The following is a 144,179-nucleotide window of genomic DNA, read 5'->3' on the forward strand; positions in this document are numbered from 1 at the left end:
TTTGGATGTATACCCAGAAGTAAGATTGCTAGATCATATTGCAGTTCTATTTATAATTTTTTGAGGAGCCACCATACTCTCTTCCATAATGGTTGTGCAAATTTATATTCTGCAAACACAAAAGAATCTCTTTCTCTACGTTTTTGCCAATACTTGTTATCTTTTGTCTTTTTCATAGTAGCCACTCTAACAGGTATAAGGTGGTATCATATTATGATTCCGATTTGAATTTCTCTGATGATTAGTGATATTGCACACGTTTTCGCATGCCTGTTGGCCATTTTTATGTCTTCTTTGGAAAATGTTAAGGTTCTTAGCCCATTTTAAAATCAGATTGTTTTGTTTTTCTTTTTGTTTTGCAATTGAGTTGCATAAGTTTCTTACATATTTTGGATATTAATAACCTATTATCAGATTCAGGTTTGCAAATGTTTTCTTAAGTGTTCCACAGGCTGCCTTTTCATTTGTTGTTTATTTGCTTTGCTATTCATAAACTTTCTAGTTTGATGTAATTTCACTTTATTTTTACTTTTGTTGCATATGCTTTAGATTTCATATAAAAATCATTACTATAAGCAATGTCAAGGGGCTTTTCTTCTCTGTTTTCTTTTAGGAGTTTTGCAATTTTAGGTCTTTACATTGAGTTATTTTTTGTGAATGATGTAAGAGAGGGGTCTAATTTCATCCTTTCTTGTGTGGATTTTGAGTGTTTCCAGTACTTTTTATTGAAGAGACTATTCTGTCCTAATTATGTATTAACAGTGCCTTTGTTGAAAATTAGTTGACTCTATAGATGTGGGTTGATTTGTAGGCTGTTGACTGTGTTCCATTGGTCTGTGTGTCTGTTTTTAATGCAAGTACCATACTGTTTTCGTTAGTATAGCTTTGGAATATAGTTTGAAATCAGAAAGTGTGAGCCTACGGTTTTGTTCTTTTTGCTTTGGTTATTTGAAGTTTGTTGGTTCCATATGGATTTCAGGATTATTTTTTCTATTTCTGTGAAAAATGCCATTGGAATTTTGAAAAGGATTGCAATGAAACTATATGTCATTTTGGGTGATATGGACATGTTAACAATATTAGCTCTTCCAATCCATGAACATGAGAAATGTTTCCATTTATTTGTGTTTTCAGTTGCTTTCATCAATATCTTGTAATTTTCAGTGTGCAGATCTTTCACCTCCTTGATTAAATTTATTTCTATGTATTTCATTATTTTTGATGCTATTATAAATGGGATTATTTTATTTCTTTTTCAGATTATTTCATTGTTAATGTAGACAAACAACTGATTTTTATTATATTAATTTTGCTTTTTTTGCAATGTTATTGAATTTGTTTATTAGTTCTAACAGTTTTTTGGTGTAGTCTTTAGGGCTTTCTTTATATGAGATTATATTATCTGTACACAGAGATAATTTTAGTTTTTTCTTTCCCATTTGTGTGCCTTTCATTTCTTTCTTTCTTTTTTTTTTTTTTTGCCTAATTGCTTTGATTAGGACTTCTAGTGTGATATTAAATAGAAATGATAAGAATGGGTACCCTTGCCGGGCGTGGTGGCTCAAGCCTATAATCCCTGCACTTTGAGAGGCTGAGGCGGTTGGATCACGAGGTCAAGAGATCGAGACCATCCTGGTCAACATGGTGAAACCCCGTCTCTATTAAAAATACAAAAAATTAACTGGGCATGGTGGTGCGTGCCTGTAATCCCAGCTACTCAGGAGGCTGAGGCAGGAGAATTGCTTGAACCCAGGAGGTGGAGGTTGCGGTGAGCCGAGATCGCACCATTGCACACTCCAGCCTGGGTAACAAGAGTGAAACTCTGTCTCAAAAAAAAAAAAAAAAAAAAAAAATGGGTACCCTTGTCTTGTTCCCGATTTTAGGAGAAAAGCTTTGGACTTTTTACTATTGAGCATGATGTTAGGCATGGGTTTGTAATATGTAGCCTGTGTTATGTTGAGGTAGATTTCTTTTTCTCTTTTCTTTTTTCTTTTACGGTGATGAACAGGTTTCCTTACTGTCAGATATTCCCCAGCCTCCAATATCTAATGCCTTTCGACTCTCTATAAAGGAAAATTTATTATACATTAGGCTACATTTCTACAAATGCTGGACCATGGAACACAGAGTTCTCCAATTGTACTTGGTCATAGAACGCTTTTTCTGTGAAGGAACTGTGAATATCCTGGGGAACTATTTTTTCAAAAAATTAATTTTTATTTCGCTAGCTTTTGACGTACAAGTATTTTTTTGTTACATGAATGAATTATATAGTGGTGAATTCTGAGATTTTAGTGCACCTGTCACCTGAGTAATGTACATTGTGCCCAATGTGGAGTTTTTTTTTCTTTCTAGCCTCCCTTCCATCCTTCCCTTTCTGAGTCTCTAAAGTCCCTTATATCATGCTGTAATATCAAAGTCCCTTCCTTATATCATGCTCATAGCTTAGCTCCCAGTTATAACTGAGAAAATATGATTTTTGGTTTTCCACTGCTGTGTTGGTTAGAATAATTGCCTCCAGCTCCATCCAAGTTGCTGCAAAAGACATTATTTCGTTTCTTTTAGTGGCTCAGTAGTGGATTTCTTCTATATCTAATTTGTCGAGAGTTTTTTATCATGAAAGGATGCTAAATTTTTTCAAATGCTTTTTTTTTGCATCTCTTCTTTTAATGTGCTGTTGAATTTGGTTTGCCTGTATTTTGTATTTTGTAGAGGATTTTTGCATCTATGTTTATTATGCATATTGGCCTGTGATTTTTTTTTTTTTTTTTTTTTTTTTTTTTTGCTAGTGTCCTTATCTGGCTTTGGTATTAGGGTAGTACTCATCTTGTAAAATAAGATTGGAAATATTCTTTCTACAATTTTTAAAGAATGACTTGTGAAGAATTGCCATGAATTCTTCTTTAAATATTTGATCGAATTCACCAGTGAAGCATCTTGTCCTAGGCTTTTCTTTGTTGGGAGGTTTTTAATTACTGATCCAGTCCCCTTATTTGTATTTTTGATCTGTTAAGATTCTCCATTTATTCATGATTCAGTACTGGTACATTGTATGTTTCTAGGAATTTATGCAGTTCTTCTAGGTTATCCAATTTGCTGGCATATAATTGTTCATAGGAGTCTCTTACGATTTTTTATATTTATGTGATAACAGTTGTCATGTCTTCATTTCTTTAATTTATTTTACGTATTTGAGTTTTCTCTCTTTTTTTCTTGATTAGTCTAGCTAAAGGTTTGTTAATTTTTAAAAATCTTTTCAAAAAACTAACTCAGTTTTGTTGATCGTTTGCATTGTTTTTCTATTCTCTATTTTGTTTCTTTGATCTTTGTTGTTTCCGCTTTGATCTTGGCTGTTTTCTTCTTTCTGATAAGTGGGTTTAAGTTTCGCTTTTTCTAGTTCCTTAATGTGTACACTTAGTTTGTTCGTTTGAAATCTTTACTTTTTCTTAATGTAGACATTTATAACTATGAACTTTCCTCTCAGTACTGCTGTTGCTGAATTCCATATGTTTTCAGATACTGCGTTTACATTTTCATTTGTCTCAAGATACTTTTTTACTTCCTTATTTATTTCCTCTTTGGCTCATTGATTGTTCCAGGAGTGTATTATTTAATTTCCGTGTATTCATAAATTTGTAATTTTTGTTCTGTAATTTTTCTCACATTTTTGATTTGCAGTTTTATACTATTAGGGTCAGAAAAGGTACTTGATATAATTTCAATATTCCTAAATTTGTTAACAGTTATTTTGTGACTTAGTGATCTATCCTGGAGAATATTTTATGTGTGCTTGAGAAGAATGTATACTCTCCTGCTGTTGGATGGAATGTTCTGTATATGTCTGTTAGGTCCATTTGGTCTAAGTATTGCTCAAATACGGTAGCTCCTTATTGATTTTCTGTTTGGATTATCTATCCATTGTTGAAAATCGAGTATTAAAGTCACCTACTGTTACTGTTTTGCTGTTTATTTTTCCCATTAGTTCTGTTAATATTTGCTTTATGCGCCCAATGTTGAGTACATAAATATTTACAATTTTATATCTTTTTGATGAATTGGCTTCTTTATCATTATATAATAATTTTCTTTGTCTCTTGTAACAGTTTTTGAAAATGTCTCTTTGACTGATATAAGTATAGCCACCCCTGTTCTCTTTTGGTTACCATTTGCATGGAATATCTTTTCTCATTCATTCATTTTCAGTCTTTGTGTGCCCTTATAGCTACTGTGGGTCTCTTGCATGCAGAATCGTGTTTCTTTGGTTTTTCGTTGAGACTGATTCTTGCTCTGTAGCCTAGGCTGGAGTGCAGTGGTGCAATCTTGGCTGACTGCAGCCTCCGCCTCCTGGGTTCTCCTGCCTCTGGAGTAGCTGGGACTATAGCTAAGCACCACCATGCTTGGCTAATTTTTGTATTTTTAGTAGAGATGGGGTTTTAGATTATTTGGCTTTAGTTGAGTTACCAGATGACTAAAGTCACATGAATAACGATGAATAACAGTGGCCAAGACCAATGGAAGTGCCTAGCTAACTCTAACCCAAGTTGCTACACACAGATTTGTGAGAAAATGATTGTTTTAAGCCACTAAGTCTGGAGGTAGTTAATTTTGTGGAAGTAGATAAATAATACACTATATTTAGAAGTTTTTCCAGTTATATAGTTAAAGCAATATTTTAATCAGTTGACCATCTATTTAATTGCTAGTTACCTCATGTTTTGTTAGGTGATGTCATAAATCATTGTGGATCAAAACACTTCTATTGTCAGTCTGATTCTATAGCCAGCTGTGGTAATTTCTACAACTTGTCTTTGATGATTAGGTACTGCCATCTAATTTCAGCTAAACTGGGAACACATTATAGTGATTGAGATAATTTCAATAGCTAAATCTTTCACTGTCAATCCCAACAATTTGCTTTCACTAATTCATATCTTAATGTCTAATTAAGGTAGTATTCTCTGGGCCTTTCCAGGAAAGAAAGAGGCCAGGTGAGTTGGAAGAGATTTTGTACTTGTCTCCTTGGGGCATAATGGGATCCAATCCTAATGATAATTCTAGAGGCAATTTAATATTGTACATAATAAATCCCCTTCTAAATTCTTATCTCTCTTAGCCTTTGGCCACACATTTCTGTCATCTCATTGAACTGAAAAATGTAGTTTAATGGTTTTTAGGGTATTCACGAATATGTGTAAACTGTCACACCACAGTCAATGATAAAGCATTTTCATCACCTCGAAAGAAACCTCATACCCAGTAGCAGTGACTAGCCAGTCCTCCCAGTCATAGGAAACCTTATCTACTTTCTCTCTCTATACTTGCCCTATTCTGGAACATTCATATAAATGGAATTATACAATATATGGTCTTTTATAACTAGTTTTTTCATTCAGTATAATGTTTTCAAGTTTCATCTATGTTGTAGCATGTATCAGAACTTCATTTTTTTTTTTTATTTTTTGAGATGGAGTTTCACTCTTGTCACCCAGGCTGGAGTGCAATGGCACAATCTCGACTCACTGCAACCTCTTCCTTGGTTCAAGTTATGCTCCTGCCTCAGCCTCCTGAGTAGCTGGGATTATAGGCACCCAGCACCATACCTGGCTACTTTTTGTATTTTTCGTAGAGTCAGGGTTTCACCATGTTGGCCAGGCTGGTCTTGAACCCCTGACCTCAGGTGATCCATCCGCCTGAGCCTCCCAAAGTGTTGGGATTACAGGCGTGAGCCACCATGCCCAGCCCAGAAGTTGATTTTTAATGGCCAAATAATATTCTATTGCGTGGATATGTAACATTTTATTTATCTATTCAGTAGCAGGGTTTTTTTGTTTGTTTGTTTGAGACAGGGTCTCACTCTGGCACCCAGACTAGAGAGCAACATGATAAACATTTCTCACTGCAGCCTCGACCTCCCAGACTTAAGTGATCCTCTCACCTTAGCCTCTGAGTAGCTGAGACTACAGGCATGCACCACAATACCCAGCTAATTTTTGTGTTTTTTGTAGAGATGGAGTTTCACCATGTTGCTCAGGCTGATCTCAAATTCCTTGGCTCAAGCAATCTGCCCATTTTGGCCTCCCAAAGTGCTGGGATTACAGACATGAGCACCATGCCTGACTCTTTTCAGTAGTTGATGGACATTTACATTGTTTCTTTTTCTTTCTTTTTTTTTTTTTTGCTAATACTGCTGTAAACATTTGTGTACAAGTTTTCTATGGACATTTTCAGTTCTTTCTGCGTATATTTAGGAGTGGAATTACTGGGTCTTATGGTAACATGGTAACATCTATACCTTCTCTAATGACTAATGATGTTGAATATCTTTTCATGAAATTATTGGATATTTGTATATATCATATATATATATATATATATATATATATAATTTTTTTTGAGGCAGCCTTGCTCTGTTGTTCAGGCTGGTGTGCAGTGGCAAAATCTCAGCTAGCTGTAACCTCCACCTCCTGAGCTGGGATTACAGGCATGTGGTATTGCATCCAGCTAATTTTTGTATTTTTTTTTTTAGTAGAGCTACGCTCTCGACATTCTGTACTTTTGTTTGCAGCACTTATGAGAATAGCTATTAATTTTTTGCAGACTTATTTCTTAACTGTGTGTATTTAATGTTTGTCTCCCTGCCAGACTGACTTCCTCAAAGGCAGGGATAAGTCTTTCTTGTTCACTGTGGTGTCCTCCACTGTACCATGCAAAATGCCTATGATGCAAGAAGTTATCAAATATTTGCTGAAAGGAACCTCAGATCCTTAAGCCAAATGATAAATTAATAAAACATATCAGCAGATAATCTCATTGGATAAATATTAGAAGTTTTTACAGGAGCAAACTAGAAAAGAAGTAAATGATAGAGGTACATTCCATGGAAATCGAGGGTGCGGTAGGGATGTAGACATCTGGGGTTGAAGTCAAAGTGGCCCAAGCCTTAAGTATGTTATTGACATTTACCTAGCATTCCTTTATCTCTTCAAGCAGATCCACTTTGAAATAATCAACACTCTTCTTGTTTCACTCCTCTCCATGCTAAATAAGACTTATGTAATTCTGATTATTTGCTTGACTTGCTGAAGGTGAACATTGATGAGTGATCTAAGCACAAAGATGTTTAGTAAAACCCAGGTCCTTTCAGGATCATTGACAAAGCAAGACAAGGTCCTAAGAGAGTTCCCGAGGAAATCAGTTGATATCTCCCAAGACAAGTTATTAGGTTGGTTCAATTGTAATCGCGATTTTTGCCAATAAAAGTAATTGCAAATTACAAGTAATGGGAAAAACCGAGACTACTTTTGTACCAACCTAATACTTCGTGTGGAGGGCAAACGGCCCCAAGTCTGCTCCCACTTCACATGCACAGGAACTGGAGCAAGGGTACAAGTGGAGGCACATAACATGTATATTTATATAAAAGCTTTAAATGAAGAAACTGGTAAACAAGATATGTTATGTCTCCTATTTTGACAAACTTTATTTTATTTAGCTTTAAACATTTTTCATTTTATTTATGTATTATACTTTCAAGTTCTGGGGTACATGTGCAGAATGTGCAGGTTTGTTACATAGGTATACATATGCCATGGTGGTTTGCTGCATCCATCACTCTGTTACCTACATTAGTTATTTCTTGTAATGCTATCCCTCCCCAATCCCCTGCTATTCCTCTTCTAGTCACCCCGCCCACTGACAGGCCCCAATGTGTGATGTTCCCTTCCCTGTGTCCATGTGTTCTCATTTTTCAACACCCACTTATGAGTGAGAACATGTGATGTTTGGTTTTCTGTTCTTGTGTCAGACAAACTAACTTTCATAATGAGATAGAAAGATAGATTTTAATCGAGAATTCTCAGAGTCCTGGGAATTTCACACTGGAACACTGCAGTGTGGTGAGAGCTGCCATCTATCTCCACTCTACTACCCTCCCCTGCCCATGGTCCATGGCCAAATCCCTCCTCTTTCTAACCTCACTCTGACCTACATTGTAGAGGTTCTCGAGTGTGCATGTATAGACACTCCAGGTGTTGTGTCCAAGCTCCATCCATATTTCCAGCAGACAACTGCTCCTTGGCCAGCATTAGGCTCAGGGCTATATACGCCTGAGAGAACTGACTCAGGGAAGGGGCTCAAGCAGTCCTTGGATGTAAGTACAAGGCCATTTAGGCAGGAAATTATGAAGGCTTGGGATTTGGATGGCATGTTCCCTTGTTTGAACACATTTCTTGTGCCCAGAGAAGAACATGACAAAGAAGTTCAGAGTGAAACCCTCTAACACATGTGTCCCTGAGCAAAGGCTCTTCCTTCCCATATCTGAGGGTGATTCAAAGTAGTATGGTAGCAAATTGATTTATTCCATCTCTTTTTTTCTGATATAATATGTAGGTGTGTAGAAGAAACTAAAATTGGGAGGGAGGTATGAAATGTTTCATTAGGTGAAGGAATTTTTATTTTATTTCTTATATCTCTTATGTGAAGACTTTGTTTAGACTGCTGATTCCAGAACTTGGCTCAATGTCAGGCTAGTTGGACTGGTCTCTGTTTTCTTTTAGGTCATTCCAGATTCTCAAAAGATAATGACTAGCAGCACAGATAACATACATGTTTTGCAGGGTTTATATTATAGATGTTGGAAGTCTCAGGAGACTATATGATGAGAAATAGGATTTGGATTTATGGTTTTACTCCTTATTGATCCATCAAAAATATCATTTATTGAGTAGCCCCAGGCACATCTGATTTCTTATTTAAAATTACAATGTTACATTTCAGGGCAAAGGATGCTGAGAATTTATAATGTAGGTGTTTTCAAAAAAACACCAAAAAAGATCTAATATAAAACAGATAGAAATAAAATGAAAATAACTGAAAGCGAATTGGAGAGCTGCCTCCCTCCTTGCCTCGTCAGGAGTCCTGAGGACTTCTGCTCAGAGTTTCTCAAAGTATGAGCCTCCAGGAATCACCTGCGGGCAGTCATTAAAAATGCAGATTCCTGGGTCTTGCCCCACTGAGTTAGACTGTGAGAATTTGATTGTTTGACAAGACCCCACAGTAACTTATATGTGTTCTTACATTTCCAGCCACAACAGATCTCACTGGACTAGACTGGGGTTAGGATACACATATTTTTAAAGTGTTCCAGATAATTTTGAAAATTAATCTAAAAATTGGGAGCCGTTGAAATAAATACTCTCTAAAGTGACGATGTCTGAAGCAGTGGTTCTCAATGTATGATCCTGGGGCCAGCAGCATCAGCAGCACCTGGAAACTTTCAGAAATGTAAATTCTTGGACCTCCCACTCCCAGGCCTGAATAAGAATCTCTAGAACGTGGCCCAGCTATCGGTGTATTAACAAGTTCTGCAGGTGTTTCTCATGCTGCTAAAGTTTCAGAATCACTGGTTTAAACAACTCCCTTAATACCATTCCCCAACAATTCAATAAACATGCATTGACACTCTGTGAACATTCAGTTCTAGGAACTTTGGAGAGCCTGAAGAAGTCACAGTTCTCAAAGATTGGTCAGTGACACTTTATTTGCAGTCTTGATTTTGGTTCTGGAGTGATCAAGAGAACGTCAAGTTTCAGCAGGTAGAAAAAATTCTTTCTGTGAATATAAAAATAGTCATTTTAATACATAGTTTTAATTTTATTCTTTATACTTTCTGTATTTTTCAAATATTAAACAATTTAGATTGGCAAAAACAATATAATTCTGGAAAATACGAGCCATTGGCAAAAAGTGATTTGTAAATGTAGTCAGCTGGGTGTGGCAGTGGGTATAAAAGTATCCAAAGCAGGGCAGCCACTTCCAATTGCCTGAATTTTTCAGGGGTCATTAGTTGGCTGCTGACGTCATGAAGGATTTTGTGGGGTTGCAATCGTCTTTGCTTTTGTGCATGATTTTGACTCTTTCTGAGCAAAAGTCAGGTACAAGTGACCCTTATATTTTGTCGTTTTAAGGCATGGTTTCTTAATGGTTGTGGGCCTTTTGCTGTTTGCTGTTTTGAGTAGAAGTGACTTTCCAGTATAGTTTTCTGACTTCTGTATTGGTATTGCTTCCTCTTGTTTGTTCTCTACCATGACATAAAGCAAGTGATTGATCTCCTAATGCTTGGGAAAGAGCTAGTTTTCATTATTCCTCTGGATTTAGGTGTTTTCTGTTGTGTTTGGTCACCCTATTCACCCTTCCTGTGGAAAAGTATTTCTCTTTTTAAGGTTTCAATTTGCTCTTCCATCGCCCATCCTAATCTCTCACTCATAATCCTGCTGCCTGCCTCCTGTCTGCCCTGTTGCCTCCTAAGTGATCGTGAGTTAGTGATCATAAATCAGGTTGTGAAAATAAAGCTCTTCATTCTTTCTCCTCTCACTTCTTATTCTTCCTAAGTCATAAAGTTGTTATCATTAATATTAATTGTTTTATTTGTATTCCACTTACTTTTTCCATGTGTCCTACCTACCTGTGGCTTATTTTTCAGTAATCTTCTCATCTAAACTATGTTTTTCCTTTATTTAAAAAGTTACTGGTTAGAAATGCCAAATATAAAATAATGTAATTTTGTTATTTCTAGCATTTTTTTATCATGAAAATACAGTGATGAATCGTTTGTTTAGACAAAAACATGTTTTTGTCTGAAAACTTTTTGGGATATGTTTCTGGTAGTAGAGTTAATGGACACAAGTGAGGAAATGCTGTTGTAGCACCACAGCTGTGAATGTTTTGAGTTGACAGATGCACCAGGCATGAATAGGTTTAAATCTGAGACGATCTTCCTTTTGCGTCATAGAAGGATGCAGGGTGGAGACATAGCAGGTGCAGCTCTTTATCTTATTAGCAGGTCTAGCAAATGCTCAAGGGTACAGTTTCCTTTGTCTCTTCACCCATATTAGCTGTAGATATCTACCAGGGATGAGAATAGGAGGCCATAGAAGCTGCAGCTTCAGTGCCCTATCAGTCCTTTACACCAGCCTAATTATATAAATTCAAGCCAGCTTGAGGCTCCTCCAATCCAGAGGCAGTCCCATACAGCAAAAGAAGCACAGACAGCATCCCACATTTAGCCTACTGTTGAACTTTTCAGGAAAAAGTACTGGAAGTGTGGGGAAGACAGAGGTTGTCTCTAGATAGGCTTGAATAGGACTGATCCTCTATTTATAATTTTACCATTTCATCTGAATGATCATATTGTATCTCTCAAGGCTATTTTACAGTAGTATCTTTTTTAAAAAAAATGCTATGTTCAGACTTTCTCTTGGTGTCCTCTAGCATAAAGTTGCTATCTAAATATTTTTTAAAAATATTTTTCAACAGTGTCAGTAGGATGTACTTCCTCTATGTTCTGGGTTGTGGCTGAACCAACTTTACTTGGTCAAGATCATATTTTGCATTCTGATGAAGTGTCTCTAGGAACTGGCTGTCCTGTAACCAATGTAACTGCGAAGCGATATGAGTTTAATTACCCTGTCACTGAATGTGGGATTCAGAAAGAGGTAAGAGCTGTGAGCATTTCAAATAATACACTAACGTCAATTTTACCTTGCAGTAGCACCGTGTGTAATGTCAGTGCGAGATATTTTTATGGCACTTGAATTTGGCATTTTGAGGATAGGAAAACCAGTGGGAACCTTGATTTGGCCATGAAATATAATGGCTCATGGCCATTGTGGAGAATACTTCCACATACATACATATTATTATAACTTTCCACGTACTCTCTTTTTTTTTTTTTTTTTTTGAGACTAGGTCTTACTCTGTCACCCAGGCTAGAATGCAGTGGCACGATCTCGGCTCACTGCAACCTCTGCCTCCTGGGTTCAAGCGATTCTCCTGCCTCAGTCTCCCTAGTAGCTGGGATTATAGGCAACTGCCACTGTGTCTGGCTATTTTTTTTTTTTTTTGTATTTTTAGTAGAGACAGGATTTTACCATGTTAGCCAGGCTGGTCTTGAACTCCTGACCTCATTCCACCCTCCTCAGCCTCCCAAAGTGCTGGAATTCCAAGCACTTGTAAATCTTTTTTAGTCCTTACATCCCCTAAAGTGTAGAAGCGCTGTAAAGCAGCCATTGTTTCCAGTTTTCACAGTAAGTAACTGAGGCTAAAGTGGGTAAAAATTTACTACAGATCATACATCTGTCCAACAGATATATAGCTGAAACTTGCATGTTGGTAAATTAGGATTTACATTCTCCCTTCAAAGAAGAAAGCAATGAAATAAAGTGGATAATAACAGAGGTAGAATTCACTAGGGGAAATCAGAGGAAAAAACATCTGAGGAGGTTTGAGGTTAAGGTGGATTTGGTAGTATGTTGTTTTTAATTTTTACATCTATGTCTATGAATGAGATTGGTCTATAACTCGTTCTTTCTCATATTGCTCCTTGTCAAGTTTTGAAACAGTTTAGTTAAGACTTGAATTTTTTGATCCTTGAATGCTCAATAGAATTTGGCAATAAAATCTCCTGTATCTTTTGTTTTTCTCTGTGGTTTTATCACTGGAATGAAGTTGAATCTAAGTGATTAAGGCAATTTAATTAGGGAGGAAGAGAGCCAGAATTTTCTGACAGCAACATACAGACTATTCAACATTAACCTTTGGTGGAGAATGAAAAGTGGACTCTGCATTCAGCATGCAGTGGTTTTACAATGTGAAAAAAGTAGTATATTTTGGGAGGCTGAGGCCGGTGGATCACCTGAGGTCAGGAGTTCAAGATCAGCCTGGCCAACATGGTGAAACCCTGCCTCTACTAAAAATACAAAAATTAGTCAAGTGTGGTGGCAGGTGCCTATAATACCAGCAACTCAGGAGGCTGAGGCAGGGAGAAGAATTGCTTGAACCTGGGAGGCAGAGATTGCAGTGAGCTGAGATAGTGCCAGTACACTCCAGCCTGCATGACAGAGCGAGACTACATCTAAAAAAAAAAAAAGTAGTATATTTATAGGAAAATTAAGTGGTGAATAACCACACTCTCCATTTAGAGGTATGTGTGTCCTATACAAACAATTCTGATTTCTTCCATATGCTGTTTCGCATCTACAGAACTTATTAATTTAACTTTACATGGAGGTTTACAGATTTCTAATTTCTTTGGCCTTTGTAGTTTTCCCCATATTTCAAAGTGTGACTTATTATGGATATGCAGAACTCATTACAAAGGCCAAAGGATTAATAACCTGACTTTACAAAGCTTGTACAACTAAATATGAGACACTAGGAGAGGCAGAGACATCAACCACAATGTTATTACAGGAACCACAAACTATTAAGTAAAATAACCAATCAGAGCTGTAGGTTTCTTTTGAAGGCCTTTTCCCCCCTATGGCATGAAAACCATTTCTAAAGTTTTCAGGGTCTTATAAGACCCCATTGAAATTGTCCTTTAAAGGGCAGATTGTATATGGAACAATCTGGTTAATGTTTAAAACGTTCTTAAGTTTCTATAGTATACAAAAAACAATGTTAATGTTCACATGAGTAATTTGATTTAATACCTTACCAAATCAGGTTCTTTCAATGAGTTTTGATGCAAAGGATCTCTTTACCTTGGCGGCTACATTTCTTTCTTAGGTTTTTAATTTATTATGAAGATTTTCTATTTAAAGGGCAGGATCTAGAATTTCAACCATATTAAAAACAAAATGAAGGACTGTAGGACTCAGTTTTAAGTAGCAGGCATGGATTAGGAAAGAATTAAACATTTAAGCACACTACAGTGGTTTTTAGTACACTGAAAAAGTTGTGCAACCATCACTGCTATCTAATTCCAGGATATTTTAATCACCTCTCAAAAAAATGCACCCAGACCTAAGATCAGTCACTCCACTGCCTCTTCTCCCCTAGTCATAGGCAACCACGAGTCTAATTTCTGTTTCTATAGATTTGAATACTCTGGATATGTCACATAAATTCAGTCATGCAATATGTGGCCTTTCATGATGTTTGCTTTGCATGTTTTCAAAGTTTATATGATAGCCTATCTCAATACTGCATTTCTTTTTATGGCTGAATAATTGTTTTTACTTTTTGTCTGTTACTGCTATACATTTGTGTACATGTTTATGTGTGAACGTATGTTTTCAATTGTGTTGTGTAAATATCTAGAACTGAAATTTCTGGCTCATATAGTAACTCCATGTTTAATTTTTTGGAGTTGCATAGACTTTTATTTTTCTAAAGATGATGAGTCTTTGGCTGGATGTCTTCAATAAAAGGTCTAACAATCAAAGTTAATAATTTATTTGTCCCAACTCCAACTCTTTTGTGGGAACAACTCTTAATTCTACTGTTCAGTTTCTTCCTTTAGCGTCCACCCAAAATACCAGTTTTAATGCTCACAGGATCAAAGCAAAACACTGAAACACCAGAGCTGTTTTAAGTGATTAGATTTTTTAAACAGCCAATTTGGACACCTCTTCATGGGAACTTATTTTTGCTCCTGCTTTAGTTCTTTGAGAAATGCAGGAATTCTTTTCACCAAAGTATCAGCCTGATCTAAGAATGTTGAAAAGTTAGCTGCCTTAGTGACATTGCTACCTCCAACCTCCAAAGAAACCTAAAAACCTTAGAAGATTAAATACAGTAAAATGTAAACAGGAACTATAATGTACGAGTCGTTTGAGAACTATAATTGTGTAGAATTTACCCATTCTTCAAATTGTTTTCTGAATGAATAAAACATTTGTGAAACAAAACATATGGTGCTTAAAAGAGTGGTTAAATGATGGGTTAGCTTTAGTACAAAACTTTTTCTGTCTTAGCTGGGTGCAGTGGTTCACCCTTAGAATTCTAGCACTTTGGCAGGCCAAGGTGGGTGGATTACCGGAGGTCAGGAGACCAGCCTGTTCAACATGGTGAAACCTCGTCTCCCCTAAAAATATAAAAATTAGCCAGGAATGGTGGCGGGCACCTGTAGAGCCAGCTACTTGGGAGGCTGAGGCAGGAGAACTGCTAGAACCCAGAAGGTGGAGGTTGCAGTCAGCCAAGATCACCCTAGTGCACTCCAGCCTGGGCGATGAGACTCCATCTCAAAACAACAACAACAACAACAACAACAACAACAACAACAACATAAAAAACTTTTTCTGTCTTAAGAAAGACAGGGGACTGCACAATCATCCTGTCAGGTAGGTCCTCTTATCCCCATTGTACAGAAGAGGAAAATGAAGTTCAAAAAGATTAAGTAACCTACCAAAGATCACACAGCCATGACTGCCAGTCTTTTGCTGGACACTACAAACTTAGCTACTTTTAAAAGAAGATAATTTTAAATTGAGTACTAATTGTTATCCACAAAATGAAAACATTAATGTGATTAATAACAAAGCATTTCTCAGATAATGGTTTTATGGAGAGGTTAAGGAAAACCAAAGTTAAGGATTCTGGATTCATATATAAGGATTTGGATTCTTTTTCAAATATAAAACACTCCTAATATTCCTGGTTCACTATTGAGAGGAAGGAAAGAATCTTGCAGTGGCTTAAATAACAAACAGCAATTTAATTCCTGGGTATATATGCAAAAGAATTAAAAGCAGACATTTAAACAAATATACATGCACATATGTTCTGGAAATCAAAAGGAGAGGGCAAAGAGAGACACAGAAGAGAACCACTGCAGCTGCTGCCAGGATCCAGCTGAACTTGAGATTGTTTTATTAATTTTATTTTCAAGTTGTTCATTGCTAGTGTAGAGAAATAGAATTAATTTCTATCTATTGATCTTGTCTCTTATAACATTATTGAGCATGCTTATTAGTTGTAATAGTTTGTTTTGGGGTGGATATCTTATGATTTTCTATATAAAAGATCATGCCTTATTTATTTATTTAAAGATGGAGTCTTACTCTGTTGCCCAGACTGGGGTGCAATGGTGCGAACTCAGCTCACTGCAACCTCCACCTCCTGGGTTCAAGCAATTCTGCTGCCTCAAGGCTCCCAAGTAGCTGGGACTACAGATGTACACCACCATGTCCTCCTGTATCTTTTTATTTTTAGTAGAGACCGGATTTCACCATGTTGGCCAGGCTGGTCTCAAACTCCTGACCTCAAGTGATCTGCCTGCCTTGGCCTCCCAAAGTGATGGGGTTACAGGCATGAGCCACTGTGCTAGGCCTCGTGTCATTTTTAAATAGAGATAGTTTTACACCTTCCTTTCCAATCTGGATAATTTTTGTTTTATCTTCTTGCCTAATTTCCCTGGCTAGAACCTGCAGCACAATATTGGATGCAAGTAGTGAGAGTGAACATCTTTGTGTTATTTTTTATTATAAGGGAAAAGCTTTCAGTCTTTCATCGTTAAGTATGATGCTGACTGGGATTTTCACAGGTGCTCTTTATCAGGTTGAGAAACTACCCTTTTGCCTTTAGTTGTAGAGAGTTTTTTTTTTTTTTTTCATCACAAATCATATTGAATTTTACATTTTTTTCCCTTGAAGCTATTGAGATGATCATATGGGTTTTGCCCTTTCTTCTATTAATATGGTGCGTTACATTGATTTTTGTATGTGGAGCCAACATATGCTTTTCCTGGGATAAATCCCATTTAGTCATAGTGCTTAATCCTTTTTATAGTTGCTGGATATGGTATTTTGCTGAGGTTTTAATTTTTTTGTTGGTGGGGGAGTGGTTAGAAAATGGTTTCTTCCTTTCTTTTTTCCCTTCAACTTTAATTTCAGAGGCAAATGTGCAGGATGTACAGGTTTGTTACATCGGTAAACGTGTGCCATGATGGTTTGAGGCACAGATCATCTCATCACTTAGGTATGAAGTCCAGCATGCATTAGCTGTTCTTCCTGATGTTTTCCCTCTCTATACCCCTGACAGTCCCCAGTGTGTGTTGTTGTCCCCAATGTGTCCGTGTGTTCTCATCATTCAGCTCCCACTTATAAGTGAAAACATGCGATCTTGTTCCTTTTTATGGCTGCAAAGGACACAATCTTGTTCCTTTTTATGGCTGCATAGTATTCCGTGGTGCATACATTCCACAGTTTCTTTATCCAATCTATCATTGATGGGCATTTGGATTGGAAGTTTTTATATGTATATTCATAAGGTACATTGATCTATAGTTTCTTTTTGTGATGGCTTGGTTTTGTTATCAGGGTAATACATCATAGAATGAGTATTATAGTATTATAGAATATAATGAGTATTATATCACAGAATGAATAATGCGCTCTCTTCTTTTTTTAAAAAATATTTAATTTTTAAAAATTTTAAGTTCCAGGGCACATGTGCTGGATGTGCAGGTTTGTTACATAGGTAAATGTGTGCCGTGGTGGTTTGCTGCAACTATCAATCCATCACCTAGGTATCCAGCTCAGCATGCACCAGCTGTTTTTCCTAATGCTCTACTCCCCTACTCTCCCCTGACAAGCCCCTGTGTGTATTGTTCCTCTCCTTATGTTCATGTGTTTTCATTGTTCAGCTCCCACTTACAAGTGAGAACATGCAGTGTTTTCTTTTCTGTTCCTGTGTTAGCTTGCCGAGAATAATGGTTTGCAGCTTCATCTAAGCCCCTGCAAAGGACATGATCTCACTCCTTTTCATGGCTGCATAGTATTCCATGGTATATATGTACCACATTTTCTTTATCCAGTCTATCATTGATGGGCATTTGGGTTGATTTCATGTCTTTGCTATTGTGAATAGTGCTGCAATGAATATACACATGCATGTATCCTTGTAATCCAATGATTTATATTCTTTTGGGTATATATATCCAGTAATAGGATTGTTTGGTCAAATGGTATTTCCAGTTCTGAATCTTTGAGGAATCACCATACTGCCTTCCACAATGGTGGAACTGATTTACATTCCCACCAACAGTGTAAAAGAGTTCCTGTTTCTCTGCAACCTTGCCAGCATCTGTTGCTTCTTGACTTCTTAATAATCACCATTCTGACTGGTATGAGATAGTATCTCATTGTGGTTTTAATTGACATTTCTCTAATGATAAGCGATTTTGAGCTTTTTTTTCATGTCTGTTGGCCATATGTGTGTCTTATTTTGAGAAGTGTCTGTTCATGTCCTTTGTCCACTTTTTTTTTTTTTTTTTTTTTTTTTTTTTTTTTTTTTTTTTTTTTTTTAGACAGAGTCTTGCTCTGTTGTCCAGGCTGGAGTACTGGAGTGCAGTGGCAAGATCTTGGGTCACTGCAACCTCGGCCTCCCAGGTTAAAACAATTCTGCTGCCTCAGCCTCCTGAGTAACTGGGAGTACTGGCATGTGCCACTATGCCTGGCTAATTTTTTTAAATTTTATTTTTAGTAGAGAACACGTTTCACTATGTTGGTCTTGTACATGGTGGTCTTGAACCCCTGCCCTCAGGCTGGTCTTGAACCCCTGCTCTTAAGTGATCCATGTGCCTCAGCCTCCTAAAGTGCTGAGATTACAGGCATAAGGCACCATACCCCTTTGCCCACTTTTTAATGGGGTTTTTTGTTTTTTTCCTTTAAACTTGCTTAAGTTCCTTATAGAGTCTGGATATTAGACCTTTGTCAGATGGACAGATTACAAACATTTTCTCCCATGCTGTAGGTTGTCTGTTTGCTCTGATGATAGTGTCTTTTGCAGTGAAGAAGCTCTTTAGTTTAATTAGATTCCATTTGTCAATTTTTTGCTTTTGTTATAACTGGTTTTGGCGATTTCATCATAAAGTCTTCGTGCATGCCTATGTCCTGAATGGTATTGCCTAGATTTTCTTCTAGGTTTTCTATAGTTTTGGGTTTTACATTTAAGTCTTTAATCTATCTTGAGTTAGTTTTTGTATAAGGCATAAAGAAGGGATCCAGTTTTAATTTTCTGCATATGGCTAGCCAGTTCTTCCAGCACCATTTATTAAATAGTGAATCCTTACCCCATTGCTTGTTTTTGTTAGGGTTGTCAATGATCTGATGGTTGTAGATGTGTGGTTTTATTTCTGAGTTCTCCATTTTGTTTCATTGTTCTATGTGCCCATTTTTGCACTGGTACCATGCTCCCTTGTAGTATAGTTTGAAGTTGGGTAGCATGAGGACTCCAGCTTTGTTCTTTTAACTTGGATTGTCCTAGCTGTATGATCTCTTTTTTGGTTCCATATCATTTTAAAAATACATATTTTTCTAATTCTGTCAAGAATGTCAGTGGTACTTTAATGGGAATAGCACTGAATCTAGAAATTGCTTTGGGCAGTATGGCCATTTTCATGATATTTGTTCTTTCTATCCAAGAGCATAGAATGTTTTTCCATCTGTCTGGGTCCTCTCTGATTTTCTTGAGTAGTGGTTTGTAGTTCTCCTTGAAGTCCTTTACTTCCCTTTGTTGGCTGTATTCCTAGGTATTTTATTCTCTTTGTGGCAATTGTGAATGAGAGTTCCTTCATGATTTGGCTCTCTGCTTGTCTGTTGTTGGTGTGTAGGAATGCTTGTGATTTTTGCACATTGATTTTGTGTCCTGAGACTTTACTGAAGTTCTTTATCAGCATAAGAAGCTTTTGGGCTGAGTCCATGGGGTTTTCTAGATCACATCATCTGCAAACAAAGACAATTTGACTTTCTCTCTTCTTATGTGAACACCATTTATTTCTTTCTTTTGCCTGATTTCTCTGGCCAGAACTTCCAGCTATGTTGAGTAAGAGTAGTGAGAGAGGGCATCCTTGCCTTGTGCCAGTTTTCAAGGGGAATGTTTACAGCTTTTGCCCATTTGTTATAATATTGGTTGTGGTTTGTCATAAACGGCTCTTACTGTTTTTAGGTATGTTCCTTCAATATCTAGTTTATTGAGAGTTTTAAAAATGAAAGAGTGTTGAATTTTGTTGAAGGCTTTCTCTGTATCTACTGATATAATCATGTGTTTTTTTTGTTTTTGGTTCTGTTTATGTGATGGATTATGTTTATTGATTTGCATATGTTGAACCAGCATTGCATCCCAGGGATGAAGATGACTTGATGGTGATGGATAAGCTTTTTGATGTACTGCTGGATTTGGTTTGCCAGTATTTTATTGAGGATTTTTGCACTGATGTTCATTCGGGATACTGGCCTGAAGTTTTTGTTTTTTGTTATATCTCTGTCATGTTTTGGTATCAGAATGATGCCGGCCTTATAACCTGAGTTAGGGAGGAGTTCCTTATTTTCAATGGATTGGAATAGTTTCAGAATAAATGGTACCAGCTCCTCTTTGCATCTCTGATAGAATTCAGCTGTAAATATAACTGGTCCTGGGCTTTTTGTTGTTGTTGTTGTTGTTGGTGGTGGTGGTGGTGGTGGTGGTGGTAGGTTATCTATTACTGCCTCTATTTCAGAACTTGTTATTGTTCTATTCAGGGATTGAACTTCCTGGTTCAGTCTTGGGAGAGTATATGTGTCCTGGAGTTTATTCATTTTTTTTCTAGATTTTCTAGTGTATTTTCGTCGAGGTGTTTATGGTATTCTCTGATGGTTGTTTGTATTTCTCTGGGGTCAGTGGTAGTATTCCCCCTTACCATTTTTGATTGTGTTTATGTGACTCTTCTGTCTTTTCTTCTTTAGTAGTCTATCCAGTGGTCTATTTTATTGTTTTTTTTTTTTTTTCCAAAAAAGCAGCTCCTAGATTCATTGATTTTTTTGAAGGGTTTTTCATGTCTCTGTCTCCTTCAGTTATGCTCTGAGCTTGGCTATTTCTTGTGTTCTGTTAGCTCTGGGGTTTGTTTGCTCTTGTTTCTCTAGCTCTTTTTAGTTTTGATTTTAGGGTGTTTCTAGCTTTTTCATGTGAGCATTTAGTGCTATAAATTTCCTTTTTAACACGGCTTTAGCTGCATTCCAGGGATTCTGATACATCGTCTCTTTGTTCTCATTAGTTTCAAAGAACCTGATTTCTGCCTTAATTTCATTATTTACCCAGAAGTCATTCAGGAACAGGTTGTTCAATTTCCATGTAGTTGTGTGGGTTTGGATGGGTTTCTTAATACTGAGTTCTAATTTTATTATTTGCTGTGGTCTAAAAGACTGTTATGATTTCAGTTTTTTTGCAATTGTTGAGGAGGGTGTTACCTCCAATGATGTGATCAATTGTAGAGTAAGTGCCATGTGGCACTGAGAAGAATGTATATTCTATTGTTTTGGGCTATAGACTTCTGTAGCTATCTATCAAGTCTACTTGATCCAGAGCTGAGTTCAGGTCCTGAATATCTTTGTTAATTTTATGTCTTGATCTGTCTAATATTGACACTGGTGTATTAAACTTTCCTGCTATTATTGTGTGTGGGGTCTAAGTCTCTTTGCAGGTCTTTAAGAACTTGTTTTATGAATCTGACTGCTCCTGTTTTGGGTTCATATATATTTAGGATACGTAGCTTTTCTTGTTGAATTGAAACCTTTACCATGTAATGCCCTTCTTTGTCTTTTTTTGAACTTTGTTGGTTTAAAGTCATTTTTGTCAGAAACTTAGATTGCAACTCCTGCTTTTTTCTGCTTTTCATTTGCTTGGTAAATTTTCCTCCATCCCTTTATTATGATCCTATTTGTGTCTTTGCATGTGAGATGTGTCTCTTGAATACAGCACACCAATGGGTCTTGTCTTTTTATCCAGCTTGCCATTCTGTGTCTTTTAATTGGAGCATTTAGCACATTTACATTTAAGATTAATATTGCTATGTATGAATTTGGTCCTGTCATCATGATGCTGGCTGGTTAATTTTGCAGACTTGTTAATGTAGTTGTTTCATAGAGTCATTGGTCTGCATACTTCAGTGTGTTTTTACAGTGGCTGTTAATGGTTTTTCCTTTTCATATTTAGTGCTTCCATCAGGAGCTCTTGCAAGGCAGGCCTTCTGGTGATGAAATCCATCAGCATTTGCTTATCTGAAAAGGATTTTATTTCTCCTTTGCTTATAAAGCTTAGTTTGGTCAGATGTGAAATTCTGGGTTGGAACTTCTTTAAGAATGTTTTATATTGACCCTCAATCTCTTTTGGCATATAGGGTTCCACTGAGAGGTCTGTTGTTAGTCTGATGGGCTTCCCTTTGCAGGTGACCTCGCCTTTCTCTCTGACTGCCCTTAACATTTTTTCCTGTATTTCAATGTTGGAGAAGCTGACAATTATGAGTCTTGGGGTTGATTTTCTTATGGAGTATCTTATTGGGGTTCTCTGGATTTCCTGAATTTGAATGTTAGCCTGTCTTGCTACGTTGGGAAGTTCTCCTGGATGATATCCTGAAGTGTGTTTTCCAAATTGGTTCCATTCTTCCCATATCTTTCAGGTACTCCAATCAGTCATAGGTTTGGTCTTTTTCCATAGTCCCACAGTTCTCAGAAGTTTCGTTTGTTCCTTTCCACTCTTTCTTATCTAGTCTTGTCTGACTGCCTTATTTCAACAAGATATCTTCAAGCTCTGATATTCTTTCTTCCAATCGGTCAATTTGGCTATTGATACTTGTGTTTACGTCATGAAGTTCTTGTGCTGTATTTTTCAGCTCCATCAGGTCATTTATGTTTCTCTCTAAACTAGTTATTCTAGTTAACAACTCTTGTAACCTTTTTCATGATTCTTAGCTTCTTTTTATTGGGTTGGAACATAATCTTTTAGCTCAGTGAAGTTCATTATTACCCACTTTCTGAAGCCTACTTCTCTTAGTTTATCCATCTCAGATTCAGCCCAGTTCTGTGCCCTTGCTAGAGAGGTGTTGCAATCATTTGGAGAAGACATTCTGGTTTTTGGAACTTTCAGCACTTTTGCATCGGTTTTTCCTCATCTTCTTGGATTTGTCTACCTTTAACCTTTGAGGCTGTTGACCTTTGGATGGTGTTCTTGTGGGGTCTTTTTTTAATGTTGTTTCTTTTTGTTTGTTTTTCTTTTAACAGTCAGGCTTCTCTTCTGTAAGTCTGCTTTAGTTTCTGGAGGTTCACTTCAGACCCTGTTTGCCTGGGTATCAACTGTGGAGACTGCAAAACAGCAAAGATTGCTTCCTGTGCCTTCCTCTGGAAGTTTTGCCCCAGAGGGGCATGAACAAAATGCCAGCAGTTACTTTCCTGTATGAGGTGTGTGGCAACCTCTGTTGAGAGGTTTCATGTGGTCAGGAGGCATGGAATAAGGCACCTGCTTAAGGAAGCAGTCTTGTCTATCCCTTAGCAGAGCAGGTACACTGCACTGGGGCAGGGCAGGGGAGTCTTCCAACTGCTGACTAGAGTCTCAGTAATGGTGGTGGCCCCTCCTCCCAGGAAGTTGGTCATCTTAGGCCGACTCCAGGCTACTGCACTGGCCAGGGGGGATTACAAGCCAGTGGGTCATAGCTTGCAGGATTCCATGGGAGTGGGAACTGTTGAGCAAGGCATTTGGACCCTTGGCTTCAGTCCTCTTCCCACAGTAGTGAACAGATCTCTTGCCTCATTGGAGTTGAAGGAGCTGCCAGAGTATGCAAACACTCCTGCCTGAGTGGCTGCCATGGGTTTGCAGAGCTTTGTGCTTGGGACCTAAGGCCCTGATGGGATGGGCTAATGAGGTAATCTCCTGATCTGTGGATTGTAAAAATCCATGGGAAAAGTGTAGTTCCCCAGACAGGTAGCACAATCCCTCACCCACCTCCCTTGACTGGGGGAGGGGGTGTCCCTTTGCCCTATGCAACTCCTCCTGGGTGAACCATTGCCTCATCCTTCTTTTCCTTGCTTTCTGTCGGTTGCATGAACCACCTAGTCAATCCCACCAAGAGAATCTGGGTACCTCAGTTGGATATGCAGAATTCAATCACCATTTATGTCCATCTCTGTGGTAGCTGCAGACTGGAGCTGTTTCTACTTGGCTATCTTGGCCTCTCCTCACCTCCACTTCTATTTGTTGAGAGATTTTGTGAAGCACTAGTTTTTAAAAAAAAATTTTTTTTTATTGCATTTTAGGTTTTGGGGTACATGTGAAGAACATGCAAGATTGTTGCATAGGTACACACATGGCAGTGTGATTTGCTGCCTTCCTTCCCCTCACCTATGTCTGTCATTTCTCCCCATGCTATCTCTCCCCATCTCCATTTCCCCCCAACGGACCCCAGTGTGTAGTGCTCCCCTCCTTGTGTCCATGTGTTCTCATTGTTCAACACCCACCTATGAGTGAGAACATGCGGTGTTTGATTTTCTGCTCTTGTGTCAGTTTGCTGAGAATGATGGTTTCTAGGTTCATCCATGTCCCTACAAGGGACACGAACTCATCATTTTTGATGGCTGCATAATATTCCATGGTGTATATGTACCACATTTTCCCTGTCCAGTCTATCATCAATGAGTATTTGGGTTGGTTCCAGGTCTTTGCTATTGTAAACAGGAAGCACTAGTTTTAATTCTTTTTTTACATGTTTGATAGAATTCAGCAGTGGAGACTGGTGGTGCTTGGACTTCATTTGTGATTTGTGGGTAGTTTTCGGTTACTAATCCAATCTCTTTACTTGTTATAGGTCTATTCCTTTTGAACACATTCAGAGTCAAGTCAAAATAAGCAGCATTTCAGGAAAAGTGAAAAAAAAAAAAAAAAAAAAAGACGATTCTCTGAAGATGGGCTTTTGAGGAGCTCCAAACCATTTGTTTCCTCTGGATTCTGCTAGGCTGTTGGCTTTCATGTATACTATGGACTGGGAAGAGGGAAATTGAAATAGAACAAGTTAAAATGCACAAAGCTATAGTTCTGAGATTCTACCACTTTTTTCTTCAATAAATGCTCCTTGAATTGTTGCAAAACTTAGGATAATATTCAGAGTCTAAAAAATGTTGAATATGATAATTTCTGTGATTTTCTTTCTTTTTTTTTTTTTTGAGTTCACGTCCTTTGTAGGGACATGGATGAACCTGGAAACCATCATTCTCAGCAAACTGACACAAGAGCAGAAAATCAAACACCGAATGTTCTCACTCATAGGCAGGTGTTGAACAATGAGAACACATGGACACAGGGAGGGGAGCACTACACATTGGGGTCCGTTGGGGGGAAATGGGGGAGGGATGGGGGGTGGGGAGGTGGGAAGAGATAGCATGGGGAGAAATGACAGATACAGGTGAGGGGACGGAAGGCAGCAAACCACACTGCCATGTGTGTACCTATGCAACAATCTTGCATATTCTTCACATGTACCCCAAAACCTAAAATGCAATAAAAAAAATAAAAAAAAAATTCTGTGATTTTCTTACTGTTTTATGAAAAAGTGGATTTTTCGGTCGTCTTCGCTTTGCATATTAGAAGTGACTATTGAATACATAATTACCAAGAGAAGTAAGAAGCATATAGTATTTATTTTATACACTTTAGATATCATTTATATACTCAACTAAAATAACCTTCAATAGCAATACAATGGAAAAGTAATAATGCTATTGAATGCTATATTCTATTCATTCTTTTTGGAAATATTTTATTTCTATGAGATATTTATTGTATAATTTAACAGGTTGAAAAATAGTAATTCAGTAAGACATTTTTGTAAAAATTATCAATAGAAAAACATATACTTAAATACATTTACAGAAGTTACTCCTGTGTTAAGATTATGAATCTTTGACCATAACCATAGTGGCATTTTTTTTTTTTTTTGAGACAGAGACTTTTTCTGTCATCAAGGCTGGAGTGCAGTGGCATGATGGGTCACTGCAGCCTCCATCTCCTGGGCTCAAGTGATCCTCCCATCTCAGCCTCCTGAGTATCTTGGAACCACTTAACCCAGTTGATTGTTTTTACATTTTTAGTAGAGAGGAGGTCTTTCTATGTTGCCCAGGCTGGTCTCCTGAGCTCAAGCAATCCTCCTGCTACTTCTTTAGCCTCCCAAAGTGGCAGGATTACAGGTATGAGACACAATGGTGGACCAACATAGCGTTTTTGATGTATTCACAATAAGCGTGTGTTCAGAAAACACAAATCTCCAATTGGTTCAATATTTTCAGACATTTGGGATAATGTTTAAGGGCCAAATCTCAGGGAAAAAAACCTTTAGAATCATAATCTTGTTTCTAGTCTGGGAATTCAAGATTACCATCTTATTTTATTTCCACAAATATTTGATTGTGCTGATGATCAAAAGCCTTGGATGGTGGTTTCTTAATTTTTCTGGGGACTCAGTTTTTTCCCCAGCTCTATGCAGAGAGACCTTGTTGTAGTATAAAGAGCTTACATCTTGACTTGATCTGTTCATTGTTCAAATGTCTTTAAAATGCCTGTGTGACATGACCTCAACTTACAAAGTCTTTTTGTCCCACTAGGTTTTCTCATATGGAACAGTTTTTTATTCAACACTCTACTGTAATATAATGCAGAAAGGAGTTACTGGCAAAATTCCTTTGATGTGCATTGTATACAGGTGAGTATAATGAGCAAGATGGTTCACAGTTTATCCTTTAAGAACTAATTAAAAGGAAAACATTTTGAATATGAAGCTTTATATGATTAGAACTCTAGAGCGATGTTGGTTTGCATAGTTTCTCAGTGCAATGAGGTCTTTACCTATGACATTTGGCTATTACAGATGCTCTGGCCAAATCCCCTGGAACACCCCCTCATTTCTGTTTGCCTCTCTCTCTGCTTGTGTGTGATCTGGCTTTCAGTGATATGGATTGGGCTTGGAAACTTAGAAAATCCTTCCCACTTTCATGGTTGAGTGATTTGAGACTGTGAAAAGCCAGCTCTGTTTCTTGAGTCAGGGATAAACTTGGAGGCAGGATTTAACTTTGGAGCTCACTTGAGGGTCCTCCTGAGGCAAGGACTCTGCCTTAAATAGCATTTTGGCTTGTCGTCTTTATCTTCTATGTCCTGCTTTTCTCCCATTCCCTTTCTGGGAATACTTCTATAATAAATCGCCTGCACCTAAGTGTCCTTGCCAAGACCTGCTTTTGGGAAATCCAAGTAAGATGTAGTAAAATGAGTTAAACAGAGCTCAGAGGTGATTGTGTTCATGATCATGTAGCTAGGGAATGCCAAGTCAGGACTTGAACATACCTTCTCACCTAGCTGCCTCCCCGCAGATCAGAGGATACTTGGAGAAACAGGAATGGTAGTCAAATTAGTTTTCAACTCTTTAAGGTCAAATTAAAAAAAAAAATCTTAGCCTAAACTGTTCTTTATTCTACATAATTCTTTCTATTTCTTTCTTTCTTTCTTTCTTTTTTTTTTTTGATCTGATTGGCCTTTACTGGATACTGCACAGAACAACAGCAGAATATATATATTTTCAAGCACATGAGGAATTTTTACCAAGATGGACCATTAATATTTTACATAATTCTTAACTTTCCCCCTAATTTTGATAGCTTGTATAAATCAAAAGGCTTGAATGGGCATAATTGTATTAAAATACATTTTAAAAGCAATAATTTAGATGTTTTCTTAATATACTCTAGCCCTATGACTTTTGGGGAAATCCCCAAAACTTTGCTATATCTTCAGGATCAAAGGATGAATGTTGTTAACCTTTTAATAGTTTATGAATGACAACTTTTAAAAGATCCAGGATTCTGTTTATACTTGTAAGAAATTGTCTTGGGGATTTAATTTAGCTTATCAGAGCAAACGTTTTCTGTTTGGAATATATTTTCCAATGGTAGGACTTTTTTTTTTTTTTTTTTTTGGACTAACACCCCTAAATGGAGGTGTGTTAATCCAAAAACAAAACAAAAGTAGAGGGCGGAGTGGTAGCAGTGCTAGTAAATCTGCTGCTAAAGTAGAAAGAACAAAAATGAATTGAAGCAAAATGAGTCTTACTGGCTTGTTTATTTTTAAATGTAATCTGATGTAAAAATTGTGTTTTCTTTAAAACTTTCAGCTCATCTTTGGATACCACTTCAAGCACTATCCATAACAATCTTATAAAATTCCGAAATGATCCTCCCTGTAAGAATTCTCATTCTGCCTGGAACTTAACCAACACTTGTCTATTTGGATTGCCTTGGATTCCGTATTTTCAAGACTCCTTGGTGAGGATTCTTACAAGAGACAAAACATGGCAGTGTCCACATAGAAATGATCATATTGTTATAAGGAAGAAAAAAGCTCAAATCTCTACTAAGGAGGGATTTTGTTGTTTAAATAGTGTCTAACTATGTGATGGGTCTCACATTACATTTCAGTCTTGTTTAGAATGAATGCTACTTCTATGTGTCTGCATATATCCTGTCTCGTAAGTCTCCCTTTACTCTGGTTATGAGAAAAAAAATCTCTAGTATAGTTCAAACATAATCCAAGTTGATAAACCATTCATTTTAAATAGTGCTCAGACACTTGAATAAAATTTTCAGCTTTTTCAACCTTTCCTTTTAATCTCTGGCACATAGTAGGTCCTCCATGTTCACTGGTCAATATATTAGTCAATGCGTTTTCTGTGCTAAGCTTATCAATGGGTTACATTGGAAACTTTTTATTAACTACTTTTCTTTTTTCTCTGCAGGTAGAGGCATCTCATCAGTCACTTCTGCTTAGTATGCCTCATCCATTAGTCCATGAGAGCGCAAATGTAGCTATATTCTAGGTTCTTGCATCACAATCCTGATAACTCTGTTGCCATATCTTCCTTAAAATTTCATTTTTGAACCACTCACTACAGATTTCATCACTTTTTGGTGCCACTTCCTGAGAGGACATTGGATTGTGTAGTGCCCATTGCTTCATATGTTTTTTAAAAGTGTTCCTTTTAAACAAAGGCCATGATGCCCTTGCATAGTCTCTTATAATAAGATGTCTATGTATCATTTTTAGATGTGGAGTTGATCTTACAAATAAAATGTGTTGTGCCTTCTTGATAACTGGGTTATAATCTCAAAACAGAACTTAGGCTGGAATGTAGGCATGGAAGGGTGGAGGTCTCTGTCCTCCACCTGCTGTTAGTGACAAGTCATGTTTTAAATACAGTAGCTGAGATAATACCACATGGTTGTTAGTTTAATATCCATGATGGAAATGAACCATTGGATCAACCAGGAAATAGACTAGAAAGTTTGACCTCTTGTAGACCTATGGCTTTGGGAAACAGCAATACAAGAATATTTCTGTATCTTTATTCAAGATCAGTAGGGTGAGACTGGTTTTCATTTTTGGCACTCTGGGAACTAAACCTTTAGTGATCCCTTAGGACCATTCTTCTTTATTTCAATGACCACTCTCCAGTTAACTGGAGAGTGGTCATTGAAATAAAGGGGTCCCACTCAGTTGGGGGAAGGGAGTCTACCATTACTGAGGCAGCCCACCACTACCAAGGCAGTCCACCATTACTGAGGCAGTCTCCCATTACCGAGGCAGTCTGCCATTACAGAGGCAATTCCAACTATACCTTTATAAACAAAACCACAAGGAAGTTCACATAGCAGCTGGGCAGAGCCCATGGCAGCTCAGCAATGCCTCTGGTGGCAGTAACTAGGCTAACTTCTTGCTGGGCAGGGCATGTCTGAAAAAAGGCAGCAGCACATCAGGAACTTATAAATAAAGACCCACCTTCTCAAGACAGAGCACCTGGGGAAAAAAGGCGGTTATGAATTCTGTAGCAGCAGACTTAAATGTACCTGACCAGCATCTCTGAATGGAACAACAGAGCTCACAGCTCAGCACTTGAGCTCCTATAAGGGACAGACTGTCTCCTCAATCAGCTCCCTGACCCTCATATATCCAAAGAGACACCTCATAAAGGAAAGCTCAGGCTGACATCTGGTGGGTATCCTTCTGGGACAAAAATAACAGAAGAAGAAACTGGCAGCAACCCTTACTGTGCTGCAGCCACCACAGGTGATCCCCAGGCAAGCAGGATCTAGAGTGGACCTCTAACAGTCCTACAGCAGAGGGACCTGACCTTTTAGAAGGAAAACTAAAAAACGGAAAGAAATAACTTCATCATCAACAAAAAGGATGTTGACTCAGAGACCCCATCTGAAAGTCACCAACTACAAAGACTACAGGTAGATAAATCCACAAACATGGGAAGAAACCAGTGCAAAAATGATGAAAACACCCTAAACCATAATGCCTCTCCTCCTCCAAGGGATCACAACTTCTCACAGGCAAGGGAACAAGGCTGGATGGAGAATGAGTCTGATGAATTGACAGAAATAGTGCTTCAGAAGATGGGTAATAACAAACTTCTCAGAGCTAAAAGAACATGTTCTAACCCAATGCAAAGAAACTAGGAACCTTGAAAAAAGATTTGATGAAATGCTAATGAGAATAAACAGCTTAGAGAAGAATATAAATGAATTGATGGAGCCGAAAAACACAACATGAGAACTTAATGAAGCATACACAAGTTTCAATAGCCAAATTGACCAAACAGAAGAAAGGATATCAGAGATTGAAGATCAACTCAATGAAATAAAAATGAGAAGGCAAGACTAGAGAGAAAAAGAGTAAAAAGAAATGAACAAAGCCTTCAAGAAATGTGGGATTATGTGAACAGACCTAATCTACATTTGATAGGTATACCTGAATGTGAGGGAGAGAATGAATCCAACCTAGAAAATACTCTTCAGGATATTATCCAGGAGAACTTCCCCAACCTAGCAAGGCAGGCCAGTATTCAAGTTCAGGAAATACAGAGAATACCACAAAGATTTTCCTCAAAAAGACCAACCCCAAGGCACATAATTGTCAGATTCACCAGAATTGAAATGAAGGAAAAAATGCTAAGGGCAGCCAGAGAGAAAGGCCAGGTTACCCACATAGGGAAGTCCATCAGATTCACAGTGGATCTCTCAGCAGAAACTCTAAAAGCCAGAAGAGAGTGGGGGCCAATATTCAACATCCTTAAAGAAAAGAATTTTCAACCTAGACTTTCACATCTGGCCAAACTAAGCTTCATAAGCAAAGGAGAAATAAAATCCTTTATGAACAAGCAATTGCTCAGAGATTTTGTCACCTCCAGGCCTTCCTTGCAAGAGCTCCTGAAAGAAGCACTAAACATAGAAAGGAACAACCAGTACCAGCCACTCCAAAAACATACCAAATGGCAAAGAGCATTGACAAATGAAGAAACTGCCTCAACTAATGGGCAAAACTACCAGCTGGCATCAAAATGGCAGGATGAAATTCACACATAATAATATTAACCTGAAATGTAAATGGGCTAAATGCCCCAATAAAAAGACACAGACTGTCAAATTGGATAAAAAGTCAAAACCCATCAGTGTGCTGCATCCAGGAAATTCATCTCATGTGCAAGGAAACACATAGGATCAAAATAAAGGGATGGAGGAAGATTGACCAAGCAAATGGAAAGAGAGAGAGAGAGAGAGAGAGAAAGCAGGAGTTGCAATCCTAGTCTCTAATAAAATAGACTTTAAACAAACAAAGATCAAAAGAGACAAAGAAGGGCATTACATAATGGTAAAAGGATCAATGCAACAAGAAGAGCTAACGATCCTAAATATATATGCACCCAATACAGGAGCACCCAGATACATAAATCAAGTTCTTAACAACCTACAAAGACACTTAGACTCCCGCATAATAATAGTGGGAGACTTTAACACTCCACTGTCAATATTAGACAGGTCAACAAGATAGAAAATTAACAAGGATATCCAGGACTTGAACTTGGATCTGGACCAAGCAAACCTAATAGAGGTTTACAGAACTCTCTACTCCAAATCCAGAGAATATACATTTTTCTCAGCACTGTGTCACAGCTACTCTAAAATTGATCACATAATTGGAAGTAAATCACTCCTCAGCAAATGCAAAAGAACAGAAATAATAACAAATAGTCTCTCAGAGACTGTGCCATCAAATTAGAACTCAGGATTAAAAACCTAACTCAGAACCACACAACCTCATGGAAACTGAACAACTGGCTCTTGAATGTTGACTAGGTAAATAGCGAAATGAAGGCAGAAATAAAGATGTTCTTTGAAACCAATGAGAATGAAGACACAACATACCAGAATCTATGGGACATATTTAAAGCAGTGTTTGGAGGAAAAAATTTTTTAAATTGTACTTTAGGTTCTGGGATACATGTGCAGATCATGCAGGATTGTTCCATAGGTACACACATGGCAATGTGGTTTGCCGCCTCCTTCACCCTGTCACCTACATCTGGCATTTTCCCCCATGTTATCCCTCCCTGACCTCCCCATTCCCCCCACTGTCCCTCCCTTGCCTGCCCCCAACAGACCCCAGTGTGTAGTACTCCTCTCCCTGTGTCCATGTGTTCTCATCGTTCAACACCTTCCTATGAGTGAGAACATGTGGTGTTTGATTTTCTATTTTGTGTGAGTTTGCTGAGAATGGTGGTTTCCAGATTCATCCATGTCCCTTCAAAGGACACAAATTCATCATTTTTTATGGCTGCATAGTATTCCATGGTGTATATGTGCCACATTTTCCTTGTCCAGTCAATAATGGATGGGCAATTGGGTTGGTTCCAGGTCTTTGCTATTGTAAACAGTGCTGCAATGAACATACGTGTGCATGTGTCTTTACAATAGAATGATTTATAATCTTTGGGTATATACCCAGTAATGGGATTGCTGAGTCAAATGGAATTTCTATTTCTAGGTCCTTGAGGAATTGCCACACTGTCTTCCACAATGGTTGAACTAATTTACACTCCCACCAACAGTGTAAAAGTGTTTCTATTTCTCCACATCCTCTCTAGCATCTGTTGTCTCCAGATTTTTTAATGATCACCATTCTAACTGGTGTGAGATGGTATCTCAATGTGGTTTTGATTTGCATTTCTCTAATGACCAGTGATGATGAGCAGTTTTTCAGATGTTTGTTGCCCTCATATATATCTTTTGAAAAGTGTCTGTTCATATTCCTTGCCCACTTTTGAATGGGTGTTTTTTTTCTTGCAAATCTGTTTTAGATGTTTGTAGATTCTGGATATTAGCCCTTTGTCAGATGGGTAGATTGAAAAAATTTTTTTCCATTCTGTTGGTTGCCAGTTCACTCTAATGATTGTTTCTTTTGCTGTACAGAAGCTCTGGAGTTTATTTAGATCCCATTTGTCAATTTTGGCTTTTGTTGCTAATGCTTTTGGTGTTTTAGTCATGAAGTCATTGCCTATGCCTATGTCCTGAATGGTTTTGCCTAGAATTTTGTAGGGTTTTTATGGTATTAGGTCTTATGTTTAAGTCTTTAATCCATCTGGAGTTAATTTTAGTGTAAAGTGTCAGGAAGAGGTCCAGTTTCTGCTTTCTGCACACTGCTAGCCAGTTTTCCCAACACCATTTATTAAACAGGGAATCCTTACCCCATTGCTTGTTTATATGAGGTTTGTCAAAGATCAGATGGTTGTAGATGTGTGGCATTGCCTCCAAGGCCTCTGTTCTGCTCCATTGGTCTATGTCTCTGTTTTGGTACCAGTACCATGCTGTTTTGATTACTGTAGCCTTGTAGTATAGTTTGAAGTCAGGTAGTATGATGCCTCCAGTTTTGTTCTTTTTGCTTAGAATTGTCTTGGCTATGTGGGCTCTCTTTTGGTTCCATATGAAATTTAAGGTGTTTTTTTCCAGTACTGTGAAGAGGGTCATAGGTAGCTTGATGGGGATAGCATTGAATCTACAAATTACTTTGGGCAGTATGGCCTTTTCACAATACTGTTTCTTCCTAACCATGAGCATAAAATGTTTTTCCATCTGTTTATGTCCTCTCTTATTTCCTTGAACAGTGGTTTGTAGTTCTTCTTGAAGAGGCCCTTTACATCCTTTGTTAGTTGTATTCCTAGGTATTTTATTCTCTTTGTAGCAATTGTGAATGGCAGTTCGTTCTTGATTTGGCTCTCCTTAAGTCTGTTATTGGTGTATAGGAATGCTTGTGATTTCTGCACACTGATTTTGTATCCTGAGACTTTGCTGAAGTTGCTTATCAGTTTCAGTAGATTTGGGGCTGAAATGATGGGGTCTTCTAAACATTCAATCATGTCTTTTGCAAATAGAGACAATTTGACTTCCTCCTTTCCTAACTGAATACCTTTATTTTTCTTGCCTGATTGCTCTGTCTAGAACTTCCAATACTATACTGAATAGGAGTGATGAGAGAGGACATCCTCATCTAGTGCCAGATTTCAAAAGGAATGCTTCCAGTTTTCGCCCATTCAGTATGATATTGGCTGTGGGTTTGTAGTAAATAGTCTTTATTATTTTGAGATACGTTCTGTTTCTACCTAGTTTATTGAGAGTTTTTAGCATAAATGGCTGTTGAATTTTGTTGAAGGCCTTCTCTGCATCTATTGAGATAATCATGTGGTTTTTGTCTTTGGTTCTGTTTATATGGTGAATTACGTTTATAGACTTGTGTATGTGGAACCAGCCTTGCATCCCCAGGATGAACCCTACTTGATTGTGATGGATAAGCTTTTTGATATGCTGTTGCTATAGGTTTGCAGTATTTTATTGAAGATTTTTGCATCTATGTTTATCATGGATATTGGCCTGAAGTTTAATTTTCTTGTTGAGTCTCTGCTGGGTTTTGTTATCAGGATGATGTTCGTCAAAAAATGATTTGGGAAGGATTCCTTCTTTTCAGATTGTTTGGAATAGTTTCAGGAGGAGTGGTACCAGCTCCTCTTTATATGTCTGGTAGAATTCAGCTGTGAACCCATCTGGACCTGGGTTTTTTTTGGTTGGTAGGCTATTAATTGCTGCCTCAACTTCGGCCTTGTTAGTGGTCTATTCAGGGTTTTGACTTCTTCCTGGTTTAGGCTTGGGAGGGTGCCAGAGTCAAGGAATTTATCCATTTCTTCCAGGTTTACTAGTTTATTTGCATAGAGTTGTTCATAGTAATCTCTAATGGTAGTTTTTATTTCTGTGGAATCGTGGAATCGGTGGTGATATCCCCTTTATAGTTTTTTATTGCATCTATTTGATTCTTCTCTCTTCTCTTTTTTATTAATCTGTCTGATATAAGAATAGCTACTTCTGCTCACCTTTGGTGTTCATTTGCATGAAATGCCTTTTTCTATCCCTTTACTTTAAGTTTTTGCGAGTCCTTATGTGTTATGTGAGTCTCCTGAAGGTAGTAGATAGTTGCTTGGTGAATTCTTATCCATTCTGCAGTTCCGTTTCTTCTATGTGGAGCATTTAGGCCATTTATATTCAATGTTAGTATAAATGTGAAGTACCCTTGCATGTATCATGCTATTTGTTGTCTGTGTATCTTGTTTTTATTTATTTATTTATTTATTTTTGTTTGTTTGTTTGTTTTTTGAGATGGAGTTTTGCTCCTGTTACCCAGGCTGGAGTGCAACGGTGCGATCTCAGCTCACCGCAACCTCCACCTCTTGGGTTCAGGTATTTCTCCTGCCTCAGCCTCCTGAGTAGCTGGAATTACAGGCACACACCACCATGCCCAGCTAATTTTTTGTATTTTTAGTAGAGACGGGGTTTAGTCATGTTGACCAGGATGGTCTCGATCTCTTGACCTCGTGATCCACCCGCCTTGGCCTCCCGAAGTGCTGGGATTACAAGCATGGGCCACCGTGCCTGGCCCTATAATCAGGTATATATAAGGATTGGCCAATGGACAGGAATGCTATAGCTGTCATCATGTGCACATGGAGAACCTGGTCTGAAGTTTTCTGCTGGTAACTTTTTGTAAGGTCAGGAGTGCTGGCTTGAAAATTTGAGAAATAAGTGCCACCAGTTGGCATACAACCTGGAGATAAGAGTGAAGCATTCTTTTTTTCTTTCTTTCTTCCTCTTTTTCTTTCTTTCTTTCTTTCTTTCTTTTTTTCATTCTTTCTTTCTTTCTCTTTTCTTTCTTTTTTTTTTTGAGATGGAGTCTCACTCAGTTGACAGGCTAGAGTACAGTGGTGCAATCTCGGCTCACTGCAACCTCCACTTCCTGGGTTCAAGTGATGCTTCTGCCTCAGCATCCTGAGTTGCTGGGACTATAGGTGAACGCCACCACACCCAGCTAATTTTTATATTTTCAGTAGAGACAGGGTTTCATCATGTTGGCCAGGATGGTCTGAATCTCTTGACATCGTGATCCTCCCATCTCAGCCTTTCAAAGTGCTGGGATTACAGGCGTGAGCCACCGTGCCGGGCCAGCATTCTTCTGAGAGATGTTGCATCATCAGTGGTGGTGATGGCTCAAAGAGAGATATCTCTGTGGGGAAACAGTAACATTGATGACTATGGTCTGAGAAGTGATTTACAAGAGTGAGACTCACTGTGGAAATATTTTAGGATTACTTTAACCAATTAATTTTGTTTATACTTGCTTTTGTATGCAGCACAAGCATAGTATGATTAAAAATGACCCTAAGAGCTCTCTAAATTTTTATAAAATGATTCAAAAACTAAGTAGTAAAGTGTTTGCCTGATTCATTGGCAGTTTCTTTAATCTTACCATTATTTAAAAAATGGTATAGCTAAAGCTTAGATTCAATGAAAAATGGGAGCAGATGCTCAAATATTTGTTAAATGAGTGAATAAATGTTCACTCCAGACTCTTTTTCCCCCTCCAAAGGTCCCTGTGGCTTTTTTCCTCTAAACCCATTAAACAGTGCCATCTGCAGGGAAGGTAGCTCATGACATCCTGTTTAGATAGTCCAGTAACAGCATAGAAGGTAAGAGCTCTTTATACAATACCACTACACATTATCCTTTAAAACTTGTAGAGGCCTGTTTTTTTAGAAAATGGGAACTCAGAAAGCCAGAAATGACACTCAAGCTTTGAGTTCTTTCTGCTCTAATATAGCTTCATGTTTAAACATTAGAAGAACAATAACGAGGTAAGATTGGCAATGCCACTATCCAATTCTCTGTATCTCTTAAAACTAGCAAGTTTATTTTGAACCATCATGAATCAGATCTAAGATGAGCAGTTATTTATTATCTTTAGGCAAGACTGAGTAGACACGTGAGGTAGATAAAGGAAAGAGAGAGAAAGAGTTAAAATGTTTGTCCAGCCTATATTTTTCCGGCTAACAGCCGCTAGGAAAAGCTAGGTTGAGAAAGACCTGTATTAACTTCCTTGTGTTTCAGAAACTAAACTTTTAGGCAAAGCCTAAGACTGTCCTGTTTAAACCAACTATTTCTATTTAGTAGGAATTTATAATGATATGGTATGATGGCAAAGCTACTTTTGAGGTCTGGACTCTCCATTAACTATAGCAGTTTATCAGAGGACAAGGTCTCTTCCACAATCCATTATCTTAAAGTAGCACGTGGGTGTTGGAGATGGGTGATGGTCTGACAGCTCCATATGAGTATCAGGGATGAATAAATGGAAAAGGCTGCTACTGCTAAATCCAGCCCTATAATTATGTTTTGTCCTCTGGGTCAGTTCCAGGTCACTAGCATCTCAACTAACCTAAAACCCATATAATGCTTATTTGTAATTTTAATTTTTAGTTCTATATTAATTGCATTTTATATGCCCCTGGTCATAATGGAACAAGAGTCAATTCGGGCATCAGAAATGCTGATTTTGCTATGGATAGAATCTCAGGCCTATGTGCTGTCTGAATGCTCATGCAGTGGTTGTAGATACTGTACTTTACCTTTTAGATGGTGAGGATGTTGAAAAGGTATTTTTTTCATTTCCACATAGATGCTCTTGTGATCATAAAATCAGTTTTACAGTTAAAGTGATGCCTAGATTCCTGCAGTGCATCTCTTACCAAGTCTTGTTTAGTAATCTCTATATGCAGTAAAAGGATTGCTTCTCTCTCTTTTGCATCTCTCATGGACTTCCTTCCCCTGGTGCCCTCTGCTGCATTCTTTGACTGCCAGTCCTGATTTCTGACAATGTAACCTCAGCTGGAACTTAGGTGATGATTTTGCTTTCCTTATTTGGTTGAGTAAACTTGTAACCCCAGGAACATGCAGAAAAAATAGATATAAAGTGTACATATTGTATTTATAGGCATGTAGTTAAACATTTTCCAATCATTATGCTGCTTTATGGGTGCTGTGACTGAAGATGCTTAAGGGGATTTGAGCTACTAAGTTTCTAAGTTCCAGTTTGTATTTATGAATATGATTTTAGCCATTGGGAGAATTTATTCTAATTAGCAAGTATGCGGTGCTAGAAATTTGAAAAGTTTGAGAAAATCAGATATATTGAATATATAACTGTACTTAAAATATCCAAGGATATTGACATTAAGTATGATCAAATGAGTAGGGAAGATATCATTTGTAAACTTGGATTAATTGTACGTTAATCAAAGAAAAAGTTAAAAAGTAATGATTTTAGGCCTGGCGCGGTGGCTCAAGCCTACAATCCCAGCACTTTGGGAGGCTGAGGCGGGTGGTTCACGAGATCAAGAGATCGAGACCATCCCGGTCAACATGGTGAAACCCCATCTCTACTAAAGATACAAAAAATTAGCTGGGCATGGTGGTGTGTGCCTGTAATCCCAGCTACTCAGGAGGCTGAGGCAGGAGAATTGCCTGAACCCGGGAGGCGGAGGTTGCGGTGAGCTGAGATTGCGCCATTGCACTCCAGCCTGGGTAACGAGCAAAACTCTGTCTCAAAAAAAAAAAAAAGTAATGATTTTAATACTTGAAAAAGTAGGGTTTATAAGGTTGAGATACTTTAAAAGTTTCACATATATTTAATCAAAATAATACTGATTAGAAGAAAAAAATAAAATTAAACTTTTTATGCACAGAAATGCTTTTAAGATAGTAAAGTGTCAGTAACAAATATCACATATTTAAAAGTTAGTTCCATAGAAATATGTGCTCTGGGAAACTGCAGTTTCTTAACAAGTCTGTGCTGTCTTGAAGAAAACGCTTATCTAAAAGGTAATAGCTTCATGAAGGAATAAAGGATTGCTAGGCCCTGAGTATGGAAAACAGGACACTGATAGCTAGAAACACTTTCTCCAGTAATTACAGGGTATCTTTTGATGCCTTCAGGAAAAAAGACATCTACTGAGGTGGTCATATGATTGTTCTTTTTCATTATATTCACTAGAAATTGTGGTAATTTTCACTGGATATTGAATACTAGATTGTTATTTTTAAGTCAGCATTTTGAACATGAAGTTTTGTCTACTCTTCTCCCTATTTCCTTCTGATACATCAGCCTTCATTCCTGTTATTCTCCTATTTGTAATGTGTCTGTATTAGTTTGTTCTCACACTGTAAATAAATATCTGAAGCTGGATTACTTATAAAGAAAAGCGGTTCTACAGGCAGTATCGGAAACATGGCTGAGAGACCCCAGGAAACTTAGAATCATGGCAGAAGGCGAAGTGGAAGCCAGCATGTCTTAAATGGTGGGAGCAGGAGAGAGAAAGATGAAGGGGAAGGTGCTACATACTTTTAAACAACCAGATCTTGTGAGAACTCATTTGCTATCATGAGAGCAACAAGGGGGAAATTCATTACTATGATCCAAACACCTCCCACCAGGCCCCTCCTCCAGCATTGGAGATTACAATTTGACATGAGTTTGGAAGGGGTTACAAATCCAAGCCATATCGGTGTCTTTTTTAAAAAAGACCTGGAATCTTTTTTATATTTCTTGTTTGCAGCAGAGTGAGCAGGAAAATTGTCTTTGTACTGGCACTTCAGTTGCACTTTGCATAGGCTTTGCATTTCTCTATCAGGTGGGCAGCTTCTGGATGGTATGGTTTATGATATGACCAGTGGAATTCTTGATCATGCCCTTCAGTTCTTGTTATAAATGAGTCCACTGGTCTGACATGATGTTATCTGGGATCCATGCTAGTGGTGAATTAAATAAGCCCTTGGGTAGTGGTGTTGACTAAGGCCCTGAAGGCAAAGCTATACCTGGTAAGCATATGATGTGGTCAAATTGTCACCAAGTTGCTGGTTGGTCTCTTCCAGTGATATATGGTCTCAGGGACTTAGAGTTATTGTCAGGTTGGACATTTGGCAGCGGCAGTGGCTCGATTAGTTAAGTGTTAAGTCAGAACCCATGCTATTGAGCCAGATATAGTCCCCATCCTTGCCATCATAGCCATTCTGTTCAGGTTCTTTTGTGCTAACAGTGGAGTGGGTAATGACAGGAACTGGTCAACGTCAACTGGCCAAGTTGTTTTGTCCAGCTATTTGTTTAGAAATTCTTCCATGGTGGGTGCTCCCTGATGGATATTAACAAGGATTATGCTTTTATCTTCATGGTGGGAGATGTAAGACACAATTATTTGTTCTTTGAAGGAAATGTCCCAGCATGTCCCAGACCACTGGGCACAAAATTTCAATTACAGTTGGGGCTCTGAAACTTTATAGGGTTTATCTCCTCTCTTTGGAACTCAGGTATCTTACCAATTCTTCCAATGTACTGGCTACTTCTTGCTTATCCAGCTCAGTTAGTACAATATTGTTAGTAGAGTGTGCCACTGTCATATTCCTTGAGATGTTCACATGGCCCAGGTCTCTTTGGAATATATTATGAGAGAGGGTAGGAGTGTTAACATAGCCTTGAGATAACACTATACATGTATAGTGTTGTTTGTTCCAAGTAAATGCAAACAGTTTTTGATTGATGAGATCCAGAGCAAAAGCTGCATACCATGTCCTTGAGGCTGGGGTATCTTCTCCAGTAGAAATACCACCTTTGGCACAGAGCTGCAGTATGTACTGAAGGTGGTATTATTTCCAATTTTCAGTTGTACAAGGCCACTTTTAAGAAGGACTGCAGGTTTCAGGTGAGAACTTGTGAGTTTTAGGGCTATGGCTCCAGAAAGGTTTAGTTCTTGCCTCAGCACTGGGAACTGACTACAGGAGAAATACTAGCAAAGCATCACTATTAGAATCAGGGACAGTAACTAAAGTGATAAAAGTTTTTTTCCGAGCATGCAAATTTTTATTTCATCCCAACCTAAAAGTTCTCAGCACCAGGCAGATTTGTCTGGAGAGGCAGAGGAAGAGGAGGGAGAATGGGTAGAGAGAGAGTGAGCTCTTACTTAGGTTTCTTAACACAAGGAGAAAGGGGTTAGAGAGAGAGAGAGTTAGAGTTTGGTTGCCTATGATTCCAAGTCTTCTTAAATACACCCAAAGGGGTTCTGCCTTGCAAATGCGAGAGGTATGTGCCAGTTCTTGTTTTTTTTTTTTTTTTTGAGACGGAGTTTCGCTCTTGTTACCCAGGCTGGAGTGCAATGGCGCAATCTCGGCTCACTGCAACCTCCGCCTCCTGGGTTCAGGCAATTCTCCTGCCTCAGCCTCCTGAGTAGCTGGGATTACAGGCACGCGCCACCATGCCCAGCTAATTTTTTGTATTTTTAGTAGAGACGGGGTTTCACCATGTTGACCAGGATGGTCTCGATCTCTCGACCTCGTGATCCACCCGCCTCGGCCTCCCAAAGTGCTGGGATTACAGGCTTGAGCCACCGCGCCCAGCGCTTGTGCCAGTTCTAAGTTGGAAACTTTGGCCTGACCTATAGAGTCTTTGCTCTTTCACATGATGTATGTCACCCTGTAGCTACTTTGATATGGGGAACGCTCACATTTTTGTTTTTATTATGGACATTTTCAAACTTATAACAGCCTCCATTTATGTATTGAGTTCCCATATCCCCACTTATCACCAAGCTGCAGAGTTAAGGTATACCACTATTTTACCAAACTCATTTTATTCTTTCCCCTTTGTGATTTTGTCTCTTGTGCCTACTTGTCTCCATAGCTGTCACAATATTTCTTTTCCTCCTGTTATGGCTACACTACCCTGAATGTTGCCAATACTCTTTCCAATTCCTTTCTTCCCCTTCTCTCTTAAACTCATTTCAATTGGGCTTTCACCCCGACCCTGTACCCAAACTGCTTTTTATTAAAATCACCAATTGCTTAGGATTGTCTTGGCTATGCAGGGTCTTTTGTGATTTCATACGAAGTTTAAAGTGTTTTTATCCAGTTCTGTGAAGAAGGCCATTGGTAGCTTGATGGAGATAGCATATGTTCACTGCAGCCCTGTGTACAATAGCAAAGACCTGGAACCAACCCAAATGCCCATCACTGATAGACTGGACAAAGAAAATGTGGTACATATACACCATGGAATACTATGCAGACATAAAAAACGATGAGTTTATGTCCTTTGTAGGGACTTGGATGAATCTGGAAACCATCATTATAAGCAAACTGACACAAGAACAGAAAGCCCAACACTATGTTTTCACTCATAGGTGGGTGTTACAACAAGAACACGTGGACTCGGGGAGAGAAGCATCACACACTGGGGGTAGTTGAGAGGGTAGGGGAGAGACAGTGGGGGGTGGGGAGGGGAGCGTGGGGAGGGATAACATGGGGAGAAATGCCAGATATAGTATACACCTAAAGCAGGCGTCCCCAAACTACAGCCCGTGGGCCGCATGCAGCCCCCTGAGGCCATTTATCCGGCCCCCCGCCGCACTTCAGGAAGGGGCACCTCTTTCATTGGTGGTCAGTAAGAGGAGCACAGTATGTGGCGGCCCTCCAACGGTCTGAGGGACAGTGAACTGGCCTCCTGTATAAAAAGTTTGGGGATGCCTGACCTAAAGCAAAATAAATTAAGAAAAATCACCAATTGCTCTTCACATTGCTTCACCAATTACCCTCCACATTTGCTAAGTCCAGTGGTTGTTTTGCAGTCCTCTTCTTGCTTTATCCATTAGTAGCACTTGTCTATTTTCACTACTAGTATTCTATCTTGACTTCCATGCTGCCACACTTTCCTCATTTCTTCCAGTATAACCTCACTGACTTCTTAGCCTTTGCTTGTTCCTCTTCATCTTCCTGGTTCCTAGCACTAGAAGGCCCAGATCTCAGCCTTTGACACTTAATCCAACTTTTACTAAATTATAGACAATAATGATAGACATCTAATGAGATAAAATAAACTTTATTCATAAATATTGTCTCATATGAGCTAAAAATGAAAAGAGTGCCTACTAAAAAGGGATTATATAAAGGTACATGGCCATTTCATTTAAAAGTAAGTTATTTTCTCAAGTGGAAGATAGCCTATGGAATAATTAGTCCTAGCTTTCTGAAAATGACTAGCTCATCTGATGCATCATCCTTAAGCAGTGATAGAAATTGGTGTCAAGATAGGGTTTGATTGGAGTTGTATCTTAAAAAAAAATATGCAGTGATGTTCTGGAGGGGAAGAGAGGCAATGAGATAAGGGAGGCCAGTTAAGAATGTGTGATTGAGGTGCCAGCAATGGCAAGAGAGTGTCATGGAGAACAGCAGATAGTCCAAGGATGACTTGGTAGGAAATTCTAGTAGCTGATAAGTAGGAAAAAGGAGAAGAAGAAAGACTATTTCTGAGAAACCTCAGAGAAAATAAAAGCAACTTAAGTGTACTACTCTCCTTCACCCAGTGGTATTAGCTGGAGCCAAGGGGAAAAAAGCATGGGACTAAGAAGAATTATTGAATTACAAATCTTTAGGATGAAGCCATCGGATTCTGGCAACTCCAAGCCCCATGACTCATGGTCAGTGAGAAACTATCCCTTCAAGTCACCATAAATCAAGATCCACTCTTATACCCTGCCCAGAACACATCCAAGTCAAGGAAACAAGTATAAATAACAGTCTTCCTAATACCGCCAGTGTCTTCATTATGCTGGATCATGGGCTAAGACCTCCTGAAGCAACAGAATTTGGAAGGTGCTGAGAAGCCTAAAGTGTTTTTAGAGCCAGTGCCACACTCAGATGTATTCAATTAACCTAATTCAGAGATGAGAGAAAATCTTTCACATACTGATGGTATAAGAAACCACAGTGTTATACAGGGAACACAACAAAGCATTACGTAGTGCCCTTAGAACTGTCATTTAAGTACTTTTGAAATGCATAAATAGATGTCATTTCCTGGCCAATTTTTGATACTATAAAGCTGATTTAGAAATGCCACAAAACTTTGACCTGATGATATACTTCACTATCCACAGCTACAGCCATTTTTCAGTCTCTCTCTTCTCTCTCTCTCTCTCTACATATATATATATATATATATATATATATATATATATATATATATAGACATATATATAGACATAGATATATGTCTTACATACACACCCCCAGCACCCCCACACACATGTATGGGTGTGTGCATATAAGACTAATAACTCACTTGGAATGCTAGTAGAAGCTGCACCAGTGGCTGCAGAATTTACCTAATATTATCAACCTGGGAAGGAGAAGCCAACAGGCCATGAAGCCCAACCTTGACTACTTCTACAGTTTGCAAAAATCGTCCTCGAAGAGTCCCATTCACTTAAGTGATTTCTGAATGTCCTTCTCAAGTCTAACTCTTAGATTTTTTTCTTTTCTAAAAAGGTTTTTACATATCCCAGAGACACTGTGGTGTGTCAGGTGCTGATGGATGCTCCTGGGTGAACAATGTGTATCTCCTGGAGAGTCTGTTTAATCTGAAGATTCTCAAAAAGCTTAAGTCTCCTTTAAGTTGATTCCTATGAAAATATTTATTAATTTCTCCAGTAGTGTTCCTTTTTCTATACTGAGATTTGTACAAGATCAAGTATATGCTGTCACTGCATTTTGGGATTTTTGGGGTGTCAATTTTCTTTCTGAAAATTTTTGTGGCTAGTGATGCCTTTGCCTGAGTTTTTGTCCTATATCCAGGAAGAATGGGGTACACACACAGTGAAGGGTAAAGAAGACCAAGAAGAGCTTTATTTAGGGTTAGAACAGCTCAGTGGAGACTGGCAGTAGGCAGGCAGGTTGTCTGTGGAGTGTTCAGCTTTCAGCAGAGAGGGTAGCTCCTCTCTGCAGCTGGTCCTCTGGATGTCTGTTAGCAGAGAGGAGGTCCTAGAGAGGGTGGCTTCTCTCTGCAGGTAGGTTGTTTGGTTGTCTTTGCAGGTCTCTGAAGCTCTCAGCAGAGAGGGTAGCTCTTCTCTGCAGCTGGTCATCCTGTGTCTGCTCAGCTCTGGTTGAACCCAGGGCTTTTATGGGCCTCAGAGGGGAGGAAGTGCAAGCCAATTGGCCTATGGGTAGCCGTGGTTGGGCCTGGAAAAGGCACCAGTTCCCACTTCGGTCGGTGGGACTGGCAGCCTGGTCCCCAGCCTTCAGGCCCTCCCTGGCCTGAAAGAGGGACCTTACTGGAAACCCATCCCCTCCCACTTAGAACTTTGGCTGCCTCCTGCTGTTCATGGTGCCTGGGCTTGGCTTGACTTTGCTCCAAGATTGAAGCAGGTCCCAAGAGCAAGGAGAAGCCAGACAGTGGAGGCAGGCACTTTTGAGCCTGCAAGAGTGGGGTGGGGTGGAGCCCATCCCAGGTTCCCAAGAGTGCAGGCATGCCTGAGTTTGGCAGCCGCAGTTTGGGCACCTGCAGTCTCGCCAAGGAGGACAGGTTTCCCGCCTGCTGTGCGGAGCATGCAGCCCCGGTGGTGCCTCCCTGCTGCAGCTGGGATGATGGTGGGCCAACTAGGGTGGCTTCCACTACCAACTGTACCACAATATAATCAAAGAATGGATATGGGAAAATTTCCCAGAGTCTATTAAGAGAGTTAATGACTTATTTGGGCAATTTAAAATGTTATTTAAAATGTAAGTGAAAAGTATGCTGTTGTAGAAAGGAAAGGAAGATGCCTATGAATATGAATAATTAGAATAAAGCTATATTTTAGCATGCTGCTTCCAGCTATAACTCTATACACTATGTTGCTATCTTTTTCCATTTCAGAAATAGTTGAAAACACATCAGATAAGTAGATCTGAAAATGTCCTTAATTTTAGAAAATGACTTAAAAGGTATATCAGGTGAAGCAAATCTATTAAGCATATTTCTCTCAGAAGCTGGGGGCAGGGGAAGTACTAATGAAGACAGGTGGCTTTAAGAAAATTCGTGAAATAATATAAAACGCAAACAAGACAAAAATGTTAAACATAAAAAACTAAAGTATCAAATGCATTCCTTGGTGATAGCCATTGTGATCAATTTTTCTAAAGTTTTTCATAGTGTATGTATGCATATATATAAAATTAATATATAAATTATGTAGATATTTATACAAAATTATATATTGTATGGTAACATTTAATATATTAATATTCAATGTTATATATATAAAATTAATGCCATAGCTCTTGCCAAGGAATTTATATATATACTATAGGAAACTGTGTGTGTCTATATATATATATAATATATATATATATGTTTGTGTATGTGTACTGTGTATATATGTATACTATAGGTATGTGTGATAGGCATGTATGTTATATATATATATAGTAGGTACACAGGTTTCTTTTGTTATTTTTAATTGCTGAATATTAGTGCATTGTATTGATATACCACAATTGATTTAACTCATATCAAATGATGGATTGTTGGATTGATTCTATTTTGCTAATAATTGCAAAGAGAAATTGGTATGTTTTAAGATAAACTTGCAATCATATCAATATTTCTATGGGATAAAATATTAAATTAGGAATTGTGATAAAGAATAAACATACTAAAAACAGTATTTATTGCTAAATTATTCCCTGGAAATATATCAATTTACTTCATCATAGGAAGTAAATGATACTATTTCTAAGAAAACCATCATGACTGAATGTTAACAAACTTCTTAAACATTTTTCCCCAGAAGGGTGCAAAGGATACCTATTTATTTAAATTTGAAATTTTTTGCCTATTGTTTTTGCTCAGCTAGTTTTTTTGTAGCACAGATCCCTTTCATAAAGGCAGACCCATCCCTGGATTTTTCTTTATGCGTTTGATTTTCACATCATTGAAAATGATCTTATCCAAGTTAATTTATTAAAGTAGTCATTGGTTGGTTTTATGTCTTTTTTGTTACATGAAAAATCATTTAGCGGTAATTGTAGATTCATACACAGTTGTAAGAAACAACACAGAGAGATCAACAACACAAAACCTATGTGCGTTGGTCTCCTAAGGACACCTACCTGGCTACCTTTCATCAAAGAGGCATTGTGCTATGAAATGGGAGGGTGGGGAGAGAAATTCAAGCAAATTCAGAGATTCAGCCACCAAGGGGTTCAGCTCATTACTTCTCACCTTGTGAAAGGTACCTGGTGACCTTTAGCCCCCTGATGGACATGCAGGATGACCCTCAGACCACAAACATCTGGGACATCCTTACAGGGCACAAGAAGAGAGATTTTCACTGTGAGAGCTCAGTCATTAGCGTATTTTTAAATGGAGCCATGATGGTAAATTCTGTCAGAATGACCCTGGGTACGCTTAGTATCTATGAAACTCCTCCTATGGGTCTTTTGAATAAGAAGAGTTTGAAGATCTCTGGGATAAAAGACTTTTCTTGGTCTCCTGGTGGTAACATAATCACCTTCTGGGTGCCTTCAGACAAAGATATTCCAGCCAGGGTAAACCTGACGCAGCTCCCTACCAGGCAAGAGATCTGAGGAAACCGTTCAGTGTGGTGGATTGCACGCTGCACTGGCAGAAGAACGGAGATTACTTGTGTGTGAAAGTAGACAGGACTCCGAAAGGTACCCAGGGTGTTGCCACAAATTTTGAAATTTTCCAAATGAGGGAAAAACAGGTACCTGTGGATGTGGTCGAAATGAAAGAAACCATCATAGCCTTTGCCTGGGAACCAAATGGTAGTAAGTTTGCTGTGCTGCACAGAGAGGCTCTGTGGATGTCTGCATTTTTTTACCCATGTCAAAAACAACGGGAAGACTGAACTCATCAAGATGTTCGACCAACAGGAAGCAAACACCATCTTCTGGAGCCCCCAAGGATAGTTCGTGGTGTTGGCGGGCCTGAGGAGTATGAACTTCGGACTGCATGGTCATCGCAGAGCACTACATGGCCTCTGACGTCGAGTGGGATCCTGCAGGCGCCGCTGCTAAGAGTCTATGAAGCCAATGCTGGTGGTTCCGACAGAAAACTCCAAACAAGAAAGAAGTGTTGGCCGGGCGCGGTGGCTCAAGCCTGTAATCCCAGCACTTTGGGAGGCCCAGGTGGGTGGATCACGAGGTCAAGAGATCGAGACCATCCTGGTCAACATGGTAAAACCCCGTCTCTACTAAAAAAAAAAAAAAAAAATACAAAAAAAAAAAAAAAAAAAAAAGTAGCTGGGCATGGTGGCACGTGCCTGTAATCCTAGCTACTCAGGAGGCCGAGGCAGGAGAATTGCCTGAACCCAGGAGGCAGAGGTTGTGGTGAGCCGAGATCGCGACATTGCACTCCAGCCTGGGTAACAAGAGCGAAACTCCGTCTCAAAAAAAAAAAAAAAAAAAAAAAAAACTTTTTTTTTTTTAAAAAAAGAGGTGTTAGTGGTGCCTTAACAACTCCCCACCCCACCCCACCTGCAGACACCAGGGGCTGAAAGGCACAAAAATGTGTCGCAATGGCAGAACCCCAGTCGAGGTCACAGTCCAGAGCAAGAGCACGGGGAGGTGGCGGGAGTCGCGCGGGCTTCCCTGCAGGGCGGCCTCGACTCCACACCACACCCGCTGCACGCAGCGCTCCCCAGTCACTCCTGATTCCGGAGGGGGATGATTTCTTCAGTGACAGAGAACTCGATGGTCTCCTCGTCCCAGTCGTCCGCGTGGCTGTCCAGCCCGCCAACGTCCCCCTCCTCGCAGCTCCAGGCGCTGGTTTTTCCGCTCCCTGCAGCGCTCCTGGGCTGTCTTCCGGGTACTTCCGGAAGTGTTCCATCGTGGCGCGCCGTCTCTCCACCGATTCCTTTGAGGTTTAGGGCCGGCTCAAACGTTCCTTCTGTTCAAAGATCTTAGAGAATTTCTTCAGATCCTTTTTAATCTGCTTGATCTGCTCCTGGCTCAGGAGTGTTGGAGGCCGGGGCCGCCACCGCAGCTAGCAGAAACGGTCCTTGTTGCTCTTCTGCAGGAGGCTTCCCAGGTTCACGACTACGCTAAACGTCATGTTGGGGTCTGAAGGGAGTGGGTGGATGTGCAGAGCACTCAGGGGGGCCGCAGGCAGGCGAGAGATGATTTCATTCAGCAGCAGCTTTCATCAACAGCGCTCTCACACTGTCCCCCCTACTGTCTCGGCTCCTTAGTCCAGAGGCTCCCACACAAAGCTGCACGGCCCGCTCTCCCTTGCCTTCAGGGTCAACAGCTTAACTCTTTCTCCCTCCGGGCACCAGCAAGCCGAGCTGTGCCCTGGTTCCCTCCATCCACCTGCAAAGATGGACAGCTCTGGCTCTCTCTCTCTCTCTGGGCGCCAGCGCGAGCACATGTACACGTTGTTAGCAGGGCAATGACCCTTTTTACAGACAACGGTGGCTTAGAGCCAAGCGGTGGTCTTCCTATAGTTATGAGTACATGGCTGTGATAACAAGAGGACACAGTTGCTAAACTCTAGTAACTGGCGATTCGAGGGAAAAGAAAAAAAAAGTCAGAATGTATTTGAACCAAACTTTCAGTTAGGCTTCTTTTGGTAATGGAATGTTGAATTTCTCATTTTTAAGTTGGTATCTTCTGCTTTGAAGAAAAGGATCTAAATGTGACTGTTTTCAGGCATTGCTACTCGCAATGTAGTCTGCAGCGCAACATTACTGTTAAAAATGTAGAATCTTAGCCCTCATCCCAGACATTCTGAATTAGAATCTGCATTGTAACAAGAGTGTCAGGTGATGTGTATGCTCCTTAAAGTTTGAGAAGCAAGCACCGCTGCTAATGGGCATCAGTACAGCATGAACCCTGAAGGCAAAACCCTGTAGACCAGGGATTCTCAAAGTGTGGTCCCTGGGTGGTCAGTATGAGCATCACCTGGGAACTTGTGAGAGCCACTAATTCTCAGCTGTCAGTCCAGTCTTAGTGAATCAGAAAACTAAGTGATACTCAGCTGTGCTTCAACAAGCTCTACCGGTGATTCTGATGCCTATTAAGTTGAAGAGCCACTGTTTAGAGATTGGTTGGTGAAAACAGGTGAAAGTAGGTGAAATCTTTCAATTCCCATATTCTCAGGGCTTTGCCTTCTGAGATGCATGGAAAAATCAAATTATCATACAGTTATTTCTTTAGTGTTCAGATGTGGAGGCAGATGTTATAGGATGATAGGAAGTTTTAATAAAGTAAACCTTAGTGCATAAAAATATATCTGATGCTTTGGACTCTAAAGCAGGTGAAGCCTTCTGTTATACTCAGCACATTTTGCTTTATCTTTGCTCTTGTTTTGTGACATTTGAGTAAAAAGTGTAGCGTTTTAGAAAATGAAACAAAATTAGATTCATGGGGCGTGTGTGCTGGCCAAAGTTGTAGTTAATGACCCACACCTGTGGATGGCTTCCGGTATTTTGCATATAAGGCTGTCTATTCTCCCCAACTTCCTGTTTCCTGAGAGATTTGGTTTTCAATCTGGGCAAATGAAGACCATTCTGAGGTTAAAAGGGCTCTTTTTTCTCCATTCCTTGATATGGACCTGTGCTGGGGACTTCTCAGGTATAACTTATGACTTGGGGAATAGAAGTTTGTTAAAGAGGGCTGAAAGATGTGGCTTTGGATTCTTTACATAAAGTTTTGGTCTGGTTGAATCTTAATAATAGTCAAGCACATATGGAGGGGTGCAGTCTCTTTTAGATGTGCGATCTTGAGATACCATGTTTTTCTCTTGCATATCAGCACCAAGGCAGAGAATGCGCTTTAACCTGAGACAGTCTTTCTCCAACTCCCCCTTCCTTTTGATCTTATTCTGACCATATTAATTCTTGGGGCTCAAATACTTGAACTGGGTTTAATATAAAGAGTGTGAAGTGGCCTGGAAAGCAGAATAGGTGGTGGGAGGAACTCAGCACTCTGTGGTTTGTCACATACAGGAAGAAAACCTTATAAAGGCTGAGACTTCCTTTACTTTATCCTCCAGCGATCCTTTTCATTTGAGAGGTAGCACTCAGTGCCTCCTAAGTGAGGTGACCATTGGTTCAGGTTTTTCCAGTACTTTTCCTGCTGTTAGCCTCCTGTTAACCTCTTGTCAGAATGATTGGTAGCCCTGAGTATAAACTGGGCCTGTCAGTTTCTTTCTCTCTTTCTCTTTCTCCTTTTCTCCCTCGCTTCCTTTCTTTCTCTCCTCTTTTTTCTCTCTTCCTTTCTTTCTCTTTATCCTCCATTCCCTCCTCCCTCCCTTGTTCTTTTCTTTCCCTTCCTTCTTCCCTTCCTTTTCTTTTTCTTTGAGACAAGAGTCTTGCTGTCACCCAGGCTGGAGTGCAGTGGTGCGATCTGGGCTCACTGCAGCCTCTGCCTGCCGGGTTCAACTGATTCTTGTGCTTCAGCCTCCCAAGTAGCCGGCACTACAGATGTGCACCACCATGTCCAGCTAATTTTTGTATTTTTAGTAGAGATGAGGTTTCACCATATTGGCCAGGCTGGTCTCAAACTCCCATCCTCAAGTGATCTGCCCACCACGGCCTCCCAAATTTCTGGTATAACAGGCATAAGCAACCATGCTGAATCTTTCTTCCTTTCCTTTCTTTCCTTTCTTTTTTCTCTTTCTTTCTCTGTCTCTCTTTCTTTTCTTTTTTCCTATTCTTCTTTCTCTTCCTCTTTTCCTTTTTCTCTTCCTGTTCCCTTTCCTTCCTGTTCCCTTTCTCTTCCTGTTCCCTCTTTCCCTTCCTCTTTCTTTCTATTCCTTTCTCTTCCTCTTTCTTTCCCTTCATCTTCTATTTCTTTTCTCTTGTCTTTCTCTCTTTTTTTCTCTTATTTCCCCTTCTCTTCTCTTTCTTCTTCCCTTTTCTTTTTTTTTCTTTCTCTTACTTGCTTCTTTTTTCTCTCTCAGGTGGGAGTGCAGTGGTGCCATCATAGCTCACTGCAGCCATGAACCGCTAATTTTAAAAAAAGTGATCTGCCATGGCAGGCAGATCACTTGAGGCCAGGAGTTTGAGACCAGCCTGGCCAATGTGGTGAAACCTCATCTTTAATAAAAATATAAAAATTAGCTGGATGTGGTGGCCTAGAGACTTGCTATGTTGCCCAGGCCAGTCTACCACTCTTGACCTCAAGGAATCCTCCCATCTTGGCTTCCCAAAGCTTTAGGATTACAGGCATGAGCCACCGCTTCCTGCCTGAGGGAAGAAAGTTTCAGTTTCTCTACTGAGTTTTCAGTGTCTCCTGATTCAGGCTCCTTCTAGTGTCTTAAGTGCAACTGATAAAATTTCCCTTTAGTGAAGTCTAGAAGAATAGCCAAACTTAAAAAACAACAACAACAACAACAACAAAAAACTTATGCTACCCAGTCTCATAATTTCTAGTTTCTTCTAATTCACTTCCTTGGGACCTAACTCAAGTAGCAGATTATATCAGAAAATTATTTCCAATTCCAAATTTAAAATGCCTAATATCCAGATATTTCAAGACAGAAAAGAAAGGATAGCACTGTTTTCACTCAATTTCTATAAAAGCCTGATTGCTAGCTGGAGTTTTCTGAACAAGTCTTTTGATATCCTGAAGTTGTGGATATGAAAATGGAAACTTTCTTGCTTCTATAAAAATGGAAGGGCTTGCTTCAAAGAGCTTTGGTTGAACAAGGGAGACAGAAAATCCTCTATACTTAGTATAAATATTATAGATATTGTCTTGTGATTTTTAGTTCTAGGATAAGTGACTTTGGAGAGTTAAACAAAATCTTATTTTGTATTAATTTCTTCCCCCTGCATATAGATTCATTAAAGAGTGTATTTGAAGGATGAGTATATATGCATGTATTTTAGGGGTTGAAGTAATAACACAGAGACCAGATTTTGCAAACTTGTTCACCTCTGAAGACATTTTGATTTAATAATGGATGATCTCTTCATTTGTATTAACTGGGTATGCTAAAATTTTTGGAGGTGATCCATGTACCTGCATACTAACAGACAGTTTCTCTTTTCTGCTTTTCAGCTATTCGAGTACACTGCACCCAGTTTTGGTTCTGTGCCAGGATTAAACCCACGATATTTCACAATGTGTATATGAATTCCGACGAAGTGTTTCTAGGAGATGGCTGCCCTGTAACTGAGTCTTTGCCAGGTGTCTACTATGAATTTTTCTACCATCCTCATGACTGTGGTATTATATCTCAGGTAAGAGAAATGACTATCTTACTTAAAACCCAAGTGTCTTATGGTTCCTTCAACATACCTCCAAACTAGAAGTCATTGTCTATTTGTAATATGGCTAGACTCTTTAATTATCACATTTAGGACAGAAGCAGTTAAAAAAGGAGATGTTGGCTGGGTGCAGTGGCTCACGCCTGTAATCCCAGCACTTTGGGAGGCTAAGGTGGGTGGATCATGAGGTCAGGAGTTCAAGACCAGCCTGGCCAACATAGTGAAACGCCGTCTCTACTAAAAATACAAAAAATTAGCCAAGCATGGTGGCGTGTGCCTGTAATCCCAGCTACTCGGGAGGCTGAGGCAGGAGAATCTCTTGAACCCAGGAAACGAAGGTTGCAGTAAGCTGAGATCTCATTTTTGCACTCTAACCCAGGTGACAATGCAAGAATCTGTCTCCAATAATATATATATATATATATATATATATATATATACACATACATATATATATACACATATATATACACAAATATATATATATATACACATACATATATATATATATACACATACATATATATATATATACACATACATATATATATATACACATACATATATATATATATACACATACATATATATATATATACACATACATATATATATATATATATATATATATATATATATGAGAGAGAGAGAGAGAGAGAGAGATGCTAAATACTTTTTTTTCTTGTTGGGTGGTAATTGCAAACACTAATTATTCATTTAGTGATAAAGCAGGCTGGAGAGTTGAAAGTTTTGAAGGAGGGAAGTATTTTCCATGTATCACAAGGTTTTTCAGCAGTTTTTCTACTAATTATTTGTTATAATTCATGAAGTTTGGTCAGTTGCAACCAGATGGAGGGAGTAACACTAATCAAGCATTAGAAGCCTTTTCAAAGTAAATATTCATTAATCTCCCAGCCCTAACCCTTCCTCACTAGATATTTTGGGTATACTAAGTCATTGTGCATATCACTGATGAAAGTATAGCTGGATTTTTTTTTAAATTGCATTTTAGGTTTTGGGGTACATGTGAAGAACATGCAAGATTGTTGCATGAGTACACACATGGCAGTGTGGTTTGCTGCCTTCCTTCCCCTCACCTATATCTGTCATTTCTCCCCATGCTATCTCTTCCCACCTCCCCACCCCCCCGTCTCTTCCCTATTTCCCCCCCAATGGACTCCAGTGTGTAGTGCTCCCCTCCCCATGTCCATGTGTTCTCATTGTTCAACACCCGCCTATGAGTGAGAACATGCAGTGTTTGATTTTCTGCTCTTGTGTCAGTTTGCTGAAAATGATGGTTTCCAGGTTCATCCATGCCCTACAAAGGACACGAACTCATCGTTTTTGGTGGCTGCGTAATATTCCATGGTGTATATGTGCCACATTTTCCCTGTCCAATCTATCATTGATGGGCATTTGGGTTGGTTCCAGGTCTTTGCTGTTGTAAACAGTGCTGCTATGAACATTCATGTGCATGTGTCCTTATAGTAGAATGATTTATAATCCTTTGGATATATACCCAGTAATAGGATTGCTGGGTCAAATGGGATTTCTATTTTTAGGTCATTGAGGAATTGCCACACTGTCTTCCACAATGGTTGAATTAATTTACACTCCCACCAACAGTATAAAAGTGTTCCTATTTGTCCACATCCTCTCCAGCATCTGTTGTCTCCAGATTTTTTAATGATCGCCATTCTAACTGGTGTGAGATGGTATCTCAATGTGGTTTTGATTTGCATTTCTCTAATGACCAGTGATGATGAGCATTTTTTCATATGTTTGTTGGCCTCATGTATGTCTTCTTTTGTAAAGTGTCTGTTCATATCCTTCGCCCACTTTTGAATGGGCTTGTTTGTTTTTTTCTTATAGATCTGTTTTAGTTCTTTGTAAATTCTGGATATCAGCCCCTTGTCAGATGGATAGACTGTAAAAAATTTTTCCCGTTCTGTTGGTTGCTGATTTATTCTACTGACTGTTTCTTTTGCCGTGCAGAAGCTGTGGAGTTTGATTAGGTCCCATTTGTCTATTTTGGCTTTTGTTGCCATTGCTTTTGTCATTTTGGTCATGAAGTCCTTGCCTACACCTATGTCCTGAATGGTTTTGCCTAGGTTTTCTTCTAGGGTTTTTTATGGTGTTAGGTCTGATGTTTAAGTCTTTAATCCATCTGGAATTAATTTTGGTATAAGGTGTCAGGAAGGGGTCCTGTTTCTGCTTTCTGCACATGGCTAGCCAGTTTTCCCAACACCATTCATTAAACAGGGAATCCTTTCCCCATTGCTTGTTTTTGTCAGGTTTGTCGAAGATCGGATGGTTGTAGATATGTTGTATTTCCTCTGAGGCCTCTGTTCTGTTCCATTGGTCTATATCTCTGTTTTGGTACCAGTACCATGCTGTTTTGATTACTGTAGCCTTGTAGTATAGTTTGAAGTCCGGTAGTGTGATGCCTCCTGTTTTGTTCTTTTTGCTTAGAATTGACCTGGCTATGCGCGCTCTCTTTTGGTTCTATATGAAGTTGAAGGTGTTTGTTTCCAGTTCTGTGAAGAAGGTCATTGGTAACTTGATGGGAATAGCATTGAATCTATAAATTACTTTGGGCAGTATGGCCGTTTTCATGATGTTGATTCTTCCTAACCATAAACATGGAATATTTCTCCATCTGTTCGTGTCCTCTCTTACTTCGTTTGACTTGATTTAAAAAGTTTTTAAAATTAGTAAAATCTTGAGATGTTATTACTTATTTTTTTTCATAATCCCAAATAAAATGCTAAGAGAAGTAATAGAACTTGATCAGGTTTAGATAAATGCCACAGATTGGGTAACACAGAAAGCAAAAGCAAAATTTGAAGTAGAGTTGAGTGTGCAGAATATTTATTAAGAAGTGCTTTTGGAGAAAGAAGATTGGGCAAAGGGCAAAGCTGAGCTGTGATGGAGGCTCAAAGACAGCTTTGGCTGACCCTGCACAGGGCTTCACATTCCTGCTGGGAAGGTGATCTGAAGTGGCCACCCTGGGAGAGATATGTGGCCATGGGTAAGACAGCCCTCAGCAGCTCCACAATTCCTGGAGGGGCTGAGAGCTGACAGCTGAAGGCTGAAGGCTATCTGGTAACAGCATGCCCAGCAGCTGAGGCAGCAAGCCCTCAGGGTATCTGGGAAGCACATTCCAGGTCTAATACACCACGGCATTTATTAGGTGGGCACTGTCAACCTTGATATAAACTGGGGAGGGGGGTGGAATATTCACATGTTAACTGAAGAATTTGAGTGGTGGTAGTATGTTAATTATCTATGCGTATATTTTCAAATTATCCAAAGACAGCAGGATATATCTGAGGAAATAAAAACATTTAAAATTATGTAATGAATATGGGTATCTCTGATTCTTATCCTCCTATGCTGTCAAGTACTGGGCTTTATATTGAGAAGCATATACAAAATGTTCTTAGAAAAATATTTTACTATTAATTGTGTTAACTCCATTCCCCACTGAAAACAGCTATTCTTCCTGTTAGGTATTTACTACATGCTGAGAACTTAATCACTATTATTCTTTGCCACCACAATTATTGCTTTTTTTTATTATTAGAAATAAGAAAACAGACTTAATTGTTTAAACACAGTTTCCAAGAATTCATGATGAGTAGAGGCAGCTCCAAGATTTCAAATATGATTCTATGATTTCAAAGCCCATGCTTTCTTTGAATAAGCAATGCATCACTACAACCGTGTGTCTCAAAAAGGGGTGCCAAATGCTTTCTCAAATTTGAATCACAAAGCTCCTTTCTCTTTCAACTAACAAGTATTGCTTGCCTTTTATGTACAAGCACTATGCCAGATTTTAACACAGCTGTCCCTTTGGAAAATGGTCCTGTTTCCCATGAACAGATGCTGTTTATAGTTTAGTGAGAGTGTGACCATTTTTAGGAAGCTTGATATATCTATAAATTCCTATTTAAGTGCCTCTAAGTTTCCTGAGATACTTGAGACAAACATGGGTTTAAAACCTCTCTTGGTCTTGTAGCCTCTCCAGGAGTTTATTCTGCTTAGAACTAAAATCAAGTATATCTCAAGAGATTCTACTGTCCGATCTGAAATGCCTCTGTCGTGTGTCATCCACAAGTAAGTATGGAGTGCCAGACCCCTGTCCTAGCCCCTGTCTTCATTTACTGTCCAGATAAAAATCCCCAACCTGAAAAGCTAAATGGTACAACCAGCGATGGGAATGGGGGAGACACCAAACCCTAATGCGAACACGAATCTCTTGATCGCTGTTGTCTTAGTCTTCTGTTGCATTGCTATAAAGAAATACCCGAGACTGGGTAATTTGCAGGAAAAGAAGTTTAGCTCATCGTTCTGCAGGCTGTACAGGAAGCAAGGCTGGGGAGGCCTCAGGGAGTTTTTACTCATGGCAGAAGGCAACAGAAGACAGAGCTGGAGCAGGCATCCTCACATGGCCAGAGCAGAAGGAAGTGGAGGGGGGATGTGATACACACTTTTAGAAAACCACATCTCCCAAGAACTCTATCATGAGACCAGCACCAAAGGGATGGTGCTAAACTAGAGGTCCCCAAACCCTGGGCCATGGACCTGTAGTGGTCCCTGGTCTTTTAGGAACCTGGCTGCACAGTAGGAGGTGAGTGGCAAGCCAGCATTACCACCTGAGCTGTACCTCCTGTCAGATTAGTGGTGGCATTAGATTCTCATAGGAGCATGAACCCTTTCGTGAACTGCGCATGTGAGGGATCTAGGTTGCACACTCCTTTTGAGAATCGAATGCCTGGTGATCTGAGGTGGAACAGTTTTCATCCCCAAACCATCACCCCCCATCTGTGGAAAAATTGTCTGCTGCAAACCTGGTCCCTAGTGCCAAAAGGTGTGGGGATCGCTGTGCTGAGCCATTCATGAAGGGTCCACTCCCAAGTCCCAATCACCTGCCACCAGGTTCCACCTCCAATATTGGGGATTACAATGAACATGAGATGTGGGTGGGGACACAGATTCCAAACCATATCACTTGGCCTTGTAGTCTTCAAAAGTCGTTACAACTGTCTCCTAGAACGTAGGAATACTAGGAATATTATTGAAAAATGAAATGATGACTTAGTTTTTGATATAAGTGTCAGGGTCACTGAAAACCTGATAGGTTTTAGCCAACCAAATCAAGTTATTTAAGTTTTAAACTTGAGCCCATATGCAAGTTTCCTGAAGGCAATGAGAGAAAGTATAATTGACGTCAAAACGATACTGAACTCATCAGGTGTCAAGATCAGCAGGTACTATGCAGGGCTGACACTGTTGGGAGAGAGATGTCTTAAAGCAGGATTTGTGGGTTAAGATTGTTTTTTTTTTGTTTTGTTTTATTGATTGACATTTTTTAGAAAGTCTAAATGCTTATTTCATATTGCATGCCTGTATCAAAACTTCTCATGTACCCCATAAATACATATACCTACTATGTACCCACAAAAACTAAAACTAAAAAAAAAAATTTAGAAAAGATTAACAGCCACTTTGATCAGGTCTTAGCAAAAGTGTGATGATATACTTGGCAGGACTTTGGGTGATTTTTCAATTAGGTTTTTCTGGTTAAAATCCTGAACTGAAATGTTTTTCCCTGAGTAATTACAGAAGAGCCATATTACACAGTGCTCTTCCCACAGATAATAATTGTAATAGTGGCTGACATTTGTGAATCACTTACTGTATGCCTACACTGTGCTCGTATGAATGCATTTGTTCTTCCTGGTGACTCAATGAGGTAGATACTATTCTTTTTTATTTTTATTTTTTTAAGTCGTGGAACCTCGTTACTTTGCTCAGGCGGACCTCGAGCTTCTGGGTTTAAGGAAGTCTCTCTCCTCAACCTCCCACGTATCCGGGACTACAGACCCCTAGATGTGGTGGTGGATACTGTTATGCCAAATTCAGGGTGAGAAAATTGAGACACAGAGAAATTAAGTTATGTGGCCAATATCATTTGCTGGTAGATTGTAGAATCAATAAGTTGAACCCAGAAGTCTGTTTTTTAAGTTTTCGCTTCTTAGCACCACCCTGCCTGTGATGTTGTGGGGTAGGGGGTAGGGTGGGAGGCAGAAAAAGCAGAAATCAATATATCTACTAATAGTAGGAATTTGGCCCCAAGTTCAGCTTTGTAAATGCTAAGATCTGAGTAGATCTTAACCACTATGTGATATTTCTCTCTTACTTTAGTCAGAATCCTCTTTTAAATGCAGTTGAAATGAGAGATGGGGAAAATGTTACTGAATGGGAGATAGATGTGAGGATACACATTGCGAATGAAGATGGCGCAATAACTTCTACAACACAATCTTGGTAAGAACTCTCAAAACTGGCATCTTATGATTGTTGTCCAGGTATGTCCTATATACCAGTCAATACAATTGTGAAGGAAATGGCATACATTTGTACTAAGATGCATTGTGCCTAAAATATTCCCGGTTCAAGAACGCAAGTTCATGCTTTCCTGTTTGTTGAAGATTTTATTGATCACAGTGGTCTTGATAATCTGTTACTAACTGGGAACCCCATATGAATAAGATTTATTCATTTTGGGTATTACATGAAATACTATAATTAAAAGGAAAATACCTACCAATTTCAATATCAATAAAGTTCTAAATTATAACAAATGACTATTAACACAGAGCCTACAAAGTGGCTTAGATATGTTGATGATCCCTGTGAAAGTGAGCTCAGAAGTGTAAAAAATCTGTGTTGCAACTTTTTCTGGGAAGTACCAAATGATTGTACTACAGTTTTTCATTCTTGAGTCCCATATGAAGGGATATTATGAAAAATCCTTCTGGGCGCAGTGGCTCACGCCTGTAATTCCAACACTTTGGGAGGTCGAGATGGGTGGTGGATCACGAGGTCAGGAGTTCGAGACCAGCCTGACCAACATGGTGAAACCCTGTCTCTACTAAAGATACAAAAATTAGCTGAGTGTGGTGGTGCTCACCTGTAATTCTACTAATCAGGAGACTGAGGCAGGAGAATCACCTGAACCTGGGAGATGGAGGTTGCAGTGAGCCAAGATCGTGCCACTGCACTCCAGCCTGGGCAGCAGAGTGAGACTGTCTCAGAAAGAAAAGAAAAATCCACATGTATTAATATTTGGGTATTAATAAAAGGATGAAGCTATGTTTAATAGAGAGTAAACAGGACACCTAGAATGTTTGGAATATACTTCAAAACCGAGAGGGCAAAAGTATCCTTATTCACTTGTACGTACGTCACTTGAATTGTTATACACTTAAGGATACAGTCTCAAGGACAGAACATTTACTTTCTCTTTCTTCTCCTCCCTCACTTCCCACTTACACCTTTCCCCTCACTCCCATACATATGTATTGCTTTACTTATGAATAACAGTCTTAGAAGTAGCGAAGTAACGTTTGCATTGGGATGTGTTACTTCCAATCTTTCTTTTGTCTTTCTGTCTTCCATTTCAGTAAGAATCTGACTGCTATATGCCCTTCTTCATCAAATGAGTGCCTTTATCGCAAGAGAAGAAACAGTGCTGTCCACTTTGGTATTGAGAGGCACTTTGAAATCTCTGCCATGACTGCTTAGGACTGAGGATTTACTGTGCTATTTTGTGAAAATCTGAGAAGCAGGAAGGGGATTTAATGATCTCAACCATTATCCATCTGAAAAACCTAACTTGAGATTTTAAATAAAATGGCAGGCTGCCTTCTACTATTTCCTTTTTAAAATAGGAGCTGCCCCTGCTTTTAACCTCATGAAGTTTTATTTATGAATAAAGTTTATACTATTATATATCTGTTTCTAATTATTACAAGACTGACTTGTATATAATTGTAAGCTTCAATGCTCCTTAGAAATAGGTTTTTAAGGGTACAATTACTAACTTTTCTCAGTTGCTGATTCATGCCCTTAGCTAAGGCTTAGCTGTGGTATGTCCTGGTAACAGTGCCTAATCATTTATTCTACAAAGATGCCCTCATGGAGTTCACATTTTAGTAGGAGGAGGCAGAGTATGCACAGAAAACGTACTTTATAGTATTCTAAGAAAGAGTAAACAGAGGCAGAGAAAGAAGATAGGGAATATTGGGGTGAGAGTTGTGGTCCAAACTATGGTATCAGGGAAGGTGATGATTGAGGAAAGAGCTGGAGGAGGTGAGGGAATGAGCCCTGCAGATCCTGGCGGAAAGGTCTTTCAAAACTGTGGAAACAGCTGGTATAAAGTCACTGCGTGTTTGCTGAACAAGGCCAGCAAGATTGGAGAGGGGAAGTCAACCAGATGAAGTCTTAAAACAACCCGAACACCTGAAACAATGAGCGGAGGACATCATCTAATCTCCCAAAGGTGATGGACACGCTTTAGTTTGAAATAGGATGGGAACCCCCTGGAAAGTTCCAAATAGAGGAGTGATGTGATCTGACTTGGATTTTTATTGTCAGGATCACGCTGGCTGCTGGATGGAGAATGAGCACCAAGAGGGAGCAAAGACTGAAGTAGGGAGAGGGATTAGGTAGTGATGATGACAAGTCCAGCGGTTCTTGTCCAGGGGCAATTTTACCCTCTGAGGGCTCAGTGTATCAGAGGGTAATATCGGCTGCTTTTCAGGATCTGAAAGCAGCTCTGTTCATCACAGTGATGGTGTTAGTGTGTTACTGGCATCTGTATAGGCCCAGGGATGCTGCTGAACATTGACAGTGCCTAAGACACCCAATGATGACAAAGTGTTATCTGGCCCCAAAGTCAATAGTACTGAGAATGAGAATCCTGGTTTAGAATAAGAACCATGTTAGTTTTAGCATGGATCTCATAGGAAGAGATCAGGTGATCGATCTAAGGATTTGCAGACAGCTAGATATAAAGTACATTAGAAGAATTTGGAGAGTTTAGGATTTATGACCTATGGTAAATTGGGAGATGCTACTATCTTGGATAAAAATGTGGAAGATGTTGGTTCAGAAACCTTATTTTGAAAATGTCATGTATAAGATGCTGCTTAGATCTCCCAGAGGAGAGAGCAAGTGAGTAGTTGAATATATAGGACTGGATTTCAGAGGGAGAAGGTCCAGACTGGATGTAGAATGTTAGGATTCATCAGCACATACTAATACTTAAAGCCGGTAAGATTGCATCAGTTCAAAGCAAATAAGTGAGGAAAATGATAAGAATCAGTCCAAGGTTGGGTCTTGGGATATCCAATGTTAAGAGGTAGCTGAGAGAAGTCAAAACCTTTGAATGAGCCAAAGAGAAGACAGTAAGGGCAACTGGAAGTAAAGCCAGGGCAGAGAGTGGTCCTGGGAGCCATGCAGGTAGAGCTGTCAACTGTATCAACTGTTGCTGTAAAGTTAAGTGGGATGAGAACTAAGGTTGACCATTAGCTATAGCAATGTGAGGGGCACTGATGACTTTGATAAAGGACAGTTTTGGTGAAGAGGTGTGGGTGAAAGTTGGTTGGATCAGGTTTAAGGAAGGATGAGAAGAAAGAAACCCAAAAGAATGAGTATAAATAGCTTTCTCTAAGATATGACTAAAGAGAAAAATAGGAATGAGGTCATTGTAAAACAAAGTGGAGACAGAAACTAGTGTACAAGATAAGTACTTGCACATGGTAATAGTTTTTTTTCTTTAATAGATTACCATGAACTTCTGAATACTTTTAAAAGAGATCCAGATGTTTACAAAATGATTAAGAAGTTTTGGCTTTGGATTTGTATCCTTAAGTAAAACCTGCCTACATTACTATCACATTATAGTAAAAAGTCCCAAACATTTATAATAATCACTACAGCTATTTATGATAAATTATTAAATTACAAAAAATCGACACTAGTGTACAGGTGGAGGGATTGCTGAAATGCTCCAATAGTATACATTGTAAGATGGATTGCTGAAATGCTGAATATAAAAAAAGGTGGGTAAAAGGTTCAGGCACATCAGTAAGTCAGGTAGGGTCTCCTTGTGCTGCTCAAATTACCCCCACTACAACAGATCCTAAAATTAAAAAAAATGGCATGACATTATACACATTTACTTTTCTGTCACTACCATAGACCTAAAAAAGAGATCTCTAGGTACAATAATTTTCATCTTTACCTAGTCTCTTGAACTTTAGAGCCCAGGTACTCAGGGAAGGCTAGGATTTATAGAAAATTGGGCTGGGTACATGGTCAGGCCTTAGGAGGTGTGCATATGCAACACCTGAGTTCATTGTACGCTATAAAATCATGTGAGGCAGCCGATTGGGCTTCATTTTGTGGTCTGCATCCTGAGAGGGGGTTGCTTTGGATCTGGTATTATGAAGCCTCTCTTGAAGTTAGCTTCAGTTCATCTCCTTTAGTTGTGACTTTGTTTGGGTGTTGAGAATCAAATGATATAAAGCATAAATATGAGAAATTTGTTCAAAGAGATGGCTTTTGTTGACATGCTCAATTTGTGTGTTGAATAACCTGTATTCTTACTTGATTTTCTGATTCTTATTGTTTTGGCTGGATACTAACTAGGGAGTAACTAAGGATTTTCTGTCTCTAATTAGACTCAGGACCAAATAAATGTTACTGTTTAATTTCCTTTTTGTTCAGCTGATGTGCTGAGTTCAAATTGATATTATTTTTGCTTTTTTAAAACACTCTTTAAATATCAGGGATTTTTTTTCCGGTCTCAGGTCTACCTTTTCTCTTCTGCTACATGCTTCTTCTGTATTTGAATCCTCATGCCAGAACAACTTTAAAAAAATCTCACTGGTCTCTGCAGCCCTAATCACCTAATTCTCATCCACAATGATCATCCTGAATGAATTTTCTTTCTTTTTTAAAATTCTTTTTGAGACGAAGTTTCACTCTTGTTTCCCAGGCTGTAGTGCAATGTCGTGATCTTGGCTCACCACAACCTCTGCCTTCAGAGTTCAAGCAATTCTCTTGCCTCAGGGTCCTGAGCAGCTGGGATTACAGGCATGTGCCACCACATCCAGCTAATTTTGTACTTTTAGTAGAGACAGGATTTTGCCATTTTGGCCAGGCTGGCCTTGAACTTCTGACCTCAGGTGATCTGCCCACATCAGCCTCTCAAAGTGCTGGGATTACAAGCATGAGCCACTGCACCAGGCCTTGAATGACTTTTCTTATGCTGCTCATCCTCCAGCTTCTGCAGAAGCATTTTATATTAATTGAAACTTGTTTTTCCATCTTTATCTCTTTTTCCTCTCGCATGTAGTTAATCCAGAAGTGACTAGTCAGCCTTGGCAATGAGCAAGTGAACTGAAAAGAAGTAGTTGTCAGATGTTACTCATTCTACATGAAACCTTAGGAAGTTGAGTGATACCTAAGTGAGTCTCAGAGGGACCCATGAGCTGCTGGGCTTCATTGCTGTCCTTGTTTATGGATTTGTCTGAAAAGTTCAGTTTGGACAACAGTACTCTTGAGGCTCTTCTCCTGAGACAATTTGTAATAAATCAGTGTGACTAATTTTGAAATAACCCAATTAGACTTTAATGTTGTTAGCTATACGTAGCAGAACCTCAGTGGCAATTACTTTAGATTGAATTTTTCTCAATGAGAAAATGTAGTTGTTACCAATGTGTTTCCTCTCTGTGAATGTAGTGGCTGTGATTTGTGGCAAGATGAGATTGGAAGCTTTCTGGAATTAAGAGATGTCTGGTCCAGGCAAGCCACGTACAGTTTAAGTATAATGTGAATATGGTTTCGTGGACAGGAATCTTCAAAGGTCAAGCCTCTAAGATCAGGCATTGTTGAAAGCATGTGAATCTTAAAACATATAAACCCTTAAATAGGAGAGAAGAAGACGGCCACAACCTTAGTTATAGAAACAGACCTGGAGTAACTTTCTAGCAACACAGTACATACAAGTTCTTTGTGCCTCATAGTCAGAAACAGTAATGTGAAGAAGTGAGCAATAAGACGTGTTTAAAACATGGGGCCAGTTCTAGATGTTTGTTATTTAATTCCCCCCCCCATAGGTATGATGGTTTTAAAGTGCTAATTTAAAAAAAAACAAACCAAAAAACAAAAAACCTGACCACTGGCTGGGGGAGTCTTTGTTTAGTGGCTAATTTAGGTCCTATGAAGACAGATGTGTCTGGGGGAAGAAAGGAGCTAGCTAGTATAATAGCAGTTCCTAGTTATCTTAGCTGTAGTAATTTTGCTTTAAATTTCCAGCAATTTGTTCCCCAACTGCATCCTAAGATTCTTGTACCTGATTCCTATTTTAAAAAGTAAATGTACAGTCCCTTAAAATATCTTTAATGATATTAAACATTTTATTAACTTTAATACACACATAAAAGTACATAAGCTATTGCTTAATAAGTTATTTTAAATTGAACACTTACGTACCACCCAGGTCAAGAAAGAAGGACATCTGTAGAGATTCTTCCCAAATATAATACCTACCACAATCCCCACCCCTATTTAATCATTGCCTTGACAATTTTATGGTGATTGTTTCTTGCTTCACTTTATTCTTTTATCATCTAAGTATTCATTTATAAGCTTTGTCTGTTAGTTTCATTTTTCACCTTTGTAAATATGATTTTGTGTTTTAACTTCTTTCCCTCACCATGAGTTTTATGAGACTCCCCCAAGTTGGAATTTTCATGACTTACCATATTCTATTACATAAAGATATCACATCATTAGTCAATTTATGCACATTTGGGTTATAGCACTCACCTATTTTTAGCACACATACACATACTGTTTTAAGGTATGTGCACTTAGAGGAGAATTGCTGGGGTACTTCAACTTGGGTACTTCAACCCAGTTGAACTGGGCATGTTCAACTTTTAGATACTACAAAATTTTTTTTCCAAAAGGGTTGTATGAAATTTATAAAAGTTCTGGCTGCATCACAGCTGAGTCAAAGTTAGCGTTGTGAGTATTTTTCATTATATCCAGGTTAGTGAGTATGCAGTAGTATTTTATGGTGGTTTTATTTGGCATTTCCTCTTTAAAAAATGAAGTTTTCTACCTTTTCATAAGTATGTTGGCCATTTAAAGTTTTTGGAGAAGTGCTTTTACCAGTCTCTTGTCCAATCATTTTTCTATTGAATTCACTTAGGAATTTTAAAAATTTCTATATGTACATATTCTGGATGTGAACCAGTGGTTTATGTGTTACAGATATTTTCTCCCAGTCTGTTGCTTAACTTTTTACTTTTTTAATGGTCCATTCATAATCAAAAGATCTTACTGTTATTGTCCCTCATTTGTATTAATCTTTTTCCATTATGGCTAGAGATTTGTTAAGGAATTTTACCTGAGCACAAAAGAACACAAAATTTCATTTTCTGCCAGCTCTGTTTTGCTGTTAATATTTAGCTCAATATTGTAGTTGATTATTTGTGCACATGATGTGAACAGTGAATTAAGTTGCTTTTATATGACTATCCAGTTGCCTCAGTTCCAGATATCACGAAGTTTGTCTTGTCCCTTCTGCCCTATAATTCCATCATTGTAGAAAAAAAGAAAGTGTCCATAGATTCATGGGTATTCTTTTCAGCTGGTCTGTTTATCTTGTATTCTGGCATATATATATTATAAAAGCATTATATATATATAAATCATATACCATAAATCAATATTTGAAATGGATCACTAGACCTATTATAAAAGCTATATATATATATCTCAATGGTATAACATGAATCAATATTTGAAATGGATCACTAGATATCAAGACTTATTATAAAAGCATTATATATATCATGCCATTCATTTCATTCAATTGATTCATGTTATATCAAATATAACATGTTATATATCAAATATAACATGAATCAATGGAATGTTAAAAATATTTTTTATCATATATATTCATTCAAATTAAAGTAAGAAATTACTTGGATGATCAATCAATCTTCTGGAACTAGTCAGGCTGATTAATTTTTAATTTCCAACCAGTTAGGAAGTTTGACTTAAAAAAAATTATAAAGATGGAAGCATGATTTTGGAAACTTGTCCAAATAGTGGTTGTCAGCTAAAAAAAATAGTGTGAATCTTTGTAGCAACAATAATTGTTGGGCATCCAGCTTCTACTGCATCATGAGAGCAAATAGTACATATTTCTTTGCAACTCCATGTTTAGCAAATGCTTGTAATGAGTTATGCTAGGAGTATAATACTATGTGCTATGATTTCAATGTGTCCCCTCCAATTCAGGAGTTGCCAATGTGATAGCATTAAGATGTGGGGACTTTAAGAAGTAATCAGGACTTGAGGGTCCATACCTTGGCAATGGGATTAAGACCTTTGTAAAGAGGATTCATGCAGCATTTGGCTAGCTTGTGCTCTTGTATATACAGTGTTTTTCCTCTCTGGAGGATGTAGCACTTACAAGACACCAAACTGGCCAGTGCCTTGATCTTGAATTTCTCAATCCCCAGAACTGTGAGAAGATACATTTCTCTATAACTTACTCAGTCTCAGGTATTCTGTTATAGCAGTGCAAATGGACTAAGACATCATGGAAACTGGAAAACACTGTATACTTGTATTTTTCCATGTCAGAATCAGTTACATATTTACCATTCCACTATTGAGTATAAAGGCAGTGGCTAAGCTAAGCTGATATAACAAATTTCAAAATACAGTGGACTAACTAACAATTTATATTGTTAATGGGTGAGTCCAGAGATAGTGATGGTCCGGGACATAGAGATGATTCCTCCATGATTTCAGCCCATGTATTAGAGTCAGCAGCACTGATGTCCCAATGCTGCACCCAACTGACTGCTGCAGTTGACATCACTTCTCAGTTAATAAGAAAGGGGAATGAGGATCTCTAGTTCAAGCGTCTTTTTTTTTTTTTCAAAGAAATGACTCAGATATTGTACATATCCCATCACATCTGCCAAGTCCTACTTAGGTGCCCATACTTAGCTGTAGTGAGAACTTAGAAACAGGGTCTTTAGCTACACAGGTTTCTAAAACATCAAAGCGTTCTATTTCTAAAGTCAATGGTACTGGAGAACATATAGAAGTCTCTGCCATAGTTGGTCTTTCTGCCACACTATAGTGATACATCCCCTTGTAGACATAGAATGTATTAACTTTTTCTTATGGGAGACCTAAGTTCCTACAGTAGTTACGGATAGTGTGGCCCAAGTTGATGTAATGTATGGGTATTATTAAGCCATATCTAGAGAAATTATCAACTGCAGTCGGATCCAGCTGAATACTCAGAATGGGATGGTGGAGTGAGGGTTCCAACATGATATATTTGCTAAGAACATCCTGGCCATTGGTTGAGGGATTTGTCCCAATGGAGTATTTTTAGCCTTGGCCAGAACTTGGAAGACAGGAATGTTTTCCACACTGTTTTGACATCTTCTGATGACAGCGGCTGTCCATGCACACAGGCCCAGTAGAGGATGTCTAAATTTTCATGAGTCATCCTCTTGCAGATCTAGGAAACAATTGGCAGCACCTCTGCTCTGAAATAGAAAATAATTCAGTCTCCACATTTAGTTGACAAACAGACTGCTCATTGGTTATGTTTCCCTTTGTTAGTGTAAACATTTATTAGAGTGTCCAGATTGGTAACAAAGAAACCTATTAGTAGCAGAGCTAATTTTTATACAACTGTCTCATCTCCACCAAGGGTCTTATTTATATGCCACTCCAAGTCTTGCTACTAGCCTGACCAAAAAACTGGCTATCAGTCAGTGAAAATATATCATGGCTCATTTGCCAGGGTGGACAAATAGCAATCCATATTGCACAAAGCTTTGCTCAGTGTGACAAGTGTCCCTTACCATGCTCAGTAAGAGAGAGGTCACTTTAACGTTGAAATACAGGCTTATCCTAGTCAATTCCTGTAGAAGCTAACTGGAAAATCCATCAGTGAACCAGGCCCTGTTTGAGCTGAGAGGTCTCTTTATCTGTTTCCCCTTTGGGCCAGTAGATCAGTGTCTTCTTGGGTGATTTACCAGAGAGAGAGGGTAAATGATGTACTCCTGAGACACATGATGTACTCCTGAGACATTTTCATAGAGCTACAAGACCTCAGCCTGCACGTATTTCATCTGCTTCTTTATGTACTATTTCTACTTCACTGCAGAGGATTCCTGGGCTATCCTTTCTGGTGATTTGAGGTCTCTGGATATACACAATTGGGATTTCTGGTCATAGAATCACTTCATGGTGATGGATCATGTGCTAATTATCTACTAAGATCCCTATTAAGGCCAATATGTTTTTACTAAATATTTAAGAAAAAATAATTCAATCTTAAGCAAATTCTTTGACAGAACTGATAACAAAATAATCTCTACCTCATTTTATGAAACTAAGATAATCTTGATAACAAAATGTGACAAGGACAATAAGAAAGGAAAATAATTGGTCATTATTCTCTGTTGGAGATTCTGGGGAGAGTAGTGGGTAAATAATGAAATTAAGGCAGAAATAAATTCTTTGAAACCAATGAGAACGAAGACACAATATACTGGAACCTCTGAGACACAGCTAAAGCAGTGTTAAGAAGAAAACGTCTAGCACTAAATGCCCACAGGAGAAAGTGGAAAATATCTAAAATTGAGAACCTATCATCACAATTAAAAGAACTAGAGAAGCAAGAGCAAACAAATTCGAAAGCTGGCAGAAGACAAGAAACAACTAAGAGCAGAATTAAAGGAGATAGAGAGAGACACAAGGAATCCAGGAGCTGTTTTTTTTTTTTTTTCTTTTTTTCTTTTTTTTTTTTTAAAATTAACAAAATAGACCACTACCCAGACTAATAAAGAAGAAAAGAGAGAAGAATCAAATAGAGACAGTAAACAATGATAAAGGAGAGATCACCACTGATCCTACGGAAATACAATTACCATCAGAGAATACTATAAACATCTCTACACAAATAAACTAGAAAATCTAGAAGAAATGAATAAATTCCTGGACACTTACATCCTCCCAAAACTCAACCAGGAAGAAGTTGAATCCCTGAATAGATCAATAACAAATTCTAAAATTGAGGCAGTAATTAATAGCCTACCAACCAAAAAAAAGCCCAGTACCAGATGGATTTACAGCTGAATTCTAGCAGAGGTACAAAGAGGAGCTGGTACCATTCCATCTGAAATTATTCTGATCAATAGAAATAGAGGGACTCCTCCCTAACTCATTTTATGAGGCCAGCATCATCCTGATACCCAAACCTGGCAGAGACATGACAAAAAAAGAAAATTTCAGTCTAATGTCCCTGATGAACATCGATGTAAAAATTCTCAATAAAATGCTGGCAAACCGAATCTAGCAGCACAGTATAAAGCATATTCACCATGATCAAGTTGGCTTCATCCCTGGGATACAAAGCTGGTTTAACATATGCAAATCAAGAAATGTAATCCATCACATAAGCAGAATCAATGACAAAAAACACATGATTATCTCAATAAATGCAGCAAAGGCCTTCAATAAAATTCAACACCCCTTCATGCCAAAAAAAAAAAAAAAAAAAAAAAAAAAACCCAAACAACAACAACAAAAAAAACTAAATGAACTAGATATTGATAGAACGTATCTCAAAATAACAGCTATGTATGTATGTATGACAAATCCACAGCCAATAGCATACTGAATGGGCAAAAGCTGGAACCATTCCCTTTGAAAATCAGCACAAGACAAGGATGCCTCTCTCACCACTCCTGTTCAACATAGTATTAGAAATTCTGGCCGGGGCAATCAGGCAAGAGAAAGAAATAAAGGGTATTCAAATAGGAAGAGAGGAAGTCAAATTATCTTTGTTTGTATGACATGATTGTGTATTTAGTAAACCGCATCATCTCAGCCCCAAAACTCCTTAAGTTGATAAGTAATTTCAGCAGTCTTAGTATACAAAATCAATGTGCAAAAATCACAAGCATTCCTATACACCAAAACAGATAAATAGAGAACCAAATCATGAGCAAACTCCTATTCACAATTGCTACAAAAAGAATAACATACCTAGGAATACAACTTACAAAAGATATGACCTCTTCAAGAAGAACTATGAACCACTGCTTGAGGAAATGAGAGAGGACACAAACAAATGGAAAAACATTCCATACTCATGGATAGGAAGAATCAATATCATGAAAATTGCCATATTGCCCAAAGTAATTTATAGATTCAATGCTAATCCCATCAAGCTACCATTGATTTTTTTTCACAGAATTAGAAAGAACTACTTTAAGTTTCATATGGAACCAAAAAAGCCCATATAGCCAATACAATCTTAAGAAAAAAGAACAAAGCTGGAGGCATCATGCTACCTAACTTCAAACTATACTACAAGGTTACAGTAACTAAAACAGCATGGTACTGGTACCAAAACAGATATATAGACCAATGGAACAGAACAGAAGCCTCAGAAATAACACCACACATCTACAACCATCTGACCTTTGACAAACCTTACAAAAACAAGCAATGGGAAAAGGATTCTCTATTTAATAAATGGTGTTGGAAAAACTGGCTAGCCACATGCAGAAAACTGAAACAAAATCCCTTTCTTACACCTTATACAAAAATTAGCTCAAGATGAACTAAATATTTAAATGTAAGACCTAAAACCATAAAAACCATTGAAGAAAACCTAGGCAATACCATTCAGGACATAGGCACAGGGAAAGACTTCATGACTAAAATACCAAAAGCAATGGCAACACAAGCCAAAATGGACAAATGGGATCTAATTAAACTAAAGAGATTCTGTACTGCAAAAGAAAGTATCATCAGAGTGAATAGGCAATCTACAGAACGGGAGGAAATATTTGCAATCTATCCATCTGACAAAGGGCTAATATCCAGAATCTACAAGGAACTTAAAAAAATTTACAGGAAAAAAAAAAAAAACAACCCCATCAAAATTGGGCCACAGATAGGAGCAGACACTTCTTCTTCTTTTTTTTTTTAATTGAAATTATCATATATTTATTCATTTGCATATGTTGAACTGTTTTTACATCCTGGGGAAATCTCCCACTTAATCATAGCGAATATTATTTCTAAGGTGTTGTAGAGTCTGGCTTGCTGAGCAGACACTTCTTAAAGGAAAATATTTATGGGGCCAACAAACATATGAAAAAATGCTAAACATCACTGCATTAGAGAAATGCAAATCAAAACCAGAATGAGATAGCATCTTATGTCAGTTAGAATGTCAATCATTAAAAAGGCAGGAAACAATAGATTCTGGAGAAGATGTGGACAAATAGAAATGCTTTTACATTGTTGGTGGGAGTATAAATTAGTTCAACCATTGTGGGAGACAGTGTGTCGATTCCTCAAGAATCTAGAACTAGAAATACCATTTGACACAGCAATCTCATTACTGGATATATACCCAAAGGATCATAAATCATTCTGCTATAAATACACATGCACACGTACATTTATTGCAGTGCTATTTACAATAGCAAAGACTTGGAACCAACCCAAATGCCCATCAATGATAGACTGGATAAAGAACATGAGGTACATATACACTATGGAATACTATGCAGCCATAAAAAGAATTCAGGAAACATCACATGTCGGGGCCTGTTGGAGAGGGGGGTGGTAAGGGGAGGGATAGTATTAGGATAAATACATAATGTAGATTATGAGTTAATGTAATCAACTAAAATATTAAACTATAAAACTCTGCCAGACAACCTAGGCAATGCCATTCAGGACATAGGCACAGGCAAAGACTTCATGACAAAGATGCCAAAAGTAATTGCAGCAAAAACAAAAATTGACAAATGGAATCTAATTAAACTAAAGTGCTTCAGCACAGCAAGAGAAATCATCAACAGAGTAAACAGACAACGTACAGAATTGGAGAAACTTTTCCAAACTATGCATCTGACAAAGGTCTAATATCCGATCTATAAGAAACTTAAATTTAGAAGAAAAAATCCCATAAGAGGGAATGAACACTTTTCAAGACATACATGTGGCCAACAATCATATGAAAAAAGTTTCATATTATTGATCATTAGAGAAATGCAAATTAAAACCACATTGAGATACCACCTAACATTAGTCAGAATGGCTACTATTAGAGAGTCAAAAAATGACAAACTCTGGTGAAGCTGTGGAGAGAAAGGAATGCTTATACACTGTTGGTGGGAGTGTAAGTTAGTTCAACCATTTTGGAAGACAGTGTGAAGATTTCTCAAAGACCTAAAGACTGAAATACCATTCGATCCAGCAATCTCATTACTAGGTATATACCTATATACCTAGTAATATAAATTTTTCTATTATAAAGACATGCATGTGTATGTTAATTGCAGCACTATTCACAATAGCAAAGACGTGGAATCAACCTAAATGTCCACTGATGATAGATTGGATAAATAAAATGTGGTACATCATGAAATACTATGCAGTCATAAAAAAGAACAAGATCATGCCCTCTGCAGGGACATAGAGAGGCTGGAGGCCATCATCCTTAGCAAATTAATGCAGAAACAAAAAACCAAATACCACATGTTCTTACTTACAAGTGGGAGCTAAATGATGAGAACACACGAACACGTACAGGGACACAACACACACTGAGGCCTTTTGGGGGGTGGAGGGTGGGAGGAGGGAGAGAGTCAGCAAAAATCACTAATGGGTACTAGGCTTAACGCCTGGGTGATGAAATAATCAGAACAACAAACACCCATGACACAAATTTACCTATGTAACAAGCCTGTACTTGTAGACTTGAACTTAAAAGTTAAAAATACACAAAACAAAACAAAAAAGAAATGTAAAATAATACAGCCACTGTGGGGGAGTTTGGCAGTTTCACTTCTAGGTTTTTATGTAAGGACTAATATTAAGGCCTGATATCACATGCTATCTCGGCATCTAGTGAAAGTGGAAGGGCTATAATGGCCTAACTGCACATTTCCCTCCCTACTCTGCCCCTGCAGATAAGGTCCCTGCTAAACCACTCTGCTTATCAAGGAGACCATATACAGTTCCCGCTTATCTCTGAACAGTGGGTTTCAGTTCCCTGGCAGCCTGTAGAATAATTCAAACAAGCCAATCATATGCTCCTGTGGGATCTAGGGATCACCTCACCCTCTTGATATTACAAAGCTTGTGTCCCAGAGCCCCTGGTTTTTCCCTCTGCTCCTAAGTGCAGTCCTGTGTGGACCTATGTGTTGTGTGGCATTCTCTCCAAGGCCTGAATGTACTTACCAATGAATTGCTTTTGAGTGCATCTGCTCAGTGTCAGGTGTTGTGTGTTTGGCTATCACCATAACCCTAAAATAGGAATCTCTCCCTCAGCAAGGGGATGAATAAGAGGTGATTAAAGCTGAGTCATTCATATACCCAAAATACTTGAAAACAGGTATTCAAACAATGTTCAACAAGTGCTTTCAGAGTAGTACTATTCACAAAGATGGAAGCCACCCATAAGTTTATCAGTTGATGAATGACCAAACCAAATGTGCTATACTCATACAACGGAAAACTATTCGGCCATAAAAATAAATGAAGTATGGATTCATGATACCATGCGAACTAAAAATAAAATTCTAGGCCTTCAACTGATTGAATGAACCCCCTTCTTGGCCAGAGAACCCCAGAGAAACCCTAAGAACTATGTTCCCAGCCATCATGGAATAGGGGGGTTGGACATGCCTTGTTACACCACTTCCCTTCTGTGGTTTAGACACAACACCTGACCAGCATCAATGTTAAAAAAGAGATCATAAGGCTGACACAGCAAACTCTTTGTGACAATAACATACCTATTTATAAAGAGGACCCAAGGCCATGGCAAATTATGGTTAAGTCACGCACCCCTACACTTAAAGAATAAACTTTGTTCTAACTGCCACAGAGTTTTTCTTTTCTTTTTTTTCCCAGAAGCTAAACAAGCACTGGCCTTGAGATAAGCAATATTAAAACAATTACGGCTCATCCACTGCCAGAAGATAACTGACCTTCCTGTGCCACAAGCTGTAACTACAGCTTTGATTGGGCAAGAGACTCATTTCAGCAACTTTCTCCTGATAAGGTAGGACTGACCAAGGAATGGTTCTGGCCAGTTAACAGAGGTTGCACACTTGCATAACTTTCTGTCCTGGAAAGACCTTTAGATGTATGGGGCCTAATTGTAATACATTTGAGTGTTAAGTCTCCAACCCAAAGTGAACAGGGGTCATATATAACATGCATGTTTATTCAGCACTTATGTATTAGGACCACCTCAATGAATATTCATAGCTTCTCCTATAACCTGTTGAATATGTATACTTGGCCAACTCATTCAGCATAAATTCCTGTCTCACGCCTCCCTTCCTGCAGTGTGCCTGCCTTTCAGGCTCTGCTGGAGGCTATGCATCCCAGCCTGTTAGGATGGCCATCTTGCAGTCCGTAACCCTTTATAAAAAATAAAGTGGTGCGTGCCTGTAATCCCAGCTACTCAGGAGGCTGAGGTAGGAGAATTGCCTGAACCCAGGAGGCGGAGGTTGCGGTGAGCCGAGATCGCGCCATTGTACTCCAGCCTGGGTAACAAGAGCGAAACTCCGCCTCAAAAAAAAAAAAAAAAAAAAAAAAAAGTCTCCTTAATTTGTAAATGAATAAATAAATATCGTGATTTTTAAAGTTAAGAGTATGATTCAAGTTTTACAAAATGTGCAGAATAAGTAAATCTGAAGAGATAGAAAGTAACTTGGTGCTTGCCAGGGGCTGGGAGAAAGGAGGAGTGGAGAGTTGCTTAAGAAGTGTAAGTTTTCCTTTGGGGGATGATGAAAATATTTTGCAACTCTAAGGGTGATGGTTGCACACGTGTATGTACCAAGTGCCACTGAATTATATACTTTAAAATTGTTAATTTTATGTGAATTTAACACTTATAAAAATTAGTGGTTATTTCAATAGGGGAGGAAAGCATGTAAAGTTATTGAAATTAGAAATTCCAGTATTATTTTATCTACTTCTATGTAGTTAGCTATTTAAAACAACATATTTATTCAACTCTTAAATAAGAAAACAGATAAGTATTTTCAAATAAAAACCGTTGAAATATTCTTCACAAATTGAATCTACTGTAAGGCTCTCATTCCCAAATATAATTTAAGTGTTAGATACCGTAACATGAAATCCGACTAATTTTAAAGAACATGCAATATAATAAAAATATTTAATAGAAAGTACTTCGAGGTTTCTGATGTTCATAGATGTTTTTGCTTGCTCTTTGTTACATCGGTTCATAATCCTGGAGAATTACATAGCTAAAAACAACAATTATTTTTTACTTGGCAGATGAGGCAATCTATCTGTAGAAATTGTGATATGCTACACAATTTCTAAAAATAATTTATTAGGCTTTTACTTTTGAAATGAAGTTTTTTGGAGGTTGACTTCTACCAGAATGTAGAATCAAGTGATGTTATTCTTATCCATTATCCTTTTTTTTTTTTTTTTTTTTTTACAATTTTTCATTACTAGATTTAATTGTCAAAAATGCCCTTAGTGAATATTTCTTTAGCTTTCTAGATATGGGCACATTCATAATAAAATGCTTCTAGAGAAAGCAAAATTAAACCAGAAAGCATTGTTTTGGCTTAGACCACAGGTGTGTGGATTTTTCACCTAATCAAGGCCTCCTGAAGCTGATTGCAAGCACCAATTAGTGAGTGCATCTGGTCCCAGGCTTACTGGATCTGAATCATTGGTTGGAAGGTAAAGCAATAGGTTTTTTTCTTCTTCACAAAAATGCAGAGTGAATATAATATGCGGTACTGTTATTCACTTCATAAATAATCCCTTTGTATCACCCACTTGAATTTCTCAAATCATCTTGCAAAGCCCTGCTTTAACAATTCAATAGATAAATATCAAATATTATGTCAGACTTAACTTCAGACACATCCATATCGTTGAGAAAAAAGACACAGTGGTAGGGGGTGCAGCCTAGAATCACTTTCCACATGTTCTTTCCTGATTTTCTGATTTATCTTTCAATGGCAAAAAATGCAATTACTTTTGCACCAATCTAATAACTTCAGCTGTGAGGACGAAAGCAAACTATGCTAAGGGCTTCTCAGTGCTTTCCAGAATGATAAATCATCACTCACACCTGAGGAGGCAAGAGGTTTATAAACACCTGTGGAGGCCCACTTCCTTAGATTTCCTGTTTCCTGTGATACCCTGGGCTGGAATCTGAAGCAATGAAGATCTCTTTCGTGTTAGGAGAGCTCCTCGTGCTTTTCAAGTTGATTCATGGTCTCCAAGATGGTAATACAAAGAGGGAATTTTTGGAGGTGGCAATTTTAAACAGCAGGGATTTTTTAAAAACATATTGTTGACTTTGGGCGTTTGTTTTTATAACCTGGTGATCAATTGCTAGTAACTAATGATTGCAAATTTACAGCCATAGTTTTATCTTTACCCCTGTACTTCCTCTTGAATTTTTCCTCTAAGCTAATCTCGAGATGCTGTTGTTTTTAATTTTTCTTACATGCAAAGTATTTCCAGGTTCTCTGCTGGATACTAGCTTGTTACTTTGCCGAACGCGAAAGACTTATAGTGACTGGCAAAATCAGGAGAGACTGCCTGGTGCCTAGGGGGGGAGGTTGCCTAGGACCACATTTCTGGCCAAGGGGTATGAAGATTGGACAGAGTAGTCAGCTGTATTCGATTGTAAATGATTCTGTTTCAGAGTTGAGGTTCTGAATAGATTTTGCATAGGTTTTAATCCTGATCTGCCATTTAGCAGCTATGTGACTGAATTTATCTGTGTGTAAATATGGCATAATAATAAAATTGACATTATAGAAATGTACTGAAAATGAAGACACCAAACCAAAACTTAACATAGTTGAAAATCATAAAAATATTATCAAAGCAACTGCCATATTATTTTGTTTCAGAATTCTTGCATTTCACATACCAGTTAAAATTTATTGGCTCAAATATTTTGATGCAAAATAAAATTTTAAGTAGAAGCACATGGTATATTTTTCCATTGTGTGCAACCAAATATCAAAGCTTTTTCTTGTTTCTCTATTTCAGATAGATATCACTTTTACACCTAGATATATTTCAGAAATGTACTCATGAGACCTGTTAGTAAAATTCGAACAATCCCTAAAAAAAAAGTGTGCATGTTGGGATATTTGACTTATTTAGGTTAGAAATTCTTAAGAAGTGCTTCTACCATTTTTCCACATTCTGATGAAAAAACAGACACATAGAGATTAAGCAATCGACCTAAAATCTCCCAGTAGAAAAATACACAAATAGAAAAAATATTTTCACTCTATAGTTGGGAATTCAGCTCAAAAGGTTGAAAGTTTCCTGAGCTATTTGTTTGGGAGCAGACATACTATCTGACATTTTCCCTTTTAAAATTTTTCTTTCAACAGTGGCTGTAACCTGTACTGAATCCTGGCTCGAGGTCAAATTTAGACAAAGACCCCTGATAAATGACCTGCAACCTTTGCAACATGAAGTCTTTCTAGGAAGCGGCTGTCCTGTAAACATCGTCGAGCCGGATTTCTTTGTGTTCTTTTATATTCTAAGTTTTTGTGGCATCGTAGTGACTGTAAGAGCAGTTATTATTTCAAAAAACAATATATCTTTTGACTGTTTTTGGTCTAGAAACCAAAGACTAAAACTGCCCTATTCAAATTTTAATGTCGGTTGATTTAATAGTTTGTGTAATATTGACTACTCTCTTCAACATTTTTGGATATTGCTTCTATCTGTAGGAAAAACAAGATTTGGGATTCCTATTTCAAAAACTATTTTTTTCAGGCCAGGTGCGGTGGCTCACACCTGTAATCCCAGAACTTTGGAGGCTGAGGAGGCTGAGGGGGGTGGGGGCGTGGATCACAGATCACAATGTCAGGAGTTCGAGACCAGCCTGACCAACGTGGTGAAACCCCATCTCTGCTAAAAATACAAAAATTAGCCAGGCATGGTGGTGTGCACCTGTAATCCCAGCTACTCAGGAGGCTGAGGTAGGAGAATTGGTTGAACTTGGGAGATGGAGGTTTCAGTGAGCCAAGATCGTGCCACTGAACTCCAGCCTGGGTGACAATGAGACTCCATCTCAAAGAACAGCAGCAACAACAAAACCTATTTTTTGGAAAACATATCTCTTTTGCCTGTAATAGTGATTTTTTAAAAAAATATTCTCTGTGGTAAAATCTAGTTTGAGTGAAACATTTTGTTTTCAAACAGTACCACAAATAGCCCACTCTTTTGTTGTTGACCTAAAATTTTGAAGAAAATTGGGTATATCAGATTATACAGCTCCTATATTAATAAGAGAGAAATCAATCTTTTCTGTCACCAGAAAACTTTTTTTTTTTTATAATGTTAACTTGTTGCTGTGTTTTTGTAATAACAGCCTAGTTTTTCCATTTTGGAGTCGCATCTGTTTCTGGTAAAGACTGTCTAGGTGAACAGATTCTATTATTGGATCCAGATGCATGACTCCATTTGTTTGCTGTATCTCTGGCATCAAAAAAAAAAAGTCTAGCATTTGCCAAGCACTCAGCTTAGCATGAGGCTGACTCAACTGCTTTTCTAGAGCTGTCAAATATCTAGCTAAAATTCACACTGAATAATTTAGGTCTGCCTAAGTCAGACCCTGATCCTTAAACAAATGTGGTGATCAAAAGTTGTCTTTTAGACTCAACTGCCAAATATGATGTCACTGCTCCTGGCAGGGGCTGTTAATGTCTGCTCAAATCAGGCATTTTTATCACTTAGCTCTGCTCTTCTCTTGTATGCCTGGCACTTATACCTACTTTACTTTATAAGGTAAAAATAAAATAAAAATTATTTTGTTTTTAATCTATATTTTAAAAATGGAATTTTAAATCATTTGAAAGAGATATAACTAAGATAATTTATATTCTTTGCACCTTTAGGAACAGCCAGTAGGTATTCTCATTGAAAGTGCAATCGTATATAACTCGGCGAATTTTGACTTCGATGTACACATCCCAGTATCATGCTATATTCAAAGGTAAGTGCAGTGGACTACTGAGATTCAGGCTATCTAACATTATCTTTGGCTTCTAGGTGTTCTGATCAGCTAAATGGCTGGACGTTATGCTACAGTTGGATCAAATTTGAAATATGGTGTTCTCTTTGGTCATTTGAGTGGATCTAAAAAAATTTAGTTGATTCTCTCAATGTAATTTCTGAATGAGTAGAAGAGGCTTAGTTGCTATATGAGAATTGAATTCTACAATCACTAAACAGATTATATCAGAAGGGCTTGTTGATAATCTTTCCTTTTCTGTGGGGTTCCCTGTCCGGACCCACCCATCCTGCCTCATCTATGACTATTATAGGAGCTCTTAAGTTTTTGGACAAACCATACCACCTTCCTGCAGATATGGGGAGGAGCCAAGAGATTCAAAATCAATATTTTCTCACAATTTTAAAACTAGAACTGAGTCTCAGATTTGTCAGGTTCTGCAATATAAAAAAAATCAAGACTTTCTAATGACCAAAATTCTCTCCTTATTGGAGAAACTTCTCTGCAATGAGAGAAGAAAGCAGGAGAGCCTGTTGATGAAGATGGAGGTAATTTTGCTCATGGTCAAATCCCTGGCTGAGCTGTTCTCAAGGTCCAATTGCATGTGTGTTCTCTCTGCCCTTAGAGTGTTCATTCCAACCTATTTTGAACAGTCTGGCTTCTGGAGACACATAATTTAATGGCTCTATTTATCTTTTTTTTTTTTTTTTTTTCGAGACGGGGTTTCACTCTTGCTACCCAGGCTGGAGTGCAATGGCATGATCTCGGCTCACCGCAATCTCCGCCTCCTGGGTTCAAGCAATTCTCCTGCCTCAGCCTCCCTAGTAGCTGGGACTACAGGCACGTGCCACCATACCCAGCTAATTTTTGTATTTTTAGTAGAGACGGGGTTTCACCATGTTGACCAGGATGGTCTCGATCGCTTGACCTCGTGATCCACCCGCCTCGGCCTCCCAAAGTGCTGGGATTACAGGCTTGAGCCACTGCGCCCGGCTGGCTCTATTTATCTTACAACCACTGACTTCAACTGTACTGTGTGATATCTGCTTTTCTTATTCTTTAACAGCATCTTTGGTCCTTCTCATAAGTGAAAATCAAGTCAGGTCTCTATCTCCAATGTTATATCACATTTAGGTTTCCTTAGGACTCCTAGAGTTTCACAGAACACACAAAAGATTTGGAGAGGAACTCAGTTCAGAATAATCTCTGAGTAGTACATTTCCCTCTGCTGCTTTTATTTGCATGTTTTGCTGGGTATGATAGGATGAAAGAGGTTGGGTCACAATAATCTCATGGCTACATGGTGTAATTGCAGTCCATTTCTAGCAATGCTGGCTAGATAATTATACCTTCACCCAGAAGTTTACCTTGAATTATGGATGTGTGAGGTTTTTTTAGTCCTTAGAAAGGGGGTGGTCATCACAACTGCATATTTCCTGATGGACCAATCTGGACAAGACTTACTTCTTCTTCCATACAAATGCTACCATGGGCCTCCACAAAACTTCCTCATTTTCTGTCTTGGTTGTTTTTCATTCCAGTATGTTGACTTCTTGAGGTCCCCTCTCCAGTTGACAGGTAATCTTGAGTGATATCCTGGAAATACAGCTAAAATGTTGGTACCTGTGGGGGAAATTACTTAGTCATACTACAATACATGGTGGGAGAATATGCCCGTTCTGTCCCCTTTTCTACACCTCCATGTCTCTCACATGTCATTCTACTGCAAAGGCAGATACTTAGGAGTAAAATGTCATCCTCTTGCTGTAGGCACCTCAGTGTTGGAGAATCTGATAAAAAAAAAACACCCTTATTTGGCTTCATGAAGGGAGGGAGAATTTGTGACCTCACTTATCATCCCTCTGTCATAGACCAAGAACTCAGAACAGCATGCCTCTAATTCTCTGCAGATGTCTGGTGAGATGATTAGAGATAAGAGCTGCTTCAACCTCTTATTAAGAGTTTTTGGTATTTGAAAGTCTATGAAATTAGCTTCAGATCACAAAAGTACATTTTGGGAAAATGAAAATTTGTATTCAACCTTCTGTAACTTTTTCTCGTATTCTGTAAAATAACAAATTTTCCTATTGGTCTAAGCTAGACCAATAGGTCTTTTGGCATTCTCTCAAAGCCAAAGAGATCTGTCTAATTTAGATTCTTTCTCCACACTTCAACTTTTTATCCACTCCCAAAAGCATAATAGACACAAAACTTAAATCTATGTATTTTTTTTTCTTGTTCAGAAGGTTTCCATTAATCTTCGTGATGAGAAGGAGAGAGAATAATAGACGTGAATGCAGAAGGCCAGTGGGACAGCATCGCTCACTATCACAGGAAGTTAAGAACTTGGGAATCCATCCAAGAGCATCTTATGCGTAAAAGTATTTTGAATTAGGACCATAAATGTTTACAAGTACATTCATATAAAAAAGGCCAGGGTTTAGTAAGGTGGTGACATATGGCACACTTTGTGTACTATTGCCCAGGAATATTGCCTTTTTTAAATGGTTATTAAGGATATGTTTTTATCTTGGCATGTCTTATTTCCTTATGTAAAAGAGATATGCAATTGTAACCTCAACATTTCTTTTATCAATTTCTTTCAGCTGGGGAAAAACCATCTTTGGAGCATGTAATCTAAGTATGCAATGGGATCATAGAGTCCCATAAAGATAGTAATTAATACCTATGTTAGCTCTAATTTCAGCTTTTTGTTCTGGAAGAAATAAATGCCTGCAAGAGAAAACTCAAATGAGCTGTAAGACTATTCAAATAGGCTATAGTCTTTGGACTTCAGTATGCTAGAGGGACAGGCCCTTATTCCACATATTGACCAGCCCTCATAATTCTAAACTTGAGATGGTACACTCATGTACAATTTATAATCATTTGCTAAGTCACTTACTAAGCATTTGATAACTAATAGCTATATATACACACAATACATATGTGTGCATACATGTGTATATATGGTATTTGTGATGCTTGAGTCATTAGAATATTATAATCGTTCCTGGGGTTTAAAATTGATGCCTTCTTTTCCCACTCCCCCACTTTGTTGAGCCTCAGTGGTTCTTTAGTTGGATAGTAGTTTCCCATCAGTACAACAATGTGACTGTTTCTTTTCCTTCCTTACAGGAACAGTATTCCCTTGTTGAGCTACATAATGTTATCCCTTCCTAAGTGTAAGAACAGAGCTATGCATTCTGGATGATGAGGCAACCCTACTTCACCTGGTACTCGGGCTGCTTGAAGATTTCATTACCTTTTAGAAGTTGGACTAGTCACTGGATATTGTCTTTTATTATTTCAAATATGATATTTTTAAATGAGAAACAGGCTCTGTTGTCCATATTTATGAACTGTTTGGGTAGGGAGAAAAGCCTTTCCTTCCCATATTTTAAACTTGTAATAAAGATATTTTTAAATAAACTTTTACAATTCTTAATAGTTATTTGTAATTTTTAAAAGAAAGCTTAATTCCTGATTTACAGAGCATCATAAAATGTGAGGCAATTGCATTTTGTGAACAGGTTTACCTATCATCATCTGTTTTTGGTAACAATTGAGTATTTAATATACAGTAGTCCTTATTAAGTTTTGCTTCCCATGGTTTCAGTTACTCGCAGTTAACTGTGGTCTCAAAATACGAAAATATTTTTAGTATCTTCATGGAAATTCATAATCCCATTTCATACTTGTTACCTACTCCAAGGAAAGAGATACACATCCACATAAGTCTTGTAAAATATTTTATATTTTATTATTGTTAATGTCTTACTATGACTAATGAAACTTTTTCATAGACACATATAAGAAAAATTAAATTATAGTGTATATATAGGGTTTGGTACTAACCCTGATTTCAGGACTTCCCTGAGGGTGTTGGAAAGCATCTCCTATGGATAATGGGAACTAATATATTGTAATCTAATTCTCCAGTTGATCCCCATTTCACTGACTTCTAATGATACGTGTAAAATAAGATGAAATCAGAATTTTCTTTGTAACTGGTTCAGAAAATAGACTATTTCAGTCTCCACTTTTCTGTATTTTTTTCCCCTCTGTATCACTTTCCTTTTCTGTGTGTTAGCAATTTCAAATCAGTTTGGGGATTTAGGTTCATCCATCCTACACCTATCAAAAGGCTAGAATTGAGAGGAAATACAATTCCAGTTGGTTCCTGTATTATTTATGATTGCTTTTGATTTCTTTCAATACTTTTCATTCAAAACTCAACTGTTGGGCACAAGAGGCCTAGCTTTTGGCTGATTTTGGCTTTTGACATGTTTTCCTCACTAAGCTTAACCATTTCTGTATTTTGATTCAAAGTAAGAAATGTGCAACTCTTCCTTTCATGTAAACACTTAGCGGCCATTGTAGGGTTACTAATTAACATCTTAATGTTGCTGTCTCTGGGAATAGACAGGGCTGAGAAGAGGAAGAGAGACAAGAAAGCTGGTCAGTGGAGCAGTAGGAATATACACAACATTTATTACATTTGCTGTCTTTATGAACTTGGTTCCTGGTGCCCCAAAAGAATTACAATAGTAATATTAAAGATCACTGATCACAAATCACAACACATAAAATACTGAAAAACTAGAAATACTGTGTGAATCATGAAAATATGACAGACATGAAGTGAGCACATGTTGGAAAAACGGTGCTCAACTTTCTCAAGCAGAATTGCCACGTCTTTAGTTTGTAAGAAATGTAATATCTGCCAGGAATGATAGAGTGAAATGCAATAAAACGAGGTATGTCTTTATTTTCAAGAGTGATAGTATAGTCTGCAAAGACTGAAATGTTCTCTGGCCAGTTTAACAACCCCTGAGTTATATTATCTCCATTTTATTAGTAGGGAATGTAGAACCTGCTCTGAAATGATGAAATATTTAGTCAAAATTCATACCCACAGTAAGTTGCAGAGCCTGCCCTATAATACAGGCCTGCCAAAATCAGACCTTTACACTTAAACAAATGTGATCAGGAGGTGTCTACACATCGGCAGGCAACAAAATGTCTGTGACACAATGTCAGGAGCTATTACTTGGGTGTTTTCTAAATGTAAACATTTTATTACTTAGCTCTGTTGTCCTTTGACTTAAAATAATTCCTGAATTTTAAAAACTCTTTTTTTTTAACCATTAGATTTAAGGAAAATAAATGCACACTTTTTTTTTCTCTTCAGGAACGCCCATGCGGCATTCTTGTTGAGAGTTTCATCAAATATCAACCAGTGGTTTCGATGATCAGAACTTACATCCCAGTAAGATGTTCCCCTTGAAAGGTAAGTCTAGCTGGCTACAGAGATTAAAGTTCTCTGACATTTGTTTGGCTGCCAGCACTTTCTGATGAGAGTAAAGATGTTAGAAAATATGCTGAAGTCCAGCCCTGAGACCTGTCTGACTGATAGACGGTGTTCTGTTCTTTCATGTGAGTAGATAGGTCATACAATGTATATTTATATATATGGCTGACTGTCTCAGTGTATTTTATTGATAAAAATGAGCCCATTAGTTTGTTTCACTGGTAGCTGACACTAGTTTTACAAAAATTTTAAAAATTTTAATTATTGTGGACATATAGTAGGTATATATATTTATGAAGTACATGAGATGTTTTGATTCACACGTGCAATGCATAATAATCACATGGATAATGGGGTTGCCATCCTCTCAAGCATTTATACTTTGAGTTAGAATCTAACTAGTCTCTTTTGGTTATTTAAAAATGCACGATTAAGTTATTATTGACTACAGTCACCCTGTTGTGCTGTCAAATAGTTGGTCTTATTCATTTTATTCTAATTATTTTTTTGTATGCATTAGCCATCCACACCTCCCCCAACTTCCCACTCCCTTCCTAGCCTTTGATAGCCATTCTTCTACTCTGTATGTCCATGAGTTCAATTGTTTTGGTTTTTAGATCCCACATATAAGTGAGAACATGATGTTCATTTCTCTGCCAGGCTCATTTCACTAAATGACCTCCAGTTCCATCCATGTTGTTGCATATGACAGGCTCTTACTCTTTTTTTATGGCATGTAGTACTCCATTGTGAATATGTACCACATTGCCTTTATCCATCCATCTGGATAAAATGTATGCTTATGTTGCTTCCAAACCTTAGCTATTGTGAACTGTGCTGCAACAAACATGGAAGTGGAGATATCTCTTCAACATACTGATTTCTTTTCTTTTGAGTATACACTCAGCAGTGGGATTACTGGTTCACATAGTAGCTCTATTTTTAGTTCTTTAGGGAACTTCCAAGCTGTCCCCCATAGTGGTTGTATTAACTTATATTCTCACCAACAGTATATAAGAGTTCTCTTTTCTCCACATTCTCACCAGCATTTGTTATTGCTTGTCTTTGGGATACAAGCCATTTTAACTGGGGTGAGGTGATATCTCATTGTACTTTTGATTTACATTTCTCTGATCAATGATGTTGAACACATTTCCATATGCCTGTCATTTGTATGTCATAGTATGAGAAATGTCTATATAAACCTTTTGCCCACTTTTTATCAGATTAATAGATCTGTTTTCCTATATATGTTTGAGCTCTTTATATATTCTGGTGATTAATCCCTTGTCAGATGGGTAGTTTGTAAATACTTTCTCTTAGTCTTTGGGTTGTCTCTTTACTTTGTTGATTATATCCTTTGTGGTGCAGAAACTTTGTAACTTGATGTGATCACATTTGTCCATTTTTGCCTTGGTTGCCTGTGCTTGCAGGGTATTGCTCAAGAAATTTCTGCCCAGACTAATGTACTGGAGATTTTCCCCAATGTTTTCTTTTAGTTTCATTGTTTGGCATCTTAGATTTATATTTTTTAATCAATTTGATTTGATTTATTTGTATATGGCAAGAAATAGGGATCTAGTTTCATTCTTCTGCACATGGATATCCCATTTCCCATCACTATGAAAGAGACTTGTCTTTTCCCCAGTGTATGTTTTTAGCACCATTGTCACAAATGAGTTCATTATAGGTGTGTGGATTTGTTTCTGAGTGCTCTATTCTGTTGCAGTGGTCTATGTGTCTGCTTTTATGCCACTACCATACTGTTTTGGTTACTATAGCTCTGTAGTATAATTTGAAGTTAGGTAACTTGATTCCTCCATTTTTGTTCTTTTTTGCTTAAAATAACTGGGTATTCTGGGTCTTTTGTAGTTCTACACAAATTTTAAGATTGTTTTTTCTATTTCTGTGAAGAATGTCATTGCTATTTTGATAGGGATTGCAATGAATCTGTAGATTGCTTTGGGTACTATTAATGTTTTAACAATATTGATTCTTCCAATCTGTGAACATGGAATATTTTTTCATTTTTTTGGGGCATCTGCTTTAATTTCTTTCTTCAGTATTTTATAGTTTTCATTATACAGATCTTTTATCTCTTTGGTTAATTCCTACATATTTAATTTTGTGTGTGGCTATTGTAAATGTGGTTACTTTTTAATTTATTTTACACATCATTCATTGTTGACATATAGAAATGCTACTGATTTAAAACTTTTTAATTTTTAATTTTAAAATTTCAATAGGTTTTGGGGGAACAGGTGGTGTTTGATTACATGAATAAATTCTTTAGTGGTGATTTCTGAGATTTTGGTGCACCCATCATCACCCAAGCAGTGTACACTGTACCCAATGTGTAGTATTTTATCCCTTGCCACCTCCACCCTTTCCTGAGTCCCTAAAATCCAATGTACCATTCTTATGCTTTTGCACCCTCATATCTCCCACATATGAATGAGAATATATGATGCTTGGTTTTTCATTCCTAAGTTATTTTACTTAGAATAATAGTCTTCAATTCCATTCAGGTTGCTGTAAATGTCATTATTTCATTCCTTTTAATGGCTGAGTGATATTCCATGGTATGTATATACAACATTTTCTTTATCTGCTTGTTGATTGATGGGCATTTGGGCTGGTTCCATATTTTTGCAACTGCAAATTGTGCTGCTATAAACATGAATGTGCATTTTTTTTTTGTATTATGACTTTTTGTCTGGGTACTTAGTAGTGGGATTGCTGAATCAAATGATAGATCTACTTTTACTTCTTTAAGGAATCTTCACATTATTTTCTACGGTTGTACTAGTTTACATTCCCATCAACAGTGTAAGAATTCCCTTTTTACACCATCCATGCCAACATATATATATATATTTTTTAATGTCCATTCTTGCAGAAGTGAGATGGTATTGCATTATGGTTTTGATTTGCATTTCTCTGATCATTAGTGATGCTGAGCATTTTTCCATATGCTTGTCAACCATTTGTATATCTTCTTTTGAGAATTGTCTATTCATGTCCTTAGCCCACTTTTTGATGGGATTGTTTCTTTTTTTTTTTTTTTTTTCTCCCTTGCTGATTTATTTGAGTTACTTGTGGATTCTGGATATTGGTCCTTGGTCAGATGTATAGATTGTAAAGATTTTCTCCCGCTCTGGGTTGTCTGTTTACTCTGCTGATTATTTCTTCTGTTGTACAGAAACTTTTTAGTTTAATTAAGTGCTATCTATTTATCTTCATTTTTGTTGTTTTTGCTTTTGGGTTCTTGGTTATAAAGTCTTTGCCTAAGCCAATGTCTACAAGGGTTTTTCTGATGTTATCTTCTAGAATCTTTATGGTTTTAGGTCTTAAATTTAAGCCTTTTATCCATCGTGAGTTGATTTTTGTATAAGGTGAGAGAAGAGGATCCAGTTTCATTTCTTTTCCATGTGGCTTGCTAATTATCCCAGCATTATTTGTTGAGTAGAGTATCCTTTCCCGACTTTACATTTTTGTTTGGTTTGTTGGAGATTAGTTGATGATCAGTCTTTGGCTTTATTTCTGGGTTCTTTATTCTGTTCCATTGGCCTATGTGCCTATTTTTATAACAGTACCATACTGTTTTGGTGACTATGGCATAGTATAGTGTGAAGGTGGATAATGTGATGCTTCTGGATTTGTTGTTTTTACTTAGTCTTGCTTTGGCTATGCAGGACTTTTTTGGTTCCATGTGAATTTTAGGATTGTTTTTTCTAGTTCTGTGAAGAAGGATGCTGGTGTTTTGATGAGAATTGCATTGAATTTGAAGATTGTTTTTGGCAGTATGGTCATTTTCATCATATTGATTCTACCCATCCATGAGCGTGGGATGTGTTTGCCATCCCAGGGAAACACATTTTTATGTGGTCTATGATTTATTTCAGCAGTGTTTTGTAGTTTTCTTGTAGAGGTCTTTCACATCCTTGGTTAGGTATATTCCTAAGTATTTTGTTTTTTGAAGCTATTGTAAAGTTGAGTTCTTGATTTGATTCTCAGCTTGGTTGCTGTTAGTGTATAGCAAAATTACTGATTTACGTACACTAATTTTGTATACTGAAACTTTGCTAAACTCATTTACCAGTTCTAGTAGGTTATTTTTTGGATGAGTCTTTAGGGGTTTCTAGGTATATGATTATCTCATCAGCAAACAGTGACAATTTGGCTTTCTCTTTATTGATCTAGATTTCCTTTATTTCTTTCTCTTGTCTGATTGCTGTGGCTATGACTTCCTGTACTATGCTGAATAAAAGTGGTAAAAGTTGACATCATTATACTGTTCCAGTTCTCAGGGGGAATGCTTTCCAACTTTTCCCTGTTCAGTATAATTTGTCACAGATGGCTTTTATTACCTTAAGGTATGTTCCTTCTATGCAGATTTTGCTGAAGGTTTTAATTATAAAAGGATGCTGGATTTTGTCAAATGCTTTTTCTGCATCAATTGAGATTATCGTGTGACTTTTGTTTTTAATTCTGTTTATGTGCTGTATTACATTTATTGACTTTCATATGTTAAACCATCTCTGAATCCCTGGTATTAAAACCACTTGATCATGGTGAATTACCTTTATGGTATGCTGTTGGATTCAGTTTGCTGGTATTTTGTTGAAGATTTTTGCATCTATTTTCATCAGACAAATTGGCCTGTAGTTTCCTTTTTTTGTTATATCCTTTCCTGGTTTTGGTATTAAGGTGATACTGGCTTCATAGAATAAGGAGGATTACCTCTTTCTCTATCTTGTTAAATACTGTCAATAGGACTGGTACCATTTTTTCTTTGAATGTCTGATAGAATTCAGCTGTGAATCTGTCAGGTTCTGGACTTTTTTTCTCAAGCAGGAGTTTTGCCTTATAGCCACCACTGTTGGTAATGTGGTAAGTGCCACCTGAAGTCAGCAGGCTCAGAGGCTCCCCCAGGCCCTTGATGTAGTACCTGCTTATCACTGCTGGTAATTCAAGGCCCAAGAGCCTCTCAGTTAGCAGGTGACAAATGCTGTCAGGACTGCATCCTTGCCTTCAAAGCAGTGGGCTCCCTTCTGGCCATGGGTGCATCTAGAAATGTTGTATGGAACTAAGACCTGGAATGGGGGACTAACAACTCTGTGTTGGTCTTTCCTTCTGTGGTTGAACTGGCATTCAAGATGCAAGACAAAGTCCTCCCCACTCTTCTTTCTCTTTGCCTCAAGTGGAAGAAAGAGCTCTCTTTTGGAGCCACAAGCTGTGCAGCCTGGGTTTAGGGGAGGGGTGATACCAGCACTTTCTCAGCTGCCTGGCTTGTATCTTAGTAGGTCATATTTCCCCCCAGTTCACTGTCTCAGGGCCCAGCTCAGCACCAGGAGGCACCTAAGACTTGCAGTCCTCATGGCCTAGACTGCCTTTTAAGTTTAGTTGAGACTCAGAGCACTTTAGCCCTCTGTGGCGAGGTTCATGGGAGCTCAAGTTCTGTCTGCCGGGATTGGTGATTCCCCTGTAACTAGGGCTACTTTAAAGGTTCTCTCTGTGAATGGGCATCTGCTGAATTTGGTCTGGTTTTTCTTTCTTCTCTAACAGGATTTTGTTAGTGAACTTTCCTTTTCCTGGACATTTTTTTGTCATACCCACCACTTCCAACCTGCCCAGTCCCAAGGCTATCATAGGAACTATTAATTTCTTCTATGAACATACCACCACTCTGCAGCTGATTGTCCAAGGGAAGAGAATGGCCCAAGAGATTCAAAATGATATTTTTTCTTCCAAAATTTTCAAACTAAAATAGAGTCAGTCTCTGATTTACCTTGAGTTATAACAGCCAAGACTTGCTAGTGACTACCATTTTCTCCTTGCTTTTAAGAACACTTCTGCAATGAGAGAATAATGTAGAAGAGCCTGTAGATGCAGAGGTGAGGTAATTTGGCTCATTCTTGACTCGGTTATTTATGTGGCCCAATTACATGTCTGTTGGAATTTTAAATATAATCTACCTTTTGAATAATATGAGCTATATGAAAGCATAAGTAAATGATTATATATATATTTTTCAGTAAGTCAGCTCAGCTCTGTTCTATAAAGTCTTCCCTTCCCATACCATTACAACATCTTTTGCCTTTTTCTCTTAATTTATGATAAATTAAGCTCAATAAAAACCTCAATTTCATATCAAATTTAACGTTCCCCTCCTTTGCTACTGCCAGCCCTGGCTACAAATGATTGGAGGAAAAGAGGACTCAGCCTAATCTATAAATGCTTTATCTTGTGCTTTCTTTACTGCCTTGGCATGTTAATGTAGGGGAAAAGGATAAAAAGAAAGGAAGGCTGAGTGTCAACCTGGCACAGTTGTCATTCGTTTCTAGTAGCTTTGATTAAGTTTTTACTATGCACTCTAAATGTTGCTCAGATTTGCTTACATCTTTAGGACTCAGTAAAGGCGTAGAGATGCCAATGTGCACAGTTCGATGGGGCAATCTATAGAAGGCTTTACCAGCTCCACCCAAATGTTGCTTTTGATACCCTCCTCAGTCTCCTCACTTGGTTGATCATTGAGCCTCTAATTTCTTGGGGACCCCGACACAGATAATGAGTAACTTGCATGTATAAAGCATTGCTAGTTGTTGTACTTCAGAAATAACTCAGTCCCAGGCATTAGTAGGAAATCACCTACCACATGTTGGGGTTGTATTGCTCTTCCATTCTACTCTTGTTTCTTCGTGGACCTCTCAAATTTTTTCCCCTCCATACTAAAGAGGCATATGTGGAAGATACATCAGTCTGCAACATGAGCAGAGAGCTACTTGGAAGTGAGATACCAGTCTCCAGCGTGGGTATCCTCAGTGTCTAAGTCTTCATTTAAAACACCCTTACTCTGGCTTCACAAAGAAGGGGTGTATTTCGGTAGACTCCTCACCCACAAGGCCAGAAACACAAAACAGAATTTCATCATTTTCTGTAGACTATAGAGCAGGCGTCCCCAAACTTTTTACACAGGGGTCCAATTCACTGTCCCTCAGACTGTTGGAGAACTGCCACATACTGTGCTCCTCTCTGACCACCAATGAAAGAGGTGCCCCTTCCTGAAGTGTGGCAGGGGGCCGGATAAATGGCCTCAGGGGGCCACATGCGGCCCGCGGGCCGTAGTTTGGGGATGCCTGCTATAGAGTGACATGTTTGGAGATACCTGGTTCAGCAAATTTTAAAGCTTCTGGCATTTGCTACTATTTTGATTTTACTGGGTCACAATAACTAATTCTGGGGTAATGGAAAGTTCTAACTAACATTTTGTTAGAAACTTTTCCTCATCTAGAATTTAAGATGCTAGTATTTGAATTTTATGAATATTTGTTAATAATAACTATATGTAAGTATTGCATTGACTATACTTGGATCATTACAACATTGTAGTCAATTCTGCAGTTTAAATTTGGAATTACTACAATATTGTAGTGAATTCTGCAGCTTAAAATCGATGCCCTCTTTCTCAATCCCTGTATTCTTCCCTAGTTGAGCCACATTGAAATGTCTAAGACAGGCGTCCCCAAACTTTTTACACAGGGGACCAGTTCACTGTCCCTCAGACCGTTGGAGGGCCGCCACATACTGTGCTCGTCTCACTGACCACCAGTGAAAGAGGTGCCCCTTCCTGAAGTGCGGCAGGGGGCCGGATAAATGGCCTCAGGGGGCCACATGCGGCCCGCGGGCTGTAGTTTGGGGACGCCTGGTCTAAGATCTTTATGTAAAAGTTTTTTTTTTTTTTTTTTTTTTTTTTTTTTTTTTTAAAGATGGGGTTTCACCATGATGGCCAGGCTGGTCTTGAACTCCTGACCTCAGGCGATCCACCCACCTCGGCCTCCCAAAGTGCTGGGATTATAGGCGTGAGCCACCGTGCCCAGCCCTGTGTAAAAGTTTCTAATCAGTACTACTGCCTGTTTCTTTTTCTTCCTTACAGAAGCAGTTTTTTCTTCTGTTGGACTAGGTAATTTTTATTCCTTGAACTAAGCAAAGGAATTAAGCTTTGTATTCTGGTGGTTGAGGCAATCTTTGTAACCTTGGTACTCTGAGTACCTGAGAATTGTACTACCTTTCAGAATTGAAGTAATGTCATGGATGCTTTGTTTTGCTGTTTTAATAATATTTTTTTTTTTTTTTTCTTTTTTTCTTTTTTTTTATTGCATTTTAGGTTTTGGGGTACATGTGATGAACATGCAAGATTGTTGCATAGGTACACACATGGCAGTGTGCTTTGCTGCCTTCCGTCCCCTCACCTGTATCTGTCATTTCTCCCCATGCTATCTCTTCCCACCTCCCCACCCCCCGCCCCTCCCCCATTTCCCCCCAACAGACCCCAGTGTGTAGTGCTCCCCTCCCTGTGTCCATGTGTTCTCATTGTTCAACACCCGCCTATGAGCGAGAATATACGGTGTTTGATTTTCTGCTCTTGTGTCAGTTTGCTGAGAATGATGGTTTCCAGGTTCATCCATGTCCCTATAAAGGACGTGAACTCATCGTTTTTGATGGCTGCATAATATTCCATGGTGTATATGTACCACATTTTCCCTATCCAGTCTATCATCGTTGGGCATTTGGGTTGGTTCCAGGTCTTTGCTATTGTAAACAGTGCTGCAATGAACATTCGTGTGCACGTGTCCTTGTAGTAGAATGATTTATAATCCTTTGGATATATACCCAGTAATGGGATTGCTGGGTCAAATGGGATTTCTATTTTTAGGTCCTTGAGGAATCGCCACACTGTCTTCCACAATGGTTGAATTAATTTACATTCCCACCAACAGTGTAAAAGTGTTCCTATTTCTCCACATCCTCTCCAGCATCTGTTGTTTCCCAATTTTTTAATGATCGCCATTCTAACTGGTGTGAGATGGTATCTCAATGTGGTTTTGATTTGCATTTCTCTGATGACCAGTGATGATGAGCATTTTTTCATATGTTTGTTGGCCTCCTGTATGTCTTCTTTTGTAAAGTATCTGTTCATATCCTTTGCCCATTTTTGAATGGGCTTGTTTGTTTTTTTTCTTGTAGATCTGCTTTAGTTCTTTGTAAATTCTGGATATCAGCCCCTTGTCAGATGGGTAGGCTGCAAAAATTTTTTCCCATTCTGTTGGTTGCCGATTCACTCTACTGACTGTTTCTTTTGCCGTGCAGAAGCTGTGGAGTTTGATTAGGTCCCATTTGTCTATTTTGGCTTTTGTTGCCATTGCTTTTGGCGTTTTGGTCATGAAGTCCTTGCCTACACCTATGTCCTGAATGTTTTTGCCTAGATTTTCTTCTAAGGTTTTTATGGTATTAGGTCTGATGTTTAAGTCTTTAATCCATCTGGAGTTAATTTTGGTGTAAGGTGTCAGGAAGGGGTCCTGTTTCTGCTTTCTGCACATGGCTAGCCAGTTTTCCCAACACCATTTATTAAACAGGGAGTCCTTTCCCCATTGCTTGTTTTTGTCAGGTTTGTCGAAGATCAGATGGTTGTGGGTATGTTGTATTTCCTCTGAGGCCTCTGTTCTGTTCCATTGGTCTATATCTCTGTTTTGGTACCAGTACCATGCTGTTTTGATTACTGTAGCCTTGTAGTATAGTTTGAAGTCCGGTAGTGTGATGCCTCCCGCTTTGTTCTTTTTGCTTAGAATTGACTTGGCTATGCGGGCTCTCTTTTGGTTCCATATGAAGTTTAAGGTGTTTTTTTCCAGTTCTGTGAAGAAGGTCATTGGTAGCTTGATGGGAATAGCGTTGAATCTGTAAATTACTTTGGGCAGTATGGCCATTTTCACGATGTTGATTCTTCCTAACCATGAACATGGAGTGTTTCTCCATCTGTTTGTATCCTCTCTTATTTCGTTGAGCAATGGCTTGTAGTTCTCCTTGAAGAGGTCCTTTACGTTCCTTGTTAGTTGTATTCCTAGGTACTTTATTCTCTTTGTAGCAATTGTGAATGGCAGTTCGTTCTTGATTTGGCTCTCTTGAAGTCTATTAGTGGTGTATAGGAATGCTTGTGATTTTTGCACGTTGATTTTATATCCTGAGACTTTGCTGAAGTTGTTTATCAGTTTCAGGAGATTTTGGGCTGAGATGATGGGGTCTTCCAGATATACAATCATGTCATCTGCAAATAGAGACAATTTGATTTCCTCCTTTCCAATTTGGATACCTTTATTTCTTTTTCTTGCCTGATTGCTCTGGCTAGAACTTCCAGTACTATATTGAATAGGAGTGGTGAGAGAGGGCATCCTTGTCTAGTGCCAGATTTCAAAGGGAATGCTTCCAGTTTTTGCCCATTCAGTATGATATTGGCTGTTGGTTTGTCGTAAATAGCTTTTATTGTTTTGAGATACGTTCCGTCAATACCTAGTTTATTGAGGGTTTTTAGCATAAAGGGTTGTTGAATTTTGTCAAAAGCCTTCTCTGCATCAATCGAGATAATCATGTGGTTTTTGTCTTTGGTTCTGTTTATGTGGTGAATTACGTTTATGGACTTGCGTATGTTGAACCAGCCTTGCATCCCCGGGATGAATCCTACTTGATCATGGTGGATGAGCTTTTTGATATGCTGTTGCAATCGGTTTGCCAGTATTTTATTGAAGATTTTTGCATCTATGTTCATCATGGATATTGGCCTGAAATTTTCTTTTCTTGTTGAGTCTCTGCCGGGTTTTGGTATCAGGATGATGTTTGTCTCGTAACATGATTTGGGAAGGATTCCCTCTTTTTGGATTGTCTGGAATAGTTTCAGAAGGAATGGTATCAGCTCCTCCTTGTATGTCTGGTAGAATTCAGCTGTGAACCCATCTGGACCTGGGCTTTTTTTGGGTGGTAGGCTCTTTATTGCTGCCTCGACTTCAGACCATGTTATTGGTCTATTCAGGGTTTCGGCTTCTTCCAGGTTTAGGCTTGGGAGGTTGCAGGTGTCAAGGAATTTATCCATTTCTTCCAGGTTTACTAGTTTATGTGCATAGAGTTGTTTGTAATAATCTCTGATGATGGTTTGGATTTCTGTGGAATCTGTGGTGATATCCCCTTTATCGTTTTTTATTGCATCAATTTGGTTATTCTCTCTTTTCATTTTTATTAATCTGGCTAGTGGTCTGTCTATTTTGTTGATCTTTTCAAAAAACCAGCTCCTGGATTTATTGATTTTTTGAAGAGTTTTTTGTGTCTCTATTTCCTTCAGTTCTGCTCTGATCTTAGTTATTTCCTGTCTTCTGTTAGGTTTTGAGTTTTTTTGATCTTGCTCCTCTAGCTCTTTCAATTTTGATGATAGGGTGTCAATTTTAGATCTCTCCTTTCTTCTCATGTGGGCACTCATTGCTATATATTTTCCTCTAGAGACTGCTTTAAATGTGTCCCAGAGATTCTGGTATGTTGTGTCTTCGTTCTCATTGGTTTCGAAGAACATCTTTATTTCTGCCTTCATTTCATTGTTTATCCAGTCAACATTCAAGAGCAAGTTGTTCAGTTTCCATGAAGCTGTGCGGTTCTGAGTTAGTTTCTGCATTCTGAGTTCTAACTCGATTGCACTGTGGTCTGAGAGACTGTTTGTTATGATTTCTGTTCTTTTGCATTTGCTGAGGAGTGATTTATTGCCAATTATGTGGTCAATTTTAGAGTAGGTGTGATGTGGTGCTGAGAAGAATGTATATTCTGTGGATTTGGGGTGGAGAGTTCTGTAAATGTCTATTAGGTTTGCTCGTTCCAGGTCTGTGTTCAGGTCCTGGATATCCTTGTTGATTTTCTGTCTGGTTGATCTGTCTAATATTGACAATGGGGTGTTAAAGTCTCCCACTATTATTGTGTGGGAGTCTAAGTCTCTTTGTAAGTCATTAAGAACTTGCCTTATGTATCTGGGTGCTCCTGTATTGGGTGCATATATATTTAGGATCGTTAGCTCTTCTTGTTGCAGTGATCCTTTTACCATTATGTAATGTCCTTCTTTGTCTCTTTTGATCTTTGTTGCTTTAAAGTCTATTTTATCAGAGATGAGAATTGCAACTCCTGCCTTTTTTTGCTCTCCATTTGCTTGGTAGATCTTCCTCCATCCCTTTATTTTGAGCCTTTGTGTGTCCTTGCATGTAAGATGGGTTTCCTGGATACAGCACACTGATGGGTTTTGGCTTTTTATCCAATTTGCCAGTCTGTGTCTTTTGATTGGGGCATTTAGTCCATTGACATTTAGGGATAGTATTGTTATGTGTGAATTTGATGCTGTCATTTTGATGCTACCTGGCTGTTTTGTTGGTTAGTTGATGCAGATTCTTGATTGTGTTGCTGGTTTTTTACCATTTGGTGTGTTTTTGGAGTGGCTGGTACTGGTTGTTCCTTTATATGTGTAGAGCCTCTTTCAGGAGTTCTTGTAGAGCAGGTTTGGTGGTGATGAAATCTCTGAGTGCTTGCTTGTTCACAAAGGATTTTATTTTTCCTTCACTTATGAAGCTGAGTTTGGCTGGATAGGAGATTCTGGGTTGAAAGTTCTTTTCTTTAAGGATGTTGAATATTGGCCCCCAGTCTCTTCTGGCTTGTAGGGTTTCTGCTGAGAGATCTGCTGTGAGTCTAATGGGCTTCCCTTTGTGGGTAACCCGACCTTTCTCTCTGGCTGCCCTTAGCATTTTCTCTTTCATTTCAACCCTGGTGAATCTGACGATTATGTGCCTTGGGGTTGCTCTTCTTGAGGAATATCTCTGTGGTGTTCTCTGTATTTCCTGGATTTGAATATTGGTCTGCCTTGCTAGGTTGGGGAAGTTTTCCTGGATAATATCCTGAAGAGTATTTTCCAGCTTGGATTCATTCTCTTCATCACATTCAGGTACACCTATCAGACGTAGATTAGGTCTTTTCACATAGTCCCACATTTCTTGAAGATTTTGTTCATTCCTTTTTGCGCTTTTTTCTCTGTTCTTGCCTTCTCTTTTTATTTCATTGAGTTGGTCTTCGACCTCTGATATCCTTTCTTCTGCTTGGTCAATTCGGCTGTTGAAGCTTGTGCATGCTTCACGAAGTTCTCGTGTTGCGTTTTTCAGCTCCATCAATTCACTTATTCTCCTCTCTATGCTGTCCATTCTCGTCAGCAGTTCGTCCAATCTTTTTTCAAGGTTCCTATTTTCTTTGCGATGGGTTAGAACATGTTCTTTTAGCTCATTGTAGTTTCTTACTACCCATCTTCTGAAGTCTGATTCTGTCATTTCATCACCCTCCTTCTCCATCCGGTCTGGTTCCCTTGCTGGTGAGGAGTTGTGATCACTTTTAGGAGGAGAGGTGTTCTGGTTTCGGGAGTTTTCATCCTTTTTACGCTGGTTTCTACCCATTTTTGTGGGTTTATCCACCTGTTGTCTGTCTCTGTCCCAGGGAGTTGGAGCTTTATGAGTTTCCGTTGCACTACTGCCTTTTTTGATTTTTTTTTTTTTTTCAGGTCGGACCCGCCCAGCTAGCAGCAGGCCTAGCCTCTGCCTGCCCGCAGGGGCTTTGCTGAGCTGCTGTGGGCTCCGCCCAGCTGCCCTGAGCTCTTCCCTGTAGTCCTTTTTATATGGGCGTAGTTAGAACTGTCTGGGCAATGGTGGCCCCGCCTCTGTTATGGCGGACTCTCTCTGTTGTGGCAGGTTGCCTCGGCAACGGCGGGTTGCCTCGGCAACGGCAGCCTGCCTCCGTAGCGGTGGAGAGTCTCAGTAATGGCGGAAGCCCCTCCCCCACGGAGCCGGACCGTCCCGGTTCAGCTGTGCTTGGTTTGAAGGGCTCAACCCAGAGGGTTTCCAATTACTGTTTTTGTTTTGGTTGTTGTTGGGGGTGGAGGGGTGGGACCAACCGAACCTGATCACCTGGCTCCCTGACTCAGAGTCTTTTCTTTTAAGTTGAACGACCCCGCGTTCCGGTCGCTTGTTGAAAAGGCGCCGGGATCTCCCGTGCTGCGGCTCATGGAGTCGGCTCGAACTGTGGCGCCGGCTCCTGGCGGATTTTTTGCCTAGGAATCTCCTGGCCTGGCTCGCTATTTCAGATGAATGGGCTATTCTGCCGTCTCAAGGCTCTGCTCGCCAGCTAAGAGGGCTCCCAGACCAGTGGCTTTTGTACGGAGAACCGCAGCAGCAGGGAGTGGTCACAGCACCGCGGGCGGAATCAGCCCCGCGGGGGCCAAAACAGCCGCACCGACTGGGACTGCGACGCTGGCGACCCCTCTGCCTGGGTATCTCCTGGTCTGTGGGCAATAAGAGTTCGTCTGGAAATGCGGCGTCCACTCACCCTCTGCACTTTCACTGGGAGCTGAAGTCCTGAGCTGTTCTTAGGCGGCCATCTTGAAAGTCCAACCCCCAATAATATTTTTTAAAAATAAATTTGTTCTACTGTACATGTTTGTAAACTCTTTGGATGGGGTAAAAAGGAGCCTCTCCAGACTTAAATTTGTAATGAAGGCTATTTTAAAAATAAAGTTTTGATATTTGAATAGTTATTTCTCTTTTTTGAAGAAAACTGAAATCCTGACATACAGGATATTTTTCCAGGCAACCGTATTTTGTAAAGGGTAAAGCTGTACTTACTACCCAACAATCTGGGTGGAGACTCAGTAACTCTTATACTGAGGTATATAGTTTTTTGATTAATTGACTTTTCATTTCTTTCTAATGATATGTATAAAAGTAGATGAAATCAGATTCTTTCTGTAAGGTTGAAAAAAAAATAGAGTATCCTATTTCCTACTTCTGGCTTTTTTGTCATTTTCTTTTGTCTTTTTGTATCACTTTTCCTTCTTTTTTATATAGCAGTAATTTCAAGTCTGTTCGAAAATTTGCATTCATTCACTTTGTGCATATGAAGGAACTATTTTTTGGGGAAAAATAATATTCTAATTGATGTCACAATTTATGACAACTTTGAACCAAAAGTGAATCTTGTCTAACTTCTTGTTTATGTATCTCAAAATATTTGAAGTGATGGATTAAGTGGTAACATTTGAAAAATCTTGTTAAAAAACCACATGCTTTCAAGTGTTCTCTTGAACCTACATACATATTTTTCTCTGGATGTGGAATCATTTGGCAAAAGTAACAAGGAAATCATAATTACAATGTGTTCTTTATTCCTCATATAACTCCTGAAGAGAAAGTAACCTCCAGGATAAAATCAGGCTTTTTTTTTTTTTTGAATAGCCTGACATTTTGTGGACTAAATCAATCCCAGGATGGGACACCTGCCTCATAGTTTTCACACAGCAAGAGACCTGGGAGCCTGACAGATTCCAAGGGGGTGGGAGTGGGCAGCAAAACACTAGCTAAGTGTTGAGTGACTTTCTTCCAGCTTGCAGACAGGATGGAGATTGAATTATCTCATGAGGAAGTGGATGAAAGTTACAGTACAGAAATATATCTCAAGTATGTCATCTTCTTGGGTAGCAGAGTAAGTAAATACATTCCCCCAGTGCTATTCATTCAGCTCTACTTTCCTGCCTCTATTTTTGTTTATTTTCTACTTCACCTCCTTTCCCTTTCTAACAAAATACTGACTAGTGAATTTGTTGATTTACTGTGGAATATCTCTAAACCTGAATATAAGAACATGGTTTTTAATCTCAATTTATTCAAAATTATTTTTATTTCCCTTCTATGGAGATTAAATCACTAGAACATCACGAGTGATTCATTTCTACTAGATTGAGGACAATTTATTTTAGCTGTTTGAGTTTCAGTAATTCTTTCTGTAAATGAATGTCCTATATTTACAAAGTTACATTTCCATACTTGTGTTACAACTCAAATATTTCTGAGATCTAGCTTGCTGAAATTCTAGAAAGCCCAAAACAGAATGCAATCAGGCAAGAAAAAGAATAAAGTGTATTCAATTATGAAAAGAGGAAGTCAAATTGTCTCTATTTGCAGATGATATGATTGTATAGTTAGAAGATCCCATTGTCTCAGCCCAAAATCTCCTGAAACAGGTAAGCAACTTCAGCAAAGTCTCAGGATACAAAATCAATGTGCAGAAATCACAAGCATTTCTACACACCAATAACAGACAGGGAGACAAATCAAAAGTAAACTCCCATTCACAATTTCTACAAAGAGAATAAAATACCTAGGAATACAACTAACAAAGGATGTAAAGGACCTCTTCAAGGAGAACTACAAACCACTGCTCAATGAAATAAGAGAGGATACAAACAGATGAAAAAACATCCCATGCTCATGGTTGGGAAGCCCACAATAAAAAACAAACCCTGGATAGTATGTCTATAATGACCTTCCTGGACAGACAAAACTTCACATGTTGTCACAAATCAGTGTAGGAGGAATTAAGTCCATCCTGTGTGTCTTCACTGGGAGAGGAATTTTGGAAGCTTGCTCCTGGTTTCCTTTGGACATCATTCCATGGACCTTTTCCCTTTGCTGATTTTTCTTTGTATCCTTTTTGTGTGATAAATCATAGTGGGATACATGCTGAGTCCTGTGAGTCCCTGTAGGAAACTGCCAGTGATCTTGAAGACCCCAAAACAAGTCACCTCATATATATATATAAAGTTCAAAGAAATATATGGGGACTCACAAATTGCCAGAGAAATAACTATGCAGAAAGAAGACAAATTAAATAAAACTCAGGTGTAAAAAGAAAAATTATAAGAACATAAAATAATACAGCAGGAATAATCTAAAATTATCACTAATCTTAAAATATGCAAATAGTTTACATAATCCTTTTAAGAATTTTATAATTGGAGTCTTTATAAATGTTATATAATTTAGGCCAATATATTTGAAAATGAAGATGAAATGACTAACACTTTACAAAAATAATACAAGATAGGTTTAAGATACAGAAAGTCTGATGAGAATTAGAGACCAATTTAGAAGTTGTCATATATTTACAAATAGTATATTTATTAGCATGTTATAAACAAATTTTACTAATTGTAAACAAAAATATCTGTATTTCATAATCTCAAAGTCTTAAAAATTAAAGACATATAATCCTCTCCTATCTATAATAACTGGCCGGGACAATACAGGCACCTAAATTGTTGACCTATATTTAAATATATGCATATAAAAATATAGAAAGAGATTCAGAAATATATAATTAGAAAACTTAATGTGGCATCTTAAAAAATTATCCAAAACGAATTCAAAGTAATATTAACAGGCATTCTATTAATGTACTTCAGTATAGTAACAGATTCAAGTGAGAAAAACAATTTTTTCGTTCCAAGGACATGCTTCAAGTAATTAACCTATTAATCATATGAACTAACACTTTAATCCACACAGCCCAGCAATCCTCTATAGTACATGGACTATTTTATTCTCTACAGAGCAAATAACTGGGGCAAATAGAGGTTAAGTAACATTTCCTAGATCATACTACTGCTAGGCGTAGATTCAGAACTTTTGCTTTTAACAATTATATCTTACTCTTTCTCTGTATTAGAGAAATTTTAGTAGTAAAAATAAAATAAAATTTTTAGTAATTATTCACCTAATTATAAGAACATAAACTAAAACTGTATTAATATATAGTTTTTCCAGAATAGAAATGGTGCTGCTGAAACAGCTTTTAGAAATTGACCTATACATAGATGTATGATTAATTTATGATGAAAGAAAGGATGGATTATTTTATAAGGCATGTGGACTACACTTTTAGGTACATCTCTACACTCTGCACAAAAATAATATTAAGAGGTGAATATACATTGAAAGCCACAATAATTATAAGTGATATACACTATATATGTCATATAATGTATATTTAATATAACATAAATATTTGTAACATTATAAGGTAAACTGATATAGATGACATTTTCTTTTCTTTTTCTCCTTGCTCTTTCCCCCAGGCTGGAGTGAAATGGTGCAATGTTGGCTTACTGCAACATCTGCCTCCTGGATTCAAGTGATTTTCCTGCCTCAGCCTCCTGAGTAGCTGGGATTAAAGGTGCACACCACCACGCCCAGCTAATTTTTGTATTTTTTTTTCAGTAGAGACAGGGTTTCACCATGTTGGTCAGGCTGGTCTCGAACTCCTGACCTTGTAACTGCCTCAGCCTCCAAAGTACTGGGATTACAGGTATGAGCCACTGAGCCCGGCCTAGATAATATTTTCCAAGCGAGAATCAATATCCAGGAATCATTATGAAAATATATCTTTACACTTTTACAACACAAATTTTGAAGATTAATGACAGAAAACCATCACTAAGTATAATTTTAAAAGCTTAATATCCAGATTATAAACTTATATCTATGTAAAAAGAATAAACATTGAATAGAAAAAGAATAAAATCATATAAATAATCCACATAGATGACTAATAACCATTGAAAAAGCTCAGTCTTATTAGAAATCAAACAAACTCAATAACAAGAAAACAAATAACTGAGTCAAAAAATGGTGAAAAGACCTGAACAGACATTTCTCAAAAAAAAAATGTACGAATGGCCAAAAGAAATATGAAAAAAATACTCAACGTTACTAAACATCAGATAAATGCATATTAAAATCACAATTAGATATTAGAATTTATAGCCATTATAAAAAAGATAAAAATTCACAAATTCTGGCAAGAATGTGGAGAAAAGGGAACCCTTGCTTTTCTATTGGTGGAAATGTAAGTTAAGACAGCCATTATAAAAACCACTACGGATGCTTCTCAAAAAGCTAAAAGCTGAACTACCATATGATTCAGCCATCTATTTCTGGATATATATCTAAAAGAATTGAAATCAGTATGGTGACGAGATACCTGCATTCTCATATTCATTGCAGTGGGATTTACAACGTCCAAGATAATGGAATCAACCTAAGTGTCCATCAATGGATGAATGGATAAAGAAAAATATGGTACATATGTGCAATGGAATATTATTCAACCTTAACAAAAGGAAATGCTATCATTGGTGACAACATGGATGAACCTGAATAACATCCGAAGTGAAATAAGCCGACAAAAAAAAAGGTGAATACTGTATGATCTCACTCATACGTTTTATCTAAAATAGTCACTCCTACAAGTGGAACAAATGGTCATTACTAGAAGTTGGAGGGTGGATAAGAGGGAGAGATGGAGAGATGTTATTCAGTTAGGAGAAATAAGGATTTGAGATCTATGCACAGCATAGTGACTATAGTTAAAAAGTAATGTATATTTTGGGCTGTTCTTGGAGATCATGGCAGACGGGAGGCAGGACTAGATTACAGCTCCTACTCGGACAGACAGAGCAGTGGTGCAGAGGCTTGTATTGTGAATTTTAGCCCCAGATCGACTGCAAGAACAAACCAGCAATCCCAAGAGAACCCACAGACCCTCTGAAGGAAGCAGACTGCTCCTGCAGGACCCAGGAGACACCCCAAATACTGTGAGTGCCCCAACTGCCCATCCCTATATCCCTATGGTGTACTCCTCTGGGTCTGGGGGAAAAGGCATGGGTTCCACCATCTGGTCTTGTTGCCACCGAGGCACAGACATGGCTACATGGTTTCTATGACCCTATAAATGACTCTTTCAAAGAAACTGGATTTGTCAGCCACTTTCTTCTGCCCTTCAGCTTCCTTGGATTTTGGGGTAGGTTTTCTTAGATCTGCCCACCGCAAAACAAGTCTTTTATTAGATATGCCTTTTGTAAATATTTTCTAACAGTGTATGTCTTGCCTTCTCATTCTGTTGAATATCAGTTTTGTTTTTTTTTTTTGCTAAAACTTGGCAAGCTGGTCTTAAAATTTACATAATTGGTCAAAAAATTCAGAATACTGAAAAAGAAAAAGTAGGAGGACTTATTGTACCAATATCAAGATAAATCTATGGTAAACAAGATATGTTGATATTGATACAGGAATAAATAAATAGATAAGAATAAAACAGAGGCTCTGGAAATAGGCATACACACCTTGACTTATGAAAGACAGATTGCAGAATTGTGGATAAAGATAGGCTTTTAAATAATTAAATGATTTCAATCCCCAGATGGCTATCCATATGGTCAAATATGCTTCTCTATTCACAAAAATCATTTCCAAGTATGATTTAAAACCTCAATATGATGAGCAAAATGATAAAGTTTTTAGAAGACAATATTGAAAAAAATTGTCATGGATTTCAGATCAATAAAGATATTAAAAGAGCCATAAAATGCAAGAACTCTAAAGGAAAAAATGAATTTGTTAGACCACATTAATATTTAATTATTCTGTTTATTATCATTAAATACACCATGAGGAAATTAACAAGATTACCTACCATATTATTTGGGTTCTCTAGAGAAATAGAATCAATATGAGATGTATGTATGTGTGTGTATAACATACCGTATATATGTGAGATATGCATACACACACACGTCTACACACACACACATACAATAAGGAATCGGCTCATGTGATTCTCAGTGTCTCAGAAGTTCCAAGATCTGCAGTCAGCAAGCTGGGGATTGAGAAGAGCCAAGGGTATGGTTCCAGTCCAAGTCAAACGGCCTAAGAAACAGCAGAGCTGACGGTGTAATTTCTAGTCTAAGTTCAAGTGGGGAAAAGGAGAAGATCAATGTTCCAGCTGAAGACAGTCTGACAGAGAAAGTGAATGCTCCCTCTCTCAACCTTTTTATTCTATTCAGGCCTTCAACAGATTAAATGAGGCTCACCCACATTGGGGAAGGCAGTTTGCCTTACTCAGTCTACCCATTCGATTGTTAATCTCACTGAAAAACTCCCTCATAGACACACCCAGAATAACGTTAAACCAAAGATCTGTGCATCTTATGGCCCAATCAAATTGATACATAGAATTAACCATCACAATACAGAGTGGTAGAAAATATTCACAATACACATAAACCGGAAGATTCATATTTGGAATATATAAAGAACTCTTATAAATTAACTTTAAAAATACAGATAAAAAAATTTGGAAAATGATTTCACAAGAGAGGGTATCTAAATGGCCAGTAAATGTTAGAGAAGGTGCTCAACCTCATTTGTAGTTCGGGAAATTTAAAATTGATCCACAATGAGCGAATGATGGTGAGATGAAATCACAAGTGTGTCACCTGTATCAGTCACCTGATGCTTGTTAAATCCTAGAGATCTTGTTCCTTGTAATTTACTAAGTATCATGCAGGCATGTAGGACTTCACCAAGAAACATCCACATACCTAGAGATGTATAATAGAATTAGTAACTTTATTTATATCATGATTTCTAATTTTAAAATAATTTTTAAAAAGTCAGTAGTCAGGTGACCCAGGCTATGCTAAGAGAAATGCCTCTCAATTTTACTATGCATGTGGACAGCTTGGTAATCTTGTTGAAATGCAGTTTGTGATTGATACTGTAGGTCTAGAGTGAAACCTGAGATTTTATATCTAACAACCTCCCAGGTTGCCTATGGCCCAGGTAAAGTGATGCAGCTACTGCCAGCTGATGGATCATGCATTGAGAGGATGCTAAGGGGTTTCCCTGGGCTACCCAAGCAGAGGGTAATTGGAGACAGCTGGATGTGGCCAAAGGTTTATAGGCACTCAAGGAACCCAGCTCCTTGCCATTTCCTGTTTCCTGGGTTGTGTCTTGGAGTCTTGAGCAATGAAGATCTCTGTGCTCTTAGGCAGGTCTTTCCTCTTTTCTTTTGGAATTCTTCTGGACTCAACCCAGGTATGAATAAGAATCTTCAGAGGATGGTGATTTAAAGTGATAAGAATCTTTCTAAAACACTGCTGTGTAAAAAGAATCATCAGAGGATGGTGATTTAAAGTGGTAAGAATGACTTTCTAAAACACTGCTGTGTAAAAAGCTGACTTTTTTTTTTTTTTTTTAATTCTCCCTGATTATAAACCAACAGGTAGGGCTGCTCATTTCTAATTACTCAGTTAAGAAAAAGTTACTGTGTTTCTAGTCACATAAACTGTCAAAGTATTTTCTTTTTCTATAAACCAATTTGAGGGTTCTCCAGTTTTTATCTTCTGCCATTATCTCATCATTAGAATAATGATGAGACCATGTTTCTGATATAACTGGGGCTCCTGTAATTTGGGAGAACTAGGGAAAGGAAGGGCTGCCTTAGAGATCTGTGGGTTTCCAGGGAGGATTCCTGACTCTCTTGGCCTATCCATGGTGCTGGATAGATAGAATGAAAATTATATAGATAATGAGCAGCCAAATTCGGATGACTTCTAATTCCTTCCTCTACATACTGAGGTTTGGGAAACAGTTGAACCCCAACTTTGTACTTGTTAGCTGCATGAACTTGGGCAAGTTACTTGAAGTCTTTCTACTTAAGTTTGGTCACCAGGAAAAAGTTACTAGGAATGTATCACACCTTAAAATACGGTGATGAGAGAGCCAGTGAAATGAAAACACTAAAATCTTAGTGCTGGAATGATGGTGAGGTAATGAGGAGATGGCTGTTTGGTTCAGGGTGCAGAGTGATGTCAGCTGTGTCTAATGTCAGTGTGAGAGGTTTGGCAAAGAAAGCAGCCTATCAACTTTCTCCCATATCTGTAACCAGGTGTTGCTTCTCTTCCACCTTTGCATTAGAATACTGGTTCTCAGTGGGTGGTTTTGCTCTCCAGGGAACATTTGGCAATGTTTAGAGGGATTTTTGCTGTCATAAGAGGGTTTCTAGTGGATGGTGGTATCTAGTGGATGGTGTCAAGAATGCCACTACACGGTCTGCAACATATAGCCAACAACTACAAAATCTCCTTGATTATAGATCAATATAATGATTATAGATTATAGATCAATAGGGCTGAGTTGAGAAACTTAGCTTTGTGTTTTACTTCAGCTTAGAAGCACTTTAAGGCATGTATTTATGAGACACTTTTCTTTCTTTCTTTCTTTTTTTGAGACGGAGTTTCACTTGTTACCCAGGCTGGATTGCAATGGCACGATCTTGGCTCACTGCAACCTCCGCCTCTTGGGTTCAGGCAATTCTCTTGCCTCAACCTCCTGAGTAGCGGGGATTACAGGCACGTGACACCATGCCCAGCTAATGTTTTGTATTTTTAGTAGAGACGGGGTTTCACCATGTTGACCAGGATGGTCTCGATCTCTTGACCTTGTGATCCACCCACCTCAGCCTTCCAAAGTGCTGGGATTACAGGCTTGAGCCACCGCGCCCAGCCCTATGAGACACTTTTCTAAGCAGAACTAGTGCCAGACCTGAAACCAGCTGAAACCACTGCTGTGTTTCACATAATCCTGATTTCTAATAACCGAAGCTAATGACCACCTCCTTGCAGGGGTCTCAGTGAGTAAGATTTGTGGGGGGCTACCCAATATCAAATCTCAAATCTGTGATTACTTGTCTCATAATTAGACTTGGCTTCTCTGTTACACCTGTTTGATTTTTCTTTGGATTTCAGTGCCTTAACATCTTTTTATTTCTATGTGGGTCTAACTTCCTTTATTGCCATTCCATGAGACCAAAATTAGAATATGTAGTTAAGGGTGGAATTGAGACATAGTGTACTTTAGTCACATTAATGAGTCTAGGGAAACCCAGGGAGTAAAATGAGTTAAAAACCTAGCTCTTATAGGCCAGACGTGATGGTTCATTGCCTATAATTCCAACACTTTGGGAGGCTGAGGCAGGCAGATCACCTGAGGTGAGGAGGTTGAGACCAGCCTGACCAACATGGTGAAACCCTGTCTCCACTAAAATACAAAAATTAACCGGGCACAGTGGTGGATGCCTCTAATCCCAAATACTTGGAAGGCTGAGGCAGGAGAATCACTTGAACCTGGGAGGTGGAGGTGGCGGTGAGCTGAGATAGTACCATTACACTCCAGCCTATAGAATAGAGTAAGACTCCATCTCAAAACAACAGAAAACCTAGTGCAGGCGTCCCCAAACTACGGCCCGCGGGCCGCATGCGGCCCCCTGAGGCCATTTAACCGGCCCCCCCGCCGCACTTCAGGAAGGGGCACCTCTTTCATTGGTGGTCAGTGAGAGGAGCACAGTATGTGGCAGCCCTCCAATGGTCTGAGGGACAGTGAACTGGCCCCCTGTGTAAAAAGTTTGGGGACGCCTGACCTAGTGCCTCTAATCCCAGCACTTTGGGAGGCCTGGTTGGGCAGATTGCTTGAGCTCAGGAGTTCAAGATCAGACTGGCAATGTGGTAAAACCTCATCTCTACTAAAAGCACAAAAATTAGCCAGGTGTGGTGGTGCATGCCTGTAGTTTCAGCTACTCCAGAGGCTGAGGCAGAAGAATCACTTGAACCCAGGAGGTGGAGGTTACAGTGAGCCAGGATCCCACCACTGCATTCCAGCATGGGTGACAGAGGGAGTTTCCATTTTTAAAAACAAAACAAAACGTGGCTCCTGCTCTAAGAGTACCATCAATCTATTTTTTGATGGTTTTGTAACTGTGGTCTAGCCATAATGCTTGGCACACACAAGGTCTTCCATTCTTGAACTGGAAATCATTAGTTACGTAAAAATGGAATGAATGGCTATGTGAAAAAAATCTGGCCTCTCATCCTTCTCTTCACATGTTTTTATCTGCTTTTGTTATATTCAGTGGTCACCTTGTAGTTCTGAATGTTGGTACCTCTTACACCAGATCTCAAACTTTGTATATATATAAGTCATCTTATTAAAATGCAAAGTGAGTCAATGGGTTAGAGATGAGATCTGGAATTCAGTATTTCTTTCTTTCTTTTTTTTTTTTTTGAGATGGAGTCTTGCTCTGTTGTCCAGGCTGGAGTACCATGGCATGATCTTAGCTCACTGCAACCTGTGCCCCTCCCAGGTTCAAGCGAGTCTCCTGCCTCAGCCTCCTGAGTAGCTGGAACTACAGGGGCTTGTCACCATACCTGGCTAATTTTTTGTATTTTTAGTAGAGACAGGGTTTCACCATGTTAGCCAGGATGGTGTCGAACTCCTGACCTCATGATCCACCTGCCTTGGCCTCCCAAAGTGCTGGGATTACAGGCGTAAGCCACTGCGCCCCGCCTAACATTCAGTATTTCTAATGACTGGTCAGGTGATGTTGATATTACCATTTATAAACAAGTCTTTGATTATTGAGGCTTTAGACGAATTACTCACTGGCCAGCATTATTAATATAGCATAGTGAATTGTCTGTGAATAGAGAATAACTGAAACATGAGTCAGGCACTCATTGTTATTCTAATTCTCCACTTTTCACTCCTACATCTCCTAAGACATAGATCTTTCAGTGGATAAAGAAGACACTGTTTAGACTGCAGCAGTGACTAAGTGGACTACTGATGGCTTAGATCACTAAGGGTCAGCCACATTATGTACCAGACTTAAGATTCTTCAAGTAATTTAATGGTTTGAGCATTTCATTTCTTATCTGGAAAATGAAGAGATTATCTGTCCTATCTCAGGCTTTCTTTGTTGGACTCAATAACAAGAATGTAGCCCAGGTGCCATGGCTCACACCTGTAATCCCAGCACTTTGGGAGGCTGAGGCAGGTGGATCACCTGAGGTCAGGAGTTTGAGACCAGCCTGACTAGCCTGGCCTAGCTGGTGAAACTTTGTCTCTACTAAAAATACAAAAATTATCTGGATGCGGTGGCATGTGCCTATAATCCCAGCTACTTGGAAGGCTGAGGCAGGAGAATCACTTGAACCCAGAGGGTGGAGTTTGCAGTGAGCCGAGATCATGCCACTGCACTCCAGCCTGGGCAACAAATTGAGATTCTGTCTCAAAAAAAAAAAAAAAAAAAGTATGTAGTGACATTTGACCTAGGAATTGGTACATAAACAGCAGAACTTTTTATTTTTGTGACAGTAAATGTGGGAATCCCCCTGGGAACAGGCTTGTGGTCTAACATATTAACCCTGACTCTGAAATGACAGCCTGGCCCTGAAAGCTTTACTTTTTAGGATAAATATATCCATTCTTGGGATACAAATACAAAATACATAGGCTATGGCTCCTTTCTTAGTCTGAATAAAAGAAGGGCATTGATAGGAATGACAATTCCTATTTCGATATGGACCATGGACATTGTACCATAGTCCTGCTTGCTATGAGGCAAGTGGATTGCAGATTTTTTTCATCCTCATCCTAAACTTCACTTCTGCGGCTATCATCACCGTATTTACTATCGATATCTATTAACTTCCTCATATGACTAACTTATACTCTTAATCTCTCTTGGAAAATACTTTCTCAAAATTCTAAATGCTGAGTTCCATGTTGCACTTGTGTCTTTGTTCTTCTAGCTGTCCCAATAGGCATGTGTCAGAGTGCTGTAGATCACTGGGCACTGCCAGCTGTCCAGAGATTAAAACCTGGGTCAATGTCTTATTCATGTGGTTGGATTAGTCGCTTACTTAATTAAAATCCATATTGAAGACCAGATACATGCCATATGTAGCTGGGGATAAAGAGATGAAGATGTGATTTTTTTTTTCCTGGGAGTGGGGAGAGATAATGGCAAAATATGAAATGTTCCTGTGTGCCTGGTATTGTAAAAATGTTCCTAGGGTATAGCCACAGTTTCTTCAGGTTAATATGAGAAGATTGGACTCTGTGTAACTTAACTTTTTATATAGTATTAAAATTCTTATCCAGGTTTAGTTTAACTAGTTGATACTGAGGCTGGCTTGATGGAGATCTATATGAAAGGAATTTGTGGCGGTAGTATCTTACATAAAGATCATTACATTGTTTTTGCCTTAATAAACATTAATTGAGCAACAAAGTTCTAGGCAGTATTCAAAGATCTTTATATGCCTTATTTCATTAAATCATCATAGCACCCTAAAAGGTAGGTAATAATGACAACATTCACTCTAAATATGAATAAATGGTTGCAAAGAAATTAAATAACCAACTAACCTCTCTATGGATTTTTGCAGCTGAGTAAAGTACAGAGAAGCACAGGAGGCTCTGCCCTCAAGTGGCTCTGAGCACATGAAGTGTGGCCAATTTGAATTGTGCTGCAAATACAAAACACACGGCTGGATGCGCTGGCTGACCCCTGTATTCCTAGCACTATGGGAGGCTGACGGGGGCAGATCCCAGGTCAAGAGATTGAGACCATCCTGGCCAACATGGTGAAACCCTGACTCTACTGAAAATACAAAAATTAGCTGGGTGCAGTGGCACATGCCTGCAATCCCAGCTACTCAGAAGGCTGAGGCAGGAGAATAACTTGAACTGGGAGGTGGAGTTTACAATGAGCCAAGATCATGCCATGGCACTCTAGCCTGGCAACAGAGTGAGACTCCATCTCAAAACAAACAAAACCCCCCAAAAACCCCACATACCAGTTCCAGAAAATTAGTATGAGAAAGAAGTGTAATCTCAATTTTTGTTTTGTTAATGTTAATGGTCATATTTGGGATATATTAGCTTAGATGAAATATATTTTAAATGATAACTGCTTTTAAAATTTAAAATCTTAATTTTTTTTTGAGATGGGGTCTTGCTGTGTTGCCCAGGCTGGAGCGCAGTGGCATGATCTTGGCTCACTGTAGCCTGTGCCTCCTGGGTTCAAGCAATTCTCCCACCTCAGCCTCCCAAGTAGCTGGAATTACAGAGGCACACCACCACGCCTGGCTAATTTTTGCATTTTTAGTAGAGGTGAGGTTTCACCATGTTGGCCAGGCTGATCTTCAACTCCTGACTTCAGGTGATCTACCCACCTCAGCCTCCCAAAATGCTGGGAGTACGAGCATGAGCCACTGCATCTGATCTATACCTGCTTATTTTTTAACATGGCTAATAGAAGACTGAATGCTACACACGTGGTGTGTGTTATATTTGTCTGTCAGCACCAATAGTGTGTTATGTCTTGAAATGAAGTATGCTGTCATGCTACTTTTTGGATTTTTTCTGTTTTTAGCAATAACTGCAACATGTTCTGACGATTGGTTGTTAGAATGAAAATAAGGCCTTTTGATAACAATGTGGAAATTAGAATTGGCAGCATACACCTGGGAGATAAATGTCTTGTAACAAGACTGTTGTCATTTAACTATGAGTTTTCTTATCCTGTCACTTCTTGTGGGATCAAGAAAATGGTAAATGCCATGATGCCTTTCTTTAATACATATTCTGAATTTTTTTTCAGGGCTATATAGTATCAAAAGTTCCTTCCTAATAAAAATTTTCCAGCATCTTCCTATCTCTTGCAGTGATCAATTCTTAGGGACCAGGTGCTTCTCTATTTAATAGGGACATTTCAGATGAGGGACTTTAAAAAGGTCATACAGGGGATCCAAAATGGCCAAATAGGAACAGCTCTGGAGTGCACTTCCCAGCAAGAACAACACAGGGTGAGTGATCACTACATTTCCAAATGAGTTATTACTGCCCACAGACCAGGAGATTCCCAGGCTGAAAAGCACCACGAGTTTCCAGCATGGTTGTTTCAGCCAGCACAGCAGGTCTCTGCATAAAAACTCACACACATCTGGGCAGCTGTTTCAACTGACATCTGAAATGCCTGGGAGACAGAGCCACCCATTCAACTGAAAAAAAGGGTGCTAAAACAGGGAGCCAGGTGATCTGGCTCAGTGGGTCCCACCCCCACAAAGACCAGCATTCTGAAATGCTCTGGATTGAGAGTTTCACAGCAAGCGAAGCTGGACCTGGGACGGTCCAGCTCTGCAGGGGGAAGGGCGTCTGCCATTACTGAGGCAGTCCACCACTACTGAGGCAGTCCACCATTACAGAGGCTGTTCTAACTATACCTCTGTAAACAAAACCACAAGGAAGTTCACACAGCAGTTGGGCAGAGCCCACAGCAGCTCAGTAATGCCTCTGCTGGCAGACTGTGACTAAGCTACCTCCTTACTGGGCAGGGCATCTCTGAAAAAAGGCAGCAGCCTGTCAGCAACTTACAAATAAAGACCCACTTTCCCAGGACAGAGCACCTGGGGAAAAAACGTGGTTACGAGTTCTGCCGCAGCAGACTTAAATGTACCTGCCCAGCAGCCCTGAACAGAACAATGGAGCTCATAGCTCAGGACTTGAGCTCCTATAAAGGACAGACTGTCTCCTCAACAGCTCCCTGACTCTGGTATATCCAAAGAGACACCTCATAAAGGAGAGCCGAGGCTGACATCTGGTGGGTATCCTTCTGGGACAAAGATAACAGAAGAAGAAACATAAATGTCATGCAGCCATCATGGAATACTATGTATCCATAAAAAACGATGAGTTCATGTTTGTGTCCTTTGAAGGGACATGGATGAATCCAGAAACCATAATTCTCAGGAAACTGACACAAGAACAGAAAATCAAACACCATATGTTCTCACTCATAGGGGAGTGTTGAACAATGAGAAAACATGGACACAGGGAGGGAGGCATGAGAAGCAAGGAAAGATCTAAAATTGACACCCTGTCATCAAAATGGAAAGAGCTAGAAGAGCAAGATCAAAAAAACTCAAAAGCTAGCAGAAGACAAGAAATAGCTAAGATCAGAGCAGAACTGAAGGAGACACACAAAAAAACTCTTCAAAAAATCAATAAATCCAGGAGCTGGTTTTGAAAAGATCAACAAAATAGACTGCTAGCCAGATTAATAAAAGAGAAGAATCAAATAGATGCAATAAAAAACGATAAAGGGAACATTACCACCGATTCCACAGAAATACAAACTACCATCAGAGATTAGTACAAATACCTCAATGCACATAAACCAGTAAACCTGGAAGAAATGGATAAATCCCTGGACTCTGGCACCCTCCCAAGCCTAAACCAGGAAGAAGTTGAAACCCTGAATAGATCAATAACAAAGGCTGAAGTGAAGCAGCAATTAATAGCCTATCAACCAAAAAAAGCCCAGGTCCAGATGAGTTCACAGCCGAATTCTACCAGATATACAAAGAGGAGCCAGTACCACTCCTTCTGAAACTATTCCAAACAATCCAAAAAGAAGGAATACTTCCCAAATCATTTTATGAGACCAACATCATCCTGATAACAAAACCCAGCAGAGACTCAACAAAAAAAGAAAACTTCAGGCTAATATCCATGATGTACATAGATGCAAAAATCTTCAATAAAATACTGGCAAGCTGATTGCAACAGCACATCAAAAAGCTTATCCACCATGATCAAGTAGGATTCATCCCAGGGATGTAAGGCTGGTTCAACATATGCAAGTCTATAAAGGTAATTCACCACATAAACAGAACCAAAGACAAAAACCACATGATTATCTCAATAGATGCAGAGAAGGCCTTCAATAAAATTAAACAGCCCTTTATGCTAAACACTCTCAAAAAACTAGGTATTGAAGGAACATATCTCAATAAAAGCTATTTATGACAAACCCACAGCCAGCATCATACTGAATGGGCAAAACCTGGAAGCATTCCCTTTGAAATCTGGCACTAGACAAGGATGCCCTCTCTCACCACTCCTATTCAATATAGTATTGAAAGTTCTAGCCAAAGCAATTAGGCGAGGAAAAGAAATAAAGGGCATTCAATTAGGAAAGGAGGAAGTAAAATTGTCTCTATTGGCAAATGACATGATTATATATTTAGAAGACCCTCTCATCTCAGCCCAATATCTCCTGAAACTGATAGGCAACTTCAGCAAAGTCTCAGGATACAAAATCAATGTGCAGAAATCATAAGCATTCCTATACACCAATAACAGACTAACAGAGAGCCAAATCAAGAACAACCTGCCATTCACAATTGCTACAAAGAGAGCAAAATACCTAGGAATACAACTAACAAAGGATGTAAAGGACCTCTTCAAGGAGAACTACAAACCACTGCTCAAGGAAATAAGAGAGGACACAAACAGAAAAACATTCCACGCTTATGGTTAGGAAGAATAAATAATGTGAAAATGGCCCTACTGCCCAAAGTAATTTATAGATTCAATGCTATCCCCATCAAGCTACCTATGACCCTCTTCACAGAAATGGAAAAAACCACCTTAAACTTCATATGGAACCAAAAGAGAGCCCACATTGCCAATACAATTCTAAAGAGAAAGAACAAAGCTGGAAGCATCACACTACCTGACTTCAAACTATACCACAAGGCTACAGTAATGAAATCAGCATGGTACTGGTACCAAAACATATCCTCTTCCACTTAATTGATCCAGGGGTTAGGACCTGACTTGGGCAAGGCCAACAAGTTTTTCAAAGAGCCTTTGTAAACTTGTTAGCCTCTGAGCCAGTAACGGCTATGTGATTAAAAAAAAAAGAGATCCCAGCACTTTGGGAGGCCAAGGCAGTAGATCACTTGAGGCCAGGAGTTTGAGACCAGCCTAACTAATGCAGTGAAACCCTGTTTCTACTAAAAATACAAAAATTAGCCAGGCATGGTGGTGCATGTCTGTAATCCCAGTTACCTGGGAGGCTGAGGCAGGAAAATCACTTGAATGTGGGAGGTGGAGGTTGCAGTGAGCCAAGATAGCACCCCTGCCGAGTGCCTGGGTGACAGAGTGAGACTCTGTCTCAAAAAAAAAAAAAAAAAAAAAAGCCATCAGTCTCCTTTTGGCTCATGGAAAGATGTGGTACTTACAGCAATGGAGTCAGGGAAATGAGCATGTTAATGTGGTTGTAAGTTACATGTCAAATTCCTACTTCTGATTCATGAAATGTAGTTGCTTTTTTAAAAGGTGATATTGGTATATTCACCTTTTAATTAATTATTGGATAGTCTAACCTTGCAAAAAGTAGTTTTGTAGTCACTGCTCTTTTTTTTTTAAGGAGTCTCCCTACCTTTTGTTTTGACAGAATCTCCCTCTGTCACCCAGGCTGGAGTGCAGTAGCACTATCTCAGCTCACTGCAACCTCTGTCTCCTGGGTTCAAGTGATTCTCCTGCCTCAGCCTCCAGAGTAGCTGGGATTACAGGTGTGCACCACCACACCTGACTAATTTTCATAGGTTTAGAGATGAGGTTTCACCATGTTGGCCAGGCTGGTCTTGAAATCCTGACCTCAGGTGATCTGCCCATTTTGGCATCCCAAAGTGCTGGGATTACAGGCATGAGCTACTGCACCCAGTGTGTAGTCACTGCTTTTATGCAATGTAAAATTTTCCTCAATGCTTGACAGCATCTTGAAGATCATTTTCTGGTTATTAGACTTGTGAAGCCCTAGTGGAGTAAAACTCAATGCTAGAATTTCTAGCATTAAGTTGAACTCCTAGTGGAGTACAACTTAATGCTAGTAATACTTATGTTTCTTCCCTCTCTTCTTTCCAGTTCCAATGATGCTGGGGTTTGAGGTATTGGAGTAGATTCTTAAATGTGTTCCTTTTGTGGTTTTAAAATCTGTTCTCTTCCCCTACCTTTCCTGGGTTTGTTGGGATAGGGTAATGGTATTAATACATGAAAAGAGAAAATGTCTGTTTACTGAAATGGTTGTAGGGGTCTTTCAGCCAACACTGAGCATAGATGCCTTCTCCATGGTGAGTCCAAATGCTGGTCTTCCTCGCTTAATGACTTTCTGAATGGGTCTATCATGAACATCAGATTTGATCCTTGATTTTGTTACTTGGTGCTGGCTATCTTAAGGCTGATCTTGGCAATATAGTTCAGTCCCAACTACTATCTATCTAGGCATCCACTAAGCTCTCAAAAAATTGTTTCAATAGCAGATGATAGAAGTAAAGGCTATTATGCCTTATCTATCTGCAGTCTGTTTTTCTCCCAGATCAAATATGCTAAGACATATTAGCCTTTCTCAATTCAACAAGAAATACTGAAAATTTGAATGAGATTTTAGCCTCCCTTTACACATGCACTCTGAATCTGGATCATTCTGGTACTGACTACATGCTGGCTTTGGGAGACGAGCGAACCACATTTGTTTTTCTTACATGCAAGGAAGGAAAGACCAGCAGTGGGAATAAACACTGCAACTCCTAAGACAGGATGGGGAGGGGTTGAGGTGGTAATTAAAGGTGGTGGAATCTAGATGCTTTTTAACCTTGAAATGGGGTGTCTCTATGTCTGTATTTCCTGCCTAAGATTTTGGTGGTAGGATCTTTTTGCATACATACAGATCTCTGCTTTCAATTTATAATCTTGGGATGTGTGTGGCTGGCTTGGTTGAGTCATAGTCCATTTAGCCATAGATAGAATGTTTGTCCCATCTAACAATCATTTTGCTTTTCAAAATTTTTATTGACCCCGGAGCCTCAAAGTCAAGTCTAGGATCAATTCTGGATCAATAAGTAACATCCTATTCAAGATTCTGTTACAAATTCTTTATTTAGATTGACTGAGCTAATTTGCCTTTCCCCAGCAAGTCAGTTATTTTGGGTTATCACTTATAACTAACATGTATCTAATACATGTTTTTCCCACAGAAAGATCTGTATAGCTATTAATCTTGTGCTTTTCTTTTGTTTGCTCTATGTTTAGGCTTAAATTCCCATCTGTGATACAATTTGGAATAAATGGGTTGGATGCCAACACCTTGAAAAATATCCCTCAAAAAACAAAAGAACAAGAGCCACCAGCTCCCACACAAAGTAAAACATGGGAACCTGATTTTAAGGGTGTTAATAAGGTGAGAATATAGAGCTGTTTATTTTATAGTTAACTATAGTTTGTTAAATATAACTTCAATGAAGGAAATAATGTGAATTCCTATTTGAATGCTGCATGATGAAATCGCTGCAGTTTCAAGGTTAACCCTGTAGACTTAGGTATCCTGGTCTGTACTTAGATAAAGTTACAATTTTCTTGTTGCACATCAACATGAATAGAGTCCATACTGGTCCTTACCTATCCTCTCAGATACTGAATTGCTCATTTTAAATATCATTTGTGACAAAATAAAATAGTTGTCATGGAAGCCTCATACCAGATCTCTTATTTTATACTAATATCTGCAGAAAAACATGTCTATATACATATAAGTAGGCAGATAGTTAAACTAGGCTTAAATTTAGAGGAATTTGCTACACCTAATTAGCAGTTTTCCTGAAATTAATACCTGTAGAAAACACCTTTCTTAGAAAGGGTTTTTCTACTGAGCTTATTTTAAAAGAATGCCAGAAAACTTGTGCATATTGACAATAGCCTTGAAGTTGACATTTCATAAAGAAATATGCTTTGTTCTGGAGACCTGAAAACCACTTAAAGTTGAAATGTATGGCATAATTACTTGATAGTCTCAGAAAGGCAGTGATCTAGTCAGTATGTAGATGCTAATCACTTCTAATGCATAATATCTAATGATTGTATTTGATATAGTTGGATAATGCCAATGATTACATTTTAGGGTAGAAATTTGATTTTTTTTTTTTTTTAAGACTAAGTCTTGCTTCATTGCCAGGCTGGAGTGCAGTGGCATGATTTTGGCTCACTGCAAATTCTGCCTCCCTGGTTCAAGTGATTCTCCTGCCTCAGCCTCCTGAGTAGCCGGGACTACAGTTGCTTGCCACCATGCCTGGCATAGTTTTTTTTTTTTTTTTTTAGTAGAGATGGGGTTTCACCATATTGGCCAGGCTGGTCTTGAACTCCTGACTTTGTGATCCACCTGCCTTGGCCTCCCAAAGTGCTGGGATTACAGGTGTGAGCAACCACATCCGGCCTTTTTTCACATTACTTCTGAGTATGCATGAGTTTATCTGAACATTTTTTTTTTTTTAAGGTAAGAGTTATATTTAAGCAGCTCTTAACTGCTTCCCCCCACCCCCCACCCCACATGCTACAGGAGCAACTACCCATGAGTCACTGCATCAATAATGCCTGTGTTATAACACCCTCTCCTCCCTGAAGTATGGGAGCAAGTGGTACATGTTTGTCTGAGAACCAGTTTCATCAATACTGTTGCTGTATCTGTCCAAAGATGAGTAGCAGTATCTGTTACCAGTTTCACTGCCTATTGGAGTTTTGGATAACATATCTATACCATGATATTTACACTTTCTAGTCAGTAAATTTTAAGTGAAATGGCCATTCTAACTCTGTGAAATCAAGTTCATATGTAATAAAGCTTGCCCATATCTGGTATGTACTTTTCTGAATGAACATTCAGCATTTTTATGATTTAGTTGCTCACTTTAATTTTATCCCTTATGCTTAGTAAATATGTCTTAGTGAAATATATTGAAATCTTCCTCCCCTTTTATAAGGAGGATTTTTCTATCAGTCCTTCATCTTTGACTTTCTATACTGCTTTTTTCTTTTCTGTTTCCTGGTAATGTCTCATAAGGAAACATTGTAAACTTATTTTGGCATTGTACATTTCTTTCCTATTACCTTGATAAAGCCAGTCTAGAAGAAAATAAGATTCCAATTGTTCTTTGGCCTAATTTTGAAAGTGTTGTAACCATATAGGGCCACAACTACATGATCACACCACGCTTCTCACCATCAGTGATTTGCTGGCGATTTTCTTAGTGAACAAGATCACTTGCTCTTCCTTTTGAGGCTCCTGAATTGACTGGCAAAATGTCGAGCAGGGAGATCCAGCTATAAATCCCAGATGAGGATTCTCACTGCATGGAGGGTGGCAAAGATCTGTACACCAAGCCCTATGATGCACAATTTACATAACAAAGCTGCGCATGTACCCCTGAATCAAAATTTAAAAATAGCCATCTGTTGCCCCCAGTGCACTAGGATGCATGTATTTATTTAACAGTCACTGCAGTAATGAGGCAGGTACTCATGAACTCAACCTAAAAAGTCTCAATGGTGAATTCAATTGACCAAAATCTCTATATGTCAGCATGAGGTTTTGATCCAGATGGTTTTGGTTTTAGACCTTAATTTTTGACATTAAATGTCTGATGCTTTAGAAAATCTTAAGTTTTTAAAATTAACGTTTAGTGTAAGTATTCACTAATTTCAATCATCATGATTTCAGGAGTATACAGTGTATTAAAGGGAGATAAGACAGATAATAATCTGTCTTATTTTTGGTAAGGATTTATGCAGCCATGAAAATGAAGAAACAGTATCTCTGCCTTAAAGAATCTTACTAATTTCCTGGAGGCATAGCAGTAAACAGGCTGACAAGTCAGAAAGTTGGTGAAAACTGTTTTTGAATTAAAAGGTTAGGGTCAAGGGTCAAGAGAAGTGGTACAATTGAGGATATATTTTGCAGGATATTAAAACATACAAATGGTTTGGACATTGAGTGTGAGAAACACACTGGAATCAAGCATGTCTTCTGTGATTTGGGGCTATAAGTGGGGACTTGTGGTGGAAGGTTTCTTTGGGAGTCAAAACTTAATATTTGTACAGGCTTAAAAATATAGCATCTTTTAAGTCTTAGCAGTTTTGCTGGTTTTCTTTTTATCTTGAGTTCTTCAATGCCAAAAAAGAGTGGGCTCAAAGTTAATGTGGTTAGGGGAGTTAGCAGGTTTTGTTCTCCTTAATAGCTGTGACAAAATATAGAAAAAAGGCAAACTGAAAGTCAATTCCAGGGGTGCCCTAGTCAAAGAATGGGATGAAGTGGGGCATACGTAGGTGTCAGATGGGTGTGATCAGCGATGGCTGCTACACCTGCTGACACCCGAATAATCCTAACAAAGGCATTTAAGTAATGTAGTCTTTCCATCCTTTGCTTCTAGCATATACAGTGTAACCTAGATAACTACAGAGAAAACTGCTGTAATATTTATGGCTTAATTTTGATAAATCGAATCAAATATTTCCACCTATGAGTTCATTATGCTAATATATGTTTCATGTAATATGAATAATTACACATGTGGTCTCTGCCAAGAATACTTTGAACAAAGTGTGTATAACTTTAAATTTTCCTTATACACTTGCTTTATTCTGCATGTGTATTATAGAAAAGTTGTTTCATATTAGGATAAGGTCACAGTGGTGGTGCAGTTTGAGTTGCCCCAAATCTTACACAAACAGACAGGGCAACTAATATATTGAAAGAAAGCACATGGACTGTTCTCTTCAGAACTTAGTAATCAGGTATCCCCAAAAATTCTAGAACACAATGAACAGGGCCGACCAACTGCCAATATGAGGTCCTCTACAGGTTTCATGTAAGTTCGGAAACAATTGCTAATGGGATTCTTTTATTCTTATTTTTTTTGAATTTGATCAATGAATCCAAATTAGCACATATGACTGCTTTAAGTGTTTTTTGAGTAGTAATATCCATTGTTTGTTTAATTTTTAATCAGTTTAATAATTTGTTAGTTGATTCTCTTTTTTAAAATAAGTTGATTGTATCAGCTGAAATTAGTAACAATATTAACTTTCAGGCCAGGCACAGTAGGTCACACTGTAATCCTAGCACTTTGGGAGGCAGAGGCGGATGGATTGCTTGAGCCCTGGTGTTTGAGACCAGCCTGGGAAACATAGCAAAACCTCATCTCTACAAAAATTATCCAGGTATGGTGTTGGGTGCTTGTAGTCCCAGTTACTCAGGAGGCTGAGGTAGGAGGATCACCTGAGCCCAGGAGGTTGAGACTGCAGTGAGCCGTGATCGTGCCATTGCACTCCAGCCTGGGTGACAGAGTGACATCCTGTCTCAAAATAAACCAAAAGTAACTATTTCAAATATATAAGCTTTTCGTCTCTTTTTGGAGTACAATAAGCTTTTTGTTTTTCTGCAATAGCAAAGATGTAGGCCTTGTTTTGTGCCTAGTTTTAATGGAAATAATTATCCTCATTTAGTATGATGTATCTCTGGGTATATTATTGATATGTTAATTCTTCCAGCCAACTTTTGAAAAAAATCTGGCTTCTGCAATAGCATCCTCTCTGTGATCACTACTTGTCTTTAGGAGCTCCTCCGTGGCTGAAATTTCTCTTATTTTCCTGTTTATTGGGGTTCCTAGGGATAGGACATTGAACTGCTCACCCCATCTATACATATCCACTCTCTTGGAGAGTTTATTCAGTCTCTTTTTTGTAATTAACATTGCTATACTGATGGCTTCAAGTTACATCTCTATCCTGGACTTCACCCCTGAAAGGTAGACTCAGTTATTCATTTTCCTGTGCAACATATTTGAGTGACTGGTAAAAAAACTGCTTAACCAAAATATGTATAACATGGACATGCCTATATTTCTTTGCCACTCCAAACCTCCACCTTAACATTCCCTGTCAGAATGTTACCAAGATATTCTGTCCTATGTATTTCTTTTAAAAAGTTAGTTTTGCCTTTCATATTTAGATGTGTAATATCAGTTTTAATTTTATTTTAATAAGATCTATATAACTTAAAATTTACCATCTTAACCGTTTTTAAGCGTGCAGTTCAGTAGTGCTTGGTACATTTACATTGTTGTATAACAGAATTCTTCATCTGTACATTGTGAACAGAACTCTTCATCTTGTAAAACTGTAACTTTATACCTGTTAAAAAACTTTACAGCCACAATGTGATAATGCTGGCTGCTCAGACTTTTAAAATATTTTTTAATTTTTAATTTTTGCCAGTATATAGTAGGTGTATATATTTATGGGGTACCTGAGATATTTTGATATAGGCATGTAGTACATTAATAGTCACACTATGGAGAATGGGATATCCATCTCCTCAAGCATGTATCCTTTACATTATGAAGAATCTGATTACACTCTTTACTTTAAAATGTACAATTAAGTTATTGCTGACCATAGTCACCCTGTTGTGCTATCAAATCATAAGTCTTATTCATTCTTTCTACTTTTTTTGTATTCATTAACCATCCCCTTCTCCCGTCATGCCCCCACTACCCTTCCCAGCCTCTGGTAACCATCCTGCTATTCTCTATGTCCATGAGTTCAATTGTTTTGATTTTTAGATCCCACAAATAAGTGAGAACATGTGATGTTTGTCTTTCTGTGCCTGGCTTATTTCACTTAACATAATGACCTCTAGTTCCATCTGTGTTGTTGCAAATGACAGGATCTCATGACTTTTTATGGCTGAATAGTACTCCATTGTGTATATGTACCACATTCTCCTTATCCATTCATCTGTTGATGGACATTTAGGTTGCTAACAAATCTTAGCTATTGTTAACAATTCTGCAACAAACATGGGAATGTAAATATCTCTTCAATATACTGATTTCCTTTCTTCTGGGTATATATGCTGCTGAGAATTTTTGATGTCAGGACTCCTTTAGACTACTAAAAATATTGAATTACAAAGAGCTTATATTTATATGGCTTTTATCCATCCAAATGACCAAATTAGAAGTTAAAACTGGTTAAAATATTAAGTAATTAAAAATAACTAATAAACCCAACAGGTGTTAACATAAAATAGTGAACATTTAGGGAAAAATTACTGTTTTCCAAAAAAAGAGTGATGTTGTTTTATATTCACATTTTTGCAAGTCTCTTGTCTGGCTAAATAGAAGACAACTAGATTCTCATATCTGCTTCTGCATTCAGTCTTTGTAATATGTCACTTTGGTTAATGTGTATAAAGAAAATTCTGCCTCACACAGATATGTAGTTAGAAAAAAAGAAGACTATTTTAAAGGTCTTTTCAGATAGCTGTGGCTATTTTCTTTTTTTTTTTTTTGATACAACACCAAAACTTGCTGAGGGGCAGTATCTTCGAGGTTTATTGCAACATGAATCTGAAAATGTATTAATAAACTGTTCGTACTTATCTACATTAAAATCCACTGGTTCTTCTTGTACTCTGCCCATGAATATCTCTGTAACATCATGTGCATATAATTTGGAAAATTTAAGTTTAGAGTTATGCAGATGTTTTAAATGATGACATTTTAATATGCAGTACAAGAAATCATAGTTACCATATCACCGCTGAGCTGCCAAGTTCATGGTAGAGAATACAACTTTTTCAAAATTATAATTTTCCTTTAAGCTTGAATTTTATCACTGGGTATAACTTAGTTGTTTTCTTTGGAGTGACAAGCTTACATCATTCAACTTCAAAAAATGTCAAATACCCACGGGCAAATAATCATTGTTTGTCTGACAGTCATTCTTTAAATAAAGATGGTGTTCTATGTAACAAGTGGCTAGTTTAGCTCACACCTCCAACAACTGCACAGATTTTCCTGGAGACACTCTTCATACTTTGATATGCAGCAGGAGTGTCTTATATATGCTTTCTATTTTATCATCCTAAATACTAAAAAGGCATGCATTCAAGGCATTTAATAAAACAAATTATTTTTACTGCTTCAAGACTTAAATGAAACTGTCTTTTCCCCTTTACCGTGAGTGTATGGCAGTGAAGAATACAATGATAACTAACACATTAACATATTTTTGTGCCACTACCTTGATTGGTGCTCAAGAGGCAGCGGCATTTCCCACCACTGTTTTTGCACACCTGTGCAAATGTCAACCTTGTGCAAAAGATGATGTGTTAGTGTTATTGTGAAAATAGATTTGATCCCACGGACCCCTCTATCATCTAAGGTCCGATTATTGAGAGTCACTGTAGTAGAAGAATGTCCTTATTTGTTGGATATATAATTCAAAATATTTAGGGTCAAGGGAACATCTTAACAGCAACTTACTCTCAAAAGGGCCAGGAAAAATAAAGATTTTTTTTTGTACTGTAGTTGCAACATTTCCCTAAGTTATAAATTGTTTAAAAATATTTGTTTTATCTCTGCTTTATCTCTATTTTACATTAAAGTTATATTTAAATTCCATTACTCTTTCACCGGAAAATCCTGTATTAAAATTGGAATTTCTGGAAAATAAACTTTGTTAATTCTGTGGCTTTGAGTAATCCTTGGAACATTGCATAAAATCCATTTACTAACTGTGCTTCAAGATAAAGAGTCATATATTATATATATATATATTTTTATATACTATTAACTGGAGCTACACTGTTTACATTTGTTATGTCTTATTCACAATAAATTTAGAGAGAATATATATCCCCTTTTTACAGAGTGTGAACATGAGCCTTAGCTTTTTAAACTAACTTTCTCAAACTTACAAAAATACGAGAAACTGGCCAGTGATTCCTTTTGGAACAATATGAGATGTCTACACAGGCAAGATTTAAAAGCTACATATGAAGTTAATACATTTTAGCTCCTGAAAATGTTCATAATATCAGAAAAATGTTTAAAAAAATGAAAGACAAAAAATAACATGTAGACTTACCCTTCTCTTTCTCTAATACTCTTTCCCCTCTGGTGGGTGGTGACTGGGTTCTCCAGGCTTTCCCGACACAGAGCACTGTGCAGGTCACAGCTTTGAAAATCTCATTGTCCCCAAGAGAATGTCAGAAATGGAAGCCCTTCTTAAACACACAGGGTGGCTCTGTGCATGCAGTAATTTGACAGCAGATTGTAACATTAAAAATATAATTCAGATATGACTAAAAACAATAATAGGCATTTAATTCAGACTCTGAATTTTATTTACTGTTAGCCTTTGATTTTCAAGTACCCTGAAAACCACACAGTCACATTCAGACTGTGACTAACATTTTTTAAAAATACAATAGACCGGGTGTAGTGGTTCATGCCTGTAGTCTCAGCACTTTGGGAGGCCGAGGAGGGTGAATCATCACAGATCAGGAGTTCGAGACCAGCCTGACCAATACGGTGAAACTTCATCTCTACTAAAAATACAAGAATTAGCCAGGTGTGGTGATGGATGCCTATAATTCCAGCTAGTCAGGAGGCTGAGTCAGGAGGATTGCTTGAACCGGGAGGTGGAGGTTGCAGTGAGCTGAGATTGTGCCACTGTACTCCAGCCTGGGTGAGAGAGTGTGACTCCGTCTCAAGAAAAAAATATATGTATACAATAAATTGGTTGGAACTTTTATTCTACTTAAGTATTGAAATGAATTATACATGTAAAGTTATTATACCTATAAAGTTATATGTGTGTGTGTATATATATATATATATATGCATATAAAATATTCTCTTGTCTCATAAGGTTTGAAATGTCTAAAGTTACTGAAACATTAGAAAAAATCAACACAGATGGATTTGTCAACTTTCCTAACACCAGTAGATTTCACTTTCCTTTGGGTGCCTGTCTCCTCCTAGGGATTTATGTTCCTGGTTAAGTCACTTTATCATTTCTGTTTTGCTTCTTCCAGCCAAACCCATAGAGATGAAAAAATAATAGTCTTTGGATTTCAAGTATATGAGATCTAGGCTGTTCTATTAGATGGAAACTTACACCTGAATGTTAGCTACTAAAAAGAGTTTCTTGTAATTTACTATTTATTGGAAGCATTGCGTGCCATGCCATCCTCCTGATGTTTGTAACGGGCTTGCGTAGACTATTATCAAATAACACTTTTTTTCTTGATATGTCTCTTTGAGCTTCAGTGTTTGGGTATCAAGAGAGTCTCAGACTTAGGTAGTTGAGACTGTGATAAGTGCATCCTGTGAACTACCCAAATAAGGAGGAAAACAAAGGCAGCTGGGTATGGGATGCCATATAAAAATCACTTAAACCAGTCGTCACTTCTTGTTTCCTAAGTAGTCCCGTGCTGGAGGTCTGCCCAGATGAAGGTCTCCATGGCTTTAGAAGCATTGATGCTCCTTGCTGTCTTGATTTGGCCTGGTGCTGAGAACTTACATGGTAAATAACCCGTTTTAGACAATGTTTCCTTGAAGGAGTTATTCATAATGATCGCTTTCCATGCAAGTGTTCTACCTCCTGCAGAAATCGGATCTTATTCTAACTGGCTAGAAGATGAAATGCTTTCAGGCCAAGTAGACTCGTGTCAATATACAGAGGACACATTTTCTCTTTCTGTTTAAATGCCCCAGTTCTCATGCTTTTATTTCTCTCTCTCTCTCTTTTGGTCTTCAGTCCATCTCGAGGCTCATTTACAGAGGTTCTTCGGGAATAGTCTTTGGCTCTGTTTCAGTCTAACTTTTCAAACCCACTGTTAATTACTATTGCTTGATTGTATAATATTGTAAGATATTTGGTGTTATCTTAACTGATCTTCTTGCTTCCAGGCTCTTCATGTTTTGCTTGATGATGATATTATTGCTCTTTTCTTCTCTTAAAAAGATTGCTCTGACCTTTACTCATGTTAAACTCATCAACCGTTCTGCAAAGCTAATAGGATAAAGCTAAGTCAGCTTGTTGCTGCCCACAAGTTGATTTCAATGTATCTTTTCTGTTTTGCCTGGAATCTAAATGCTTGCCAGCTCCAAGGCCTGACTAAATGTCATCTACTGTAAAGTAACATTTCAATATTACTTTTTGTGTGTTTTTTTTTTTTTTGTAGACTTCTCTTTTTGTTTGTTTACTTGAAATGGGGTCTCTCTTTGAAACTGATATGTCAATTTCTTATCCAATTGCCCTGTAATCCCTTTGGGAGCAAAGACCACATATAACCTCTGATATTTTTCCATTTTATCTAAGATGAATCTTAAGAATGCCTAGATCAGTACAGCTTACCACATAACAGTTAATTATTGAAATGAATAGCGCGTAGAAAGAGCGACCATGAATTCCGGCTATCTGGGGTGGGTAAGGAGTTCAGGCCCTAACTGTCTTCCGTCAAGTCTGAGCAAAAGGAAGATTCCGCTGCAGTGAAAGTGTCTATATGTGTTCCTCAGGCTTTTCTCAGCTATTTGAGAGAATGTCAAACCAAAACTTGACTTTCTGGCTGGCATGTTGGGTCACACCTGTAATCCTAGCACTTTGGGAAGCTGAGGCAGGTAGATCACCTGAAGTCAAGAGTTCGAGATGAGACTGGCCAACATGGTGAAACCTTGTCTCTTAAAAATACAAACATTTGCCAGGCATGGTGGCAGGTGCCTGTAATCCTATCTACTCGGGAGGCTCAGGCAGGAGAAATCACTTGAACCTGGGAGGCAGAGGTTACAGTGAGCTGAGATCACGCCACTGCACTCCAGCCTGGGTGAAAGAGTGAAACTATCTCAAAAACAAACACAACCAAAAAGACTCGACTTTCTAATGATAGTGTGAAAAAAATGCGGTGAAATCAGAAGTATGAGTTTCCTGTGCGTCCATGTCCCCTTATCCTTTCCATGCATCTTTAATCTCAGCTGCTGGAATTTATTTTCCTTTCGGAAGGACCTTCCTGCTCATCTTTCCTAAGTGACGTGAGTACAGTATTTCAAACACATGGAGAGATGTGATTTAAAGGTTGTGATCACTAATGTAGAACACATGCCTTCTCTATGCCACCTTTTCTGAAATGTGCATTGTCTTACATTGCTGCTGATGATTTCTAATGGCAGGACCTCCAGGCTCCAGGAGTGGTGGAGTCCTCTGTGGCCACTTGCTCATTAATAATATAAATATGTACTTTTTGATGCAGAAAAGACTCAGTTCCTCCAAATGGAATCTATTACAAATAATGATTATTATTGACTTACTGACGATTTAAATAGAGACTAAAGATGGGTTTTACAACAAAACTTGCATGGAACTAACATCCCAGATAAAGGATTTTATTTCTTCAGACTATTTCCTTTTATGGCTGAGATGGTTTCTGATTGTGGCTGCTTTAGACGGGAATTCTGTTCAAGAACCACCCTTTCACCTCTTGTTCTCCCAAAAATATACTGGGATGATATCACTCTTATTCTAATGCATTGCAATTTACTTCTGTCCCTTATGTTTTGTACTAAATATGTCAGCCTCCATGAAATTATAACTTATTTAGGAGAAAGCAAGGGGCTATACGGTTATGCTTTTTCTCGAGACAGAGTCTCACTCAGTTACCAGGAGCCAGGCTGGAGTGCAGTGGCAGGACCTCGGCTCACTGCAATTCTCCTGCCTCAGCCTCCCGAGTAGCTGGGACTACAGGCATGTGCTACCACACCCAGCTAATGTTTTTGTATTTTTAGTAGAGACAGGGTTTCACCATGTTGGCCAGGATAGTCTCGATCTCTTGACTTCGTGATCCGCCTGCCTCGGCCTCTGAAAGTGCTGGGATTACAGGTGTGAACCACTGTGCCTGGCCGGTTATGCTTTTTCTCATCCTTGCATGTTGATCCTCCTACCTCCCCCATGAAATTACTGAAATCTAGTTACTTGGGGACATAATTAGTTAGATATTTTGGAAAACAATGTTAATGATGTTTATATGAAAACCTTAAGCCATGGTTACCCTTGCCAGAGGAAAAAAAAAACACCTTTTCTTTATCACAAAGGACAGAGTTGAATATTTTTTGAACACTTACGATAGACACACTTCTGATGCTTTTCATATGGTTCTTTCCACAGTGAAAATAAATTGCTCTCTGGACTGGTTGATGGTTTCAGTTGTCCCACTTGAAGAAAACAGAAATCTGTATATATTTGCAGATGAATTACATCTGGGAGTGGGCTGCCCTGCAAATCGGATACAAACATATGTATATGAGTTTATATATCTTGTTCATGATTGTGGCATCAGGACAAGGGTGAGGACAGTGATTGTAAAAATACTAAACGTTTTGTCAGAATTTTATGCCTAGTATTACAATGATCTTTTTTAAAAATAATTTTTGTTCATCATTATCGTAATTTATGGGTAGAGGACAACAGAATTCCTCATTTATTCCTCACTGAATATTGGGTCATTTTGTGTGCACAGGACCTTAGATTACAGATTTATAGATTGGCTAGGGAACTGATTCTAAGTTGCCTTTAGGCTACTATTATATTTTACTAAATATTAGTAGATGGCTTTAAATTTTATTTAATTCTTCTAATGTGGAAAGTCACCAATCTTGGGAAGTTGTATCATGTTCAATGTTAGGCCATTTGAAATCTATCCATGTTCCATGAGGATTTGTGTCAATATACGGATTGGATTTTCATGGAAATGAAATCTCTTGTTGGTTATTCAGCTAGGCACAAATCCTAAATTGCAATGTTATCTTAGGATATTATCTTCTCATAGATTCCCAAATTTAAACAATTTATATTCATACTACACAAATATTTTGGACCAGGGACTAATTATTATAACAATCCTTTAAGGTATTGCCTTTGTTCTAGAAATTAGGAATTTGGAGCTTCAGAAGGTGCTTTGCCATTTTTCCCAGGGATACACAGCTTGGTGGTGGTAGTTTAGATGCCAGAACAGGATGAACACTCTCCAAAGCTTGTGCTTTAAACCACCCTGTCATTTGACTTCCAAATCACCTTTCTCAAAAGAACTGTGGGAAACCTTTTCATAAATGAATCATAAAGATGTCTATAAGTGGCAATTTAAATTTGCTGCAACGAATTAAGCTTTTTTTTTTGCCCCCAGGCATTTAAAATTCACTGTGAGGGATAACACTCAAGCTCTTCTTTCCCAGTGAGTTGTCAGATCTTCATTTACACCTAAGAACAACAGTAGCCATTTTTGATATCGTGAATGTTTTTTCCATCCTATTCAAGTGCGTGTATTTCTCCTCTGTTACTCCATCTTTCAGTTAAATTTTGTGCTCTCCCTAGGTAATTTCTGAGGAAACGCTCCTTTTTCAAACGGAGCTGTACTTTAACCCAAGGAATATACATCGTGACCCTGAGGAAATCTCTTTGGAGTGTTCTGCGTCTAGGTAGGTCCAGCAGATCTGATTCCTTTGGAATGTTTTAGCTTTACCTTTGTTAATTAGAAGCTTCTCCAGAAGCATGGATTTTAGAAAATATGATAATTGTAAACCTCAAATTAGCATTTACACAAATATTTTAATGAATATTTTAAAATGTTTTAATATTTTGAATGCAATGGTTACTTTAGCATAAAAATATGTAGACATATAATATATATTATATATATTATACATATATATATAAATATATAATTGTCCTAACAGACAATCTAGTATAACTAGGTTATTTTATAATAACTCAACTACAAAGCAGAGTTGTTAAATACTCCGTTACTTTTAGTAAGTGATAAAATTGAGTATTGATATTATCGTTCAATGTTTTGTCCTTTATAATATTTTTTTCTGATACATTTTATTGTTCAATTTCATCTTGTAAGAGTAAGTGGCTTAAAATGTAAGAAAATCAATCAGTTCATTTAATACTAATGACGAATACATGAAGGAAGGGCTTATGAGCCTAATCATTAAATATACTTTGCTTGCAATTTTGTAGAACTGAGGTATTGAATCCCAAGAGCCCCACATGAACTTTGGTACTAAGTGGAAAGGTATCCTGACACTTTTACAATGCCATTGAAATATTTATCTAAAGTTTTATAAATCTGAGTGGCGAATCTTGGAAACTACCTCAAAACCACAGGAAAAATTTTTATCCTTGTTTAATACATGGAAATAGTTGACATCAAAATAAGAGTTTAGAGCTTAGAGCCAATATGCAATGTCTTTTAATGAGATTATAGTACCGTTTTTTTCAGGGGGAAGCAGAATTGTTTTTCTTTAAATTTTGGTGAAATATACATAATATAAAATACTATTTTAAGTGTACAGTTCGGTGACATTAATTCTATTCACACTGTTAATACTTTGAACCTTCCCTTTAGATTATTTCATAAGTCTGATGGGTTTAGTGATATTCTATTTAAACCTTAAATAGAAACTACCCCTTGATTCTCTGTCTTTCTGTCTCTTTCTGTGTATCTCTCTCTGTCTCTGTGTGTCTCTCTGTCTCTCAGTCTGTGTCTCTGTCTCTCTGTCTCTGTCTCTTGGTCTGTCTCTGTCTCTCTGTCTCTCCTTCTCTGTCTCTCTGTCTCTGTCTCTCTCTGCCTCTCTCTGTCTGTCTCTGTCTTTGTGTATCTCTTTGGCTCTATCTTTCACATACATATATATGTTTTCAATTTTATAAACTACCCAATGCTTGGAGCAACACAGAGTTCTGACCTAATGCCCCAGAACTACTGCCTCTCCGTAGGCTACCAGAGTTATAGTGATAAATAGATATTCCTATTTTGATAGTAACTAGTATGTTGCTTGAAGCCTACTTTCTTTGAAAATATGATTTGACCAACAAAAGTGTCTGTTTAGGTTTTGGGTACACGAATTTTACTGTTGTATTCTCATTTTTATTCTGTCTCTGTCTCTTTCTTTCTCTCTCTCTCTCATATTCACTTACTCACCTTGACATATAGAATTTTGCCACCACTACAGTGGGTCAGTTAAGCTTTGGGTGGCTTTTACTTACTGGTCTTAGGATCCATTTGGCTGAGTGTTTTGCTGGGCACGTTGGTTCTCCTCTAACACAGGCATCACAAATTATCTAAGACCGTTAATCTTTCTACTCAGTGTTTGGTGCAGAAATCACGGGGAGACTAGCTGTAATTAGTTCTTCTATAAGCCTGTCTGCTCAAATCTCATGCCAAGAGTCCACGAGGCTCTAGAAGGTGTAGTATGCCAGCTCTACGCCATACTCCTGAATGACTGTTCTGAAAATGATCGTGGTATTAAACAGTGGTAAAACCGACTTGATCCCAAGTGTGCCAACACTATCTGCTTTCTGTCTCCCTTTTCTTTAGGAAATCAGTGTGGCTTACACCAGTTTCTACTGAGAATGACCTAAAATTGGATCCTAGTCCTTTTATTGCTGACTTTCAGGCAACACCAGAAGAGTTAGGATTATTATCTTCTATCAAATTGCTCTCAGCTAAAGGAGAAATGGAAACTTGAAGGTGGCATTATATATTTGGGAGGAAAACACTTTTGTTTTTTCATAGCAAGAATATAGTTGCTATATATCTCTCCTTAAGTCTCTGGTTTCTAAAAACCCTACTTCAGTAAAGGTCCTGATTAGTTGATTAGTAAATGTGTATTTCTAAATATTTGTATTCAATAGGGGCATGGCTTATTAATTTAATGTTAATTATTAGGTAATTCATATTATACATTTATTTTTTTTCTGTTCTGTGTAGAAGATTCAGCAATACGTCTTCAATGATAATGACTTGATTTAATTGATATAAACCTCCAATAAATATGTTCTAATATTTTTCAGGTAGAATAAAGAATAGAGATAGGCATAAAAATGTGCACGAGGAAAAACTTTGAGCCTAGTGTAAAATTTGATGTATTAACTATCACAAAAGACAAAATCCTTTTATGTGCAGATACTTAAATTCATGTAGACTTTCCTATTAATCAGTAAAGTTGAATCCTAATCAGAATGCAGTGTGACAACCTATTTAGATTATTCTAGAAGTAAATTCAATTTATTTTCCAGAGCTCAAGTAACCACTACCTTAGCTGAAATTCAATATTAGGTTTTCCTTTCTCCTCAGTATGGTCCTTCCACACTCAAAATGATTGATTGGTTGAGTTGGTCAAGCAAAGAGTTATCCTGCCACCTAAGGGAATTCATTAAATAATCATTACCACCTACTTTATACTCTCTTCTTTCCCTTAAACAGGGAGTCTATGTATGTAATATATCAAAAAAACACTTTTGATTTTTGTAGCTTTCTTATATCGAGGGTGAGAATTGAACTGTGCCATTGGCTGTTCAATCGCTTGTTGAATCTACATTTTGTTGCCACATTCTCCTGGAAACAAATTTTACCAAGATACTATTTGTTATTATTTTTAATTAAAGTGATACTATTCCATTTCCAATAAAATGCTGCCTATAGCTGTTGACTTGTCAAAGAATTTGACACTGTCATAGTGGCCATCTCTCTTTGGCAGTTACTATGCAGCTAAGAGGTAATACTTCTATGGGACTTCCTAAGTGTCAGACTATGGTACAAGTACATTGCAATAAATTAACCTTAAAGAGAAAACGGTATCACTATTATCCCAATTTTGCAGATAAGCAAACAAACGCAGGTTAAATCATTTGCCTGAGTCTGACAACTTGTTGGCGTTTGTTCAAGATTTAAAATCAGGCAGTCTGCCTCTAGGTCTGTCTCTCTGCTTTCTCCTTGTACATTAGCAACTATACTCTACGGCTTGTAATTGTCTTAAGTTGCTGAACTTTAGTGCTCTAGAAAACAATTGGTATTCAAGCAGTTACATAACTCAATAAAACTTAACGTTTAGCAATAATGTTTCTCTTGAATATGGAAGTACAATTTTTATTTATTTATTTACTTTTTTGAGACAGAGCCTCATTCTGTCACCCAGACTGGAGTGCAGTGGTGCAAACTTGGCTCACTGCAAACTCTGCCAGGGTTCAAGCGATTCTCTTGCCTCAGCCTCCTGAGTAGCTGGCATTACAGGCGCCTGCCACTACACCTCGATAATTTTTGTAGTTTTTAGTAGAGACGGATACTGGTCAGGTGAATGGTTGCTAAAAATAAAGTAAATTATTGAGTGTGAGACAATACATATGTACAAGATAAAGAGGGATGATGTGGCTGGATTTTAGAAGGGTGGCTCTAAAACCTCTTATCTTGCTATTTCACTTTTTCCTTTTTTTAAAAAAAAATTATGACTGACACAATTGTATATATCAGCTACAATGTGATGTTTCAATACATGTATACATCAGGTAATGAGCACTTAGTATACCAACCACCTTAAATATTATTTCCTTTAATAAGAACATTCAAAAACCTCTCTTCTAGTCATTTTGAAATACCCAATACACTATTTTTAACTTTCATCATCCTGTTACAGAATAAAACACTAGAACTTATTCCTCCTAACTAACTCTAGCTTTGTTGGCCTGTAGTCCCAGCTATTTAGGAGGCTGAGGCAGGAGACTCGCTTGAACCCAAGGCGGTGGAGGTTGCAGTGAGCTGAGATTGCACCACTGCACTCCAGGCTGGATGACACAGAGAGACTCTGTCTCAACAACAACAACAACAACAACAACAACAACAACAACAGCAAACATAATGGGGAATCTCTCCAGGATACCCACAGTGACATACAATTTTTATCTGGGCAAGATAAGAAGCTGTTGCAGGCACTGTAAAAAGAGATGGATCATTTTCATTACAGAGCCTATATTCCTCGAATGCTTCCAAAATAATCAGAATTTCAAAAGGTTGTATAGTTTTTAATATGTGAAACTATGTATTTAAAAGGTTGAATGGAGTGGAAGTCAAATTAATGGTATTTTAAAGTCATCCCTAAAATTAAGGAGCAATCCTGAGGGCAAGGGTTCTATATTCTGTGAAAATGCCAGAATTCCTTAGCATCTACTCTTCTTCTTTAGACAAGGTTGAAAAGGCATTTTAAAATTGAAAGCTAGTTTCAGTGAAATGTATGTCATACTGTTCTAATCAAATAAATCCACTGATGGCTCATAGGAAAATAAGTCCAAAAAGCTAGAAGAGAAATGAAAACCAGAAAAGAGTCATGATATAATATTTATACCTTGTAGCAGTTAGGGTTCAATCAGGTAAGCAGAACTAGATTGAGTGATATTGATAAGGAATTTATCATAATTAATTTTGAGAACTGGGAAATAATTCTATGGAAGGCTCTTGCTTTTGCATCTGATGGTGAACCTGTTTTTGTTGGAGGTAGCAGGGCTGGCAGCTTGGAAAACAAGCTGGACTTGAAAAATGATTAAGATGGTACATTTTATGTTATGCGTTTTTAACAGTAATTTTTAAAAAGGCACACTTGAAGCATGGAAACATAAGAACACATTGGAACCACATCTTCCTCTCACTTCCAACCTCAACCACAAGGATGACCTGGCATCCATTGCCATAGAGTTGTGCCAGTGCCTGGTCCAAGACTCAGAGGTGCTAAAGGAGATTTGGTTAGAGTAGGAGAAATCGCAGGCCCAGCTATGGTCCAGTGCTAGGGAGGTGGGCCAGAGGATCAGAGACAGAGTGTGCAACCTGCACCCTAAACCCCCTTTGGAGCACCATGGCTACTGTCTTACTTTCTACCTTCCAAATCTCACACAAATTTCTTATATGACCAACCCAAGGATGGTTCAGGAGAAATAATTCTAGTAAATGTAATTACATCTTAGCTGAATTGACCCAGAAAAAACTCTTAGGCTGATAAAAAATGGAGTTGAATAGTGCCATGGGTGGCAACAAGTGGGAATATTGAATGCCACATACACTATATGTGTGCTCATAGAGGTGGAGGCATTCTGGGGTATTCTACCTGGCAGTCCTCAGTCAAGTTGATTATGTGCACATCCTGTGGCCCAGTAATTAGGATTTTGATTATATATTGCAAAGAAATTCTTATACAGAATTAAGGAACATGGATATGAGAAGATTCCTGATATCAAGCTACAATCCCTGTGTGTTCATTTATGGGTGGGTGGTTAGGTAAAACACGATGGATGTAGGTGCAGCATTTGGATACAGCAGACTGCACACTCATGGAGGCTTACCCCTATAATCCCAGCACTTTGGGAGGCCAAGGCCGGTGGATCACTTGAGGTCAGGAGTTCGAGATCAGCTTGGCTGACATGGTGAAACCGTCTTTACTGAAAATATTAAAATTAGAGGGGCGTGGTGGTGCATGCCTGGAATCCCAGCTACTGAGAGGTTGAGGCAGGAGAATCACTTGAATCTGGGAGGCGGAGGAGGTTGCAGTGAGCCAAGATCATGCCACTGCACTCCGGCCTGGGTGACAGAGTAAGACTTTGTCACAAACAAACAAATAAACTTGGGCATTATTAACAGAGCTGAGTGAAAAAGAGGACCATGACATATATAACACAATGGCATTTATGTATATTAAGAATGTTTGCATGTAGAACTCAATGGTTACTTTTGGTGAGAAGAATCCAAATCAAGGCACAAGAAGATGGAAGAGCTGTAATATTTCATATGAAGCCCATCTTGCACTACGGAAAATGTACTTATCAGGATGAAATCCTATTAAAGTGGCTGCCAATGAATGAAATCTGCTTAACTCCAAACTAAGATAGAATTTTACACCCTAAAATAAAGTATATAGGCCACCCCAGGAGAAGAGGTGTTCTTAGAGAAATGCATTTGTTATTTCCTATCTCATTTACAACTACCTCATAACAAAGTCCTTTTAGACATGCCCAGTAGTTCCCCAATCTGGCTTCACATTAGACTTGTCTTGGGACCTTTAAAAAATATTCCTGTTGAGCTGGGTGAAGAGGCTCATGCTTGTAATCCTAGCACTTTGGGAGGCTGAGGCAGGTGGATCACTTGAGGCTAGGAGTTCGAGACCAGCCTGATCAACATGGTGAAACCCTGTCTCTACTTCAAAACAAAACAAAACGAAACAAAACAAAACAAAACAAAACAAAAATAAGCCAGGCATGATGGTGTGTGCCTGTAATCCCAGCTACTCAGGAGGCTTAGGCAGAAGAATTACTTGAACCTGGAGGCAGACGCTGCAGTGAGCCAAGATTGCATTCCAGCCTGGGCAACAGAGCAAGATTCTGTCTAAAAAAAAAACAAGTTCAGATTCATGTTGGGTTTATGACAAATATCCTGATTTAATGTTTTATAAACTCCCCAGAAGATTCTACTAGGTAGTTGAAAGTAAAAGCGTTGTATTAGCGTTTTCTATCTAGGCTATTTCCATGTTTACCAATAAGTGTCGTCATAAATTCCTCCAGTTTTCTTAGGAACTCTAAAAAAGAATCCCTTTATTGAAATGCTAAGATTGAATCTCTAGTCTATTTTCCTCATTTATTTGAAAACACAGCATGAGGTCAAAGCAAAGAATCAAGGCTAGTTTCTGATTGATGATTTTATTTTATCTGATGGCTTATTATTTCAAGACCTCTTGGAACAACAATCCTTGTCTGTCTTAAACTTTTATTAATCTTACAATTATATTAACTAATGCCATTTCAGCATGATTTCAAAGTTGTGACTTTTGCAACATTATGAACTAGTAATTTACAAAATAAACACATTTAATGCATTCCAAAGTCAAAAACCTTAGGTGGTTAACTGTTTTAAGAGCTTATACATGCGTTAAGATATATAAAGGTACTGCTTCATTAAGGGTGTGATTTTAATATGTACACACATGGGCATGAGTGTGTGTGTGGGGGGTAAAACAGACAATGCAGGCAATAATATTTAGTAAGTAGATAAAAACAGCAAGTCTTGAGAAATATATCACTTTTTAAATAGTCAAATGTGGCACTTGTAAATGAACAGATAGACTATTGGTGAATTCACTTGAAGATTTCCTTTTCCTTTTGGAAATTTGCAACTTGAGTTTTGAACTCAATTATTCTTTAAGGTACTTCAGCACTGGAAGCTACTCAGTTTCTCCTTGATAATTTCCCCTGCCATTAGGAGATACTGCATGCAAGTGGAAGAAAGTTCTATGAATCTTCCTTTTTTCCTTTTTGTTTTTTAAAATGTGTTATTTATTTTTATTTATCAGCCATAAAAAAAGAATAAGATCCAGTCATTTGCAACAACATGAATGGAACTGGAGATCATTAAGTCCAGGCACAGAAAGGCAAATATCACATATTCTCACTTACTTGTGGGATCTAAAAATCAAAACATTTGAACTCATGAAGACAGAGAGTAGAAGGATGGTTACCACAGGTTGGGAAGGGTAGTAGTAGGGGGCTGTGAGGGGAGGTGGGGATGGTTAATGGGTACAAAAAAATGGAAAGCATGAATAAGACTCACTATTTGATAGCAAGCAAGGTGACTGCAGTCAATAATAACTGTACATTTAAAAAATAACTTAAAGAGTGTAATTGGATTGTTTGCTATTCAATGGATAAGTGCTTAAGAGGATGGATACCCCATTCTTCATGATGTGACTATTGTGCATTTCATGCCTGTATCAAAACAGCTCATGTACCTCATAAGTATGTACACTTACTATGTACCTACAAAAATAGGAAAAAAATAATTTTTATGTATTTATTTTACTTTTTTTCCTCTCAGCTTTAATGAGGTGCAATTAGATAAAATGTTCTGGCGATCTAATTTTTTTTAAGATCTCTCTTAACAAATTTTAAGTATATGATACAGTGTTGTTAACTCCAGTTGTCCATGTTAACTGGAGTTAACAATACTGTATTGTATACTTAAAATTCATTAAGAGAGATCTTAAATGTTCTCACCACCACCACAAAAAAAAAAAAAAGATTATGTGATGTGATGGATAGATTAATTATCTGCTTTGTGGTAATGATGTCACAATGCATACATGTGTCAAGACATCATGTACATGGTAAGTATATTAAATTTTTATTTGTGAGTCTTCCTTTGAAAGCGGTTTCTCACAATCATTCTCTCTCTAAGGAACTGAAGAAAGAGCCCAATCATTTTTATTATTTATTTTGAACTCATGTGGAGATCTTAGTTACTAAGATCTTTGCACACATTCTGTCATTTAAAGTTCATGCCCCAAAGTGAGCACCATGATCTTCAATTTACAAATGGGAGAACTGAAGTCTTAAAGAGTAAGTAACTTCCTTTCATGGTTTTTTCTACAGCTCCAAATTCAAAACGAGCATGTTGAAAGCATCCACTCTTTTTCCTTTCACTCATTCATATTTCTTTCTCTTCTTTGCTGCAGGCATTTTCTTGTCGTCCCTTTTTTCTTCAGTATTCCATTTCCAATGGTTCTGGCTAAAATGCGGAGGGAAGGAGCCTATCTTTATTACCTTCCTTTTCACTATTTCCTTCTGACTTTTGTCACTGTCTTCTCTTTCGTCAGTCCCTTTCACTCCTAAATGTAGACCCTGGAGAGCTGCTGCTCTAGGGCTCAGGTGCCAGCTCTCCTAGCAGAGAGCATGTGCAGAAGTTTTCTGGCAGCTGGGCCCCTGCTCACTTCATATTCACAATCTCTGCCCCACACACTATGCTTTGATCTTGGTATCTGGCCCTCTTTCTCTTTCCTGTGATCACATGGCCACTCATGCTCCCGTTTGTAGGACTAGGACCTCACTTTCCTTGCTGTGAAAATTCTTCTCTGTTTCACAGACTCCCCTGGGGCCATGGATCAGGAGCTGTGCCCTCGTTCTGGGCCTTCCTCTCAGGCCTGGCCCCTGTGAACTTCCTAAGGATTGTGGTTTGAATCTTCACATGTTACCTACTTCCTTACTCCCTGTCAGGTGACTCTGATCTTTCTATCACCTGTTTTAGAACATTTATTTAGGATGATTATATAATTTGGCCACTTTCGAAACTGAAAGGAGGCCGGGCACGGTGGCTCACACCTGTAATCCCAGCACTTTGGGAGGCTGAGGCAGGTGGATTACCTGAGATCATGAGTTCGAGACCAGCCTGACCAATATGGTGAAACCCCATCTTTACTAAAAATACAAAAATTAACTGGGTTTGGTGGCATGTGCCTATAGTCCCAGATACTCTGGGCACTGGGACAGGAGAATTGCATGAACCTGGGAGGTGGAGGTTGCAGTGAGCGGAGATCATGCCACCGCACTCCAGCCTGGACAACAAAGCAGGACTCCATCTAAAAAGAAAAAAAAAAAAAAAAAAAAAAACTCCCAAAACCCAAACAGACTGAAAGGAGGGGTTTTAACAATCATGTTAGGATAACAGGCATACTTTGGGCTTTACCCTTGTATGAATTGGAGATTTTGCACAAGGCTTTGTCAGTTAAATTTTAGGAAAGCAGGGTCACATTTCTATACCGTAATTTTCTCTACCATAAAATCAGGTTAATAGTAGTACCTGGGTCCTGAGTTATTGTGAGGAAATGAGTTTACATACGTAAAGCATTTAGAACAATGACCTATACATAATAATCACTTAATGTATTTAAACCATAATTAGCATTATTATTATATCTATGATATTGAGCAAAGTAACTTCTCAAAGTAGGTGAGAATTGAATGTGATCATGCATGTAAGGTACATAGTGCTGTTGCTGGCACATCATGTAAAATAAGTGCCTGAGTGACCACCTCCCTCCTCCAGACCCTTCTCTTACTATATGACTTTTATCTCTTCTTGCTATACAACTAACTCTGTTCTACCTCCATCCACAACCTCTTCTCACTTGTCTACCCGTGTCTGTTGCTTGTATTTCCTGTTCCAACAATGTGTTAAGCAACATCTGAAAGCCAGAAGACAGTTGCCCCTGACACGTTTCCTAATCATCACTAAGGCCTGGGGAGACGCAGTGGACCAGCCAGGCACCAAATGCAGGTGTGATTGGCACACTAGTCAGTCAGCCCACAAAGCGTCTTCACCAGCTCCTCTGAAGTGTTGCATAAGGCAAAGATACGTTAAGTCTGTGGAGGCTGCCGTTTTCCGGAAAGGGCGCTGTAGTGATCTTTTCTGAGTGTCTCCTACTTATGACAAGTTGGACTTGGGAGGAAAGACATCTGCCAAAGCCTGAAGCCTCCAAGGTATAGATTCTCTCTCCATAGACATTCCTTTTTCTTTTATATCTTTGGTTAAAATGTCTTCTGGTGGACTACTGGGGCTGTTTGCCAAGGTTTCTGTTTGGTTGCTATGTAGAGGTTTGGAATACTTCACTGTGAGCATGGCTTCTCTTTAGGATGTGATGATTCCTTTGGAGTCATAATAAAATGTTAGACCTAATAATGCAGGAATTTCTTTGGAAAAAAATGTGGGCATGGATACACACATATGCACACACACCTCTTAGATATATTAAATCCCACTGACTGCACCTGAGTTTGTCTGCCAGCTCTGATAATGAGGGGTGGCCTGGATGTGCCTGAAGTATGGGGTCTGTAAAATGCATTTTAATATAGCTTAAGGGACAGTAGAGTGTAATGATCACTTGAGATGGATTACCAGGTTCTGACTTGTAGTTTTTCAAATAGTTGTCTGTGTGGGCTTGGGAATGTTATTTAACTTCTCTGTTGCTCAGTTTCTTCGTCTGTTAGATGGAAAGGATCGTAACAGTAGTACCCATTCATCTGATGTTGTGAGAACGAAATTAGTAAACATGAGTAGAGTCCCTAGAACAAACACCTGCCACATACTAAGAGCTGGAGAGGTGAACTTAACTGGTCGTTTCCTAGAAAATCTGCATGTCTCTGATTTTTTTAACAAATAAATAATTGATTTGACCAAATTTTAGAAAATATAGTTTGTTTTACCTGATGGTTGAAAATTATCCCTGATTATTTTGATTATTGATACAAATCAAGTTAAATAACATGGTTAGGTATTTTCTCTCTGCAGAAATGCTCTTGGAGTTTCTGAGATGAGAGGCTCCAGTGCTCGCAGACATATTTTCCATTATCACTTATCAGAATGGCTACCTTGGGCTGGACCAAAAGTCTGGTTATTGATTGAACATGTGTTAGCAGAGTGCTTGCCATCTAATGATTCTGAGCTAGGCACTGGAGTGGCACTTATGAGTGGATAGTGAGGTAACAGACAAGTATCCAGGCAATTAGAGCTCAGGTTGATTAAGTGGTATGAGAAGGGAATTTGGGGAAATTCTGAGAGCATCTAAAAGGGGTGTATCTTCCAGACTTAGCCAGAACTAAAAACAACTTCCTGGAAACATGACATGTGGGCTGGAAATCGGTCTGGAAGGGCCAGGCATGGTGGCTCACGTTTGTAATCCCAGCAATTTGGGAGGCTAAGGTGGGTGGATCACCTGAGGTCAGGAGTTTGAAACCAGCCTGGCCAACGTGGTGAAACTCCATCTCTACTAAAAATACAAAAATTAGCTGGATGTGGCGGTACGTGCCTGTAATCTCAGCTACTTGGGAGCCTGAGGCAGGAGAATTGCTTGAACCAGGGAGGCGGAGGTTGCAGTGAGCCACGATCCTGTCACTGCACTCCAGCCTGGGAAACAGAGCGAGATTCCATCTTGAAAAAAGAAAAAAAAAATCAGTCTGGAGGGAGACCAGAAATTATCCACGTGAAACTTGAGGGGACTTGTCTTTCAAGAATAGGGGGATAGCACAGAGTATTGAAGACATTTGAGGGCTTGGAACTTCTGAAGGAAGACAAATCAATAAAACAAGGTTGGATGGAGTTTTGAGATAGGGAGATGTAGGCAAGAGATTTAAAAGTTGATACCAGCTGTTCATCCAGTCTACCACTGATGGACATTTAGGGTGATTCTATGTCTTTGCTATTGTGAATAGGCGAGAGGTTTTCTGATCGCAAAGCAGCAACTCTCTCCACATTGCATGCATCTTAGTTCATTAGATATTTAATCCAAAAGACGTATAATTTTCCAATGGATAAATTTGAAGTCTTGGCTTTTTGACTATTTTTATTTGTACTTCTTGCAATAATTACATTGGGAACTCATTCACATAGTTTGCTTTAAGCTCTGTTGATCTTCCCTTGCTCTTGGGTTCTGTACACTGTTGAACATGGGAGGTAAAGGCTCCTTGTCATTTTACATTCATCTAAATTTA

The 144,179-nt window shown here is 38.4% G+C and overlaps 5 protein-coding genes and 1 pseudogene across 9 annotated transcripts in view; all 6 read left to right on the top strand.

Moving 5' to 3' along the window:
- The first annotated feature begins 6,470 nt into the window (after positions 1-6,470).
- Positions 6,471-32,885, top strand: OOSP3 (oocyte secreted protein family member 3). Of its 2 annotated transcripts, none has more exons than XM_039470321.2 (5): positions 6,471-9,593; positions 11,314-11,492; positions 26,181-26,278; positions 27,737-27,887; positions 28,358-32,885. In XM_039470321.2, exons 2-5 carry the CDS (start codon positions 11,337-11,339, stop codon positions 28,436-28,438), a joined length of 486 nt encoding a protein of 161 aa, XP_039326255.2. In that variant the 5' UTR covers positions 6,471-9,593; positions 11,314-11,336; the 3' UTR covers positions 28,439-32,885. The 2 variants fall into 2 exon arrangements, with proteins under 2 accessions (XP_039326255.2, XP_074257632.1); XM_074401531.1 differs by lacking the exon at positions 6,471-9,593 and adding an exon at positions 9,612-9,932.
- A 12,239-nt stretch (positions 32,886-45,124) lies between these two features.
- Positions 45,125-48,064, top strand: LOC101052926 (eukaryotic translation initiation factor 3 subunit B pseudogene; annotated as a pseudogene).
- Positions 48,065-50,111: 2,047 nt separating this feature from the next.
- OOSP1 (oocyte secreted protein 1) lies at positions 50,112-61,574 on the top strand. The gene is given in 7 exon segments (XM_074401934.1): positions 50,112-50,234; positions 52,668-52,849; positions 56,898-56,995; positions 58,671-58,805; positions 59,087-59,178; positions 59,181-59,209; positions 61,488-61,574. Coding segments are annotated over 7 exon segments (699 nt in total). The 5' UTR covers positions 50,112-50,158.
- Positions 61,575-74,284: 12,710 nt separating this feature from the next.
- On the top strand, positions 74,285-83,395 carry OOSP4A (oocyte secreted protein family member 4A). The gene is made up of 6 exons (XM_074401532.1): positions 74,285-74,882; positions 76,439-77,107; positions 78,238-78,416; positions 79,753-79,850; positions 82,112-82,243; positions 83,007-83,395. Exons 2-6 carry the CDS (start codon positions 77,041-77,043, stop codon positions 83,080-83,082), a joined length of 552 nt encoding a protein of 183 aa, XP_074257633.1. The 5' UTR covers positions 74,285-74,882; positions 76,439-77,040; the 3' UTR covers positions 83,083-83,395.
- Positions 83,396-127,468: 44,073 nt separating this feature from the next.
- Positions 127,469-134,551, top strand: OOSP2 (oocyte secreted protein 2). The gene is made up of 4 exons (XM_039471147.2): positions 127,469-127,583; positions 130,218-130,396; positions 131,421-131,524; positions 133,429-134,551. Exons 1-4 carry the CDS (start codon positions 127,508-127,510, stop codon positions 133,577-133,579), a joined length of 510 nt encoding a protein of 169 aa, XP_039327081.1. The 5' UTR covers positions 127,469-127,507; the 3' UTR covers positions 133,580-134,551.
- A 7,421-nt stretch (positions 134,552-141,972) lies between these two features.
- The window catches only part of MS4A3 (membrane spanning 4-domains A3), a 13,855-nt gene continuing 11,648 nt past the window's right edge, over positions 141,973-144,179 (top strand). For 3 of the 4 annotated variants that reach the window (XM_074401533.1, XM_074401534.1, XM_074401535.1), the window contains exon 1: positions 142,180-144,179. This exon is cut by the window's right edge and continues 2,187 nt beyond it. The gene's annotated coding sequence lies outside the window, so the exon portion shown is untranslated. The other variant, XM_003920176.4, reaches the window with a different exon arrangement.

This window comes from Saimiri boliviensis, chromosome 6 (assembly GCF_048565385.1).
Source record: "Saimiri boliviensis isolate mSaiBol1 chromosome 6, mSaiBol1.pri, whole genome shotgun sequence".
Lineage (NCBI taxonomy): Eukaryota > Metazoa > Chordata > Mammalia > Primates > Cebidae > Saimiri > Saimiri boliviensis.

Bases quoted from the DNA above. Each gene is read 5' to 3' on its own strand.
- OOSP3 (XM_074401531.1), top strand. From the start codon at position 9,860: ATGAAGGATTTTGTGGGGTTGCAATCGTCTTTGCTTTTGTGCATGATT. The intron at 11,493-26,180 runs GTAAGAGCTGTG...TTGTCCCACTAG, and splicing joins AATGTGGGATTCAGAAAGAG to GTTTTCTCATATGGAACAGT. The intron at 26,279-27,736 runs GTGAGTATAATG...TAAAACTTTCAG, and splicing joins TTGATGTGCATTGTATACAG to CTCATCTTTGGATACCACTT.
- OOSP4A (XM_074401532.1), top strand. From the start codon at position 77,041: ATGAAGATCTCTTTCGTGTTAGGAGAGCTCCTCGTGCTTTTCAAGTTG. The intron at 78,417-79,752 runs GTAAGAGCAGTT...TTGCACCTTTAG, and splicing joins TTTGTGGCATCGTAGTGACT to GAACAGCCAGTAGGTATTCT. The intron at 79,851-82,111 runs GTAAGTGCAGTG...TTTCTTGTTCAG, and splicing joins GTATCATGCTATATTCAAAG to AAGGTTTCCATTAATCTTCG.
- OOSP2 (XM_039471147.2), top strand. From the start codon at position 127,508: ATGAAGGTCTCCATGGCTTTAGAAGCATTGATGCTCCTTGCTGTCTTG. The intron at 130,397-131,420 runs GTGAGGACAGTG...TGCTCTCCCTAG, and splicing joins ATTGTGGCATCAGGACAAGG to GTAATTTCTGAGGAAACGCT. The intron at 131,525-133,428 runs GTAGGTCCAGCA...CCTTTTCTTTAG, and splicing joins TTGGAGTGTTCTGCGTCTAG to GAAATCAGTGTGGCTTACAC.